General features: G+C 46.6%; 12 protein-coding genes and 1 long non-coding RNA gene across 20 annotated transcripts in view; 7 read left to right on the forward strand and 6 right to left on the reverse strand.

The window, feature by feature from the left end:
- c17h4orf54 (chromosome 17 C4orf54 homolog) overlaps nucleotides 1–3,977 on the forward strand; it is a 5,342-nt gene extending 1,365 nt beyond the window's left edge. Inside the window, exon 1 of the mRNA XM_060076702.1 lies at nucleotides 1–3,977. This exon is cut by the window's left edge and continues 1,365 nt beyond it. Coding sequence (XP_059932685.1) covers nucleotides 1–3,971 — 3,971 coding nt within the window. The 3' untranslated portion in view covers nucleotides 3,972–3,977.
- A 4,684-nt stretch (nucleotides 3,978–8,661) lies between these two features.
- trmt10a (tRNA methyltransferase 10A) lies at nucleotides 8,662–12,093 on the forward strand. Its single transcript, XM_060076814.1, has 7 exons — nucleotides 8,662–9,190; nucleotides 9,402–9,567; nucleotides 9,956–10,027; nucleotides 10,138–10,212; nucleotides 10,568–10,717; nucleotides 11,163–11,268; nucleotides 11,499–12,093. Exons 1-7 carry the CDS (start codon nucleotides 9,015–9,017, stop codon nucleotides 11,783–11,785), a joined length of 1,032 nt encoding a protein of 343 aa, XP_059932797.1. The 5' UTR covers nucleotides 8,662–9,014; the 3' UTR covers nucleotides 11,786–12,093.
- Nucleotides 12,094–12,340: 247 nt separating this feature from the next.
- On the forward strand, nucleotides 12,341–21,552 carry spata6l (spermatogenesis associated 6-like). The gene is made up of 12 exons (XM_060076790.1): nucleotides 12,341–12,453; nucleotides 12,716–12,853; nucleotides 13,055–13,103; nucleotides 13,380–13,421; nucleotides 13,506–13,630; nucleotides 13,910–14,002; nucleotides 14,567–14,791; nucleotides 16,202–16,325; nucleotides 18,093–18,124; nucleotides 18,332–18,432; nucleotides 19,119–19,263; nucleotides 21,259–21,552. Exons 1-12 carry the CDS (start codon nucleotides 12,406–12,408, stop codon nucleotides 21,322–21,324), a joined length of 1,188 nt encoding a protein of 395 aa, XP_059932773.1. The 5' UTR covers nucleotides 12,341–12,405; the 3' UTR covers nucleotides 21,325–21,552.
- LOC132475657 (uncharacterized) lies at nucleotides 17,607–18,065 on the forward strand. The gene is made up of 2 exons (XR_009529959.1): nucleotides 17,607–17,650; nucleotides 17,771–18,065. It is a non-coding gene; the product is annotated as an uncharacterized LOC132475657 (long non-coding RNA).
- A 1,690-nt stretch (nucleotides 21,553–23,242) lies between the features above and the next one.
- On the reverse strand, nucleotides 23,243–37,095 carry slc1a1 (solute carrier family 1 member 1). The gene is made up of 12 exons (XM_060076767.1): nucleotides 36,453–37,095; nucleotides 33,437–33,577; nucleotides 32,477–32,569; nucleotides 31,568–31,676; nucleotides 31,342–31,384; nucleotides 30,845–30,949; nucleotides 29,412–29,596; nucleotides 28,843–28,950; nucleotides 28,119–28,241; nucleotides 27,515–27,709; nucleotides 26,625–26,759; nucleotides 23,243–25,086 (listed from the first exon to the last, which is right to left on the reverse strand). Exons 1-12 carry the CDS (start codon nucleotides 36,550–36,552, stop codon nucleotides 24,846–24,848), a joined length of 1,578 nt encoding a protein of 525 aa, XP_059932750.1. The 5' UTR covers nucleotides 36,553–37,095; the 3' UTR covers nucleotides 23,243–24,845.
- A 1,885-nt stretch (nucleotides 37,096–38,980) lies between these two features.
- rap1gds1 (RAP1, GTP-GDP dissociation stimulator 1) lies at nucleotides 38,981–59,863 on the forward strand. Of its 2 annotated transcripts, XM_060076754.1 has the most exons (15): nucleotides 38,981–39,593; nucleotides 40,928–41,035; nucleotides 43,038–43,160; nucleotides 44,360–44,485; nucleotides 48,225–48,371; nucleotides 50,355–50,483; nucleotides 51,300–51,425; nucleotides 52,570–52,713; nucleotides 53,997–54,128; nucleotides 54,484–54,618; nucleotides 55,188–55,313; nucleotides 55,846–55,985; nucleotides 56,467–56,593; nucleotides 57,241–57,369; nucleotides 57,922–59,863. In XM_060076754.1, exons 1-15 carry the CDS (start codon nucleotides 39,590–39,592, stop codon nucleotides 58,047–58,049), a joined length of 1,824 nt encoding a protein of 607 aa, XP_059932737.1. In that variant the 5' UTR covers nucleotides 38,981–39,589; the 3' UTR covers nucleotides 58,050–59,863. The 2 variants fall into 2 exon arrangements, with proteins under 2 accessions (XP_059932737.1, XP_059932738.1); XM_060076755.1 differs by lacking the exon at nucleotides 48,225–48,371.
- Nucleotides 59,864–60,992: 1,129 nt separating this feature from the next.
- tspan5a (tetraspanin 5a) lies at nucleotides 60,993–71,155 on the reverse strand. 3 transcript variants are annotated; one of them, XM_060076821.1, is made up of 11 exons: nucleotides 70,735–71,155; nucleotides 70,011–70,061; nucleotides 69,697–69,843; nucleotides 68,891–69,061; nucleotides 67,790–67,915; nucleotides 66,488–66,535; nucleotides 65,333–65,449; nucleotides 64,848–64,909; nucleotides 63,705–63,830; nucleotides 62,224–62,264; nucleotides 61,512–61,612 (listed from the first exon to the last, which is right to left on the reverse strand). In XM_060076821.1, exons 1-9 carry the CDS (start codon nucleotides 70,813–70,815, stop codon nucleotides 63,752–63,754), a joined length of 882 nt encoding a protein of 293 aa, XP_059932804.1. In that variant the 5' UTR covers nucleotides 70,816–71,155; the 3' UTR covers nucleotides 61,512–61,612; nucleotides 62,224–62,264; nucleotides 63,705–63,751. The 3 variants fall into 3 exon arrangements, with proteins under 3 accessions (XP_059932805.1, XP_059932803.1, XP_059932804.1); XM_060076822.1 differs by lacking the exon at nucleotides 63,705–63,830 and having other exon boundaries at nucleotides 60,993–61,612; XM_060076820.1 differs by lacking the exons at nucleotides 62,224–62,264; nucleotides 63,705–63,830 and having other exon boundaries at nucleotides 60,993–61,612.
- A 275-nt stretch (nucleotides 71,156–71,430) lies between these two features.
- LOC132475658 (uncharacterized) lies at nucleotides 71,431–73,026 on the reverse strand. Its single transcript, XM_060076876.1, has 2 exons — nucleotides 72,466–73,026; nucleotides 71,431–72,184 (listed from the first exon to the last, which is right to left on the reverse strand). The coding sequence occupies exons 1-2, from the start codon at nucleotides 72,752–72,754 to the stop codon at nucleotides 71,649–71,651; spliced, it is 825 nt and encodes a 274-aa protein (XP_059932859.1). The 5' UTR covers nucleotides 72,755–73,026; the 3' UTR covers nucleotides 71,431–71,648.
- Nucleotides 73,027–74,750: 1,724 nt separating this feature from the next.
- On the forward strand, nucleotides 74,751–105,110 carry frem1a (Fras1 related extracellular matrix 1a). Of its 2 annotated transcripts, none has more exons than XM_060076962.1 (37): nucleotides 74,751–74,924; nucleotides 78,521–78,914; nucleotides 80,457–80,551; nucleotides 80,889–81,202; nucleotides 82,082–82,278; nucleotides 82,929–83,252; nucleotides 83,845–83,953; nucleotides 84,397–84,528; nucleotides 85,034–85,378; nucleotides 86,176–86,318; nucleotides 86,871–87,067; nucleotides 87,370–87,460; nucleotides 87,862–88,029; nucleotides 88,630–88,838; nucleotides 89,209–89,302; nucleotides 89,813–90,065; nucleotides 90,522–90,734; nucleotides 92,564–92,749; nucleotides 93,116–93,312; nucleotides 93,979–94,183; nucleotides 94,659–94,803; nucleotides 95,245–95,386; nucleotides 95,900–96,095; nucleotides 96,534–96,798; nucleotides 97,393–97,816; nucleotides 98,494–98,695; nucleotides 98,942–99,086; nucleotides 99,437–99,566; nucleotides 99,783–99,855; nucleotides 100,409–100,558; nucleotides 100,778–100,992; nucleotides 101,499–101,546; nucleotides 101,655–101,894; nucleotides 102,140–102,271; nucleotides 102,860–102,975; nucleotides 103,611–103,696; nucleotides 104,029–105,110. In XM_060076962.1, exons 2-37 carry the CDS (start codon nucleotides 78,669–78,671, stop codon nucleotides 104,229–104,231), a joined length of 6,630 nt encoding a protein of 2,209 aa, XP_059932945.1. In that variant the 5' UTR covers nucleotides 74,751–74,924; nucleotides 78,521–78,668; the 3' UTR covers nucleotides 104,232–105,110. The 2 variants fall into 2 exon arrangements, with proteins under 2 accessions (XP_059932945.1, XP_059932946.1); XM_060076963.1 differs by having other exon boundaries at nucleotides 74,752–74,911.
- Nucleotides 105,111–105,250: 140 nt separating this feature from the next.
- On the forward strand, nucleotides 105,251–108,401 carry LOC132475702 (leucine-rich melanocyte differentiation-associated protein). Of its 3 annotated transcripts, none has more exons than XM_060076964.1 (5): nucleotides 105,251–105,661; nucleotides 106,067–106,250; nucleotides 106,620–106,802; nucleotides 107,542–107,619; nucleotides 107,938–108,401. In XM_060076964.1, exons 2-5 carry the CDS (start codon nucleotides 106,105–106,107, stop codon nucleotides 108,080–108,082), a joined length of 552 nt encoding a protein of 183 aa, XP_059932947.1. In that variant the 5' UTR covers nucleotides 105,251–105,661; nucleotides 106,067–106,104; the 3' UTR covers nucleotides 108,083–108,401. The 3 variants fall into 3 exon arrangements, with proteins under 3 accessions (XP_059932947.1, XP_059932949.1, XP_059932948.1); XM_060076966.1 differs by having other exon boundaries at nucleotides 107,942–108,401; XM_060076965.1 differs by having other exon boundaries at nucleotides 106,070–106,250.
- Nucleotides 108,402–109,074: 673 nt separating this feature from the next.
- On the reverse strand, nucleotides 109,075–111,733 carry LOC132445467 (Fc receptor-like protein 5). The gene is made up of 6 exons (XM_060035462.1): nucleotides 111,571–111,733; nucleotides 111,290–111,334; nucleotides 110,797–111,036; nucleotides 110,392–110,661; nucleotides 110,011–110,148; nucleotides 109,075–109,754 (listed from the first exon to the last, which is right to left on the reverse strand). Exons 1-6 carry the CDS (start codon nucleotides 111,575–111,577, stop codon nucleotides 109,678–109,680), a joined length of 777 nt encoding a protein of 258 aa, XP_059891445.1. The 5' UTR covers nucleotides 111,578–111,733; the 3' UTR covers nucleotides 109,075–109,677.
- A 1,394-nt stretch (nucleotides 111,734–113,127) lies between these two features.
- LOC132445466 (Fc receptor-like protein 5) lies at nucleotides 113,128–116,292 on the reverse strand. 2 transcript variants are annotated; one of them, XM_060035460.1, is made up of 6 exons: nucleotides 116,158–116,290; nucleotides 115,869–115,913; nucleotides 115,409–115,648; nucleotides 114,914–115,183; nucleotides 113,738–113,869; nucleotides 113,128–113,405 (listed from the first exon to the last, which is right to left on the reverse strand). In XM_060035460.1, the coding sequence occupies exons 1-6, from the start codon at nucleotides 116,162–116,164 to the stop codon at nucleotides 113,299–113,301; spliced, it is 801 nt and encodes a 266-aa protein (XP_059891443.1). In that variant the 5' UTR covers nucleotides 116,165–116,290; the 3' UTR covers nucleotides 113,128–113,298. The 2 variants fall into 2 exon arrangements, with proteins under 2 accessions (XP_059891443.1, XP_059891444.1); XM_060035461.1 differs by lacking the exons at nucleotides 113,128–113,405; nucleotides 113,738–113,869 and adding exons at nucleotides 114,097–114,276; nucleotides 114,533–114,670 and having other exon boundaries at nucleotides 116,158–116,292.
- Nucleotides 116,293–130,019: 13,727 nt separating this feature from the next.
- Nucleotides 130,020–135,299, reverse strand: part of LOC132445737 (netrin-1-like) — a 17,991-nt gene continuing 12,711 nt past the window's right edge. Inside the window, 3 exon segments of the mRNA XM_060035853.1 lie at nucleotides 130,020–132,343; nucleotides 132,642–132,722; nucleotides 133,423–133,669. Of these exon segments, the coding sequence (XP_059891836.1) occupies nucleotides 131,607–132,343; nucleotides 132,642–132,722; nucleotides 133,423–133,669 (1,065 nt within the window). The 3' untranslated portion in view covers nucleotides 130,020–131,606.

Raw genomic sequence — 135,299 nt, forward strand, 5'->3', positions numbered from 1 at the left:
ATTACGCGTATTTTACGCACGATGTCGGCGGAGGGGTGAGGGCCCGGCCTGATAACGGGTCCCGCCACCTGGACAGTGACCTCCTCAGCTCAGACGGAAGTCTGTCAAAGACCCCGCCAAAGGGACCGTTCCAGCATCTGTCCATCAAAACGACCTCCCGCGCTATAAATGACCCCGGCAGCGGCCTCCAAGAAAAGCTGAACAAAACCCGTCATCAACACATCGACACATGCACGCGCCCTGGGGACCCGGGGGGCCACGGCCACGTGTTTCAGGGAAGCGACGGCGGGAAAACAGAGACGCTTCGCGGTGGCGCCAAATGTTTCATCGCCGCCCCTGGGCGGTTACACTTGGGTCGCGCGTTAAAAGGCAGAGACGCCAACTGCTTCTCCAGCAGCGGCGCGTCCAGCGGGCTGAGCGAACCCGACGACGCGGACCAGGAAGTGCGTCATCTGACGGGCCGCGCTTTCAAAAGCCTGGCGTACCCTTACCTCGGTGCCATTCATTTCAGCAGCTCCAGCGGCGCGACGTCTGCTGCGGCATCATCGGACCACGGGGGGCTTGGACTGAACCGGTGGTCCGCGTTCGTGGACCTCAAGTACGGCAAGCTCAACATGGATCACTTAGTCGCGCGAGGGCAGAACCCGACCTCGGCCTTCGGGGTCGCGCGCACTACAATGGATCACGTGAATAACAACAATACAGGATACAAGGGCGTCATCAAGATGCCCGCAAACAAACTGTTTACTTTGAACAACAACAACAACTCTGCCTCGCAGAAACATATTGAACTCGTGGGGAAATTTGGCCACGCGCACGGCGGCGTTTTTACGCTCACAACGGAAACGTTGAACTTCAGGTGCAACGTGGAATCTGGGGGTGGCGAGAGACGCGCGAAATTCACACAAAGCAAGCCGGGATCACGTTCCGCGGATGATGTTACCGACACCTCGCCCGGCAGGCGGAGGAGGAGCGCAGCGAGGAGCAGCGGGACTCCCTGCTGTAGCGCGGCGGGGGCGACCATGGACGACACGCAGAACGCCAAGAAAGCTATGTTCGCCTCGAGCATTCTCAAAAATGTCATCTCCAAGAAAATGCAATTCGAGGAAGAGCGCAAAATGGAGCGCGGGGAGATCCGCGAGGGCCCGCGCAGCGCGTCGTCGTCCGCTGCCGCGTTTGCGCCTTTGCCGCCGGAGAGCGGTGGCGCCGCGCGTAAAGGCGCGAGGGAGCTGCAGAGACCGAGCTCACGGTTCTCGGAGGCCAGCTCCGAAAGCACCATTGTGGGCTTGGATGAGTTGGGGGACATTGTGGACACGGATTCTTGCGACACCGTCACCGGTGAGCGCCCGAGAGCAGAAGACCCTATGAGTCCCGCACAAGGCCCGCTTTTAGAGTGGACGGATGAGGCTGGAATGGATCCTTCTAAACGAGGGGCATTCGAAGCAGCTAAAAGCACGCTGCTTCTGAGCCAAAATAGCGCATTCAGGTCGTGGAGGGACGGCGAGCTAGAGTTTCAAACGGAACATAAAAGCCATAAAACTCCAGAGGAGGCTTCGTTTAACGAGCGCCCGGACGGAAGTGGCCCGTGTTCGGATCCTGAGCATAAGCTAAGGAAAATGTCCCATTTGTTTTTGCCGACTATCCAGATAATGCCCGACGAGTGGGAAGTTGGAACGCAGCCGACCATGAATTATTCGATGTGCGCGACCGCGTTCGAAGGCGAGAGACGCAGCATGGACTTGCTCTCCGACAAGCGCTACGACGCAGACTCAAGACGTATCAAAACATCCAAATCACCGGAGATCAAAATCAACCTGAGGGCCAAAGACTATAAAAAAGAGCCGTTTGGAGCTGCCAACCTGCGGGCTCACCATGCAGGCAGCAGCGCGCCCGGTTTTACGCGAGCGGAGGACTCCCGGTGCCAAGCTCTCGCAGCCGTTTTGAAGGGTGAGTCCTCCGATAAGGTTCCTCATTTCACGGTCAGGGACATACGTGATAACAAAGGGAAGTTCCAGACGCCTATACACCAAGTGAGGGACGTGCGTAAACTGGTGAAAAGTTCCTATCACTTTGTGTCTTTGGATAATAACGACACGAAATCCAACCTGACGCCCGGCGGTGATTGGAACGCGGATCAAAAGCAGAAGCACGGGCTGTATCGTAACCAGGCCTCGGTATCCCCAATCGTGATAAAATGCCAGTCGGTGAATACAAATAGCAACGGAAAGCAATCTGGAAATCTAATCGACTCGTCGTTTAAAAGCGGAGCGAGCGAGGAGCCCCCGCAGTGTGAGACGGACAGGTTCGACCGTCTGTCCCCAGAGGGCGCCAAAGGGGGCTCTTCGTTAGACCCGCCAGAAGGGAGCCTGGGTTTGAATGTCGACGCCAACTCTGGCACCTCGTCTTGCCGACAGCCGGAGAAGGTGTCTGATGCCGCGGACAAGAAACCCGAATCCGGCCCGGAGAACCAGAGCGCCTTGGGGAAGCTCCAGGCGGCGGTGAAGACCATGGAGCAGCTGTATGTGTTTGACCACAACGAGTGGAAAAGGAAGAGCGAACCGAGGCCTCTGGCAGCCGCGCGCGAAGAATTGGAACGCAGCCGACCGGCAGGGAGCAAGGAGGAGCGGGCGGGCCGCGGCTTCCACCACGTGACCCCGTCAGCGTTCCGGGACTCCCCCCGGGCCCACGACTCCGGGTACCACAGAGGAGAGGAGAGGGACCTCCCCAAGCCCTTCCTGCATCAGCATCCTGGTAGCCACGACGACCGACTCGGGTTCAAACCCATCCAGGCGTCGCAGGGCAAGAGCGCGTACGACTTCGGCGGCGCCAAGAAAACCCCGGAAAACCCCGGGAGCGTCAGGGCGTTCCCGCAGCAGCACCCCCTCCCCAGGACCCCGGCGGGCCCCCCCGCCCAGGGCGCGGCCCCCAGGTCCCCCCCGCTGCCCGTCTCCGTGCGGATCAGCCAGGCGGAGAGGCAGCACGCCCGCTCCGAGCTCCAGAACTACCTCAGCGTCCCCCTGAAGGCCGGGAGCCAGGCGGGCAAGAGGGTCAACTCGGTCCCGCCCTGCAGCGCCTCCAGCGGGGACAAGACCCTCTACACCCTCAGCGGCGCTGGGGGCCCCGGGCCCCGGCCCCGCACCCCTCCCAAGCAGTTCGTCCCCCGGGCCGCCGACGCCGCCGCCACCCGTTCCCCGGAGCGGCCCGCGCCTCCCGCCCCGCCGCCGGCCCCCCTCTACAGCCCCTTCCCTCTGGGGATGGTCCCGGCCCAGCAGCAGGTGTTCTGCTTCTCCCCCGCCGCCATGAGCCCGGGGCCGATGGAGCCCTTCCAGCAGCAGGCCACCCAGAGGAAGATGCTCCTGGACCCCACCACGGGGAACTACTACCTGGTGGACACCCCGGTCCCGCCCGCCACCAAGAGGCTCTACGACCCCGAGACGGGCCAGTACGTGGACTTCCCCATGCCTCAGCCCCCCATGACCCCCATGACCCCCATGACCCCCATGACCCCTATGACCTCCATGACCCCCATGACCTCCATGAGTCCCATGTCCCCCATGACCTCCATGACCCCCGTGCCCATGGGGATGTCCCCGATGGCCCTCGGCCCCCCCGGGGCCTACGGCCACACCTACATGTTCTACCCGGGCTTCATGCCCGGCCTGGTCCCCGGCAGGGCGCTCTCCCAGCCGCCCCAGATGATGTGCGTGTCCCAGGCCGAGGGTCCGACGGCGGCGGGAGGCGGGGACCACCCCAACGCCGGGGCCTACGCCGAGAGCCCCTACTACCTGGCCACGGGCCCGTCGCCGCAGCAACGGCGCCGGGCCCCGGCCCTGCCGCCGCCGCAGGGGCCGATGGGCGGGAAGCCGCCGCCGGTGATCAGCATGTCGTCGTCCCAGCAGGGGGCGCCCCGCATCGTGGCCCCGCCCTCCTTCGACGGGACCACCATGAGCTTCGTGGTGGAGCACCGGTGAACAGGGGGGGGGGGTGAGTGCATCTCTCTCCGCCGCTGTCGTTTTCTTTCTGTTGTGTTTTCATGGGTTTAATCGTCGTCAAGGGAACAGGAACTAGATTAAAGGTGACATATCATGGCACCAGGTGGGAGTGTGATTAGCCGTAACAAGCTGAAAATCGGCCTCTTCTGACATCCCAAGGCCGTGTCCACCTAGATGTGTGCTGGATAGATCATCTAGGTGGACACGCCCATTGGTGATGTCAGAAGAGGCCGATTTTCAAATCAGCTTGTAACGGCTAATCACACTCACACCTGGTGGTATGATATGACACCGTGAATGTGTTTACAGGATGATAATGTGTTTGTTGTATAGAGCAAACTAGCACAAACTCCAAATGTACGATAAGGGAGCCATAACAGTTAATACACATGTTCCCTTGATATAGATAGTACCTTTGACCTCTCGCATTCACCAAGGCGTGTAAGAAACAACAAACTTCCCGCACCTTTTTATCATCAGACATCAATAACATAAATAACATATTTAAACTCTAGTCACTTCATAATTGAAATAATGATATTTGATCCTAGCTTCTCTGGAGCTCCACTAAGGCTGCTGGGATTGACTCAATGTCACGGAGCACGGAGCGTGATATCAGCCAGCATGAGGGGCTTTGGCCAGGGGGTCTGGCGTTAAGGGTGTGTGACCGAGGGGGCGAGCGAGAGCAGGACAGTCTCTTAGCGGGTTACTAGGACGGCGCGGTGCACCACATCAGCTGCCTGGAGACATCAGGGGCCTGAGAGGGAGGGCCGCCGGAGAGTGGTCACCTCGGGGTCACCTTTTTATAGAGGGAGGGAGGGAGGGAGGGAGGGAGGGAGGGAGAGAGAGAGAGAGAGAGAGAGAGAGAGAGAGAGAGAGAGAGAGAGAGAGAGAGAGAGAGAGAGAGAGAGAGAGAGAGAGAGAGAGAGAGAGAGAGAGAGAGAGAGAGAGAGAGAGAGAGAGAGAGAGAGAGAGAGAGAGAGAGAGACAGAGACAGAGACAGAGAGAGAGAGAGAGAGAGAGAGAGAGAGAGAGGGAGGGGGAGGGGGAGGGGGAGAGAGAGAGAGAGAGAGAGAGAGAGAGAGAGAGAGAGAAATGGAAGGAGAGGTTTTTAGGGAGATAGGGAAAGAGGGTGTTATGGGGGGAGAGAGAGAGATAGAAAGAGGAGAAAGGGGAGATAAGAGAGAGATAGAAAGGTGGAGAGGGTAAGAGTGATGTAGAGAGAGTGGCAGAGAGAGGCAGAGAAAGGGAGAGAGAGAGAGGGAGAGAGAGAGAGAGTGATGGAGAAATGTTGTGGGAGAGAGAGTAGTGAGAGAGCAACAGTGATTGTGGGGGAGAGAGGGAGTGTGAAGCCATCTCTCAGTGATTACATAAACAAACGGGGCAGACGTGGAGGCGGACAGCTGGGGCGGGCGTGGACACAGGCTCTGGACTTTCCCTCTGGCCCGTCCAGGCTGAAACCAGAACCTGTAATAAGTAGCGGTGGTATTCAAAACAGCGCCTCACACCGGGTTCGAGAGACATCCTAAACCTCGGGTGGCCCCGCTGTCCCTTCCCTTACCTCAGGTTGAAGTATTTTCAAACCAGAATCAAGGGCCGATTTCAGCCCTCCGTGTGTATCCATACAGTCTAATGTTTGTTTCTAGTATCTGTAACGAGTAGAGAGCATAGAGTCCCTTTTTTGAATGTGTGTCAAGTTTATAATAGCTCCTGGTGTTAGATTTTAGTATTGGGTACATTCTTCGACACGGTGCTATTTAAACCGCTCACCGAGAGCCTTACTGATGTCGCTGTCTCTGCGTGGCTATCGGAGACCTAACTTCGGAAAAATGTGTGTGTCGTGTTGCGGCGGTGTTTATAGTGGCAGGGCGCGGGTTACCAGGGCTTAGTATGTGTGTCTTTGTTTGGATCCCTGCAGACCTGACCTTTGAGGGGCTGAAGGCCTGCGCGTGGCAGCACGCAAAGCCGTGCCAATCGCTTGACCCCTACGGATTGTTCCCGTACGAGGAAGAGGAAGAGGAAGAGGAAGATGAGGATGCCTCAGCGGCCGCGTTGAGTTCTCCACGGCAACGCCTCCTCCGTCCCGTCGGAGGTCGTAGGTCGTAGGTCAAAGAAAGGTGGCAGAACGGTTGACGTTTGCGTTTGTTGGTCGATTCGCACGAGAAATGCTTTCTGGCTTTCTACCTTTGTTGCCACTTTGTTTCACAAATGGAAGTATATCCACTCTCCAAGGCACGTTTTGCAATATGTTTTGTACCCTTAAAGCTTCATCGCTTTACAGAATATATTTTCCGATAGCTAAACGGTGATCGGCACTCCTTGACAAAGAAGATCACAGGATTTGCATTACAAATAGATGTATTGAGGTTTTCAGTGGCATGCATTCATTTGTAACAAGTCAAATGTATTTTTCTATACTTTCATAGCATTAACAATACTTCAGATATATTCAAATGTTTCAGCTGTTGAGTGAATTGCCAAATAGGATGACTTTGAGATATTGCTGCCCGCTACACTGTTTGAACTCTTACACTTTACTTTTTCATTTGTTTGTGTTGTTTTGTATTCAGAGGCGTAGGGAACCGAATAGTGGAACTGCAGGCCAGTCCATGCCAACGCCATTCTGAAGCTTCTAAGGGGGGGGGGGGGGGGGGGGGGTTACCGATGCTAAGTCCACAGCCGTACACAGATCTTCCCTGCCCACTCCCTCATCCACTCTTAAGTCGTATTCTTAGAGGAAATCTATACTCAAATGGCTGCAATAGTTTTTAAAATAACAGTGTGTGCGTGTGTGTGTGTGTGTGTGTGTGTGTGTGTGTGTGTTTGTGTCGAAACCCCATTATTTTTAAAGACATGATTGCCTTTTGGCTAAAATGGCCGGCGTTGTATTAAAGAGAAAGCTGTGTTACTGAATGCTTGTGTGGATAGGAAGTTGTTTACAGGAGGGCTAACTGATACTGCGTCATCTCCTCAGCTGCCTCCCTATTGGGCTCTTTTGTTGATTCAAAGTCTAAACTGTTTACTGTGATGCGTGAATAGGCAAATGCTTAGTTTGAAATACTTATTTTTTTAAGGAAAATTCACATTTTGGAAGAGGTGCAACGTTTTGTAAAGTAGATCATATTTGTCTTAGATTAATTAAAGTAGATATGTTGTTTTTTTGTTTTATGTCTCTGTACATGCATGTGTTGCTAATCTGTAACCTTTTTTACTGCTTGATAATTGATCTGTCCGTCTGAAGAGAGTATCCACTGGAAATGATTGCTTAGATATACCGCATACAGCATGTGTTGTCAACGTGTATTGGAAATACAGAAAACATTTCAAACATTCAAGGGAAAATATAACCTGGTATGATAAGAAACGATAGATGCAATATAGATGATGAATGAAGGATGGATAAAGTGAAAATAAAGCTCACAAACACAATTGAAACAAATTGTCTGACATTCAAAACTATACGTTACAAACTGAGTACACCTGTGATGAATGTGAACAGATTCATGTGTTGACATCTACTGCTGCTGAACAATGCAAACATACTATTCAACTTCAGTTCAACCTGTATGAATACGTTGTAGAAATTAATCATAAAACCATAAAAACCTGTGATAGCATAGCAGATATCAACATAGCTATGTAGATATCACATTACCATCAGCCTACTCTTGTTCACTTCTTCATGGTTTGTCCCACAGTGTATGGGTACTTGTGCCAGTGCTTTGGAACTCATTCAAATCCAAAGGTCATCTAAATTAAATAAAATTAAACAATAAAAAAAGTTGGAATTAAAATGGGGGAGTAGGTTACAGTGGAATAGTTTGAATGATGATATTGCGGTCGTAGCGGTTACCGGTTCATAGAGTCGACCTGCTAATCTCAGCTGGCCTCGACCGATCTATGGAATGTTTGCATGACTAAATGTCAGCTTAGCGGTGTGCAAACTGGTATGTTCAGCTTAATGAACGGACATCATTCATGGCTGCATTTCTGGCCCGGGGCCCCATGTTGTCACTGGAGAGGGGGGCAACTGAGTTGTCCTAAAGGAGTAGCAAGTTCATGTTCCTGATGGCTCCTCCAGACGCATAAGGAGTACGGTGTGCATGCACAGAAGCGCTCTAATCGGTGTTTGTCTGTGGCGCATTCCTTCGCGGGGCTATACATAGACGAGCAGAGCTGTGCAGTAACACCGGGTCAAGCTCACACAGACGTGCACACTTTGCAAGGCCTGCCGTGTCTGCGCACGCCAGCGCAGACACGCGCGCACATGCGCGCGCACACACACACACACACACACACACACACACACACACACACACACACACACACACACACACACACACACACACACACACACACACACACACACACACACACACACACACACACAATCATCCGTACATTCAGCCATGCAAACATCCATCCATACAGCCAATACATACATGCATACATACATACATACATACATACATACATGCATACATACATACATACATACATACATACCAGTACATACATACGTATATTAACATTATATCATCTATAATTATAAATCATTAAATTACTTTTACCATTGACTATGCTACAACATACAATAATGACAATACTTACCTATTTTCTCGTCAGTCCTATTTCAGAAGAATGTCTTTAATATTATATCCAGTAGGTGTCACTAAAGGTCTTGGTTTTCAATCTCTCAACAAACCAATGGAAATCGCAGTAAGAAGGCGCAGATTGATGACGATATTTATGCGCCCCATTGAATCAGTACATGTGGGTTTGCAAAAGAGGAGTAAAGGCAGATTATAAACTTACCCATGTAAGGAGTACACCTATATACTAGCAGAATTAATTCAGTATTTCATGAATAGTATATTAGGTTAAAATTTGACTTAGAACTTGGTCTAAATCAGTGAAATCTCTGCCATCAGCATCGTTAACTCGCAAGTAAACAACGGCTGCCTCTTCTCGTACTTTTTGACACTATAAAAAGTAGAACATTTCAATTGATCCGAACCACAAATGTCCGATGAAACCTCAAAAGCCATGAGTTTGGAGGAGCGCACCGCTGAGAAGGGGGCTGATGTTTCAGCCAGTGGGGAGGCACCAGAGCCAGCCGGTAACCAAGTCCTGTCCAAGAGACAACGCAAGAAACTCCTGAAGCATCAGAAATGGGAAGAAGAGAGGGAACTCCGAAAGTGAGTTATTCCAACTCACGGAGACCGTGTACAGTACGATTGAGAGTTGTGCTCCGCAAATCTTTGGATAATATGTTCCATCCTTTTCCTACTTAAAACTACAGTACACAAACTACTTTTTAAAACACAAACCCATCGTCCTCCTCCCTATACACAAACGTCAGTCCACACTGCAGCTATGCTTCCTGACATTTAAAACTGTGTGTTGCAGGGAAAAACGAAAGGAGAGGAAACAGCAGCGCCGGCTGGACAGACCGTCGGATGAGACGGGAGAGGGGGGGGCGACCAACAGCAGAAAGCGCCTGCGCCGGGACGCCTCGACCAGCTCGCTGCGTCTGGTGGTGGACTGCAGCTTCGACGAGCTCATGATGCTGAAGGTAAAGAAGGAACCAGCTCATTTTCATCCGCCGTTTCCGATTCTGGACTCGTGCCTAAGTGAGGATGAAGTTCGTGAACGCGGTTGGTCTGAGTTTGATTACATAGCCATCATTTATTTGAATTTACGCAAGTCAGAGAAGTCCTTTAATTATCCCAGATGGGAATTTCGGGCGGTCCCATCCATAAGTACAACCGGACAGTGAAATGTACGCAAACAAAGACTAGTCAAACCTAAATAATTAATTTGAAAATATATTGCAATGTAAATGCAAAAAGTAAGTTTAACCATAAGACAATTGGGGTAAACATTATTGACTGTCTATCCTGTGTTATTCAACATATAAAGTGTAACTTATTGACCATTATATTATTATTTTGTCTTCTCAGGACATACGAAAGCTCCACAGGCAGATTCAGCGGTGCTACGCAGAGAACAGACGAGCCCCTCACCAAGTACAGGTGTGGGATTCGCCCCCGCTTGCTAACCAGCGGATCCACCGTGACATCCACAGAGTGTCCGTCCCTCGCAGCCTCCTCACGTGACATCCTTTCCATCCCTCCCCCCACAGTTCTATCTCACTAGCCTCGGTGGGCAGCTGCAGCAGAACATGGACGACCACGACCAAGGCTGGAGGAACTGGAAGGTAAGGCTGAGCTCTGGGTCTGACGGCGTTGGTATTCGAGATCTGTTTGGTTCGGTGTCTACTTTTCTACTTTCCTGTGTCTCTTTTACACTCTCCCGTGCATAAAGCTGTAGAGCCAAAAAAAAGGGATGTATCGGAAAAAAAAAATGAAAAGAAGAGGTGATTAGCTTTTTGCTTTTGGTTTGTCGTCTTCTGTTCGTTCATCTTCACAGTCAGGGATTGTCCCCTGATTGGACATTAAAGTGAACACACACACACACACACACACACACACACACACACACACACACACATCCCCGAACCAGAGTTCCATGTGCGTTTCTAAAGGGGGGGGGGGTCACCTTGCCTCGTACAGGACATCACCGTTAAGACGGAGCACTACATGGAGGTGGTGGGCAAAGAGGAGCTGGTCTACCTGACGTCGGACTCCCCCAACGTGCTGGAGAAACTGGACCCGGCCAAGGCCTACGTGATCGGAGGCCTGGTGGACCACAACCACCACAAGGTCCGGTTGGACTCTGGTTTGGCCACTGCTGGGGGGCGGAGCCATGCATATAGTTAGGATAGGGGATATTTTCTGTAATAGCACTGTCGTGGTTGACGGAATTATATTTAGGAATGATGGTAAAGATGGACGTTTGGGGATGGTTTTATCAGGCATAAGTGATAAGGATTTGGGATACATACAATTATTGGAATACTGACTGAGTCGTAAAACACACAAATTGTAATGGGGTAGAAAAGATGTCCGCTTTGTCTCTCAAACCTTTTAGCTCGAATCCTTTCAAACTACTAGTGACGCAACTTGTTATTACTGCTTGAAGAAAACCTCCAGCCTCAGAAAATCCTAGTTTATTTTTGTGAATCGTTTCATTTTTACAGCTTGAGACTGCTTCCAGGTTTCCAATCAGCAGTTTGTTCATCGCTTTAACGTGGATTTTTCTCTGTAGGGACTCTCGTTTGAGCGGGCCCAGGAGCTTGGCATCGAACACGCGCAGCTCCCGCTGAGCAGCTTCGTCAAGATGAACAGCCGTAAGGTCCTGGCGGTGAACCACGGTGAGAACCCGTTTAATACGAGTACCAACTGTATAAACGAAAACCGTAACAACAGCTCCCCCTCGGGTTAATCACTGGGAATTGCAACTGCCATTTTTTTATTTGGCGCAATAGCATTACTTTCGCTGCGTTTGGCTACTCTTCCACTTGTTTGAGAGTTTGGATATAATTTGAATGGAATTATAAATATATCTCAATATAGTTATGTTTTGGGGGGGTTTGTTTGATAGTTTTTGAGATCATCCTGAAGTATTTGGAGAAGGGCAGCTGGCGAGAAGCCTTCTTCAGCGTTCTGCCCCCGAGGAAAGGAGCGGTGGTCTTGGGGGAGGGAGGCCAGGCTGCCCAGGACAGCGACTCCGACGCGTCGGATAACCAAGCCCCGGACTCCACCACCGACACCACGGTTCCACCAGGGGTCAACCAAGTAGAGGCCTCCCACGCTTCCAAAGAAGAAGAAGAAACCCAGACATTAACTTATTCTACTGGGGCCTCAGAAAAACATGAAAAAAACATCTAGCATGGCAATATGGAACATCATTTTACATTTGAAGAGTCATCTCAATTGGACTTGTTTTATTTTGACTGTGACTTTGTTTTTTCTGATGACCAAAATTCTTTCTTTGAAATAATAATTTATTTATCAATCTTTATTGGTTTTGCATATTTTGAGTTTATTGTTGTGCGACCAGAAAACCATTCATATTTTCCCCTAACTTTTCAATTGTTAAATTTTTATTTCAACATGAGACCGGCCTTTCTGTCCATAGGTTGGTATACTTTTGTTGACGTTTGACATTGTAAATAAACTCTCATATGGAAGCACAATCTGAATGTGTTTTTTTTTTTCTCAGTGAAACAACCTAGAGTCCTATATCATTAAAAAAAAAAAAAATGAAGCCTAGATTATTTATATCAGTGATTGAAAATTTCATCATCAAAAATAAGGGAGCCAATTAAGAGATCAATCATATTAAATTAAAATGTATTTAAAAACATTGCTTTGAACTATACAAGCGTTTCACGCGTTGTATGCAAATCCCAGCCCGACAGGAAGTTTAAAGGGTCCCATGGCAACACGAAACAGGACGCTCTCCGGCCAGCTCGCAACTATCTTCGCTGGAAGGATATTTAGCAGAGATGCGGCGAAAAGCTTTGAAAGTCGTGACTGAGCTGCACATCCGAACGGTAGGACACCTGCGGTTGTTTTTTATGTTACCTTTATGTATTTTTCAATTCCATCATTTTATTTTACTCGTGCACAAATGTCCCCATAAAACGACAACATTTTAGTGTACTCCTCTCATATTCCGGTGAATAAGTCATTTAGAAATGTGAAATATGGTTGATCCTCACAATTATCTTATTTTCTTGTTTACAATTATTTCAAAGCTAAACCGAGTTTTCAGTTTAACGTTAGTAAGAGGCTTATGAATATGTCCGCCCCCAGGTGTCCTGTCCCGGGGTCCATCTGTGGGCCAAGGATGACGTCTACCTCAGTGTGTGCGTCATGGGGCAGTATCAAGAATCCCCGAGTGTCCCTGCCTTCTTCCCGCTGCTTCTTCAGCAGAAGATGACTTTTGAAAAGGTAAACAAAAAGTTCATTCACAGTCCAAATTCTCGGTTCCTAATTGGCATAACCTAATGAATATCGAAAGTCTCCTACACTCCCTCTCTATATGCCTCGATGAATCTTTACATTCAGAGTGTGAGGTGATTGATATTAGGGGCTTATGATGTCAATGTCTAACAACAACCCGTTCTCAGAAAGTATTTTTTCTTCTTCTAGATATTTCGGTTTGCGGTTGACCCCGGAGATATTGCTGTCATGATGGAGTGTATGTAGTGGTTGGTTATATTTATTTTTTGTAAAACATTGAACTGGTTTCCTGGTGTGGTAATATGAAATGTTATTGAATATATATAATTATTATTGATGGTGGATGGATGTCAAGAATGGGGTTACAATTCTTGCCCTATTGCGGGGCAAGAAGTAAGGGGTGTGTCTGTCTGTGTGTGTGTGTGTGTGTGTGTGTGTGTGCGTGTGTGAGAGAGAGACAAAGACAAACTAACCGAAATGTGAGCTGCATGAAAACGTGTGTTTTTATCTTCAGACGAGACTGTCACAATGGAATTGGTGCAGCTGACTCCTCCAGGTGATATCCACACACGCACGCGCACACACACGCACACGCACACACTTGTCATTCAGCCAGTAACCATGCTTCCTCTGCTGTCAGACGGGAACACCCTGGCCTCGTTCGAAGAAGACTCCCGCCATTTCCTCTTCCCTCAGCCCAAGCTGGTCCCGTCCTACTCTGGTGTTGGGAGAGAGGTTCTGATGACACGTGCACCCCACTTTCCGGTAAATTCAGACCCAATTTCACAAGCTATACGAGACTACGTTGAATGTTGGCTATACTGTGAAAAAACTAAGCTTGATCTGTCCCTGATATATACCTGGAAAAGTCCCCTTTTTGTGTCTTCTCTGAATCCTCCATTTTCTAGCTCACATTTTTTGGTGTAAACGACCAAATCATATCAAAGTATTACATTTTAAATTATCGACATGCTAGCAGACAACAGACAGCAACATTGAGTCGACCCTGTATTCTGTCCTTTAACTATTATCTGTCTTCCATAGGGTATTGCTCCTAGGCTGGAGTTCTGGACCAAGACCACCATCTGTGAATGTTCAGCCGTCGCAGACAGCACCGTTTACCCAAACGTATCCACGGTAGGCCTGGAGCTCAGGGAGCTGTTTATGTGTCTCAATGCAGGTCGCGGTGGTTCTGCAGGACAGGCCTTGTGACCAGATGATGTCATCCAAACTGACCTGCAGCAGGTTCAGATCCATGTCATTAAGGAGGTATTGGGTCAGTGGGGAACCTGCTCCATGATGCCTATGGTACAGTATGGACGCTGGGGATCGAACCCGGTAACCGAAACACCCGGCACCGTCCTGCGCATAGTTGCTAGGCCATGCTTATACCTTATTAATCTCAGATAAGATTTAAAGATTACATCATCGGTTAACCTGTGTTTAATCTGTTCTGCTGGGATTCCATTTTCTAGGGTATTAAAAAATAACAGTTGGACTGTCATTTACTGTCAACGTATCGAACAAATGCATATCTTAACCGATGTTTATGTCAGACAAATGTAGACTTTATGGCCCCCCTGGCCACACAACTAAACTAAGTATCTGCACCCAAAATGGGTGATGCATTGATGATGATGATGATGAAGATGATAATTATGCTGGTGATGATGATGATGGTGGCGGGTTGTTTGTATCCAGGGCCCGAAACCAAGAAGAAAGTCTGCACTGAGGGCCCGTAAGCAGAGGGCCTCGTCGCCACGGAGACGCCCGGGTACTGCAGGATGGGTGGGAGGAGGAGGAGGTGGAGGAGGAGGAGGAGGGGGGGCCACTAGGTCGGACGGGGGCCCGCATGTTTCGTTCCAGCAGGGCTCTGAGAAAACCCAACGGGGACCAGCGGATACGAGCAGCAGCTCGCCCCAGTGTGTGAGTAAAGACGTTTGGAGAAGCTGATGAGGCCTTCTGGTCTGACGTAATCCATGAACAAATCTACCTCCACCATCGACATGTACTTTTCTCTTTTCCCTTGTCATTTGTGCATAAAGATGCATTAGAAATGTTATTATATTTTTCTTATTACTGTCGTGTACTTTCTGCAAAAGTACACACAAGACAACCAGAGTCACCAGAGTTTTCAACAAACTCGGGTCACTGCTGCCTGGCCAAGGCAGGCAGCAGTAGTCAGCAACAGACAGTTTCAGACTTGAGTGACAAATTCCTTGTCACTCACACCATTTTCTGCAGCCACCTCTGCATAATGGGTTTAGTAAACGCTACCACCACCAGGGGGCGGCAAATTATCGAAGATTGAAGGAGGAAACGAAATCGCCCCTTTTCGATTTGACCTTGCACAGCATTGCCATGATGGTGTGATATCATGTGATTTCCTGATAGCCTGGGCATATATTTAAGTTGACATCATGTTACCCAACATAATGTTTAACTTTTTTAGTGTCCGGATAACATTCGATTTTGGATTCAAAACACCAATTTAAAGCTGTTGATGGCATCGTAAAGAAGGCGCAATGTCAACATTGTTTATTTAGTCCCTGCTCTTTAAAACTCAAGTAACTCATTTAATGAGGCTGAGAACGCAGAAAGAATGGTATTGTACTTTCTATATGAACAGTCTAGAGACACAGTCTAGGTTGAAGGAGAAAGGGAGTGTAGCATGGTCAGACTCAGACCAAAGGTGCTTGAACGTGACCTGTGCAAGTACAGGTCATGTACAAGTAGCCTATAGGTTGTTCTGTCCCGGTGGCTGGAACACCGGTGGAGCCTCCCCTTCTCTGTACTATTCAAACATTGGCAGAATTAAGAACTCCTTCCAGGTATCTCCTTCCGTTATGACGAATGGTAACCTAGCCTGAACATGAGCTCATACTGATGGACCCTTATTTTGCCGACTTTGTTGAAGAGGTGTCATGGAATGGACCAACACAGGTGTGGCTCATAAGACTGATTACAGGTCTGCTAGATTCATGTACCAGGCCCCGGTAGTAATAAACCAGTGAATCAAGGTCTGCTTCCAGTACCCTTGTGTATCGATGTATTAGTATATGCTACACGCAAACCTCCTAAGATGGCGCGATTTGATTGGTTCGCTATCTCGGGATATTGGGCGATATCCCATGTTTGAGTTCTCAAACTCGGGATATTGTTTTACCTAATAATAAAAAAAAATAAACCGCTGAAGAAAACAAATAAATCCCGGAAAAAAGTATTATCTTGTAAGTCAAGTTAGTGACCCTTGATAAGTTTAATGAGTGACACCTGTGTACTTCCTATACGAGGACTCCTCTGTGAAAAGGGTCTGTTGTGTCGTCCTATACATAGATGGCGAGCTCGTGGCCGGGGGCGGGCCTTAGGAGCTCCTCGCCCCTTCGTCGCTCGGCACTGGTGCACAGAAGCCCCGCCCCCAGCAAGCCCTCGCCCAACCCGCTCCGCTCCGTGTCCGCAGGTTCGATTCCTTAAGTGGAACAGATATTGTTATTCACTCTTATTTTTTTTATTTTTTTTTTAATTGTGTTAATATCATCTTTTTTATATTTACACAATTAGTTATGAAGAAGTATAATATTTTTAATGATGTAGGCTGTGAAAGGCTAAGAGAGGGCTAGAGGCTATTTAATCTGTATGAGATATAAAAAATATTTAGCTTCTTCTCCCATTGGTGATTAATGGGAGAAGTGTCTATTACCTCAGTGTCTATTACCTCAATCAAAGCCAGAAATCTAGGGGTTATCATGGATTCAGATTTACATTTAGACAGTCACATCAAATCAGTTACAAAATCTGCATATTATCACCTTAAAAATGTAGCAAGACTTAGAGGGCTCATGTCCACCGAAGACTTACAAAAACTTGTACATGCCTTTATCACTAGTAAGCTTGATTACTGCAATGGTCTCCTTACAGGTCTCCCAAAACAAACTCTGAGGAAGCTTCAGCTTGTTCAGAATGCTGCTGCTAGAGTTCTAACAAAGACCAAAAAATTTGATCATATTACACCAATTCTGAAATCGTTACATTGGCTTCCTGTAGGTCAGAGAATTGACTTTAAAATCATGTTGCTAACCTATAAATCCCTACATGGTTTAGGCCCAAAATATTTAACTGATATGCTTCCACTACATCAGCCTTCTAGACCACTAAGATCCTCTGAGACCAATCTGTTAATTATCCCCAGAGTAAACACAAAACATGGGAAAGCAGGATTTAGTTACTATGCAACAAATAGCTGGAATAAACTCCCAGAGGATTTAAGACTTGCCCCAACTCTGAGCACCTTTAAAACAAGACTGAAGACTTTTATGTTTGCTATAGCTTTCTGCTAAATCTTAAATACATTTAACTTTGCCTTTATTTTATATTTTAATACTAAAATGCCTTTTTCTATTTTATGTTTGCTTTAGCTTTCAGAAATACTTTACCTTTATTTTACTAAAATGCCTTTTTAACTTTCCCTTTATTTTCTATTTTTACCAGAAAAATACATGATCTGATACCAGAGAGAAAGGTTGTATAAGGGTTAGAGTCCTGAGTTTGTTTGTCCTTTTGGTCTGGGCTAGAGTCCTAGAAGCTGGGTTAGAGTCCTAGAATTTGTTGAATAAGGCCTTTGGTCTGGGCTAGAGTCCTAGAAGCTGGGTTAGAGTTTGTTTGTTGAATAAGGCCTTTGGTCTGGGCTAGAGTCCTAGAAGCTGGGCTAGAGTCCTAGAATATTGCTGTTGAAGGCCTTTGGTCTGGGCTAGAGTCCTAGAAGCTGGGTTAGAGTCCTAGAATATTGTTAAGGGTTAGAGTCCTGAGTTTGTATTTGTATAAGGGTTAGAGTCCTGAGTTTGTGTCCAAATTCTGTCTGGGTTAGAGTCCTAGAATCTGGATTGGAGTTCCAGAGAAAGGACCAAGTTCCTTTAGGTCGGTTTGTAGTCCCGACTTGGGTTCCAGAGAGACTGTTGATCTGATCTTAAATACATTGCACTTTCAATTTTACTTACTAAAAAGCCTTTTTAACTTTCAATTTAATTTTCTCTTAAATACTTTCTATTTTACTCATTTCTTGCATATGTTTTCTTTTACTTATCTATTATTTTATTTTATTTTATTGTATGACAATGTTTATATGTGAAGCACTTTGAGTCTGCCTTGTGTATGAAAAGTGCTATATAAATAAAGTTGCCTTGCCTTGCCTTGCCTTAATCATGTGTTATATTTTTATTTGAACTTTCAGATGGTAGGATGGCATCCAACGCTGACAGTTTGGTAAGAACACATACTTCCCAGTCTCTCACGCACACGCACAAACGCACACACACACACACACACACACACACACACACACACACACACACACACACACACACACACACACACACACACACTCGCGGAAGTGATATCATTTTGCTCAGTGAGCCATGTGTAAGTGTTAGAGCCTGACCCGCTCCGTCTCATGTTTTTTTAACGTCTCAGAGCTCTCCTGAATCGGATGCTCCCGTTGGTCGGCAGCGGTCGGCCTCTCCTTCTGCGTTGTGGCGTCGCTACCGGCAGCAACAGTCAGGCAACAGCAGCAGGTACTTCACTGCTCCTCCTTCCCCTTCTGAGCACCCCTGAGAGAGCAGCCCCCTTTCACAGAGCTGTCGTCTGAGGACCGTCACAGGTGTCCCTTGTAACACTAATTAATGGTCTGCTACTTCTATGACCCGAGGCTAAGGGCAGTCAAATGGGAAATGGACTGCATTTATATTGCGCCTTTTTGTAATCAGAGGCCACCCAAAGCCCTTTACAATATTGCCAAACATTCACCCATTCACACACACATTCACACATTCACACACCGACGGCGGCGTCAGCCATGATAGGCTACGGCCAGCTCGTCGGGAGCAGTGAGGGTCTGATGCCTTGCTCAGGGAGCTACTGCCGCCCCGAGGTAGGGTAAACGAGTTAAGATACGTCTACTTCCCTTGTTGTGGACTGTCTATTAGCCAGTGTCTATTAGCCAATCACATGGGCGGCACAGTTTATGAAAAAATGTCCTCAACTATGGGAAGTGACCCCATGACAGGAAGTAAGAAGAACCCTCTAAAACAACAGCAGGAAGTGCAATTACCCTTGCTATGTATATCATTGTTGGTCCATATGCTCGAGTGCATTATCAAAACGTCATTGCACCCGCTTTCTGAGGACAACTCGTGTTGTGCAGCTCGGCAGCTCATAACAAAACCACGACTCTCTAAGCATGACTCCTGTTGGGGCGTAGCCACGGCCACGACGTCATGCGCGGCTCTGTCGCCGTGGCGACGGCCCGGTCGCGCTGGAACGGCCCCGCCGACTCGTGGGAGGAGGTCCAGGAGCGCGTCCGCGGACTGCTGACCACCCCCAGGGCGATGCGCAGACTCCTCTCGGTGAGTCGTGTTCTCGCACACACGCGCACGCACACACGCACACACACACACACACACTCATGGTCTTTGTTACGCAGGATGTGCCCGCAGGTTTAAACTTTAGTTGGGTTTTATTATTCAATCTGGACTTTACCACGGTATGGGGGTCAGACCAGGAACACCCTGGCTAAAAACAAACTGCTTATAAAAGCCCTAAAGTCTCGTTAGCCCAATGTGGGTCACCTGGGTTGATGAGTAATTTGTTTCACCTCCTGTGCGCTATTAGTCATTTAAGTTCCCGAGTTCGGACGAAGCCTTTTCCTTCTGTTTCCTGCTTTTCCCTGCAGTTTTCTGTATTTCTGGTCGATTCCAGCTTCCTCTGCTTGAGTTTTCGCTCCGAGCCCGACAGTCTGTCAATCGGCAACTCATTCGAGGGTTAATGTTGTGTAAACATTATCTTATTTTTTATTCTCATTTCCACTTGTCAATCGCTGTCGGGGTTCCTTCAGATCAGTCCCAGTGTGTTCTCCTACATTACCCAGAATGACTTTCACCGGCCCCATTCTTGGTGTATGGGGGTGATGGCATGGCTAGAATGAGTGCGTCCTTTCTCTCTAAATGTCCTGATCTAACAATAGGTGGTTTAAGGTGATTCTCAACCATTCATTTAAACCAAAAGTACAAGTTGTGGGGAAAAAGGCTATCAATATAGTAGATCCTTTTTTTTTTTTGTTTAGTTAAATCATAATTACTCAGGTCTACAAGCAACTTCATCTTAAAACTATCTTGTACCGACACTAGTAGGTAGTAGGTATAGTGCTGTGTAGTTCAGACACGGCACTTTATATTTATAGCCCAGGGCAGGTAGTAGAGCAGAGAAGCCTAGCGACAGAATGGGTAGCGATGGGTTCGATTCCCCTTGCTTCTCCCGCCTGCTAAAGTATGCCGAGTGCCATTGAGCATGAGCTTCTGGTGCGTGCCCCCTGAATGGTGGACACCACTGCCTGTGTTTGGGTGTGTATGAGTGGATTCATGTGATACAACATGTGCATGTGTACAATTACAATGGCATTTATGCCCCATTTCCACTGCAGGGTGCGGAACGGATCGGATCGCAAAGGTGCGGGTCGGATCGCGTTTCCACCGCCAAAAGTGGGCGTGACCCGGACTTTGCCGTACCCGTTCCGACCCCATTCTAGGGACTCCTCCGTTGCGGTACCCAAAACGAGACCAGACGCCTGAAAGGGTACCCTGGAATTCTAGCTACACCCCCCCTCCGTTGATTGGTCGACAGAATCGTCACTTCCGGGTGACGCGGGGATAAAAACAAACAAACAGTAGCCTCAAGGTATTATTCTTTACAATTAACATGTCGCGTAAAAAGCTTGCTTGGGCGAACAAGGAGGTGGAGACGTTCGTCTGCATTCTTGCGGAGGAAGACGTTGTTTACGATGTTTACGTAGCTGCCGCGGCGATTGACATCCGGCCTACCACCAAGGGTACTGTCGGCAGTGGAAACGCGACCTCGGAACTGAGCTGGGCTATACTGCCCCCTCCACCGCACCTTTGCGATCCGATCCGTTCCGCACCCTGCAGTGGAAATGGGGCATTACAGACGCTTTTATCCAAAGCGACTTACATCGGCTAATACACACATTGACACACCGACGGCAGAGTCACCCATACAAGGCGACAGCCAGCTCGTCAGGAGCAATTAGGGTTAGGTGTCTTGCTCAGGGACGCGTCAACACTCAGCTAGGAGGAGCCGGGGTTCGAACTAGCAACCTTTCGGTTACAAGGCAACTGCTCTACCTCCTGAGGACAGGATAGGAGACAAAATAACAAAGCACATCAATTGCGGCGAGTTCCACCAGACTAACAAACAACCGTCAATCACGAGTGAAGGGGAAGGTCCAATAATCCTGGGAGGGTCCGTGGGGTTCGAGTAGAAGGGATAGGAGGACGTGGGGGGTAGCAGGGGCTGGCTGTGAGCTGCCTTGTTGTTTGTGTTGACAGGGCTCCACGGTCTCTGAGATGGAGGAGGTGTTAACACGCAGGTCCATCTCCCCGGGGCTGCCCTGACGGAGTTTGGACACCTGCACGGACACACACACACACACACACACACACACACACACACACACACACACACACACACACACACACACACACACACACACACACGTACACACACGTCACACACGCACACGCCTCCCTTCTCAAAATATACATTTTCAAGTGTGGCTCGGCACGGAAACAGAGAGATTGTATTAATTGAGTCTTATATTTGAATAAACCTTTTGGAATGAACCCTTTTATCATTTTTTCTTCGTCAGTCTGGAGGTAATTCGCACCTCTCCATGGGCCGGTGTTTTGCATTGATGGTTCTGCGTCAGTGACGACGTGGTACGGTCTACGGTGCAACGGCAGCGGCTACCTTTCGCTATAGGCACGTTAGTGCAGTGACGCCCGCGGCGGAGGCAGCGTGACAGTGCTTACTGCTCTCTGGGTCACCGCTCCTCACCTGACTTTGCAGAGTCCTCGAGACGTCTCCTCCCCTTCCGAGGCCCTTACAGTCAAATGATTGTGCCTGTGTGTGTGTGTGTGTGTGTGTGTGTGTGTGTGTGTGTGTGTGTGTGTGTGTGTGTGTGTGTGTGTGTGTGTGTGTGTGTGTGTGTGTGTGTGTGTGTGTGTGTGTGTGTGTGTGCGAGCTGCCTGAAGCGTTGCACATTAACCGAAGGCGGAGCGCAGGAACATTGTGATCTACGCTCAGGGTGTCGGACAGGGGCTATATCCGTTCTATATCCATCAAACTATAGCGTGTTTAAGTTGTCATCGCTAAGAATACACTCTATTTGCTGTCGCAGGTGATGTTTTGGCTCAATTGCAATACTTCTAACATGGTTTAACTTGGATCCAACCCATGGTGATTAAACAAGACTGGCCGTATTAATAATTAGTATCTCTTAAATGAGAAAGTCTTACTGGCTGAAAAACCTTAACTGTATTGTAAAATACATGACGTGACTTAGACCAATACGTAACCGCCCATTGGAACAACACTCAATATCAATTCCATAATGAACGATAGATAATATCTCGGGACACAATATCACAGAATGACAATGCACAATTGTTCTGATGTTAAAAGCTTGTGGTCATACATTAGCTAGTGTGAAAGAAGAAGTGTGTTGGTGTCCGACCAGTGAACTGTGTAATACATTATTGGAACGGCTGCTGATTTGCCAAATACTTGATTATGCTAATTAAAGGTTAACCAATCAAAAAAAAGTATCAATTAATGAACTGCATTGGCAGCAATTACTGCTCTGGTCGTAACTGATATGCTAATAGCATGGATCAGCAGGTGTGTGTGTTATGTAGCAGTGTGTTTGAGGACTTTATGGTAGTGGTGTTTTGTGAGGACTCTGAGCCTCCCGAGTTATATTGTACGCTAGCTCCTAGCAGCACATTCAGGATGCTACGCCTTAGCAACCTAATTCGGAGCGTTTTATGGCACACAGTACACACATTGTCGCAAAACACTCATATCTCTATAGAGTAAATGGACTTAAAAATGGCTTGGGTTGGAGATTTTTAACACGTCCCTCTTGGCCGTAAGCTTGAAGCGAGACCATTCGATGATTCTTCAGTCATTTCTGAAGAATAAACGAGTGGGAGAATGTTTCAAAATGGACCCTTGCGCAATAACGAACCTACATTAACAGCTGTTAATTTAATCATTAGTATGTAACCATTTTTGTATCTGCCCACTTTGTGTTGTGTATAGACCCCAACTGGTAATGTATATCTGTTCGGAAATTGTTTCTATACTAGTTTTTATTAAATCCATTGTTTATACATTCATGAGATATAGGCCTACTGGAATCTGCAGTTCAAGTAGGCCTACATCTTCATGTTGAACCACAGCGATTCTCTCTGATCACCTATACCGCGGATTGACTGGTAAAAAATACAGAGTAAATGCTTAGTATTGACCTAGTTTCACACAATTCGACCTTTATTCGTTTTTCCAAGAAATTACAAAATAAACAATGGCAGATAAAATAAAGTGCTTCCCATTGTCGGGCTACTACAAGTCATTTTGTTCCATAGTGGAGCCATTTCACGACAACCGGACAGTACTTTTTGATCAAACCTGCCCCCCGTTTGCCCCAACGTAACGGAAGTCGATTTCAACCCACCGCCATATATCCCGATCGCTTGTTTGCCTGGACTCAAAAGAAAAGCGGATCAACCACTGCTCCCCCCAGATGTTGATCAAGCGGGGACATTCTTTTTAAACTCACAAAGTGCAGCGGTCCTCTTTACAACCCTCTTCCTTTGAGGAAGCTTTTTGCTGTGAGACGGCTCTATTTTGGGCTGCAACGTGGAGTTTCTAGTGTGTTTTAATATAGAACAAAAACACCTGCAACGTCCTTCTTACTATGCACATTCACCCAGGACAGAGCGGTTGAATCGCAGGAGGGTAGTGTGTAAAATCGGTTCTGCCCCACAGCCCTATGGCATAAAAAATAACTTGACTATGCAGAATGTCGAAAAATGGTAGAAATAGGTCAAATCAGTTATAACAATCGTCCAACACAAGTGATCGAATGTTATGGACCTCCAATGAGAAATGCGTGGTGAAAAAGAACCTGATGAAGTATAGGCAATACGTTTATAGTTGGCAATAGGCCTACTTACAATGGGAAAATAAACCTAATTGGATTTCACAGTGTCTCATCAATTGTGAATGGGATCATTTCTCTTGGTGAACTTTTGGACTCAATACTATATCATGTCTGTAAACAGCCGTCACCATTTTTCATGTATTGCTTCATGCATCTAGATAATTAAAAAATCTATTATGTTTGGCACAGTTTGGCAATATAATAGCCTATAGGCTACAGACACAACACTGGGTTTGGGGAAATTGGTTATAAACTACAAGCACACGCAAGGATTGATCATTAAAAGCTTTGAAACAATACAAATAACAAACAAAGTAGTAGTATTTCACAGTAAAGTACATAATTATCATTTGAAGTGCGCGGCGATCTTGAGTTTCTTTTTATACTTTTTTCATCCTCATGCTTTTATTTTGAAAAGAAAAGTTCAGATGACTGCTCTGTGTGGATCTATTTTTTGATGCTAAAAAATTATCTCCAATCTTTCAATCTCACACACACGTACACATACACACACAGACACCCGCACACACACACACACACACACTTCCGGTCAGTGCACCTTTGTGAACCAAAAGTTGTAATAAAAAAACAAAAACACAGAAGAAAGGCTTTTACATTGATATCTTGGCACACGGTCTGCGTAGCAAGGAAGCACTTGAATCTAGTGACGCTGGAGCTTAGGAACGGCGCATGTCCGCCCCCCCCATTGGATAGAAGGTGGTGGGGGGGGGAGGGGGGGTTGATTAAACGCAGGATGGGACAAAAACAAGATGGCGCTGATATTAATGTTTGTGCTCGGGGGGTGAGGAATTAAGGGAGGCGGGATTAGGATTCGGCGGCGTCCCTCCATCACCTCGTCGCCATGGCGTCGGGGGGGGGGGGGGGGGGGGGGGGGAACTGAAGAGGCGACTAGAACTGTGAGGTCTCGGTGAAGGAGATGGCGTCCGACTTGTCGACGGTGAAGCCGCCGTTGACGTAGGACTTCTTCTCGCAGTCCTCGTCGTCCAGCGGCGAGTCCAGGGCGAAGGGGTTGGCCATGTCCACGTCGGACGCCACGTCCATCCGCTCCAGCTCACGCTTGGACAGCTTCTCCACCACCGCCGCTCCGTACGCGTCCCCCAGCACGTTGATCATGGTGCGGCAACGGTCGCTGGAGAAAAAGACCCCAAAAGGCCGTCGTTATCCGTTCATGTTCAGATTGAGCAGACGCTTTTAGATTTACATTTACATTTAGGGCATTTAGCAGACCCCTTTAATCCAGAGCCACTAACAATAAGTAAATTTGTCGTGAAAGTGAAACAACAAGATATTGCTGTCGGTACAGTAAGGATGTTCATAGAACCAAGTGCAAAGCTCCAACAATCGCTAGGTTAACCCATTCCCAGTATACAACAAATACAGCTAGGATAAGATGCTATAACTAAGTTCTATAACAAAATACGACATAGAATAAGTCTGTACGTTAAGTGCCAGGACGTACAACATACAAAAAGTAGGAGGGGAGGGACGTGGTGGCAATGCAGTCTCGGTGAATTCTGAACAGGTGGGTCTTGAGGGTGGGTCTCTTGTAGTCTTTTATACAAGACTTCCAAACCATTGACACACACGTTTACACACCGACGGCGGAGTCAACCATGCAAGGCGATAGCCAGCTCGTCTGAGGCGGTTAAGTGTCTCAGGTGTCTTGCTCAGGGACACCTCTACGGCTGGGAGGTGTAGAGGGATTGAAACCAGAAAACTTCTGGTTACAATTCAACCCGTTGGTCCTCCTGATCTAAGCCGAGCAGTGATGATATGATTGGCCGGCTGTTGCCATTCAGCCGGCCAGAGATATGAAAAAAGAAATGAAAGATATGAAAAAACACACGCTCAAACAAACCAAAACACACACACACTCACAGACATACACAAACAGGTGATCATCTGGTAAAGAGAAACCCAAAGGCACGAGTCTGTGGGTTGAGTTTGTCTCGTCGAGGGGTCATTGTGAATGCTGCACCTCCCTTGGCCCTTGCCAGTGCGTATTGCGATGCACTTGGATCGGTTCCCTTATCGTCTTTCAGTCATAGCCATTCATCAGAATTCCCATATCATCCGTCCCCAATACAGTAAATACCAGGTCTGTTACGATGCCAACAGGGCTCCGCAGCGACCGGCCTGAGCTGGTTGGGTTTGCCTGCAGTACAAACTGCCTCTGTGGTCCTTTGGCTGTGCTGCTGCTGCTCGCCCTAGTGTACACCCCCCCCCCCCATTTCGGCTGCCAAGTGCTTATTGAGTTTTGGGAGCGGTTCACCTCACCCCCTGCTCAGAGCACAGACAGGTTCTGGCCGGTGGACAAAGTTTAAGACCTAATATGTACAAACATATATTTGAAGCGATAGTATATTTATGTATGTATTTCTATAAGTATATTTGAAATGGCTTTCCAGGACTCTTGAGTGAATGTCCTCTTTTCTGCCTCCCTTGGAGAAGGGGCAGCAGGGTTGAGTTTAGTGTTGTGACTATACGGTGTTCCACTGCCAGGCAAAAGGTACTGGGTTCGATCCCCAAAGTCCCTATCCCTTATCAGGATCCCCAGGTAATCCCTCCCTGCCCCTTCCTGTCATGCGTTTGGTTTCACTGTTAACCGCTTAGTGATAAAGGGCAAAAAAAATACGCTTTAGTTTCTTTAGTCAGTAGCCTACTTACAGGAGCCAATCCACGGCAACAATCAGCGTGACATCGTTGGCCGGCAGCCCAACAGCTGTTAAGACCATCACCATGGTAACCAGGCCTGCGTTGGGGATCCCAGCTGCGCCGATGCTGGCCAGTGTGGCAGTGATGCTGAAACACACGCAGCATTGCACAGAAAACCATCAATCATACTTGTAGAAATAACCTTTAATTGAAAACCTTTTTTTAAAAGCTCTTTCAAATGAAACGCCGTTCCTGGTGGGCGACGGGTTCGTTTGAATGCATGAGCGGGATCGCTGTTTGAAACTGCTTGTTGCACTTCTTAAGGAAGTTATCACATGCCACTAAATATGCAATACAATCACAGTGTCGATCAGTTTGATTAGATAGTTCGGTAATTGTATTCTGATATTCTAAATTCTCTCAATAGACCAACTCGTGAAGATGAGTCCTGTCGAAAAAGTGGCAGACCCGTAATCAACATTATGAGGGACGCCTGTGTTTATCCCCCCTCTCTGTGTAAAGTCTAGTCCAAAGGTCTTGTTCATCGTGATGTCACATCGCCTCCATTTTGGAAGTATAGGGGGGCATTGTTCATGTCAATGGTGGTCGGGTCATTATTTAGTCATAAATCGTGGAAGGATTTGTGATTATCATTACCCCTCTCGCTCTCTCTCTCGCACTTCTCTCTTTCTTTCGCCTCTCTCTCTCTCTCTCTCTCTCTCTCTCTCTCTCTCTCTCTCTCTCTCTCTCCCCCTCCCTCTCTCTCTCTCTCTCTCTCTCTCTCTCTCTCTCTCTCTCTCTCTCTCTCTCTCTCTCTCTCTCTCTCTCTCTCCCGTCACAAAATGGCGGCATATCACCAACCATAACTCCCCCCCCCACCCCCCCAGAGGCCCCTCTCCCACCTGATGGTGAGGATGTGTCCCACGTCCAGGTTGTAGTCGTTGAGCTGGGCGATGAAGATGGTGGCCACGGCCTCGTACAGCGCCGTGCCGTCCATGTTGATGGTGGCGCCCACGGGCAGCACGAAGCGCGTGATGCGCTTGTCGATGCCGACGTTCTCCTCCGCGCAGCGGAAGGTCACCGGCAGCGTGGCGGAGCTGGGACACACACACAGAGACGCACACCGGCGTCACACAAACGCACACGTCACACACGTGTCACACACACACACACACACACACACACACACACACACACACGCGCGCGCGCGCCAAACAAAAGTCACACAAGCATCACACACAAGCGTCACACGAGCGTCACACACGCGCCACACACACACACACACACACACACACACACACACACACACACACACACACACACACACACACACAGATACACACACAAACGCGTCACACACACGTCTCACACGAGTACTTCTCGTTGAGTTTCGGACAGTTTTGTTCGTGGAACAACTCATGGACCATAGCCCCGGTCGATGGATGCATTCAAGAGGGTGTGACTCCGAATCCACAAAGCGGTCATGAGCGTCTGTGGGCTGCTGACCTGGAGGAGATCATCAGGGCGGTGACCAACGCCTGGGCCATCTGGAGCATCAGCGTGAAGGGGTTCTTCCTCACGAAGACGAAGTAGATGAGCGGCAGGATGAGGAGGCCGTGGACGGCCAGTCTGTGGGGGGCAGGGCGCAGCACAGAGCGTTGAAGACCCAACAGAGCGTGGGAGGAGGGACACCCGCGCCCCAAACAACGGAAGCCCCTTCCACATTAGTGTTAGTGTTGTGTGAGCGACGCCTGGTTGACTTCTCTTTGTTAATGACGGTTGCTTAGCAACGTCTTCCATTACTGTCTTGCATCGCCGCTGTTCACCGCTGTTTTTTAAAAAACGATTGACCTCTATGCCAGCGGCTTATCGCTCAAAGTGAAACTTTCCGACTGCAGAGTCATCACCACGGGTCTAACGACCTTTCGCTTTTGTTTCTGGGTTTAAGCTCTCCCTCGCAGTCAACGACATTATTAAGTCAGGGCTCACAGATACCCCCGTGGCATACCCTCATGCACACAATCAAATGAACCGGATCAGTCTATCATTTAAACGTGTCTATAATACAGACACATAAGCCCCCCACTCCAACCCCCCCCCCCACCCCCAAATTGGCTCCCTTATCAGCGCTCCGGCAGAGCTCTTGTTTTTCTTTTTACGGCGTCTTTCTTCGGAGGGGCGCCAGCATTGGCTTTCCAAAGGCCAGCTATAAATCTGTGCTCAGTCTTACCCAGTCAGCACGGTGGCCATATAAAGACCCATCTTCCCGAAGATCGCCCAGTCTTCCACTTCAATAATTTTGGCCGCAATTAGGAAGAGGATTCCGACGGGCATGTAGCTGAAATGAGACGGATCGTTTTATAGACAAGGTCAGACAGGGATTATTAGAAATGCTGGCTGTGTGTGTTTGTGGTTGGGTATCTGTGTGTGTGTGTGTGTGTGTGTGTGTGTGTGTGTGTGTGTGTGTGTGTGTGTGTGTGTGTGTGTGTGTGTGTGTGTGTGTCACTGGACCATTTTATGTCCAAATGATTAATTATTTGCAGAATAAATTCGGTACCATGTTCAATGGAATACATTTCTAAGGGAAAGAAGGAAACCCCCAAAGAGATGACCTCCACTACATCTCATCATTACAGGTTTCACGTTTAAAAATAAGCATCTACATTTGTCCAATGTTTATCTTTTGGGGCACTTTAAATAAAATGTATTCAATTTCAAATATTCTGAATCGTCCTGAAAAAAATTGCATTTGCATTCGTAAAAAACACTCCCAATGCATTCTGGGTAGAACCCGCGTACCACATGATGATCTGCACCAGCCGCATGGTGGCCTCGTTCAGCGCGTCGAAGAAGTCCAGCAGGATGCGGCCCCGGGCGCCCATCTTGCCGATGACCAGGCCGAACACGGCGCAGAACACGATGAGGCCCAGCACGTTCATCCCCTCCGAGTACGAGCCCGTGATCTTGTACTCCTTGGTGACGTTCTGCCAGGGGGGACACAAGACATCCATTCATGCCTGTTTGGCTAGAAGAGCGAAAATGAGAAGGGCAGGGAAACCGATACAGACCTCTCAGCGGAGATCTCTCACAACAACGTCTTCCATAACTGTCGGTTATCGTTGGTTAACGGAGAGGGCAGGGAACCCGATACGCACCGCTCAACAGAGGCTCCTCTCTCTGGTACGCAGCCGATAACCCGGTTTCCGGTCGTCGGTTATCGTATGTTATCTTACCGTGTTTTCAGATCATCTGTTATCGTATGTTAGCTTACCGTGTTTTCAGATCGTCTGTTATCCTATGTTATCTTACCGTGTTTTCAGATCGTCTGTTATCGTATGTTATCTTACCGTGTTTTCAGATCGTCTGTTATCGTATGTTGTCTTACCGTGTTTTCAGATCATCTGTTATTGTAATCTTACCGTGTTTTCAGATCATTTGGTATCGTATGTTATCCCATCGTGTCTTCCGATTGTCGTTATCGTATGTTATCTCTCAGTTTTCCGATCGTCGTTATCGTATGTTACCTTACCGTATCGTATGTGCGATGTGTGATCGACGTGTATAATTATTGTGAGAGATAATAATTCAATAAGGGAGAGAGTTCGAGGGTCAGTTGCACATGCAGACAGAGAGGGAAATTGAATGTAGGTCGCTGGTAGGATCATTAACAGTACTTTGCCTTAATGATTTCTTAGTGATGTCATTCCGATTCGTATTTTAATTTTTTTTGGAAATGATTGAGTTTCCATGCTGGACATTGGTCGCAAAAACATGGAGAATATTTATGAGACAAATATCCAATAAATATTGGATTTATTGGATTAATTTATTACATATTTTAAAAATTAAGGCTTGGGTAGGCTACACCAGCCAGAGTATGTTCAATTTTGAAAGCATCCAACTGAAACCAAATCCCACCCCTCCCAGCCTTGTGGCAGACTGCGGTCAATTAGCACACGAGGGAAGAGCAGCCAGTAGCCAGGTGGGTCGGTCGATAGACAGGTAGGTCCTCCAATCATTTAATTTAGGTGTTTATCAGAGCTTTTGATTTAGTGACTGCTGTCGGGATGTAAAGAGAATTTCAACAAATGGATCTAAAATAAATTGCCTTCCCTAGCCTTGAATACATTTGACATTATGGGTAATACTTACTTCATTTGTAAGAGATGAGCTGGGCTTTCCAATTGCCCGAATGACCCAGGTGACATGATTGCAGCGTTGCGTACACTTACCTCCATAACCGCCATCAGTGTAGTCACGAGAGGCGGGGTCAACGTAGCGTTCTCCGGCTGAACTTTTGGCGGTGGCGGTGGAAGCTCCACACGCTTTGTCTTGTACTGGGAAACACCGTGGGGGAGAAAAAGTCTTTAATATTGTTCCATCATATCCCAAATGAATAGGCTTTCGCACTTCAATAGGCCAAACCAGAGATCCAACACTGAATGCAGTTTATGCATGGCCCAACATTGCAGATTAACTACCCTCTCGACAAAATAGCGGGGCACACTCTGAACGTTGACACATAGAATTGGGTACTTTACAATCATGGCTGTTTTTCTACATGAATGCCCTGCAGAGCTGGACTGGAGGCCGTAAAAACCTATAAGCCGCATTTCATGGCATGCAGTATCTGTGTTATGAGATAAGGGTGTATAGCATGTTATAAATAAAGACTAGGGGCTTCCTTCCGAGGGGACTGTCTTCGTTCCTCAGGGCTCCCGGGACTAACCTGTGCGAAGCAAGCCTGCACCAGGTTCTCGGGGAACATGTTCCTGCGGAGGAAGTAAGATGAGGTTAGTTCATGTAGAACCATAAGCGATCATGGTCAGAATGATGGACGTGTGATTGATGTGTGGGAGCAGTTCTTTGAACCAAACTTTGAACCAAAAGGATGGCTGCGCACATTGCCGCATTCTAATTGGTGCATTCTTAGAGGGTCACGGCTGCCGTGGTACCTGACGAGGTCCAGGATGGTGTCGACGGTGGTCACGTTGGGCGTGGTCCCGGTGCTGCCGAAGTGCTTATGGGACACCCCAGGTTTGATGGAGACCACCAGGATGATGCCTGGATGAGATCGCCCGGCTGTTAGTCGTCTGCGATGATGTGGTTTACGTCGGCCGATAGAGCCGTAATATCAAAGGCATCACACCGTATTTCCCCTTCACCTCACACGACGGACACAAGCAATTGTTGTGTTTCTGCTAATATCCCATATCCCACACTCTTGAGTGTCTCTAAACTTAAAGGAGAACAAGACCGCATCAGCCTGCCTTTAAAAGATACTTTCAGGGATTTGTTATTCATTCTGTGGCTGCAGGGCTGCAGGCCCCCCTGTAAACACCCCTTCAATTAAGTGCCAACTAGCGGAGGACAGGTGTGTCCCATCAACGCCTAATCAGCAGGTGACCAGGTGATCCTATCAGCCAATCATAGGCGATGCATGCCGTAGCAGGTGTTTAACCTGCAGGGGAAGTCGTCTGATGCAAACCAATGTGGGAGTGGTGTTGGGGTTGGGTTCTCTTTAAAGCTTGAAGAGGACGAGGTACCAAACGACATACTACATCATGTTATACTGTTGTTTTCTTGGAGCGGTGATTTAAAGAATATGTAGATCTCCTGGAAACACTTTACAATAAGGGTACATTAATTAACATCACTCATTTACATGAGTTAATTAGTTAAGACTAAAAAGCATTATTATTATTATTATCATTTATTTAAGGGTTAGGGTTGGTATTAGGGTTAGTCAGGCTAAGCTAACCCTATTAATGCATAATGAACCAATAAATACCTTAGTTAACATGAACACTATGAGTCAATGCTTTCTACCGCAATAACTAATGTGAGTGGCCGGTCTCACTCACCCAGGATGACTGCGAAGATGGTGGTGGTGAAGTAATAGACCACAGCCCGAAGGCCTATCTTCCCAGACACCTCCGAGTCCAGCGCAGCGATTCCTGAAAGTCATAAAAACCATGACTCTGCAAGCACGAGGGGATGAACACATACCCTGTACCGGGAACCACATCCTTCATGTTTCTATATATAAAATACGTGGAACTTGTGGGAGTGGAGAACTGCTGTGTGGGGAAGCTGCCCCTTATCTTATGATTATTTGAGTATTTCTGTGATATCCTCTGTAAAGCGGATATTCTGAGTGGTTATTTTGTCCTTGGTTAAAGTTGCTGTTGCTAAGTGGTTGCTGGTGATGTAGTGGTATGTTTGTGTCTCTGACGATTGCTGAATGAAACTCAAATATATTTCTATCTATCCATCGATCTATCTTTGTCTGTATCTATCTGTCTGTCGTCTATCTATCTACCATCTCTGTCTGTCTGTCTGTCTGTCTGTCTGTCTGTCTGTCTGTCTGTCTGTCTGTCTGTCTGTCTGTCTGTCTGTCTGTCTGTCTTTATTCTAAAACTTCCAACCAACTGCTCTATCAACCCGGTTGATCGGTTTTATGCCTTAATTCCTACCTCTACTTTTGAGTAAAAGTGTGACAGAACACGTGTTTGTCAAATAACATGTGTTTGTCAACAAATGTGTTTGTCCTGAGGCGGCCGCCTCACTTCTGATGGATGTGTGCTATTGATGTGTATGAATTTCCAGTAATGTATTGTTTATATATACAGTATACACACACAAGCATGTACCCGCACCCCCCCCCCCCCCCCCCCCCCCCCCGACACACACACATATTCACACACACGCACACACACACACACACACACACACACACACACACACACACACACACTTTGAAGCACACACACACATAATAACACAGACTCAAGGCTCACCGCGGCAAGGCTAGGCTAGCTCACCTGTGATCATGCTGGACATGATGAGCGGCAGGATGATCATCTTGAGCATCCGCATCAGGATCTCCCCGGGGAACCCAAAGTACTGCCTCTCCAAGTGGGACAGAGACGTGTACTCTCTCACCAGCAGGCCCAACCCGATCCCTGGAGCACACACACACCCACACACACCCACACACACACACGCGCACACGCACACACAAACATCGTGGGGTCACAAAACTTGATGTTGTTGATGCTGGGTCGTAAGCTAACATCTTCAAGCTACGGTTATCATTAGATGATTATGGGATGAGGTAAGCAGTGCCGCTATCTTTATGCTACTTCCATCAAAAGTACAGTACTGTGATAGCAACAATATAGCTACACACGTAACATTGATGTGAATGGTTGAATGTAATGCACATTTCCCTTGGTCACAGTTCTAACAATTATATCTTTACATAGATGGAGAATAATGTGGAATAACCGTTGCCAATATATCAAAGTGGTACCCAATCACAACACACCCTGGTGTGTTGTGATTGGGTAGTCATTGTCGATTCACGCAGGTCGATTGAATCTCCACAATCTAAGACAAATGGAAAGACGCATTAAACAAACCGTGTACTGACTTTAAATTGGAAAGGGAGTCTCATCTGTTTATCATAACAAGTTTATGCTTTGCAATCTGAATTCAATTTGGACGAGTAGAAGCCAAACAGGGACATTTTAAGCACAATTTGTGTGCTTTTCCATTGGACGTATAATATCAAAACTTTTCTTCGATTTTGATCAGACATAACATCTCCTCTACCATATCTGTCTGTCTGTCTTTCTATATATTTATCTACAACTTATTTAAATACGTTGTGTAGCAACGCCATCATTTCTTTACACATGTCTATTATTTCACCACCAGCCAAAGGATTCATCGTGCTTCAATAAAAAGGAAGTGAACTGCGGTGTGTGGGGAAGCTGCGCCTTCCTTTGATTATTTTAGAATTTCTTTGATGATCTCTATAAAGCAGACATGCTGAGTTGTTCTTTTTCCCTTGGTTGAAGTTGCTGTTGCTAAGTGGTGGCTGGTAGTGGTATGTTTGTGTGTCTGACGATTGCTGAATGAAACTCAAATATATTTCTATCTATCCATCGATCTATCTTTGTCTGTATCTATCTGTCTGTCGTCTATCTATCTACCATCTCTGTCTGTCTGTCTGTCTGTCTGTCTGTCTGTCTGTCTGTCTGTCTGTCTGTCTGTCTGTCTGTCTGTCTGTCTGTCTGTCTGTCTGTCTGTCTGTCTGTCTGTCTGTCGTCTATCTATCTACCATCTCTGTCTGTCTGTCTGTCTGTCTGTCTGTCTGTCTGTCTGTCTGTCTGTCTGTCTGTCCATCTACCTCCTCTGTCTGTCTGTCTGTCTGTCTGTCTGTCTGTGTCTGTCTGTCTGTCTGTCTGTCTGTCTGTCTCTCTGTCTGTCTGTGTCTATCTATCAATCTATCTTTCTATTTGTCTGTCTATCAATCTTTGTCCGTCTATCTATCTCTGTCTGTGTCTGCCTGTCTGTCTGTCTGTCCGTCTTTCTATCTGTCTGTTTGTGTCCGTCTAAAGACAGAATGTAACAATGCCTTGATTCTTTCGCCCTCTTCCTGTTGCTGTCAATAAATGGGGAGGTCAACGTTCCTTTAACTCATGAGTTACATTTCCGCCTATGAGTCCAGTCCTGAAAGATGATCTCAGGTACACATCCAGGGGTCCACAAGACCCCCTTCTCTCTGTTTAACTGTATGCGGTTCGGCCCTTACTGGGTGATGAGCATTCTTTCACCCATAAAAGCCCCATTAATCCGGATTGGTTGGTTTTGCAGTTACACTCTGAATATCCACATGCCTTATATCAAGCGTTAATAGCGAGCTGGCATATTACACATTCTACGAACCCCTGAGTAAATATGGGCCCACCGCGACAGGGTGAAGGGGAGAAGGGTCTGTTTCTGGTGGTGAAATGGAAGATGGAGGACGAGAACGGTAAAACACGGACCACTCAACCCCTTCATCGTTCACCTCGTCTAGGCTCCCCTGTATGGGCTCCTCAAGGTACGGGGCCGGTGCCAAGTGAGACAGTGCACTAGATTACTGGGCACGTTGTTGAGTGTTTAATGGGCTATAATGATGGGCTATATGGCCATCGTAAACGTATATATTTGAGATATATGTTGTCTTGATCACCTTTGAATCATGTGAGGGCACGTGAAATAGGTGATAAAATGGCAAATTAAATTACTCCCTCCTCCCACCATATATTTCTTGTTGTGGAAGGTTTGAGGTTAACCTTAACATTGTAGACTACTGTATTTAATGTTTATTCTCCAGATGTCGTTGCATCATGTATATATTTAAACATAGTTCCATTGAATTGATGTAGGTGTCATGGAAATACATGCCAGCTTGCAATAACTATCAACAGATGAAACGCCAAGTAAGATCCATTCTTTCACACGCAGTCTCCATCCTGCGTGCGAAGGACAAGGCCCATATCTGGTCCTGAGTTTGTATATGATGATTTTATAGGATAGACCGTTTTTTTCTCCTGATCTGACCTCAAGAATGGTTCGTCATATCTGCGGTAAGATTGCAATGGTTGTGCGCTGTGCTGTGCTGCTACACAGGTCCCCATTCGTGGAATCCGCCGGTGCAGACGGATACTTAGGACGGACTTGAGTCTGGTCACGTTTGAATGATACAGGATGCGAGAGCACAGTGGACGCACACATCACCCACACCGCCTAACCCACATGCAGCGGCGATAAAACCCCGGGACTGCTTAATGATTCACCGGGCTTCTGCGGTAGACATTCCGATGAGAGGACAGCTTTTGCATGAATGAGTCTATTAAAATACTGCACCGATACCGCTGCAAACACTTGCATCATGAGACGGTAACACACCAGAAGGACGGGGTGCGTTGCACGTCCAGACATAGCAGGTTGAGGGCAAACCACGGTTCTCCACATGCACAGGGTCGTGTGTAGGTCTATACATACCCAGCACCACCGCTATCACCGTGGCGATGAGCAGCCAGTTCTTCTTCATGAAGCCTTTGATATTCATGCCCCGTCGCTCTTTCTGATCCATCAGTTCCATTTTGGTCCTCTTCTCCTCCGTCCGTCGCCCGTGGAGACAAGCTATGGGGGTCTCGCGTCAGACACAAAAGACTGTTGCAGTTGCAGCAACAGCCCAGCTGTCTGTGGCGGAGTGTAATTTGTGTGCTCCGCTCTGTATGTCGCTGCTTCGTTTTATACCGAATCAAGGATGCCGTCGGTTCGTATAGGCAATCGCGACTGTCTAAACGGATATCCGCGCGCGTGTGTGTGTGTAGGTGTGGGGGGGGTGCGTTTGTGTGTGACCGGGTCGGTGTGTGTGCGTGATGTGCGCCTCTGACAAGTGTGGCTGATCATTGGAGAAGGGAAGATGCAATCTTTAACTTGGGTCACCTCCTCCTCCTCTTCCCTCTAGCCCCCCGCCCCCCCTTCACCGCAACGCTACGCGGTGTGTCTGTGACATCTCAAGTGAGGTATCTTAGTGGATGCCAAATACAGACATATGTTAGGCAAGTATAAAGGCAACGTATAGCCTATAACTAGCGTTGAGGTGCCGTCCTTATTCTAATTCGCGTTGAGGCAGCTGCGTGTTTTAGTGCTGACTGTGCGACCTGCGTGGCGTTCACACCATTCACGTCCTGTCAAGTGCACGCGCACGCGCACGCACATGAACACACAGACACGCACGCGCACAAACAAACACGCACACACACACTTGTTTACACTGACACACACATACACACGCACAAACACGCGTACACACACACACACACACACACACACACACACACACACACACACACACACACACACACACACACACACACACACACACTTGGTTTTAGCATAAATGAAATGCTGCACTGTTGATTTAATGTTTGAAGCGTGGACACAATATTCTTTTATAAAAAATCCCATCGTGCCCTCGAGGGATCGTCTTCTTGTCTGGGCTTGTCGTAGTCAAGTCCAAATACAGGCTATTATGGAACAATTAAGTCACATATTACCCTGCACGTCGTTCAGGACGAAGCTGGATGGGACACCTCTTATTCCAGACGCCAACCAACTGAAAGGATAAGAATAACATCCAATTTAAACAATCGATCAAATCCATTAATCCTTGGAAGCAAAACGAAGCCTGCTATATTATCGACTGTTGGTGTTTTAGCAAGGTTAACAGGCAGATGTGTCAGTTATTGAGGCATATAGGCCTATCACCTATCCATTATTTCAGAAAGTAGACCATTAAGATTAACGAAGATTAACGTGGGCATATTAGTAGCCTATTTTAAGATAGTTTGCTATCATTTGTGTTTATTATAAAAGGGTGCTCAAATTCATGGGATGAATTCAGAAATACATCCAATTATGCAATGCCATTTTTAGAGGTTATACAAATGCCCTCAATTAACTTTAAATGTAATTCCGTGAGTAATAAGAAGAATGTCTAATTGGTAAAGGAACAATATTGTTTGTTAATATAAGTGATACTGAAGACAAATTGTTTATTTTAACATATTCCTTCTCTTTTTTATTATTATGTCTGAATTGATACATAAGTTATCATGTGCCAAGAGATGGGAGGGTGGGTTTAAAAACAATACATCTGAAAAAGAGAACGAGTTGACGCTCAACTGGTTGGATAAGCATTTATGGCGAACATGAAGTGAGGACATAAACTAATAAAGACCATTTGTAAGGCAACAGCGCCACTCACTGGCAGGCTAGATAAATCCAGCACTCGTCCAATACTAACCATCAGTCATCTGCCTGAATGTTCACTGGATTTTGCTACCTCCTTACCTACAGGAAATATTTTTATTCAACATTTCTTGAGGATTTTATTATTATTATTTGTCCGACTATCTTGCAGCTTGCTCTCTCTCCGATATGTATTGAGCCTATGATGGGTAAGGCGTTGCCTACTTATCTGGTTTCACTTCATGAGGGAAGTGGAATAAACGCGTATTCCGGCTTTGTGTGAAAGGCCTAGAGCTCCTCTCACTACTTACCCTCCTCGTTCTGCTTCCCAAGTTGGTCTTCATGCTTATTATGCAACTTGAAGACTTTACTATTCACTGATTATGTCAAGGCTGTAACACAGATATTATCATACCTTGATCTTTGCAGTGTATTGTTTTTTAGAAATGTATATACTTCAATGTAATAACAATAATAAACAATGCCAAACTATTGATGTAGCAATTTCAAAAGTAAACAACAAAGTATTAAACCAAGACATACAAACAAAATAATATAATGTAATATAATTAATAGTTGATTATACCCTTTATTATACATTATGACAATTCAATTGACAGTATAAGATGAGATAAGACAAGATATAGACTATTTTAAGGATCCCAGGTCCCAATGATGGTGTCACAGAAGGAATTCACAGAAACGTAGACAGCCCAAAACACCAGATCCCCACAGACACGTGATGTACATTACCAGTGTAGACATTTATAGGATCTATACACTTTCACAAGACCCTCTCACTCATCCCAGTCAACCACCCAACAGGCCAATCAACTCCAAGAACTCGAGGTCCTATCAAAATCACTCTCCTCCTCCTCCTCCTCCTCTCCTCCCTCGGCTCAAGCTGTGTTTGTGTGTGCTGCCGGGGACTCCTCCACTTCCTCGCGTCTGTTCCTGTCTAGGATCTGACGGTCCCGCTGACAGCAGCCGCGGCTTACAGCGCGTCCTCCGGCACCCAGGGCTGCAGCGGGTTGTGTGTGTATATGTGTGTGCGTGAGGGGAAAATGCCATCACGATAGCTCCAATCATTTCCACACACACTCACACTTTACAGGTCGCACAGCGGTGGTAAAAAAAAGAGCATCCTGGCCCCAGCAACCAGCAGATCTTAAAGCGGGACTGTCCGACGGGCTAGCTTCTAGGTGTCGCTGGTGCAGCTAGCTACAGAGCTAACTCCCTCTACGTACAACCGTTTACAAGAGGGGAACATCATTGAATAAAGTGGATTTCCGTGGAAGCCGCTGGAACTGCTTCTCCGTGGACCTTGCCCCGGACCCTATTCGCCGTTTCAATCACAGACGTCGGGATATAAAGCCGCGATGGGTAAGTGGAGAGTTAGCTCGGCGTGCTAACGGGCTAGTCATGACGGGAAACGCTAGCTGTGTCGCGAGTGTTTTAATATAACGTGACACGTGTGGGGACGGTGTCAGCGGCTTTTCACGGGTGGCCTGATGGCTTGGCTTGAGGATTTACTCGCAGCGGTGGATAAAAGACAGTGTTCGGCTTTTATTTAAAGGGAAACTTGATCTGAACGTTGAAGCCCTGTATGTGTGTTTGTATGTATGAGTGTGTGTGTGTAGCCTGATTCACACACATACACACACTCGGGTGGGGTAGCTAGACAAGACCCCGGCTACATCCCATTCATTCGACTCTAAATGGGATTTTCTTTTTTATACGACGCTGGCTTTCCAAACGTCCCCATCCCCGTGTTGAAATGGATATTTCCTTTCCCAATGCAACATTGCATTGCATAATATTGCATCCTGCTCGCATGTGTTAATTGCTCATGAAGAGCTGATGTGCGTTGGTGGAAATGGCAGTGTTGTTGATGGTTTAGGAGGTGGTAGACTTCCATCTCCTCAGCTGTTATGCAATCGCCTGCGAAACAGCAGTGCGCCCTGCACAGCTGCGCTGGGCTTGAAGAAATGGCTGTTTTACTACAATCGGCTTACATATCGGCCTTTAGCATATGTTTTATGCAAGATAAAAATATGCATTAATCATTTATCTAATGAGAACTGAATGTTGAAGGGGTTTGTGTCAAATAATGTAGCATTCATGGGCGTGTGTTGAGGTCATTTATTTACTCTAAAACGATCTTATAATCTTATGATGGCGATTTGACTGTAAACCTGCCAATATAAATGCATATGTTTTATAAGCATTTTAATCTGCCTCGTACACACTGATTTACATTTGAACTTAACCCAGTTCAGTAACATTGGGCTCACTAGCTTACATACATTTTTTTCTTACAGACATGATATTGTAATATCCTCATTGTTCCTATTGGTTCACTCTTTTGCCTGTAAAACATTCATGAAAACAGTAGTCCTTATTCTTTTTAATGCACAGACAGCCCACAAGGGAGTGTGGAATGAACGAATCCAACCCATAATTGTCTCTTCTGTTTATCTTTCTCGGCATTTCCTTACATTGTCGCAACAATTACGTTTCAACCAGTGTTCCCAAGCATTGAAACCATTTCAATGCACTCTGTTCTATCCGTCTTACACCGTCTGATTATCAGTACTGCGTTACCGGTCACACTCGGTCACGAGCGTTTAACCGGCTTTAATGCTTTATCGCCGGCTATTATCCCCATGTCATCTCCTTGTTTTGTGTTTGCTTACTCCCTCTCTCATTCCCTGTAGACAACCTCAGTGAAGCCCTGGAGAAGTTGAAGCTCGGCCCTGGCAGCCGAGCCCCAGACAGTGTGGAAGGCAGCCTCGACTGCCTGCTCAAAGCACTAGCACACAACAGTAAGTAGCGGAGCCTCGTGTGGAGCTTTTAATATCCACATGATGACGATGATAACGACGATGATGAACAACTGCCCAGAAAGAGAACGCCATGATGCACCTTGATGTGGGCCTTGATCCAATTGCCTGTCAGACCGTAGCCCGGCTAATGGATGGCACCGCTTCCCTGTTTGTTTGCGTGGCTCCCTGCCACGGGTACCTGAGATGTTTATATATCACGGTTAACGGATTGGGTCTCTAACGGAATCGTCTCCCCGATCCGAGTTTAGCTTCATCAACTGAAGACTGATGGTAGATCAGCTCAAATCCCGGTCAAGAGCTACGTTTTTTCATCGTAGCTCTGCTTTCTGCTTTGGTGAGGGAGCGTACCAGACCAGGGTGAAGTCACTAATGTAGTTCTGGCCGTGGGTATTGCTTTTGGTTTTTGTAATATGACACGACTGTAAAGAGCGACTGAATTGATGAAGACAACATTCAAAGCCTTCTTGTGAGTAATAAGTGCGGATTGAGAGAATTGCTCGTCAGTGTGGTCAGAAGGTCTCCACGTTGTTATGGGTATTGTGGGCTTTTGCATTATATTGCAAAGATATTTATGCAATGGGACCTTTTCAGAGTAAAGCCTATTTAACGATGAGGAATGTGAAAAAGTAGCGTTTCCCAAAATCGATGATTAATTATCCACTAACAAGCTTTATTGCACTTTGCTCCAAAGTCTTTGGCTCTTCCAATGGTACTTTATTTGATCAAGTTTACTTCTTTTTACTTTTTACTTAATTTCCTTTGGTTCTTTTGCTATGGATTTTGGGGAGATTCCAAAGGGGGGCAAATATCATGAATGCTTATTATTATAATGCTTTGCTGATGTTGCTTGCTTTGCTTTGCTCACGTCATTTTTACGGATGCATTCAACTCAACGGACTCCATGAAGAAGATCGTAGTCTGGAGTGGCTGAACGATCACTAAACGTGACGTCAACAAAAAAAGTAAAACGTTCACAGAAGCGTCTACATTCCGACGATTGCTTCCGACGTTGGCCGTACGATTTAAGGCGATATCCTCCACGCTGAGGTGCTGGGCCTCAACAGGATATGACAGGGGTGACTCGTGTCACACCGTGTGTGTGTGTGTGTGTGTGTGTGTGTGTGTGTGTGTGTGTGTGTGTGTGTGTGTGTGTGTGTGTGTGTGTGTGTGTGTGTGTGTGTGTGTGTGTGTGTGTGTGTGTGTGTGTGTGTCTGGCTCCTTGGACCCAGCTGGGGTGGCAGCCAGGACCCACGCCACGGCCCAGTTTGGGGTGAAGCTTGACAGCCTGGCCAGAACCCAGCTTGGTGGGTGGGGTGGGGGGTAATGCCTAGGTTTAAACCATCATGCTGCTATTCCCGTTGTTTGTCCCTTTTGTTTAATCGCACCGAGTCTCAAGGATGAAGTCTTGGTGGCGCTGGAAACATGTGATTATTGGAATTATTTTTAGAAAGGAGGCGAGGAGGCTTGTTTATCCGGTGTGTTCCTCGATCGCTGTGCAGCGCGGCTCCTCTGACCTACGATCCACCCTTTACAGTACAATGTATTTATCATATGATGAATGGTAAATGGACTGCATTTATATAGCGCTTTTATCCAAAGTGCTTTTGCACTCTTACCTGACATTCACCTATTCATGCACACATTTCACACACCGACCGGCGGAGTCAACCATGCAATGCGACAGCCAGCTCGTCAGAAGCAGTTAGGGGGGGGGGGGGGGGGGGACACCTCGACACTGGGGATCAAACTAGCCACCTTGCGGTGACCAGCCAACCCACTCTACCTCCTGTGCCACTGCCGCCTTTATTTGTTACAAAGGCTCACTCATTGATAAACGGATAGTCCTACTTTTAACCCCGCTGAGAACGGATTCACCTCGCCATAATCGTCGGGACGCACGCCGTCCCGAGCATGCATCCCAACGCGAGACTCTCTGTCCATGGCTAACCCGTCGCCCTCCACCCCACCACCCCCACTGCAGATACAGAGGCCAGCATGAAGATCCAGGAGATGGGCGTCCTTCCCAGCCTCCCAGCCCTGCTGTCCTCCGAGTCCACGTGCACGCCCAAGGTAGCCAACATCATCGCCGAGGTGGCCAAGAATGGTGAGGTTCCTTTTCTCTCCCTTCCTTTTTCTTTCTCGTACGTTGTGCCTGTTCTCCCTCTGTGTCGGCGTCGAACACGGCACCGTGTCACATCGTTAGCCCTCGACCCTTTTACCAGAGGCTTCGTATTAAGGTAGAGTTATGGTTGGACATCGACGCAACGCAAGGGGAGTTTACGGACCCATTACGTCCTTGCGGGACCCTCCTTGCGTCCCCCGCAAGGGCTTGAGGCACGCCTGCCAAATAACCGATCACAGCAGCAAGGGCTGTGATCGGGCCACTAACGTAGACCCGATGCATCACCGACGCAGGACCAAAACAGGTTCACGACCGCGTCGAAGCGACTGCGTGGTCTTTGCGTTTCGTCAACGTGGAACCATTACTAAGCTAAAACTAGTTGCCCCAGGCGGAAGCTGAAACTTCTCTTATTGTTTTCTTTCCTTTTTCATATCGCGCAATATTGAGCAAATTAGGTTAGGTCATGATGGAGCGGCTATTTTTTAAAACGTTTTTAATTCATCCGAGTATATGGAAATCTTCACTTCTCAGCACGACGCCGTCTACTCTCTTAAGCTTCTCCTCAAACACAGCCTATCTTTAGTTTTTAATCCATCTATAGTCTCTCGATTTATGCGGCGTAAGGCAGACTCCATTCTGCTCCCTTTTTGAATAAGCTCACCCGAAGCTTTTCTTTTTACTTGTTGAGAATACAATGGCGGTTTGATAAAAAGTTGGCGGGTCTGTGGGTGGGAGGGAGGGAGGGCGGCTTCGGGGCGGTGATGGAGGGCTAATGAATGGCTTTTTAGCATCTTGACACGATGGCAGCTAATGACGGGCCCGGTGGCGCCAGAGCTGGCACGGACCGGCTGGGATCTATCCGCCACAGCCTTCCGGAAACCTCCGTAACCAAGACGAGCAGAGTGTGGCGTTGTTTATTGCTGGTCCGCAAAATGTAATGTTCTCCTTTTTTTTAAATGCCGTTAATTATTTACAAAAGTGAAGGAAATAATATGGACGTTTACTAGTGTAATTAATGTTGATATCCCTTTCTTTCATTTAAAATGAATCGAGGTCAAGCTGTTGCGTAGGAGCTTCCTGTGTGGACTGCCTGCGTGTCCCGCCGAATGTACACCATGACCTCAATCGTGATCATGCTGACCCCTTGACCTCCAAAAACTCAAAACCCCCCCTCCCTTTAGAGTTCATGCGGGGCCCCTGTGTGGACGCGGGTCTCATCCCCCCCCTGGTGCAGCTGCTGACCTCCCCGGACCAGGAGCTGCTGCTTCAGACGGGCCGTGCCCTGGGCAACATCTGCTACGACAGCCGTGAGTACAGAGCGACCTGCGCCTCTCCCTTCTCCTCCCTCCCTCCCTCCCTCCCTCCCTCCCTCCCTCCCCTCCCAACAGCTGCCTCCTCCTCCTCCCCACCTGTGCCCCCTCACCCCTCCACCCCCTCCACCCCCCCACTCTGCCTCCCTCCCATAAGGAACACGTCTTTTTGATGTTTGATCCGTGGTGTTAGACTGGGAGGGGTTTGAGTGGGAATTGCGTATGGACCTCCGGTTGATGAAGTGGGGCTCGTGTTAGCGTGACACAAAACGCTCCTCACATCGGCCTCGTTGCAATGTGGTGAAGAGCTTAAGAGCGGTTGCAAAGTGCATCGATTTAGGGGCAGGACTGTGGCCACGTTTTGCTGTGTAATTCACACACTGAAGCCTGTCCATGCTTAGCTACAAAGTCAGTATGTATATCGTTTGCACCAGGAGTGTATGTATGGCGTGCCACCCGGGGTTACAGCGGCGTGGATGAATACGACACGACGCAGCAGCAATCCTCTGCTCCTTTAAGTGGCGCTCTGTGTGTCCTAGGTTCTCGTGGGCGTCTTTCGTCAGCATTTGGCATCGGTGGCCCTCACACCAGCAGGAAGGCTCAGACGATTGTATCACATTCACGAGACGAGACTCCGAGTCTGCAGTCAAACGGTCCGGGTCTATTCTGCCATCACTGCAGGAAAGGCAAAGCGCGAGAGAGCGCGAGAGAGAGAGAGCGATGGAAACCACGGATCGCATTCACTTGGATAACGATAGCCTTTTTAGCACCGGGAGAATTCAACTGTTGGCGTTGGTCGGTTCTCATATCCGGCCAACACTTTCTCATTAAAGTCGGAGTCTCTTTTGTCCCGAAATAGCCCCCTTGGGTGACATGACTTTCATGGGGACAGTGGCCCCATGAAAGACCCCCCCCCCCCCCCCCTTTATTGTTTTGTGATTATTAACCGAACGTTATCTAATACCGGGACGTATATCCCTTTAACACAGAACGGCAAAAGATAGCCGTCGGTCTGTGTCCGAGTCCTAACTACAACACAAAACGATCTAGCGTTAGAAACAAACAATTATCCTTTTTTTAAAGACCTATCCATAGAACATCCATCCCTCAGTGTGTGCCCGTCGGCGAGGGCGAGATCAAAGCAGGAAACGGCTAATTACGAAGGAGTGTCGGATTCGCAGCGCCGACATCGGAGGACGTTTGAGCCAAGCTACCCCCCCCCTTTTGACGCTCTTCCCCTCGCGGTGAAAGGGCCGGATCACTGTGGCGTCTGACATTTGTTGGGAGCAGCGGTGAGTCTCTTGGTGCTCCCTCGGTGCTCTGCTGCAGCAGTGGCTGCCTGCGTGCCCTCGAGCCCTTAAAGGCACACGCTGCCAAGAGTGAGTGATTCACTTCCTTAATTACCCCGGTAGATTGAAGACCTCTGCGCCGCATACCGTCGCCAAGAGAAGGGAAGGCCTTTTGAGACATGTCTGCAACCCGACGTTTTTTAGATGGAGTCTAATATGTACAGATGCTCACAGAGGCCGACTCCAATCCATTTCTTTCTCACACGACTCATTTGAGGAAGGATTGAGACAAAGATTGTTGATTTTATTAATTGTTATGGGTCTCATAGACAGTTTAGTCGATGGGGAAATGTCCCGGAACGTCAGGCATTTATAAACGGTGTTATCAAATGTGGGATCTCCTCTGAACTATCACGTTGCCTGGATGACATTCAACACTGACTGCTACTACTGGAATCAGGGCTGAATTAAAATCCCATCTGAGAACACCGCTGCTATTAACCTTAAACATGTAAGACATGAAAGAAGAGACGTTTTTTTGGAGGGGGGTTTACCACTACATGCAAGGATGAAAGTTGGGAAAGTGAATAGAGAAAGAATCGTTACGTAGAAAACCAAACGCATACAGTGATGTATGCGGTGTGGAAGAACACGGCGTTCAGCGAGCCCAGCCCGTCGGAGGCTAAACGTTTCCTCGGAGTACAGGTCTTGGCAGCGAGAGGCTCCCTCTGTGTCCTCAACACCAGCAGGCTTTTGTTGACTCCTTTTTAAATCACGAAGGGCCGACCGCGTGACCGCGATGCTTCTCTCCGAAACACCAAAGGGACGTCTCACCCCCGTCCCGTCCCGTCCCGTCCCATTCGTCCGCCAGTGCACCATCTACGGCTCTATCCCCCATGACCCTGTTTCACACATCATATGCACTCTCTGCAGCCTGCTCAGGAAACAAGCAGGTCTGCCAGAGCCACAGCACAGCGAGGCGGAATGGGGGGGAATGGGGGGAGGGGGGGTGTGGGAGCAGCACTTCCCTTGGCAGCAGCTGTAAGGTAGCGTCCATAGCGCCCTCCCTCCCTCCCTCCCTCCCCCCCCCCCCCCCCCCCCCTTCCCAAAGACACATTTCACGAAATGTAATGGACTTTAACGAAATAAAAAGAAGAGCTATCTGTGAGCGCTTTGCAAGGCCGTCAACGGTGTTGCAAATTTTCTGCAACTTATTTTTTTACGATGTTTATCCGTCTGCGCTTTTGTTTCTCCCACCGAGTTTAAGCTAGTGAGGTACACTGATGGCTCCCTTCTCAATTTGGGAAAATTGTTCCGCGTCCGGAACCACAGCGGAAGGACAGGGGAGCAGAAAACAACCCTGGAGCGGCTCGATTGAAAGCTCAAGCGAGCGTGGGGTCCTAAGCCATTCTCCAGTTTACCGACTTGACTAACAATCTACATGTGATCGGGTTTATCGGGTCATTGCGGTATCATATGTTGCAACATGTGTAACGGTAATATCTGGTCGTTCTCGAGTTACTAATTCAACCAATCCCATTGGCTGTGGCGGCTTGCGAACACATCCAGGTGAATGCGCCAAATACACACAAACGTGCACTGATTTTGTTTGCCGCCGTCTCATCTTAAACATATGCATACGAGTACAAATGGTAAATGGACTGCATTTATATAGCGCTATTCTAACCAGTGGCCACTCAAAGCACTTTACAATATGGCCCAACATCACACATTCATGCACACATTCACACACCGATGGCGGTGTCAGCCATGCAGGTCGACAACCAGCTTGCAAGGAGCAGCGAGGGACAGGTGCCTTGCTCAGGGACACCTCGACACGCGAACTAGCAACCTTCCGGTTACCATACAACCCACTCTATCTACATCCTTAGCCGCATGCCCCCCCCCCGACCCCGACCGAGTACTGCAGCTTGGGATGGGTCGTTATTGCATAACATGTGGGCCAACTAATGAGCAGTCATAGATTGGTGCAGCTGTTATTGTGAGTGTACCCGTCATCCTCCTCTTCAGACGAGGTGCACCCTGAACATGTGTGGCGGGGAGACTCTGCAAGGTTTCTGTAATCAAGCTTCAAAAAGAAAGTTATTCTAGGTCGATGTTCGCAAAGTTAAAACGGATACTTAGTTGAAACGAACCAACCCAGAGACGTCAACACGATCAAATCACCACAGACGACAAAACGACCATCAAAACACAACACTGTGCCGCTTTTCAAGTGATCATTTTTTCCCCCGTTTTAGATTGTTTCTTCCGTGTCGTATTACTGCCTTGCCCCGTCTGTTCACGTTGTTTCCCTATTTTTTTTTTTCAGGTTGTCCCGTTGTACCTGTGTACATTTATTCATTTTTGACATTATTTCCATTACTATCATTTGACCTTTTTAATTTGTGGTTTGATTGTATGTCCCGGCCTCTCTTGTGTTGCAGATGAGGGCAGGAGTGCAGTGCAGCAGGCGGGAGGGGCACAGCTAGTAGCAGAACACATTAAGTGCCTCTCCCTAAATACTGAGCCGGCCAATGAGAAGCTCTTGACTGTCTTTTGTGGCATGCTGATGAACTATAGCAATGATAATGGTAATGATCTCCTACCTGGCCCCGCCCCCAAAAGACAGCGCTTTGTTCTGCACCGCTCACCTGGGGCTCTTTTGTTTCTCTCGGGTTATAAGGGATGTTGGGCGACAGAACGGCGTCTGACTATTGGACAGATTGTTAAATTCTGCAACTGATTTCATTTATTTTGAATGCCAATATTAACATCAGGCTTTGCATTCACGATTAGCAAAACATTGTGCCCTTCTTGTGTCTAATTTGTCTAACGACACTACTTTACTTATCTTCTGTCGCTTTTCTCTCGATTGACCCCGGCCTGAGGTAATTGCTTTGATGTATATTGATATTGTGTCCCCTTCGACCCTTAGATTGTAGATTTAAATCATCTGATAGCATTTAGTCAGGTTACTTCCTTCTCCTTTAGAGTTTAGCCAAGTAGTCCTGCCAGTCGTGTGCTTTGGCTGTGAAGTAGGAGATGGCCGAACAAGACGTACCTTCTATCCACCCCTACCAATCCTTTTTACATTGTGACTTTGCTGCCCCCTAGAGGATAGAACGCTACACTGCTGCCTTGATATCTTGTTATGTAAACCCCTATAGATAAACCAAATGGGCTTACTACAGTGGCTCTCTACTGAATGAAAATAAGTTTTTCAACTCGCACTCAGTCTGATGTATACTAAGTCTTTATAGTTTAACAGAAAAGTTTGGCCATATTAATGCAAGGTATTTATTGTTCTATGAATTCCCCGACGAGAGAGAGAGAGAGAGAGAGAGAGAGAGAGAGAGAGAGAGATTCTATTGGCCAACAGGGCAATCAGATAGACTAGGGTATATTAATAGTATAGTAGTCCCAGCGTCATCTCCCCCTAAGCCCAAATCTCTGCTCTCTTCTTCTACCTCTTTTTCATCTCGGCGACTGTCATAATGATTTCTCTCCGCAACTGCTTTGTATTTATTCAAACTCGCTGACCGCAGAAAGGGTGTCTAAGTCCAATCTAAACGGCAGACGTTGATTTGTTGTCTCCCTCCCCTAATTGTCTTTGTATTCTTTGACGTCTTTTTATTTTCTGTCACGGGCTTCTCCTCTGCTTCCCTTTAAACGCCTGTTATCCGTATCACCACCATGCCTCATCGGCCAATAGAAACCTCATCTACATACTCTTTCTTTGGTTTGTTTCCCTTCTGCTCCAGGCCAGCCCTGTAGCCCTTCCAATACGTGTTGTGATCCCAAGGAATTCATTCATTCATTTCATACAGTTTTGCTGTCTCAGTGTTGTATAGTATCTATAGCAAGTGTTTCTGAAAGATTATGCTAAACAAAGAGAGAGGCCTTTTATTTTCTATTTGTAGAATGTATCAATCATAGGATGATATAGGCATTGACTACAGACATCTTATTAGATTATTTTAACCGCTGAGCTTGTTGAAATCGTACTCATTGTAACTTTAAAGGGCTATTTACAATTATTTGCGTTTTACTCAATGAACGAATTGAATTTAGCTCGCCATTTTACGTTTTTTTTTTTTTTTTAACTAATGTTTTTCGATGTATGACATGTCGAATAATTGTTTTTTTTATTTTATTTTATATTTATCCTAAAAGGTAAAGATCAATGCGTTGTCCACTGATTAACATGATTCAGTGAACTCCAGTGAATTCTAAACCAACGTAATTGTTTGAGTCAATGTTTTTTTTAAATACCAACAAAATCAACCGTGGGCTTGTTTTCTAAGTGGATTCGAAGATATCATTGTTGTGCTGGGGGTAAATTGATCTTTAACTCAAATCAGGCCTTTTATTAACTTCAATAAGAAGCAAAAACACAAAACTAAGGCGTATTTGTTCCAACACAAACCTGGCCTAAACCTCACACTCTGAAAGGCAGTTTTATTACATAGGGGTGGTTGAACTCTCCGTGTATCCAATAGTTTCTAGTGCCTTTTTTTTTATCTGATATCCTATGACCTAACCCTCTCTGTCTGTGTGTCTCTGATCCGGTGCAGACGCCCTGCAGGCCCAGCTGATCAACATGGGGGTTATCCCAACGCTGGTGAAGCTGTTGGGGGTCCACTCTCACAACACCGCCCTGACGGAGATGTGCCTTATAGCCTTTGGGAACCTCGCCGAGCTCGGTAAGAGTTACTAAATACTCGATTCAAACGACATGGGTCTGGCCATTTCTGATTAAACTGTTTTACAAAGACATGGATCACATTTACAAAGACATGGATCAGTGCTGCGACAGACAAAGATGCCAAAGATCCTAGAGTTGTTTGATGGTGTAGCACTAGTCTGACCAGAGGGGGGGCTGTCTCCTTTGGTTGATATTCTTATTTGATTAGTGTCTTTAAAACATTGCTTTAGAAAGTCAGTACATCAGGCCTTTTGTATGCATTGATCTACGACAACTTGCATAAAACACACATTTTTATAATTTAGTACTATTATCATGTGTCATGAAGGTTTGTGTTTGAAATCATAAATTTAAAATGCATTAAATCACAAATTCTTTATTTACTTAAACAGACCTCTCCACTGAGTTGAAGTTGTTGGATGAATTGAGTGTCAGAACCTGGGCAGCTCTCAGCTGCTCCGACAAACGCACAACCGTGTGTTTTAACGTCTTTTATAACGTTAACATCGACGTTCCATACGCGGCGCCTTCCAACGGGACTAAACCGTGCTGTCACAGACACTGAGTAACGACTACACAGAGTCACCACCTCATACTACACTTAGTCACTAATGCACCAAGCCACTACAACTTGTGATACGTAACGACTCTGGCCCCAAGATGGGGGACTGAAACTAAAGGGGTCGACCAGGGCTTTGCGTGTAGGACGGCTGGGGGTGTGTCTGCGTGGTTAACGACGGGAGAAACGACAAAAGACTGCAAGGATCCTGTCCCCCATTTTGACGCTGGCCCTCATTTCCGCCGCCGTCACCAGAGTCCAGCAAGGAGCAGTTTGCGTCGACCAACATCGCCGAGGAGCTGGTGAGGCTGTTCCAGAAGCAGACGGAGCACGAGAAGAGGGAGATGGTGTTCGAGGTGCTGGCGCCGCTGGCGGAGAACGGTAGGACCGTCCGGCCGTCTGTCTGTCTGTCTCCGTTTTCCCCCGACGTGTCTCGGCTGGGGCCGGCGTAGCGGGAGCTAATTGCACGCTGAGTCATCAGCCCATGAGTCATGACGAGAAGGATCCCAGCGGCCAATGAGAGCGGCTTGATGGGCGCAACAAAAGATGATCCCTCCCCCCGAGGGTGGGATCGTGTGTGTGTGTGTGTGTGTGTGTGTGTGTGTGTGTGTGTGTGTGTGTGTGTGTGTGTGTGTGTGTGTGTGTGTGTGTGTGTGTGTGTGAGTCATGCCCTCTCCCGAGTGCAGCTTTGTTCAGCTGGGATTTATGTGTGTTTGGAGAGGGGGGTGTGTGTGTATGTTGAGAAGGAAAGGGGGGGACTCACAATTCCAGGAACACTGAGTTCTCCCACTCTGACCGTCTCCAAGACAACGTCCTACTTAACTCTTCTCTCTCGCTCGCTCGCTCTCTCTCTCTCTCTCTTCCCAGCCGTCTTTATCTTTAAGTCCTTATGTTCCCATGACCGCTGACCTTGGTCCATTGACCGCCTGGAGAATTAGACGAAGGGCGATTCTCTATAGCTGCCGCCCTTTTTGTGGTTTTACACACTTTTTAATTAATCTTTCGGCAAAGTTTGTCGTGTCGAATGACTTATCAAGACCTTTGATTGTATGAATCTTAACCTCATTACAGTTCAAGGGAGAACATGCATGCATATATATTTATATATATTAGTCCTTTACATGTAGGGCATTAGCAGACGCTTTTGTCCAAAGCGACTTGCAACAGTTAATAAACACATTCAAACACAGACGGCGGAGTCAACCATTCAAGGCGACAGCCAGCTCGTCAGAAGCAGTCAGGGTGAGATGCCTTGCTCAGGGACACATCGACACTAGGCTAGGAGGAGCTGGGGTTCAAACCGGCAACCTTCCGGTCACAAGCCAACCTGCTCTACCTCCTGGGCGAAGCCGACCCCATAATCCAATTTATTATAATCCATTGAGGATGAACGATGGATATGCTTATATCTAACCCATTTGTTCCGTGTGCGTGACTCCCTCTCCTCCCTCCACCTCCCTCCACCTCCCTCCACCTCCCTCTCCTCCCCCTCCTCCTCCCTCCTCCCCCCCCCTCCTCCACCCAGATATGATCAAGCTGCAGCTGGTGGAGGCGGGCATGGTGGAGTGTCTGCTGGAGGTGGTGGGGCAGACGGTGGACGGGGACCGGGAGGAGGACGTGGCCCAGCTGAAGACGGCCTCCGACCTGATGGTGCTGCTGCTGCTGGGAGGTAACCGTGACGACCGCCAGCCCACGGAGGAGGACGGCTCTTATAAAACGTTTGAAGAACAGTTTCTTTTCTTTTTTTAAAGATGACATATGATAACACCAGGTGTGAGTGTGATTAGCCGTTAAACGCTGTTTTCTCTTCACAAGTGGGCACGTCCGCCTGATGGTATAATATGTCACCTTTAACATCACTGTTTCCTTTAACCGTCATTTGTACTTTGGAGTCACACTTCGACTTCTACTGATGCCTCATGACTTTATCCATAATTTGCACTAAGGAATAGTGCTAATGAGTCTAAAGCCATGCCATCAAGAGTAAGAAGGCCGTATGCCCCAAATATAAAGATTTAGTGCTTGGCTATTGACCACGAGTCACTTATTCACTATTATTAACACTAATCCTTAGAGTTAAACTCAGTACTCTATAGTGCAGCTTCCCTGTGGCTAGCACAACCACAGGTACTAATGGTGAATAATTCATCCTTCTTTTATGAATATTTCACAGCGAGAGAGACAAATGGGGCCTGAAAATGATGTTCTATATATACATACAGCGGCTCCAATCCAGACGACTCCATAAACCCTTGCACACAAAGAAAGATTACAGGAAATGATGATTAATGTTTCTTCAACATGATCTCATCGTAGTTTATTTCAGTCTGTACTGTGTGAACAACTCTGCTCGTGTAAACGGTTGCTGGCAAAAATACTCACGCCCCTATCGCTCTATATCAACCGCTGAATAACAATAAACTACAAACTGCCCTCAGAATAAACCAGTCTCACAGGAGGCACACGGGTGTGGCTCAAAACACTAATTATGGCTCTACTAGTTGAACGTACCAGGACACGTTTAGTGGACTAAACACCTCTGTGATTTTTATTTGTTTTATGTTCTTCTATTAAACCTTTGTTTAAACAGGTAAAACTGCAATTGAGATTTATAATCGCTTTTCTAAGAGAGACCTGGCCAAGAGGACCTTTATAAAACAAACACACACTTTTAGTTTCGTCTTTGTTTTTCACAGTGAATGAATTAGACACCGGAAGAATTTCCAAGGCCACCACATTCTAGGCCCTTTAGTAATTAGCCAAAGGCATCAAATCAAATAAACTAACCATTTTAAGTCTTCCTGGAGGGTGTCCCAAGCAGAGGGGGCAGCACATTTAAAACCTTTCCAACGTATATAATATAATGTATCACGTTTGAAACATAGCGGCGCTAGCGTTTGACAGCGTGATGTCGCGGTCGCCCCAGTGACTAACCTCCGCCCCTGGGTGCAGACGAGTCCATGCAGAAGCTGTTTGAGGGGGGCAAGGGCAGCGTGTTCCAGAGGGTCCTGTCCTGGATCCCGTCCAACAACCACCAGCTGCAGCTGGCCGGGGCCCTCGCCATCGCCAACTTTGCCCGCAACGGTACGGCGACGCTCTCCCCTTCCTGGAGAGTTGGAGGGTCAGAAGTCTGGATGGATGATTAGTTAGGGATGTGGTTGAATCGCCGGTTGCAAGCGACATTTGTATGAACACGTGTGTGTGTGTGTACTGTGTACATATTTGTATGAGCATGTGTGTGTGTGTGTGTGTACACATTTGTACGAGCGTGTGTGTGTTTGTGTGTACACATTTGTATGAGCAGGTGTGTGTTCGTATGTGTGTCCCTCCTTATTGGTGTTTATCTGCGTGTGTCCTTCCTTACCTGTGTGTGTGTGTGTGTGTGTGTGTCCTTCCTTACCTGTGTGTGTCCTCCCTTACCTGTGCCCCCCCCCCCCAGACGGTAACTGCATCCACATGGTGGACACGGGCATCGTGCAGCAGCTGCTGGAGCTGCTCCGGCGCCACGTGGACGAGGGCAACGTCACCGTGCAGCACGCCGCGCTCAGCGCCCTGCGCAACCTCGCCATCCCCGGTCAGTCCGCCCGCCGCCGCCGCCGCCGCCGCCGCCGGCCGGTCACCCAGTCAGCTGACCAGACCAGCCGCCATCGTGTTTAACCTTTATCGGACCAGGGGGATCTCGTGTTCAAGAGAGACCGAGCAAAGATCAACTTATTGAACTCGATCTTTGAACTTATTCTGAGCTGTCTTAGTTGGTTCTTCTGACCACAAACGAAGACGGCTCAGGTGAAGCTGAATAAGTTGAGTTAAGTGAGATGCAAAGGCTTTGACCCACTCTTTTGCGATTAGCTTGACCTTGCTGAGTTAAAATGAGAGGAACCTATCCTCAATCCTATACACCAGCCTCTTAACTACCCTACCACCATGTCGTTCTCGTTTCCATCGGCTTCGCTATAGCACGACTCTGGCAGAGGGACAAAACCGGAAAATAAACGTACAATCCTTTATCGATCCCAAGGGGGGGTATTCAAGTTCATGGTTTCCGTTTTTTTCAGTCCAGACTCCTCCTGTCGGTGAACAAAAGCCAGAGTTATCCTCCTTACAGTACAATGGCGAACCGCCTGCGTCTTCTCTCCCCTCCAGTGGTGAACAAGGCCAAGATGCTCTCGGCCGGCGTGGCGGACGTGGTCCTGAAGTTCCTGCAGTCGGAGATGCCCCCCGTGCAGTTCAAGCTGCTCGGGACGTTACGCATGCTCATCGACACGCAAGGTAGGACGGACGTATTTCATTTTGTGAAGCCGTAGCTCCAACACTGCCAGCCGGGGAAACAAGTAGACACACTGGGTTGATTGTGTTTTTATATTAAACCCAAAGTAAAGCTCTCAAGATGGTTTGATCACAGACTTCTGACAAACCACATGATGAGATTTAAACACGGCCTCAAATTGCACCTCCCATGAGGCAGTATTTACATCTTATTTAAGTCAAGTTTCGGACCAGGATCAATCCACAGCACTACTGCTAGACAATTGTCTGTCTTAAAGTCTTTTCTGTCATGTGTGGAGAAAGCCAGCTCACTTAACGGTACACCAAATCTACCTCCGGGTATAAATAAAGTAATCTAATCTAATCCAAATGTGTAACCCACGACGTAAACACAAAACCAGTTGTTTGAGGGTTGGTCTCACCCTTTAAAAGCGTCCAGATCAGCAGCAGAATCAAACGAGTGTGCTTTGAATCTGGGCTATTTGGGGACCAGGTGGGCCGACTGTTTTTCTCGTTTGTTTGTTGCCGCCTTCAGCCGAGGCCGCGGAGCAGCTGGGAACCAACGACAAGCTGCTGGAGCGCCTGGTGGAGTGGTGTGAGGCCAAGGACCACGCCGGGGTCATGGGCGAGTCCAACCGCCTGCTCTCCGCCCTCATCCGGCACAGCAAGTCCAAGGTAGGGTCTGGCCCGGCCTGGTCTGGTCTGGTCTGGTCTGGCCTGGCCTGGCCTGGTCTGGCCTGGCCTGGCCTGGCCTGGTCTGGTCTGGCCTGGTCTTATGGCCAAGGTCACACCAGCATTGATAAGCATTTAATGATATGGATTTTAGCTAAATAATTGTACACAAGGCGGATGAAATCGTCGTCATGTTGAGCAAATGTGCAATGGCAACGCGTTTGGCATCGTGCACTTTATCATTTGGGCGGTTTGGAGGGAGCCTACCCTTAATCTAAATTGGTACGCACGGCAGGAGTAGATGAGTCAAACTCGTGAGTCAGTAGATGTTTGCTTACCCACCAACTGTTACGAAGTCTGGGGGGAAAAAGGAACTGGGAACGGCTGGCATTCCCACGTCCCATTCTGCTCTGGGGGTTCCTCCCGGTCGCTCTCTCCCTCTGTCTGCCTCCGTGTCTCAGAGTCTTGCTCCGTTCCTTTTCAGGCCGTCGTCAAGGTGGTCATCGAAGGGGGAGGAGTCAAGCACTTGGTCACCATGGCGACCAGTGAGCACATGATCATGCAGAACGAGGCGCTGGTGGCCCTGGGTCTGATCGCGGCCCTGGATCTGGGTAGGAGGCGTGATGGTGCTTCATGACCGGTTTCTGTTTTGTTGGTGTTGTAGTTGCAGATGAAGAATACAGAGGTAGCAGTTCATAGTTCTCCCCTTTAAACCCCCCAACCCACACACATAATACAAAGGAGAAAGCTTGTACAATACCAACAATTTAATAAATAAATGCAATGAAAACAAAAGTGAAATGACAAAAATCTGGGTGATAATAAAACGTTAAGTCTTAATAGTTACACTATTTAGCAGAAGTCCAGTAAACAGTTTTGTTTGTATTGTAATTCCAACTCTTTGAATACCTTTTAAGCCCTGCAGTGCACACTCGTTTAGGGCGGTATGAAAGGTCTCTCATAGACAGTCAGAGCTTCTCAAAACCAGTAAAAGCAGCCAGCAGATTCTGTGAGAAGGGCCACTTTAGCGCAGTACTGAGCCAATTCTAATGAATGTGCTCCGTTCGATCCGTCTCTATGAATCAACACGATAACAAAACGACGAACTAGGTTAGAAAATCTCCGTCCAGAACCAATCGGACCCAGCCAAATCCCAGTGTGTCACCTGACTGACCTCTCAGCCTCGTGTGTACGGTACACCCCATACCGAGGCCCCCTGTGTGTACACTGACGGCGCTGTGGTCCCATGGGTCCCCAGTGGCGGCGGAGAAGGACTTCGAGGGCTCCGGCCTGGTGGCCATGCTCCACCGGCTGCTGGCGGACGAGCGGAGCGCCCCGGAGATCAAGTACAACTCCATGATCCTGGTCTGCTCCGTCATGGGCTCAGGTGAGTCCGCACACTCGCCCTAACCCACTGAGGGGCTGATTACGGCTCCACGCAGACGCACCGCGAGGAGCGCGCAGACACTTTTTTGCTCAATTTGATTATGATCTTATTTTGTTATAATTGTTGTTTCTTGGTTTGGTCCACAAGTAGTTGTGGTCATTTGAGCTGTACATTTAGGGTAACTGACCCACCACTACTAAGTTGGTTAAGCTACTTATAGACGTAATTTTGCTCTTGTGCGAACGACTAAGCTCCAAGCTGCATTTTATTCGCCTTATGCAACCCCCCAATTTTTTTTAAAATCATAGTTGTTTCCATATTTCATTATTCTGATCTTAATTGTCCTTTTGGAATGTTTTTAAAAAAACAACGTACGAGCTCTGAAATATTCAGTGACTCAATTTTACATTTAGGGCGTTTAGCAGACACCATTATCCGAGGCGACTTACAATAAGTCATAAGAAAGTGAACAATATCGCTGACTCCCAGGTCTGACCCGCCCCCTCTCCTCCTGCCCCTCCTTGTGTCCCCCCCCCCCCCCCCCCCCTCCAGAGCCTCTCCACAAGGAGGTGAGGGGCCTGGCCTTCATGGACGTGGTGGCCAAGCTGCGCACCCACGACAACAAGACGGTGTCCCACCAGGCCTCGCTCACCGAGCAGCGGCTCACCTCGCAGAGCTAACTCGCCCCCCCCCCCCCCCCCCCACCCTGAAGCCCCCCCTCCCCGCCCCCCTAGCCGTCCCATCCCATGATACCCCATAAACCACGTACCCCCCAAACACACCCACTCCCACCCTAAAAAAAGAAATACTATGACTCATCGTCATGTGCCAAGGTTATGTCCCCCCCCACCCCCCCTGAACTGCCAGCCCCCCTTCCCCAGCTGACCCCCCCCCCCCCCCCCAACGGTTGTTCTGCCCCTCCCCACTTCCATTCCTGAGCTGTAACCCCAGACAACGCCCGACACTCTGTCTCATCACGTCTCGCCCCCCATCCCACTCCATGCATGACCACCCCCAGCCTCCCACCGCACCATCATGGCGGTGTATAACCCCCCCCCCCCCCCCCCAACGCAATAGATTTACGAGAAAACGCCGACTCTTTTACGACCATAGCTGTGACGCCAGCGACCACTATAGCCGTGTTAGCCCGTTTAAGAAAGAAAAGTGACAAAAAAAAGAACAAAAACAAAAACAACCATGGCGTGCGAAAAAAATAACGATATTATATATATATATAAACAAATGTTATTTTTTGTTGTTGTTTTTTTTGTTCCTACGTAAAGCTAGCAGTTCACGATGTTTACCCGGTCATGTGTCCGTGTCGCTTTTAGCCATCCGCCGACGACTAGCGAAAGAAGAGCATGACATTAGTTCCGTTGGCCTCGTCTGATTGGTCCACAGTGGAGCCCAACCGCCCGCCACGCATACTTTTTCTAGTCTAGCGGTGAAAACCTCTTTTTAAATAATGTTAATTTATGATTTTTTTATCTTTTTTTTTAATATTTTTATTTTTTTGTTGCGATTCCCATTGGGCTGAAGAATTCTTCTTTTGAAACCCAGATCTTTGATTCCAATGTTGCTTAGGACAGTTCAAACCTTCGCCTCACCCACCACACACGCACACATACAAACACACACTCCCCCGTTTTTTGCTCATCTGTGGATGAGGACGGGTAGGCGGGCTCCGACGATTCTGGCCCTCTGGCTCAAAAAGCGAATCATGTAACGTTCGAAAGCGTTTCCGATAAACGCGTGCGGCCGCAGCAGCCACACTCCCAGTCCTCTGTGCGTGTGCATGGTTTGTGTGCATGTTGTTTACTACTCGGGGTGGCCGGTGAGGAGCCAGCGACGTCGGGGGAACCCGGGGTATCATGAAGAATAACCAAACACACGATAAACCAAACACAGGCTGAATCATAGGTCCTCGTCATTTTTTTTTCCACGTTACAGCGTGCGCCGCCTCTCATTGGTTCAAAAATGGGGGCGGCTGATTTCGGAAAAAACGATCGGAAACGGTTAACCCCTATACCGACGACTGCGACTGGACGTAGCTTCGCGGAGGGAACGAATTCGGTGTCCGGGTCCTCAGTTCTCAGCGGCCCCCACAGCACGTCGGTTTCTATCTTTCGTGCGCAACGAATGGTTCGTTCCATTGCGGGGAGCGGGGGGGGGACGTCTCTGGCGACGTTGGGATGTTTACAGCAGCGTGGGCCGGCCCTTACGGGGGACCCCTCTCGTGGGAGAGGCCCCCAAAGCACGCTCTACTGAACAGGCTGGGTGTCTTTTTGTTTTCTTGAAATTCTTCTTTTTGTCCGAACCAACGGTTAAACGATCCCATTTGTACCCTTCTGAATACACGTACCGACGAAGGAGGGGTCTCCACAGTAAAACGCGTTGAGTTGTGTAGACGTAAGTGTTTGTTGTAAATGTCACGAGATGTACATTTGGAGGATTGTAAACTAAGCATAGATAATTAAAAGATGATTGCTGGTGATCATGGTGTATTTGATTAGTGTCTTTGTTTGATTTAGATTATTATGACTTGGAACCTGCTATGTATTCATATCTATGTATCTATATAGATCGAGCTATATCTATATAGATATGTCATTCATTAAACATTTGAATCTTTTTGACATTTTACCGTTTCGTAAACTATATATTTGAGGCTCCACGTAAGAATAACTCAAGAAAGGGGGAAAAAGCAAACATTTTGTTGTCACCTTTATTAATGAATATTAACTATTCAAAGTTCATCCAGTTAACTTTTTTTATTTTTTTTACAAGAAATGATCATGTGATGGAGAGGAGGTAGTTGTATTAAAACGCTGTGTGTGTGTGTGTGTGTGTGTGTGTGTCTGTCTGTCTGTATTGTCTGTTGTGTGGGTCTCTGTGTGTGTTTGTGTGCATGGGTCCTTTAGTAATGTAAATTCAACGTGGTCAGTGGGGGGGGGGGGGGGGCCTACGAAACACAAGTGAGATCATTCAGAAGTATTCACGTGTTACCAAGACGACAATATAGGGGGTCTAAACGATCCGGAACTGCACTGGGGTCCATTAATAGACATCAATATACGTTCTGTAGCAGTCACCAACCCAACCAGCCATGACTTCACGGCTGGACACAATCTGGGCCGTTTTCTCTCTCCCTTTTCTCTCTCTCGCTCAATCTCTTTCTCTCTCATTGTGCACCACCACACAGTTATAAAACATCAAATTAAACTTTAAAATGTCAAATAAAATCTCACGCGGGCTATGCACCATCACATTGTATGTTCAAATATAAAGCGGGAACAATGAAAATGAACAAAAGAAACGGGCTGAAGAAAATCACTGACAAAAAAACGAAAAGTTTTCACCACAGTCAAGACCGAATCCCCCACGAAGAAAACAAAAAAATAAACATGCACAAACGCGTCACGCTTGTTCAAACCGATGCCCTCATCGGCTCTTCTTCCGTTTCTTAAAACGGTTTCGGAAATGTTCAAGTGTTCTAGGTGATGTGTGGGGCGACCGTCTTCTCTTTACAACACGGCATGTGAAATCACTGGCTCTTGACCTAAATATTACGTGTAGTGGTTGTTTGTTCTTTCACCCCCCGGATTTATACAAAACATGTTGACTGTTGAGGGTTTTTTTTTCGTCTTTTTTTTTTTACAGTGAAGAATAAATTAAAACCATAACTAAAAAATCTCCTCTTTTGAAATTGTTTTTTTTTTTTGCTAACAAAATGAAGCAAAGAAGGTCCCTCTTTTTTTCCGAACTCCGTCGGCTAGTGCAACAGTCAAAGACTAATAGTGGAATGGATGGTGAGGCAAGCACTGAATGTGGAGCAAAGCTACGTCCTTCGTCCGTTTGTTTTTTCTCGGCTAAGACAAAAAAAAGAAAAATATTCTACGTTTTTCGCTTGAGCGTCGGATCTAGACGGATGACGTTCACGACGTTCGTTAGTTTTCGTTACCACAGGTTTTTAAAAAATACAATGCTATTGTTTTTCAAAAATGTATCAAAACTTCAACACTGGTAATCGAGAATTGGAGCTAGGATGACATAATGAACGTTAAGTGCATCTAAAGCCATTCTCTTCAACTCCCAACACAACCTATTGTTCAGTATTTCGAATGCGTTACTAAAGGTGCTGGTTTCTTAGAGAACAAATGGTGAAGGTGATTGGTAAATACTCCTTTCCAAATAGTCAAGCCTTCGATTCCTCGCCATGTTCAGAGATGCAAGCTGCAACGTCCTAAAGATGGGGTGGGGAAAAAAGAAGACATAAGTGCATATCAAAGTACGGCCGGCTTTATTGACGCATGGCTTCCAATAAAGATATCGGAAATCAGATCGATCAATACCAGCTTGAATCATGTTATTGGTGATCATCCTCACAGTAGAGATCGAATACCAAATGTTGATATATAACTTTTTCCTCCGGTTTGGACATAAGTAGGCATAGTAGAAGTCTCTTCAACGAAGGGATCAATCAATCAATCAGACATCAATCGCCCAATTCAAATGACCCCCCAAGCTCAGAAGTCTGTTTAAAATGTTTAGTAAAAGCATACTATGTTAAGGTGAGATGTGTAACATTTTGTGGCATCCAGTAGAACGGACTCGGCTGAAGTGGGATATAATATTCACGAGTTTGTTTTGATTTGTAATTCCTTGAATCTTGCGTTCGTTACTTTAGAAGGATCCCTGTTATTTCTTACATAGGGATCGGGTCCTTTTCCACGGTGAGGCGGCAATCTGCAACCTCACCACTAGGTGCCACTAAATCGTACACACTGCCCCTTTAATACAATTTTTTAAATGCTATTTAAAAGGATAATTAAATGGATTAGATTTAGAAGGTACCTGTAGGACTGTAAGAACGGCGTCAATGTTAGGTAAAAAAGCTGCGGAGGAGAGAAAGAGGAGGAAACCACCGGGTTTATTGATGAAGAGAAAAGCAGTTAGCACTTATAGCTAACACTCTATAGAGCTAGAAGGAACTAACACCAGGGTAGGGTTAATTATTAGAACAAATTAAAACATGTATATTTACTACCACACCCAGAGAGTTGAAGAGAAAGTGAGAGAAATTGGGTAACGGTGAACCAGGAAACCACAGTTGACTAATTAAAAAGTATGAATGAGAAATGAAAGCGAGAATGGACATTCTCATGGTGGGAAAAACTGACCAAACTAGAAGCTGGAAGGGAAAGTATTGTAAAAGGTTCTCTGTCGGGTCAGATCAGGTATTTATGATCAGTTCATTGGTTGTTTTCTAATCGATTGGTTGTTTTCCAATCGTCATCCCCCTGATTGCTTATTTCTCTGTCTTTTCCCCACCCTACAATACAACAGCCAATCAGAACGATGGTTCATCAACATGGAAAAACAATTGCTCCAGAAAGCAGGCCATTGTTGCGGAAACCTGACATTGCCCGACCATTTTGAAAGTGCATGAAAAAAAAAGTGTGCGATGAGTGACGGTTGGCGAATTAAACTTTTGCCAAATCCTGTCGAAAGTACGGCAAACACATCTTTCTTTTTAACTTATGCTTCAGGCACAGTGCTTTGGCCTTCTTTAAAAATCAAAAATACCATCCAGCTCGTTTAATACTGTCGCGATAGCGGATTCAACAGACCGCACCACATCTGCGGCAGCCATCTTTGCTGTTTACAAAATTGCCTCAAGGGCACTCCTCCTATCAAACCCGGCCCATTTGAGATAAAGGGCTGTGATTGCAGGAAATCTGTCTGAACAGGACTCCGACATCAGATAAAAAACGAGTTGGCAGAAGTCTGGTTCCCAGGCTATAGGCACTACTACAAATATAAAATATTCAAGAAGAAACGTGACTGCTAAGTAGTAGTCCGAGAATGCACCCTTTAAAGGTGCAAGTTGTCTGAAGACATTACACATTACATCATAAACGTGGACCATCTTGAGACGGTAATCGTCTATGTGGTGCGCTGGGCACTTTCATGAAACACATTTCCCTGGCCGGGGATTATTCATTGGAGCCAAATCCAATACACAATTAAATGTAGTGCACTGCCCGGTGTGTGTGTATATATATATATATATATATGACAACGCTGACGAATATTGCTGTGTCCACGAGGAAGCCTCAGTGCCTGCAGATGACGTCTATAAGCCTTTTTTTCCTTCCTTCCTTTTCATATCTGAATGACCGTCGCTAACGCTACGGCTAGGTGCTGCCTACACACACCCGACGTCTAAACCACGGCACGACACACCGCTAGGTCACCACGACACAACACCAAACACACAAAGTAATCTACCAGGAAACGCATAATTCTGTTATTTTTTCCTTTTGGTCACCCACCGGCCACAAAACACACATGCCCGCGTGTGTGTGTGTGTCCCCCTCGCTCATGCGTGGTAGTAAGCCTTCGCGCTCTTGCCCGCATGGGGTGGGGGCCGGCATGTGATGATAGGGTGAGGGGGCACCCTGAGAGAGAGTGGGTGGAGGAGGATGAACATGAGGCACATTGAGGTGAAATTGACAATAGCGATGTTTTTATGGGGAGATATTGGCAGACGACTTGCTTTGACGCTTTTTTACGTGTTGCGTTTTTGCTGTGATACCGAGAAATGTTGTTGAATTTGAAATGCGACACACTCGAAGTAGAAACACAAGTATTTCTGCCTGTATCAAGTTTTTCTCCCTTTCTAACAATGAATAACTTATCAATGTCCTTGTTTCACTTATATTTACAGATTAACAATGTCTAATTACATCTTATAAAAAGGGGGAATAAAAGCTAGCTACGGCTAGCTAACTAGAGTGTGTTGTTGTTTAGCTCCGTGGTCGCTACTATAGAGGCTAAACTCCTAGCGTTTTTCCACAGCCCTCCTGCACCTTGATAGGGCTGTTAGACCCACACCGGTTTGGGATTCCTCTTTTATAGCGACACTCGAGCGAGGAGTTCCGCCTTGACCTCCGTTCTTTTTATTCCGCCATGAAACAACATAAAGTAATCCAAATGGCGTCGGAATCCCTGGTGAGGAATCCCGCAAACTACAACCTCAACTTGAAAATGGTAATTTTCTCCCCTAACACGCCCCTTCTTCTACTTGATTTCTTTATGCCGTTTGGCCAACAACGTATGTGCATAACCGCAACCAACTGCAATGGAGTTAGGATCGCCAAACACGCAATAAGGGGGGGGATGCCAGACTGTAGCAGAGCCTCAAGGGTAGTATGAACGGACCCGCGCGGCTTTGGCGCGATTAGTACACATCTGTGGCGTTCTGCGTACACTCACAGTATGGCCGAGCCTCAACTCAACTGCAGCCTCCACGATTCAATTGTGAAATGGACACTTAATGATACGGCGAACTTTACGTCGACAAACGATGGGTGCGTGAGCCCCCATGCTGGAGGGCTGTGAACGGGGTGTTGTGGGGGTAATGCACTGTACATAAAAACAATTATGATGACATATTTGTATTATTTTGTACTCACCAACTGGCCCGCACAGCTTCAATGTCACTCACTAGGTTCTGTGCCAAACAAATGCCAAAAATCTGTGGAACGGCGGAAGAAAAGAGGTGAGTTGGCCGCCCTCCACCATGTTTGCCTGTGCTGTTTATTCAAAATGGAGATTCATGCTTTTCACTCCGGTCCCTGGTCACTGAAAAATGAAACCAAAACCCCCCAAAAAAACTGCAGAGATAAGTAAAACATTTAGAAGAAAAAATAAACACAACAAAAATTAACCGTTAATCCGTCTCCTAAGTCATAAATATAAATAATACCACAGGCCGCGTTTCGCGTTAATTCCTCCTGAGCGATCGTCGACGGGTTAAAGTAACTCCGCCGTGAATTGCGTGTATTTTCCATTTCAGGCATTGTCGACAAACGCACAAACAACAAACGACAAACGACAGATCAACTCTAGGACCCAACCCAGGTGTCCTGACGACCGATCCCCCTGGGGGTGCACACACCTGTAGCAGGGCCACGCCGATGAAGATGCCCGCCACCAGCGTGAGGTTATCCTGCAGCCACTTCTCAAACTGCGGCACGCAGCCCTTCACGTTGATGTAGTCCTTCTGCTCGGCGTCCTGCAGGCAAAAAGAGGTTCTTCGTCATCATCCTCATCATCATCCGCCACTGCTCTCTCCCCCCCCCCCCCCCCCCATAGCGCCCCCACCTCGCAGTGACATAAGAGAAACGATGACACTTCAAATAGGATCAGCTGACGGGAAATCCCGGTGTCAGCCGCAGCAAAGGAAGGACTTTTCGAGAATACACGAATACAAATAGGAATACAAATGCAAAACTACTATTGAACGACTGATACTGTGTGTGTGTGTGTGTGTGTGTGTGTGTGTGTATCTATATACACACACACACACACACACACACACACACACACACACACACACACACACACACACACAAAGGTGCGATGCATAAACTAAGGCACAAACAATTTCAAAAATAGGCACACCTCTTAAAGTATTTACACGCACGGCATTGCCTAGTGTGCAGAGTGGCCGCGTAGGGGGACTCAGAGGGCTACGTGTGAAGCGTTCCTGTGCGAGGCGGCTGTTATGGTGAACCAGAGAAACATCTGGGAGGTGAGGAAGGGCCGGTGTTTACCCATGGCTGATTAATTTCCCCTTCCTCACGTGAAGAGACTCCCATGTCAAGGCAGTGGAATGCAAGGAAGCCAATGTCCTCCGCCTTAGCGATGTCAAGGCCACCGGACTGCTTATCTGTCTGTGTGGTCCCCGCCCGTGTTTTGATCTACAATGACCTGTTCTGTTTTCTGCACACAAGAGTATAGGACTCCCATTGTAACGCGTAACCAATGCCCTACTTTAAACGAGAGCCCTACTTTAAACCTAAGAGTTATGTGTCGGCTTTACAATATTGCTTGAACTCAATCCTTGCTTTTTGCAATATTTCTTCATATAAGAAGAAAGGGCCCGTGTGTGTGTGTGTGTGTGGGGGGGAAACGTTTCCTGGTCGAGTCTATCGTTTTCCACAACAGTGGGTACCAGATGTTTAAAATGTTGTGTGCGATCGTCTGTAAATGATGCATAACGACGCATGAGTCCATGAGAGAGAGAGAGAGAGAGAGAGATAACACTTACCGGTTTGGCTCGTATGTCATAACCACACTGTGTATTTATCACGTCCTCCTAGAGATGGGAAGAGGAAAAACAGCATTTACTCAACCAAGTGAGAGCGACGCGTCCATTTAGAATACATTACCATCACCACGACGTGTTAGTTCTCACATGCGTGCGTTTGTCCCAGTGGTATATCCTTAGCAATTACATTGTGTCAACCGCAGTGATGTTATGCAATGGTAAAATCAAAGTCAATTCATCGATTGTATAACAATAAATGGTGCCTGCCATGATAATTGCCAGATATTGCGTCGTGAGTTCAACTTGATGGATAGGATATTGCTGGCCAGGGAACCAGAGGAATCTGCGAGCTCATGATTAATTTGCCCCGGCATATGCCCCCCCCCCCCCCGGTTCAGAGCTGGCATTGGTCCGGCCAATCACCACGGTAACCTTTTCAAACAAGGTTCAGTCATAAGTCATTTATAAGCTCTGAGTTAATGATGACCCGATCATTAACAAAACATGGATATACATAAGTACCATGATGGATCAGCCTACCCGCTCCAGCGGACTGTACCAACTGGCAGGCGGACCTGTCCGTTATACATCTAGGTGGATTCTCCCCATGGTGATGACAACATAGGGTCGATTTGGACATGGCGTGTAATGGCTAATCTACATCATCCCACCTGGTCGTATAATAAGGGCCCTTTGACGTAGCACTTACAAATCATCTACAAATGAACGTTTTGTTATCGACGAGTTAATCCTTAACTAAAGGTTTATAAAGGACTTGACCGACTGAACGACATTATAAAGGGGTTACCATGACAACAGCTACAACGGAGCGCCGTATGGGAGGGCCGTTTAGGCATTTCTATACATGACCAAGATGGGCAAGCGTTTCCTTTTCTCGCTTGGTTCGAAGGTCTATCCGATTGTGTAATTTTTTGGTCGGTACCAATTATAGAGTCCCTTGAAAGAACGACAATTAACTGAGGGGTTTCAGACCGATGTGCATTTGCGCAGCGGTCTGGTGAGGTCAGGCAATGACATTGCACCAGCCCCGTACAAAAGAACCAATCAATGTCATAATTGCTGAGGTTCAAGATATTTATACTACCATCAAAGAATTCGGATTGTCCAGAACTCTTTCATTTGTTTAGGTCGGTGTTCGCAGACCTGTGTGTGTGTGTGTGTGTGTGTGTGTGTGTGTGTGTGTGTGTGTGTGTGTGTGTGTGTGTGTGTGTGTGTGTGTGTGTGTGTGTGTGTGTGTGTGTGTGTGTGTGTGTGTGTGTGTGTGTGCGTCTGTGTGCGTACCGCTGGGTCTTTAGTGCAGCAGGAGAAGGGAACGCCGCACTTCTCGCGGCTGGGGTTGGCGTCGGTGCAGTTGAAGTAGATGTTGAGGTTCCAGTCGTCCGGACCAAAGGCGCCGCAGCAATCCCACTGTAGAGGGGGGCCGGGGGGGGGATGGTTAGAGGACAGAACCACAAAACAACGGCTCCATCTCTAGAGATGCAGGATAAGATAAGAGATAGGAGTTCAAATTAAAGAGGACATGTTATACCACCGGGTGTGAGTGACATCTAGGTGGACACGCCCACTTGTGATCACACTCGCACCTGGTGGTGTAACATGTCACCTTTTGAAGTGAAGGGCGGGAGAAATCTGCAGTTTTCTTCTAATAATGTTAAGGGTTGTCAAGGTGATCTAATTACACTCTCAATTGATTCCCTTCCTTTCCTTCACCTTCATTTAGTGGGCGGAGTCTATTTTTCCTCCTGGCGACATGAACCAATGACCGTACACACATCGTTGCCATGGTAGGAACCAATCAGCGTACAGGAATACGGATCAAACGCATCAATCCCAGATGGGGAACATTTAGGAATTGGGTGTTGTTGACTCGCAACTTTGGTCCAGGAATTCTCTCGAATCTCTTCTTCACAATTCTGGATGCACGGCCCATTATGTATCCACCGCCATTATAGCATTCTGTATTTTGTACTTTTTTGCACATTTATACTTATTTTTATACTTGTTTTACTCTTATTCCATTTGCAACATGGTGTTTGCTGCTGCTGGAAGTGCAATTTCCTGAGGGAACCTTCCCGAGGGATTAATAAAGTTCCTATCTATCTACCCCTCTGCGCCTCGTCACTGTATGACCCCCACTCCGACTTACGTATTCCTGGGTGAGTCTACTCTAACGTATGTATTCCTGGGTGAGTCTACTCTAACATACGTATTCCTGGGTGAATCCACTCTAACGTACGTATTCCTGGGTGAGTCTACTCTAACGTATGTATTCCTGGGTGAGTCTACTCTAACGTACGTATTCCTGGGTGAGTCTACTCTAACATATTGCTGGGTGAGTCTACTCTAACATACATATTGCTGGGTGAGTCCACTCTGACGTACGTATTCCTGGGTGAAGTCGATGAGGTTCTGCAGGTCGATGTCGTCCCGATACGCCCGGATGTTGTTGTTGATGAACAGATTGAGCTGGTCCTTGATCCAGTCCTTGAACACGAAGGCCAGCACGCCCGTAGTCAGCTCCAGGAAGAAGATGATTCCCAGGAACACCGAGAACTACGGCGGGAGAGGTCAGTTCAGTTCAGTACGTCTTCGATTTAGGTTTTTTTAATTAATCGCCATTTTCAGAACAATTATAATTAGAATACACTAATACACTGACTTGTTTTTCCAGCTTTTTCGATACCACAACGTAAATGTTTTCCTTTTTACTAACCATTACCATTAAAATAATTTTGCATCATAATTTATTTTAGGCCTTTAGGCGTTTAAAGGGGCACACTTCTATTTTTGGTCATAACTGATCACTAAAAATCTGATGGTGACGGAATTCTACGAATATTCACATTTTACATAGTAGATTTTGTTTTGTCTGTACATATAATCAACCAAAACAGGCTCACATACCCCTAGTTGGAAACCACCGCACTATATCATGCAATTATTATTATTATTATTATTATTATTATTATATGAATTATAAAGTGAATCACGAAGATGGGTTCTTGAAACAATGCGTGCTGTATCTCAAATGATAAATTGTTTATATACACACAACTCTTGAGTGGGTGCGACGACCTTAGTCAGCCCTCAGAAAGCACCCATAGCACCCAAACAAGGTTTCACTTGGTTCACTTTCACTTCTCTCTCTCTCTCTCTCTCTCTCGCTCGCCCCTTTCTGAAGGACTCACAAACTTGAGCAGGAAGGTGTTTTCCCGCAGTGCTCCGATGCACCCAGCGAAACCCAGGATAAACATCACGCCCCCGACCACCATGAAGAGCCAGACCGGGTCGAGACCCCCCAGGTCCGTGATGGACGAGATGTTGGATAGCACCCCCTGGGTCGCAGGGTGGGTGAGGAGGCACAAAGAACACAAATCTATTAGGTGGTGGTGGACGTTTCACTGACATTCATTACTGAATGTGTTTCACAGCACAGAATGGTAGGCCTCTCTGTGAGCTTGTGTGTGATTGTGGTTCTGTAACGAAAGGTTAAAACACTCACCTTTTCACTCCATGCCCACAGTCCAATTGCAACCAAGGCCATCCCCAGTAGCTGTGGAAACAACCCGGGCATGTCGAATCAATTAGGAATAGGCTTGGATCATTGCCGTTATAAGCCGAGCTTATGTAATTGCCTATAAACGTGGGCTATTTGTGTACTTTATTCTATTCCAGCAGCGCTACTAGTATTCAGTGTTGGGTGTTTCAAACAATACATATGACTATATCTTCACCTGCATTGTCAAGATGACCAAGCGGGAGAACTTCTACAAAAACGACACGGAGGTCCTTCAATAGTCTGACATTGTATTTATCATAACAAAACCCCATGTCCTGTACCGAATTTGTATAATTTAGCACAACTAACTTTAATGGATATGTCAGGGGGAATTATAAGCGTGCAAAATCCTTTGGCTGCCTGTCAGCCTGCGACAAAAGCCGATTACATCCAACGGTGTCTATCTCTCAACCCGACCACTGTGCTGCCCCTATACATGGCGATCGAATACAATCGAAATACTAAAATCAATACACCAATCGTACACCAGTTGGAATGCACCGTTCGCCAATGACAAATAAAACATCGAAGAGTGGATTGTGTCATACGTGAAAGACTAAAACGGGCCTCACGACAGCCAGCCCATCGCCTTTGCCCATGTAATTGTGCCCATCCTGCAGGCCTGCAGAGGCGCGCACAGAAGCAGCTCCGCTAGAAATACACTTACCCAAAACAGGATGTTGAATCCAAAAATGAAATATTTGATGCAGCAGCTGACCTCGTGGCCCTTGTAGTGATTCCCCGTCATGTTTGAGCATCATTCGTGTACACGGTATGCTCGTAGAAATCCGGCCCGACTACAGGCTTTGTGCGCACCGAGGAACAGGTTCACCGCCTCGGAGACTCATCACCACCAGTGCAGGATTGCCCGGTTTTCTCCGGTGGAAATGAGCCGGACCACGCACGAAACGAAACTAATAATCCATCGATTATACTCCTATACTACCATCAATACCTGTGTAACAGCGACGACGACGGCGCGGTCCTAGAAAGGATCCATTATCTGGATTTTCCCTGGCAAGATGCAAATGCAATCGCACCCACATAGGTTTTAACGGGACCTTGTTTGTTGACCAGGATTGGTTTGAACGCACAATGAAAGACTCAGGCGCCGGCCAATCAGATTGCCGGGTTGGCAAGGGGCTTCCTGTTCCCAGGCGGCAGAGCGGCAGTCATAACAATAGGCAGATACAAATAATGATTATGACTATATAATAACTAAACACAGCAATAGCGATGTTAATCTCTTTCGGTGCTTTTTTTTTTATTAATAAGAAGTATGCTTATTAATAGAGAATTGTTGCATTGTTTTTTTTTATTGTCATATACTCTGTTCTAACAGACTGTTGATATTTGGTTTGTGTGCTGGCAGATCAAGGAAGTCAAGACAAGACACAAATACACATTGTACACATACACCCTTTGAATCCAATAGAAGTGATAATAGTAAAATATAAGTAAAAAATATGTCATTGTTTAGAGTAAGGGGTTTTATTATATGGGGGGAGGGGGGGGGGACACTGTCCTCTATGTAGCCCTGATTCTAGACCTGCTATACACTGATCAGACCCCAGAAAGGCCTCAGTCTGTGACCAGGGCTGCGGGTGCCAAGGTGGAGGAGGGCGGCGGTGGGGTCTGGGTGTCGGGGTGAATCTCCCTGGGGTGCACGCGGTAGAGCACCAGCAGGGGCTCCCTGGGGGACCCCCGGGGGCCCAGAGAGTACAGGCTCTGGGTGAGGGCCTCGTGAAGCACCAGGCTCCCCCCCTCGTCGGTGTAGCGGAGCTGGAAGCCCACCGACGCCGCCGGCCCCAGGCTGATGGACCCCGGGGCCAGCCGGCCCATGAGGGCGCCGGCGCGGAACACGTCGTAGCCCGTCGGCGGGCGGCGGTCCAGACGCAGCCGCCTCTCGTCCAACGCGACTCCCTCCCCCCCCCTGGTGGTGGTGGCCGGCGGGGGGGCGGCGGCGTGGGTGAGGCCGTGCAGGGCCACGCTCACACTCAAGGGGGAGGGGTGCAGGATTTTGCGGAACAGGACCAGTTCTGCCCCGCCAGGGAACGTGGACGGGTCGACGCCGGTGAGGTTGAACCAGATCCAGCCGGGAGGCGCGCCCACTCCACCTGAATGCGGGGCGTGGTTAAGAAAATCTATTTAAAGATTGTTTTCGAAATTTTACATTGGATAAACAGTCCCCGATTTAGGACAATAACATTTAGTAGCATTGGATAACACAATCATTTTACTGTTAGGATTTGAACTTTTTTATTCGGTTTTTCTTTTGGGGGGGAAGATACCTCTGCGTCCTGGCCAAACCCCTGGCTATACTTTTTTCCGCCTATGTTTTTTAGTTTGAAACATTCTGCCAATGACAATAAACGAAACCACAACTTGGATCGATTACCAGGGACGCTCCGAAAGCTCTGTACCAGCGTGCCGTCCTCATCCTTCCAGTCCTGTGCTTCCAGCGTCTCCAATAGTTCATAAATCCGCCTCATGTAGGGATGCGGCCTGGTCTGGTGATGGCTAGCGGACACTTTGTCGATGTGTAGCATCTCCAGAATGGCCTTGTTCCGCTGCGGGTCGCTCTGCCTGCTAACCTGACGCTCGACGAACAACAAAGCCGCGACCGATTCTATTAATAATGATAATAACATAGAGATCAGTGTTGCGTTGCAAAGTCCTCCTACCATTGTGTATTTGAAAGTGATCGTTCAACGCCTGCGACTGTTTCGGCCTGTGTTTTGTTTGATTTAAAAAAACGGTCAAGAGATATCCAGTTTGGGTAGAGGTAGAGGCTTGGTAGACTGGGAGGGAATCGAACCAGGTGTTAATTGGTGTAAACAGGGAACTCCATGAGCTGTCATATCTGGTGGACAACCACCACAGTGAACTCCTGGAATTTCACTCCAGCTGCACAGCAGAGTGTGTGACTTTCGCTCAAAGTACACATGTTCAAATGTTATGAGATTTGGCTCAACATAACATATTTTATTTTGCGTAATTGGGCAGATAATAGACTATAAATATAATTATTATTTAATTCAATCATATATGAAATAATTAAAAACTATAATTTTCTCAAGACCATGGTGCCATTTCCGACATTTGTTTTAGGATAAAAATGTAGCAATATAGAGCCACACAATCAGTGTGTTTGTCTTATTTTCTACAGTGAGACAGTTTGATATTATATGATACAACCTGGAGTTATGTTTTCATTCACAGTAAACTCGTAGTCGGCTGATTTAAGATGGATCTTAATAGAAATTAGAAATGTTACACATTGATAATATTGATTCGATAGGTGCCTCTATGTTTGCAGGGATTTACTGCCTTCTGGTGGCGTTATGGTGTAAACTGCATTGGCGGCAATTGTGTAGGTAGGCAATTTGTCAAGTAAGGAAATCTTGACGTTTATTTGTACACCTCCCGGTCACTGAGTTCACAGGGTGGGGTGCTTAACATTAATATAATAAAATACAATAAAACACAGTCCATAGTAAAACGCAAAAATAGAACAAGATGGTGTGGCCAAAAGCCTTTCTAAAAAATATTTTCAGGGCGGTAAAGAAATGCACTGCTCTCTTGCGGCCCATGGTGTTACAACTGCATTGGCGCCATCTGTGTAGTGTGACGTATTTTTTTATTTATCTAGGGGTGGTCTAAAGAAAGCAAATGTAGAGATAATTCAAAACGTCGCTTTCATTGGGAGATGAACAAAAGTCACAAAAAAGTATAATTTGAGAAACTGAAATTTGGTTTCCTCAATGTACCCCATTTAACAGCACAAAAATCCCAACAATTATGATTGGGAACTAGAAAATAATAAAACAGCTTTGTCTAATATCAGAATTTCTTCAAACTCAAATATAACATTTGCCTTAGGGCATAAAAATATCACATGATACACTGTTAACCAATGTCAAATTCCACAAGAAATATTTAAAATGATATTTTAGTTGATTAAATTGGCCAAACAAAGTTATGCACATTCAGGGACAATAGCAAACGTCTGTCTTTGTAAATATTATTTGACAGGGATATTGGAGGTGACTGTGCGGAGGTTTCCCTCTGTGAACTTGAAGGAGCTCAAGCTGTCAACTTCAAAAGCTCAGGAAGAAAAATATGATCAGAGAATTTTTTATTCTTCCAGCTGGTCCTTAAATATTTCGCAGCATGTGTGTCGGTAGGTAGACAAATAAGAGACTTATGGCTACAGAAATTGTCTGTGAATATAAGAAGAAGAGTGTTAGAAGAGAAGAAAATAAGTGTTGGTTTTTGAAGTGTTTACTCCCGAAGTTTATCTTTGCTGGCCGAGGGGACTCTTACTTTGAAGCCAAAGCACTTTGGTGTAATGACAAAGATGTTGGTAGAAAATCACTTAAGTGAACACATGAGAGGGGACTTTGATCTCAGACAACAGTGCTTGTCTTAGGGTGACCCCCCCCCCCCCCCCCCCAACACACACACACACACACACACACACACACACACACACACACACACACAGCCCCTCCGAGTGCTCTAAGCCAAAAGAAACAAGACAATGCCAAAAAAAAAAGACGGGCATCCCTCATTCCAACAAGTACACACTTCCTCCCTACTTCTCTCTCTCTCTCTCTCTCTCTCTCTCTCTCTCTCTCTCTCTCTCTCTCCCCCCCCCCCCCCCCCCCCCCCCTGTTCTTGTGGGTGGGGTTTTACCAGTGAGGAGTTACCAACAATTGTGTCAATGAGACAGTTGCCTGTCGGAAGGTTGCTGCAGACACACAGGCGTTGTTTGTTAAGTGTGTGTGGGAGAGAGAGAACGCCAGAGGGAGAGAGCGAGAAGGACTGGGACCCCCCAAAACGTGAGCGGATCAGGTAAGGACTTGTCCGCTGATGTAGGTCTAGATAAACCGGGTCGCAGGCTGAGCTCGGTCTGGAGTTGTCTTTGTTGCACGGATATGTGGAGGAGTTTGCATCTGTGTTTCTACCTTTATGGTCATCCTCTTTCTCTCTCTCTTTTATGTCACTCCCCTGTTGCCTCTCCTTTGCACCCTACTATCTCTCTCTCTCTCTCTCTCTCTCTCTCTCTCTCTCTCTCTCTCTCTCTCTCTCTCTCTCTCTCTCTCTCTCTCTCCTGTTTCTGTTGCTCTTTCTCTCTCTGTGTAATGATTCTCTCTCTGTATACTATTCTTTCTCATCTGTCTCTGTATTCTCTCTCTCTCTCTCTCTCTCTCTCTCTCTCTCTCTCTCTCTCTCTACATCTATCCATTCTCCCACTCAGTCCTCTCTGAAGAAACGCTGTTTTCTTCCGCACAAAGTATGCATTGTGGATCTATAAAACATGTATCCTCCTCTGCACAATACTGTTCTACGTCTTGGTCGTAAAAACTCTTTCCAACGGGTCTGGCTGACTGGATCTCGTGGCACATGAAGAGCAGAGGCCGTGCAAAGCTTGTGGGCTTTGAGAGTTTGTTAAGTTGTCGTTGTGTTGTCGATGTTGTGCACCGATCGTACACTGGGGACGTTTTAGTGGGCTGGTTTGAACAGCCTTTCCCGCCAGTCTGGGAGAGAACACCGCGGTCTCTCCTGGGATTATCTTGGCGTCCTTTTTGGAAGACTCTCTCAACGCGGAACATTCTTGGATCGCCTGGATCGCAGCCAAAACGTGGGTTACTCGTGTTGTTGAAGTGGGACCGCTTCCCAATGCCCCAACCCCTCCCCCGTACGCCCCCGCCCCCCCCACCCCACCAAAGCCCTCTCTTCCTCTGCCCCCCTTCGCCGGCTGCTACAGGACCCTGTCATTACTAGGGGGAGAGGAGACGTGTGTGTGTGTGTGTGTGTGTGTGTGTGTGTGTGTGTGTGTGTGTGTGTGTGTGTGTGTGTGTGTGTGTGTGTGTGTGTGTGTGTGTGTGTGTGTGTGTGTGTGTGTGTGTGTGTGTGTGGATACAAGAAGAAGCATTCATAACAGCTGTAGCGTTACATCAAGACACAAGAACCAAGATCTGCTCTTGGATGGACTAGGAAACCCTACCGACCCCCCCCCCCCCCCCCCTATACACAGACAGACAGACAGACACTTGGCGTCCGTGTTCGTTGACCGACCGCTCGTTGCCCTAAGATTCCCCCCTCCCCCTTATTGTTTCAAGCCCATGGGGGGGATTATGTTTGGATTATGGAAAGTGCATCGCGGTCTGACCACACCCCCTCTCCCTTACACACACTACCACCAACACTGAGCCCTTCGTCACATACACACACACTTCCTCAACCAAACTCACACACACGCACGCACACACACACACACTTCCACAACCGCTTACACCACAAACTACCACCAACACTAAGCCCGTCGTCACACACACACACACACACACACACACACACACACACACACACACACACACACACACACACACACACACACACACACACACACACACACACACACACACACACACACACACACACACACACACACTTCCACCCAACCACACTTCCACACCCATATCACACTCTTCCAAAACCCCTAACACCACATACACATACACATACTACCATCTCCTGGCCCCATCCGCCAAGCACTCCTAAGTGTTAGGTGTTTTCTTCCCTCCCTGCAGGAATGTGAACCCAGCCAGTCATTACTGAGTGAACATCAGTGTTCACCTTGAGACGGAGCAGATGGCAGAGAGCCATGTGAGAGTGGGGATGGGGAGGCCATGTTGTCCCCCCCCCCCCCCATGCATCCGCAAGAAGAAATAAACACAGAATATATCAATTTTATGTTGATTACAGTCAAGGCCGCTACATTTGTGTAGCCCTCCATTAGAGTAAAAGTCTCGGTTTTACAGGATTAATCTTTCGTATGGTAACACGGACATAATGTCAAAGGCTATTGGGATTATTGTGTTGGCCAGCCTTCATGGAGTGAAGTCGGAGCATTTGTCTTCTTTAGGCATTTAGAAAAACAATATGACCAACCCTGGTGCACATGGCTTTCTGATCACAAGCCAAAGGGCTCGGATCGTAAACATGGTCCGTTTGTGGGGGATCCAAGACAGGAAGTGGGACGCAGCTCTGCAGAGCGGCCTATTGTTGACATTGTTTGTTGCTGTTGCCCTCACTGTAAGGTGAACCCCTCGCCCCGTCTCGGGCCCCTCTCGGTGGAACAGGAAGTGGAATTAAAGGGACAACCTCCGTGTGTGTGTGTGTGTGTGTGTGTGTGTGTGTGTGTGTGTATGTGTGTGTGTGTGCATATGTAGTCCGTAAAGTAGATGATACAGTGAAACAGTTTAACATTATGATACATGATACTTTTTTTTTGTTTCTAAATCTTTAATTATCACAGCACTATAGCAATCATCTGGTCACACACAGTCCTGTTGGCCTCGTCTCCTGATACTTGACTTAACTGCCCCCCTTATCCCTCAGTCAACACACACATTGTCCATTGAGCCACTTGACTATCGAGGAATTTAGCAAACAAAGAGATAGGGAGAATCACTGGTGCTGCATCACTGAGGACTGTTCCTGAGTTCTGAGCCTCCACACAGGCACTATCTCTGGCTCCCTTGATTGACTCTGACCAACGGCCTAAAGGTGGACTTTGACTGTCTGTCCCTCTGTCGTGCACTGCTGTACTTTGGAGATAAATGGACCTGCTTTAGGAAATCTATAGTTCACCTCAGGGGGAATGATTTAGTTTTTAAACTTGATTTGATGTATTTGTAAAGTGTTTGAAGAAAATGAAGACTAGAATATGATGCCGATGATTATTTCCCACTGATGCAGATACAACACAAGATGATATACTACCAATGCACTATTGCACTGCTACAATCTCTTTGCTGCTACAACACAGCAAAGAGAAGTCAAAAGGACAAACTTTATCAATCCTATCTCTGGAGGACAATACGTGAAGCAGAGGTGGTTAATTTTTTTCTTCCACTGAGAGCCTTGAACGTGAGCGCAGCCGCTGCCTGCAGGAGGGTGGGCAGGTTGAGACAAGGTCCCCCCAGCCCAAGACCCTCATTACAAGCTGAGCCTGTGTCTCTCTGTCTCTGTCTCTGTCTCTCTCTCGAAAAGCCTTGCCATCTTTAGTGTAAAACTGGTCAATCTTATTGCTTTCTGATTGGCTAATGTGTTGCCAGGTAATGTCCCTCACTCCCCATACAAACGATGACAAAATGACCTCCCCTCACTAGCTTGTTAGATTATGGGCAGTAGGCCTAGTTGTCTCTGTCCACCAGCGTTAACCTTTGACCCATGCATGTATGGAATAAGAAGATGCCTCCATCCCCTTTCATGAACCATTTAAACATGTTAAATAACCTCACATATGGTGGTCTATCTGTTGTGCTGTTGCTGTCAGTGTTTTATTTTACATGCTTGGTTACTGTTTAATGCAAGTCCTGCATTCATCTCTTTCAACACGTTTTGCTTCTTGTTTGTAAATGTTGATTTTTTTGTCACAGGTCTTGTTCAATCATGTGACGGAAGAGGAGGACTCGCGAGGATTAACGGAACCAGCCATTGTCGTAACATCCCGAGGGAATAGGCCCCTTCGTTGTTTGCGTCGTCCAATAATAAAAACTTGACTGGACCCCAGAAACGGGGCAAACCATGGACTTCCGAATCCGGGGGAGGTTAGCATGGACGCTGATTCTAGCGCAGGTGCTCGGGCTGGCGGGCTCGTCGCACGGCTCCCTGGTGACGGTGAACCGGGGGCTGAGGGTGAAGAAGGGCCAGACGGCGTTTCTTCAGGAGGGGGACCTGCAGTTCGACATCCCCCGTCAGAGGGACGCGTGCAAGGTGGAGGTGGTCGCCAACGAACCCATCACGCAGCGCGTCGGGAAGCTCACACCGGAGGTATTTGACCATGAAAAAACGATGAAATGTATAAGTGAGATGTATGTCCCATTCCCGAAATAATTATTGGCAGTTTAGGTAGTTTTGAAAGCTGCAGTAGGCCCTATAAAATATTTGAGAGTTGTAAACAGAGAGGGCAGGTAAGAGCAAGATATTGACCAAAAAAAATAATTAATATATATATACACAAAAAGCCAACTCAAACTCCAACTCCATCCCTACGTTGTGGCTAATTAACGCACCTGTGGTGGCGCTATATATGATACCGCTGGGCGCACACACATGATTAGCAGGCAAGCTTGATTCCCTGAACTAATTAGGGGGAGGAGATGCCCTGATCAGAACTGAGCTGGAAGTGGTTTGAAATCTAAATTAGATCATGCAGGGGCAGACGCAGACAACCTTAAACAGATATTCTCACAGCGCGTGTCACCCCGCTAATAGCTTACTATTTCTACATAACACTCAAATTGTCGCTCCTAAATCTGCTGCAGTAATGCTGAACTCAAATATCAAAAGCATGGATGACCTGAAGGTTTACTATGTGTCAGATATGTCACACAAACAAAAAATAACTTTGCAAGTGGTGTGTGTGTGTGTGTGTGTGTGTGTGTGTGTGTGTGTGTGTGTGTGTGTGTGTGTGTGTGTGTGTGTGTGTGTGTGTGTGTGTGGTTAAGACAGAATGTAAAATGGGAGAAAACAATATAACTTCAAATACCTTCCCTCCAAAGACTTGGTCTGGGATACAGACCGTCTTCTAATCTAATGCCTTGGTGTTGACAGGCACACTGAACCACTAAGGTGCCGAAAGATGAGCTTGGGGAACATTTCAAGACATTGTAGCTATACTCAAGACCTTTTGTATTGAGTTGAAACAAGGCCGTACCATGGTATTTTACAAGAACCGACATTACCAGAAATGTTCTGTCTTTAAGAAAACCTCATGCGTTTCACTTGGAGAGAGTGAGCGATTTCAAACAAGCAGATTCCCAACTGTAGTTGACATATTACTCTTCTTCTTTTTTTTAAACTTATTTCCCCTCGACATGATGTCTCCGGCTCATCACAGAGCGGAGGTATTGTTTATCAGTAGGCAAGTTTGTACACGGTTCTTCCCACAGCAGAGCTGATTATAAGGTGATCTCTGTGTGGTTTTACACTGGGCCCACACATGAGGTGGAATTTGACTTGTTTATGCTGTAAGAGTCACCCGTGATAACCAACTCAAATGTTCTAGATATTTTTTTGATGAGTATAGAATGATAAGGAATTCCAGATACTTTGCAATACTAAATTAGCATTTTGCCATTCTGAATATATATAATATGTTATTGCATGATCAACATGACTTATAAACTGTAAAATATGCTGTTTCCTACAATCCACAGTTTGTGAGCTTTGAGTCAATTTAACCTCTACGTTTAAGTTATTCACAAACCATGAGAAAGGTTTGACAGAGCAGTATCGGTATTGTGGCTAATCCTAACCCTGATTTCGAAACGTTCAATTGAAAAAACTTGTCACTGTGTTTTTTTTCTTCAGGTATTTGATTGTCACTATCTGGCGGATGAGGTGAAGTACGTCCACAACGGATGTCCCATCTTAACGCAAGACACGGTCAAGCTTCGACTGTACAGGTGCGACCAGTGAAAAGAAGAGTACCATTTCAATCTTGCAAATTCAGGCAAAATCTCGCAAATTCAGTTTATTTGTTATTTTGGAAGTCTAAACCTTGACTACATAAGAGAATACACTATCCTCTGACAATTACATAAAAATTGCGGTCTACAATGTCACAGAGATTTCACATAATCACGGAAAAGTTGCACCATTGACATCATTGGTCCGGCACCAAACTTTTCCCGGCGATTTTTTTCAGCGGAAACAGAATCAACATTTTTGTTGTGTTTTTGTTCCCCCAACACGCGTACGAAGCGCTACACCCTCAACTGCCGCCCTCTTCTCCGTCCACAGGTTCACGGAGGCCCACACCTCCGTGGAGGTGTTCACCCTCCTGGTGGACATCGCCGACCCCGAGTGCAGCGTCATCAAGCTGGGGCCCAAGTCCCTGGAGGTGCCCGAGCTCTACGGGCTGTCGGGCGTGCTGGACGGCAACGTGGTGTCCTTCCGCTACGAGCGGCGCTCCACGCTGGAGTGCAGCGTCCTGCTGGGCGGGCCCGCGGACACGCCCCTCCCCGCCCACGGACAGCTGGTCGTCGGCGACCCGGACGAGCCCACCAAGCGCGGGGACGAGCCCGAGAGCTTCGTGCCCCTCCGGCGACAGCTGGGTGAGGACGTTTAGGAATGAGCCGGCTCAGAAAATAAATAAATGTGTGTGTGTATATATACCTATATATTTATATTTATACTGTTCTATTTTATTCTTTATTCTATTCGGTTTTTCTTTTCTTTTCAATTTGTTCATTTTCTATTTGTTCATTTTCTGCGACTATGTTTGATTATTATCGATTATTCTCCATTCTATTCTATTTGATTCCATTCCATTCATTCCAGACTCAGAGGTGGTCTAAAGTAGATAGTGACAGAAAAGAGAAACAACAAGTAAAAGTTTATCAGTGGACACGGTGGGCACCTATCTCTCGTTAAAAATGTACTTACCCGTCCATTCCGTTTCTATAAATCTGCTGATAGAAGTTGTAGGCTACAAACTCTAGAACTCTCTCTTTCTGATATGAGGAGGCAGATATCCTTTAACCTCCACGGGCCGTTCAATTGTATACGTTTCAAGTGCTAATATTCCTATGAACATAAACGTATTTTTCAATCTCAAAACAATCAAGGAGATCTGTATGCTGGAATCTGGGAAGGAACTTCGATATATTCCATGCAAACTAATGTCAAAGTAAAGTGCATTACTGTAGCTCGTTATCTAGTCCTCAAGCTAACTGGCCCACATTCAGATAAAATCCGATATGCCCTGGAACGCTTAAAAATTTAAACATCTGATTTAATCAGAACAAAGTAAACTGTCTTTTAACAATCTCCAACAATGTGGCTTTGCAGAAAAAGGGTATTTTTCTTGGAAGGTTTTAATTTGCATCGTTCCTCTATGCAGATGAGGTGCGGGTACAAACCCTGACGATATGGTTGACAACAGATGAGCAAAATAAGTTTTCTAAACCTGGATTGGCTGTGTTCTTCTCTAGAGAACAAAGAAAGGGCGATGTGTCGACGGGACGACTGCCTCAAGGGCCTGAGGCTGGTGAGGGTCACCCAGATGTCCTGCGATGACTTCCTGATGATGGGGGCGAGGTACCAGCACAGGGACCCCCCCTCCCCGGACATGGACTACATCGCCCTCAGGGTGGACCTCAGAGACACCCGCAGCGGGAGCATCTACCAGGTGAGCTCGTTGGGTTCCATGGTTTTCACATTCTTCATGTTGGTGATGTTAACGATATCTGTATTAACGGTACTCAGAATGATACACTGTTTGTTGTGGCTGTTATTTTTTTTTGTAACATGGCCCAACAACTGTAAAAACGAAAGTAGCGATTATTTCTTTTTCTTGGTTTGTACATTTTACAATAGTCTAAATAAAGGATGTATAAGCCCTACACTTGTTATATTATGAAGATGATGTACAATTGAAATGTGAAAAGCCTGATATGGTAAAGACAAAAACAAGTAGTGAATGCCATAAGGAATTGTCTTTTAAAGGTGACATATTATACCATTCTCACTTCTGACTATGATGTCAGAAGAGGCAGATTAAGGCCCAATCCCATTTCTACCCCATTTCCCCTTTCCCCCTTCCCCCTTCCCCCTTCACCCTTACCCCTTCAAAACAAGGGGGAGGGGTAAGGGGAAGGGATAGGAATGGGATTGGGCCTAAACAGCTTGTAATGGTTTATCACACTCACACCTGGTGGTATAATATTTCACCTTAAAAAAAAAAGGTGAAACTGTTGCTGGGGTCACTATCCATGTGCTCCTCCATTCCTCTCTGTCTCCTTCCTCACCGCGTTCCTCCGATGTCTCCGCCCCGGTCAGTCGGAGAGCGCCTGGCTGCCGGTGCGGATCGCGGGCGCCGTGCCCAACCAGCCCCCCCGGCCCGCCTTCATGTCCTCCTTCATCCTGGAGGCGGACCAGTTCATCCTCACGCCGCTGTCCACCGCCACGCTGGACGCCGAGGACGACGAGACGCCCGGGCAGCAGCTGGTGTTCAACGTGACGCGGCCCCCCGCCGAGGGCTTCCTCACCCACCTGGCGGACCACACCCGGCCCGTCTCCTCCTTCACCTGGCTGGACCTCAACGACATGCTGATCGCCTACCAGCCGCCCAACGCCTCGCACACCGCCCGCAGGAACTACCAGGTCAGAGGGTCCCACGAAACGGCGGGCTGCATCAGGGTACATCCGGACACATTCGGAGACGTGTCGCAGGCCTTTTCTCCGAAATGTCTCCGGGAATGTCTCCGGGAATGTCTCCGGAAGTTTCCGAATCGATCTCACTTTTAGTAAGACCCGAGGTCAGACCCACTTGACGCAACGCTTGAAGGACGCTTTTGGTTTCTAATTTTTGGAAAGCTATTTTGCTTTTCCCTTTAAAAGAAAGATTGACAATGTAACCACTTTGGGTGATACTTAACAATAAGGGTACATTAATGAAGCATTAATTGTCGTAAAATGTTTTAGTTAGAATCAATAACTTATGATAATGGTCTATTATGGTAAAGGTTTGGGTTTAATTTATACCCCTAAAACAATTCTACAAAGCAAACACTTTGAAATAATAAGTAAATAACAACACAGATTAAGATTATAAATAAAAGGGTTAGGGTCAACAAAAATTGTGGATTCCAGCTCTGCGTCAGCTATGTGTACATTTTCTACGTACTTTTATTTTCTATTCTTTTTGGTAAGAGTTGGCAGTTTCTGGACAATCTTCCCTTATTCCTCCCAACAGGTGGAATTCGAGGTCCACGATTTCTTCTTTGAGCGCAGCCCCCCGATAGTGGTCCACATGTCGGTGAGGAACGCAGAAACCAACGCCCCCCGAGTGTCCTGGAACATGGGTAGGAAACCCGGACCGGTCGCATATACTCTCACTAGAATAAACACGAAACATGGGAAAGCAGGATTTAGTTACTATGCAACAAATAGCAGGAATAAACTCCCTAACTATTTAAGACTTGCCCCAACTCGGACCGGTTTTAAAACAAGACCGAATACTTTTATGTTTTCTTTTGCTTTCTGCTAAATCTTAAATACATTGCACTTTAATTTTTTTACTTTGCATTTATTTTATTACTTAAATCTATCTTATTTTATTATTACATTTTATTGTATGACGTTGTTGCTATGTGAAACACTTTGAGTCTGTCTTGTGTATGAAAAGTGCTAGATAAATAAAGTAGCCTTTCCTTGCCTTACAATTAGCTCATGAATTTATAAACTTAGCATATGTATTCTCTTAATGCTGAATTCATGAAATAACTGATTGAATTGCACCTGACAGGCCTCAGCCTATTGGAGGGCCAGTCTCGACCAATCACGTGGGACCAGTTGCAGATCGTGGACAACGACAACCTGAACATGGTGCGCATCGTCACCGTGGACGGGCTGCAGCACGGGCGGCTCACTGTGAGAGGTACCGTAGTTCAGGATCTCCCTCCGATTTTTTCGAGGGTTAGTTGGATTAATAATCTGGTATCTTTCGGATTTTGTGTAGCAAAGTCTGCCGGAAAGCGTGTGTAAAGTATGTTTTAGATGTATTATTAGTACTTTCTTAGTGGAAACACAGGTTATTCACCTGTATTGATTTATGTTAAAAAAGGTGAATACTAAAACACAGTAATCTATGTACATTTAAAGTCTAAAATGTTTCTGGTAAACAAAGTGAATCAAAATAAATGAATCACCGGGCCTTTGAATAAGTCATTTAAATATCAACATCGATACGAGTGACCGGCTGACCAGCGCTGTCTCTCTCACACACGCACGCACACACACACACGCACGCACACACGCACACACACACACACACACACACACACACACACACACACACACACACACACACACACACACACACACACACACACACACACACACACACACACACACACACACACACACACGTAAACCCAAAACAGGCGGTAAGGGCTTCAGCTTCACGGTGGCCGACATCCGGGCGGGGGCGGTGCGCTATCACCACGACGACAGCGACAGCACGCGGGACCACGTGGTGTTCCGCGTGAGCGACGGGCGCCACCACGCCCGCCACAAGTTCCCGGTGAAGGTGCTGCCCAAGGACGACGGCGCGCCCTTCCTGGTGGTCAACACGCTGCTGGAGGTGCAGGAGGGGGGCACGGCGCTGCTGCGGGGGTCCGTGCTGCAGGCGGCCGACGCCGACTCCAGCGACGACTACGTCCTGTTCAACATCACCCGGCCCCCCCGCGCCGGGGAGCTGCTGAAGGTCCCGGGCCCGGGGCAAATGGGTGAGGGGGGGGGGCAACCGGTAGGGCTGCTGGATTATGGAAAGAAATGCTAATCTGGATTATTTTGGTCATTGTTGAAATCACGATCGTTCAAATTATTATTTTTGAGTTTGAAAACATGAGGTATTTATTCAGCATGTCTCTCCCAAAAACACACTTTGTAACTGAGAACTTTGAAATTTCGCCTTTAAAAAAAAATACACCAAATGGTCAAAAACAAAATGTTGAAATCTAAAATAATGTACAGATATGTATCCAGCTGTTCTGCACTTTATATAAAACATTTAGTAAAAATAAAAAAAGTATGTATATATATCGATAATTTGATTATATTAGTTTTGTGAATCGTTTGACGCTAAAATCGAAAATCGTGATCAAAATTTGATTAATTGCCCAGCCCTAGCAACCGGTGGGATGGTTGGTTTGGACTGATCTGTCTGTCTGTCTTACTATATGTTTGTTTATGTCCATCTTTCCAATCAAAGTGTCTTTCTCTCGTGCCCTTTACCTCACTCTTATTCTGTCAAGCTCCTATTCTCTTTTTGTTGTGATCTATCCATATCAAATAGTCTCTTTCTGTATTTATCTTTCGATCCAACCAACCATTTATCTTTTCATCATTCTGTTTCACAAATTGTCTGTCTGTCTGTCTGTCTGTCTGTCTGTCTGTCTGTCTGTCTGTCTGTCTGTCTGTCTGTCTGTCTGTCTGTCTGTCTGTCTGTCTGTCTGTCTGTCTGTCTGTCTGTCTGTCTGTCTGTCTCATCAGTTTCACCACAGCCTCCCTGTCTCTCTGCTAGGCTACCCGGTGAGCCGCTTCCTGCAGAAGGACCTGTCTCACTCCCTGGTGTACTACCGTCACCTGGGCAATGAGGTGTTCCACGACTCCTTCGAGGTGGTGCTGTCCGACTTCCACGACCCCCCCAACCTGTCCGAGCCCCAGGTGGGTCCCACATGCTAAACAAGCTAACCAAGCTAACCAGGCTAACCAGGCTAAACAAGCTCAGCTAGCGATAATGTGGGACGAAATGTATCAATGTTTCCTCGTTTTGTCCAAAAATCTTCCATGCTCTGGTGTATTGTAGGTTTTCCTTAAACTGATTTAATCAATTCTTTAGGGCAATATGTACAAAATACTTAGTATGTTACTGTTACAATAGCTGCATTAGTAGTGGATTTCTGTGCTCAGCTAGTTAAATATCACACATGTGCGATATTTAACTGTATGTGTTGTGTGTCAAATAATGTATCACAGAGTAACACACATTTAACAAATTGTTTTAATTAATTTAATAATAATTTATTAATAATTGTAATACATTTCCAGGACAGGTTCGAAACCACTGCACTGAGTATTTATAACGCGTCCAATTATCTAGTCAGTCTACTCTAAATCAATGAAACGTGACGCGTTTCATCACCGTGAACGAACATCAGCACCCGGACGTGTCCTGACCCACTGTGGGTGGGGGTGGTCCGGCTGTGTCTTCTTTAGGTGGTCCTGGTTCACATCGAACCCGTGCCGGACCAGCCGCCCAAAGAGGTGCCAGGCACCTCCCGGCGACTGGTCGTCAAGGAGACGGAGGTGGTGCACCTGACGCGCCGGCACCTGCGCTTCGTGGACCCCGAGTCCCCCGACAGTGGGCTGACCTACACGGTGACCACGCCCCCTTTCTATACCGGCCCCCACAGGTGAGAACGCCCCCCCCCCCCCCACAGTTTTCATTTTATAACTATTTATAATATCCTTCATTTATTATATATTTATATTTATTATATATATTTCTGTGAAAATATAGTATGTATTTTATTTTTATTTTAAGCACAGAAATACAGAGCATGTCCAACAAAAATGTCAGTGCACATCCTGTATGTGACAAATAAAAAAAAAAAAATATATACAAGATACAGATTCCATGTGCTCACGAAAAAAACAAAAAACGATGACGAGGAAACGGCCTCCTCTCGTCCCTCTGTGTTCCCATGACGCTCAGCCACTCTGACGCCGGCCGTCTGTTCCTGGTCGAGAGCGTTCCCAAGTTCACCAAAGACGCCAGCGCTCCCATGCTCCGGCTCTTCACCCAGGTGAGCGGGAGCGCCGAACGCCTGAGCCCTGAGGGATGCACGTGATGCACTGAGTGACATTCGCATGTACATGTTGTTTAACGAAGGCCATAAAACTACGCTTGAGGAGTAACAATGGATCAGTATAAATGCTAGAAATGTTTGATGGAAAAGCATTTAATTGAACTATAACCATTATTTGATTGCTTCTTCTTCTTCTTCTTCTTCTTCTTCTTCTTCTTCTTCTCTGTCTACTTCTTCTTCTTCTCTGTCTACTTCTTCTTCTTCTCTGTCTACTTCTTCTTCTTCTCTGTCTACTTCTTCTTCTTCTTCTCTGTCTACTTCTTCTTCTTCTGCTTCATATTATAAGATGTATCATCATGTTATATTTACCACTACATGTATCATTCCATTCTCTCCAGCATGCCGTGAACTTCATGAAGGTGGCCTACATGCCCCCGATGGAAGACGTCGGCCCCCGCCCCCAGCAGATCCAGTTTGTCCTGTCCATCACCAACCACCTGGGCATCACTCTCACCGGGATCTGCTTCAACATCACCGTGCTGCCCGTGGACAATCAGCCCCCACAGGTACACAGAACCAGGCCTCTCCCCACACGTTCAGGAACACATAGAACTCGTGTGCCTGTGGATTTCTGTGGAGCGGTTGTTGCTTTTTTGTTTTTGTCGTTCCACATACCGCAGACGAATAGACAGCGTGCACCATGTTCAACAATTCACCCCCAACTCGCATTCTAAAAGGAAAATACTCAATTCTTAACTCTGTATTAATGCGTCGGGGTCGGCTTAGCTCAGGAGGTAGAGCAGTATTCTTGCAACCGAAAGGTCGCTAGTTCGATCCCCAGCTCCCTCCTAGCTGAGTGTAGATGTGTCCCTGAGCGAGACACTTAATCCTAACTGCTCCTGACGAGCTGGCTGTCGCCTCGGTTGTCTCTGCCGTCGGTGTGTCAATGTGTTTATGAACCGATGTAAAAGCGTAAAAGTAAAAGCGTCCGATGGATAAAAGCGTCTGCTAAATGCCCTAAATGTGAATGTAATGTGAATACAGTGTTTGGGTTGACGGCTAATCGCATAAAGCATCAGTGACTGATGACGATGTGTTCAAGTATTCACCTCTCACATCCCATGCGTGCCCCCCCCCCCCCCCCCCCCCCCCCCCCCCCCCCTCAGGTGAAGACCAACCCCCTGATGGTGGACGAGGGAGGGGAGGGCGGGCTGGGGCTGCAGCACCTGCTGCTGCTGGACGTGGACTCCCGCCCGGAGGACCTCCGGGTGGTGGTGCGGCACGGCCCCCGCCACGGGACCCTGCGTCAGGGGGGGGTCCAGCTCGCCCCGGGGCACGCCCTCACCCTGCAGGACCTGCGGAGCCAGGAGGTCAGGTGAGGAGGAGAGACGACCTAACACACAATTAACATCTTTATGGTTTTAATTAATTGAATACAAATGAAGTTGGTTCGTTTGGCGTTCGGTGTTTCCTCAAAGTTGTTATTTTCTAATGTACTGCAGCTCCGTAAACGCATCAGTACCAAACCACGAACGGTATACTTATATCAGAACTGAACTCTATCATTTAGCATCATTATCGATATAGTAGTACCCTATCGCCGTCTGAAAAAGTGTGTTTCTGGTTCTGGTCTTGCGTGAATAAAAACGTATGAACATATGAATGAATATCAAGAACCCCCCCTTCCATCCCGCTCACCTCCACATGTTCATCCGTCGGTGGTCTGTGTGGGTCGTCCCGTGCAGGTACACCCACGACAGCTCTGAGACCCTGGAGGACCGGCTGGACCTCACCGCCACCGACGGCACCAACCCCGTGGACTTCACTCTTCAGGTTCAGGTAGGGAGGTCCTCACTGAGGTTCAAATCACGGAACCAAACCTCGACATCCATCCCCCCCCCCCCCCCCAATTGGTTTGCGTCCGAGGCCTCCCTCGACTGCTGAAACACGTGCTACTGCATGCACCGGCACCCCCTTCACCTCTGATTGGCTGATAGGGTCACCCAATGACCTGCTGATGAAGCGTTGATGCGACACACGTTCTCGTCGTCCGTTTATTAAATCTAGGTGGACACGCCCACTAGTGATGTCACAAGAGGCAGATTTCCTAAACGGCTTGTAACGGCTAACCACACTCACACCAGGTGGTATAATATGTCACCTTTAAAACTGAATCGAATGGGGTGTTGTTCAGGGGAAACCCAGAGTGAAAAAACCTGAAGGCAAAATAACTTCAATTTTTTTTTTTTGCATGGTTTCACCCATACATTTGGGGCGCCCCGGTGGCTCAGTCTCTACAGCGCGTACCTATAGGCTCAGCCCCCCCCCTCACGTGTCTCTCCGTCCCAGGTGCGGCCGGTCAACGACGAGGTGCCGGTGGTGGCGGCGGGCCTGAGGGCCGTGCTGGGCTGCGTGGAGGGGCGCGAGGCGGTGATCACGGCCGAGCACCTGCACGCCACCGACGGCGACAGCGAGGACGGCGGGCTGACCTGGCTGATCGCCCGGCAGCCGTACCACGGCGTGGTGCTGCGGGGCGGCGCCGTCGTGGACCGCTTCGTCCAGGCCGACCTGGCGGAGGGCGCCGTCTCGTACCGACACACCGGTAGGCGGACGTTCCTCGCTGAGGGGCAATTGTTATTTTTCGTTTTGTTTTCATGTTTTTTTATAAGCGTAGAGCTGCACGATATATCGTGCTTGTGTGGAATACAATGATCAATTATGTGATCTAAGATGTATTTTTTATAGATTGAGAAACGATTAAAAATTGCTATCGCGATTATTAGCATAGTATTGGTTAACTCACGATTAACAATTGTTTTAATTCTATTTTAAATCCACTCCAATTGAAGTTAAATGAGGTTATCAAATGGAATGACACATTAGATTGCGTTAAGGTTTTTTTGTCCGACATCGTGCAGCCCTAAATGGAGCCAAAATAGATGATCAAATATCCGATGTCCGTTCTAAATGGAACCCGTGGCAGTTCTACTGATGACCTCACGGCTGCGTCCATCATCCAGTCCCACGTCTTGTACCTGTCGTCGTTTTCCCCCCCCAGGCCTCGAGATCGGACTGACGGCGCTCCACGACACCATCACCTTCGTGGTCAGCGACGCAACGGGCTCGGAGCCGGCCCCGCCCTGCTGCGGCGGGGTGGGGCCCCCGGGGGGTGGCCGGGGGCCGGGGGGCCGTCTGGCCGACAGCCTGCCCGTGTACGACCTGCAGGTCACCGTGTTCCCCGTGGACAGCCAGGCGCCGACCCTCGCCGCAGGTACGCCATAGAGAGGCTCCTCCCCCTCCTCGCTGGGCTCAGTGTGTCTGAGTGAGAGGACGTGTGATGGGGGATGTGTGTGTGAGAGGACGTGTGATGGGGGATGTGTGTGTGAGAGGACGTGTGATGGGGGATGTGTGATGGGGATGTGTGTGTGAGAGGACGTGTGATGAGGGATGTGTGATGGGGGATGTGTGTGTGAGAGGACGTTTGATGGGGGATGTGTGTGTGAGAGGACATGCGATGGGGGGATGTGTGTGTGATAGGACGTGTGACGGGGATGTGTGTGAGGACGTGTGATGAGGGATGTGTGATGGGGATGTGTGTGAGAGGACGTGTGATGAGGGATGTGTGATGGGGACGTGTGTGCGAGAGGACGTGTGATGGGGGATGTGTGTGTGAGAGGACGTGTGATGGGGGATGTGTCGGTGAGAGGACGTGTGATGGGGGATGCGTGTGTGAGAGGACGTGTGATGTGTGTGTGAGAGGATGTGTGATGGGGGATGTGTGTGTGAGAGGATGTGTGATGTGTGTGTGAGAGGATGTGTGATGGGGGATGTGTGTGTGAGAGGATGTGTGATGTGTGTGTGAGAGGATGTGTGATGGGGGATGTGTGTGTGAGAGGATGTGTGATGGGGGTTGCGTGTGTGAGAGGAAGTGTGATGGGGGATGTGTCGGTGAGAGGATGGGGGATGTGTCGGTGAAAGGACGTGTGATGGGGGATGTGTCGGTGAGAGGATGTGTGATGGGGGATGTGTCGGTGAGAGGATGGGGGATGTGTCGGTGAGAGGACGTGTGATGGGGGATGTGTCGGTGAGAGGATGGGGGATGTGTCGGTGAAAGGACGTGTGATGGGGGATGTGTCGGTGAGAGGATGGGGGATGTGTCGGTGAGAGGACGTGTCGGTGAGAGGACGCGTGATGGGGGATGTGTCGGTGAGAGGATGGGGGATGTGTCGGTGAGAGGATGTGTCGGTGAGAGGACGTGTGATGGGGGATGTGTCGGTGAGAGGATGGGGGATGTGTCGGTGAGAGGACGTGTGATGGGGGATGTGTCGGTGAGAGGATGGGGGATGTGTCGGTGAAAGGACGTGTGATGGGGGATGTGTCGGTGAGAGGACGTGTCGGTGAGAGGACGCGTGATGGGGGATGTGTCGGTGAGAGGATGGGGGATGTGTCGGTGAGAGGATGTGTCGGTGAGAGGACGTGTGATGGGGGATGTGTCGGTGAGAGGATGGGGGATGTGTCGGTGAGAGGATGTGTCGGTGAGAGGACGTGTGATGGGGGATGTGTCGGTGAGAGGATGGGGGATGTGTCGGTGAGAGGATGGGGGATGTGTCGGTGAGAGGACGTGTGATGGGGGATGTGTCGGTGAGAGGATGTGTCGGTGAGAGGACGTGTGATGGGGGATGTGTCGGTGAGAGGATGTGTCGGTGAGAGGACGTGTGATGGGGGATTGGGATTGGGGTTCCTCCATAGTAGCAATGTCGGTCTGAAAGCTGCCCGCGTATACATGTCTGTTATTTTGAATATAATATGAAAGTTCAGAAAGAGACATCGTCATGATACAAATTTGGCCAATTTAATAATAAGAATTGATATGCATGTATTGTATATATGTGTGTATTATATAACATTATTATATGTAAGTGTGTTGTACACTTTATCCCGAAATGTATTGATTCAGTCGTTCCAAGGGTCAGTTAAGTTTAGATTATAATGATTAATTGTTGATTGATTGATGACATTGATTGATTGGTTGATTAATCGATTGATGAATTGATTGCTAATCTAATTGCTGGTATTTCTCCCTTCTTCTTTATTTTCCAGGAGATGTATTTGTGGTGGATGAAGGGGGGGCCGCCCCGCTGACGGCGTCCCACCTGAAGGCCTCTGACGTGGACACGGCGCTGGAGGAGCTGGTGGTGAGCCTGGTCTCGCCCCCCCAGTACGGCTACGTCGAGAACGTCCTGCCCAGTCCGGGCTTCGAGAAAAGCAACATGGGCATCAGCATAGGTAGGGGGACGAGCAACGCACAGACGGGATTCTGTTCACTCCTTATGGCCGTTGTTCCAGCCATTGGTGGTACATCTACCTTTATGTTGATTAATTAGAAAAAAAGGTTATCTTCCAAAAGCTATACAAGCAAAACGTGCACACACACACACGCGCGCACACGCGCGCACACACACACACACACACACACACACACACACACACACACACACACACACACACACACACACACACACACACACACACACACACACACACACACACACACACACACACACACACACACACACACACACACACTATAACCGATATCAATCCTAACATCAACATGAACCTTCATCAACACCACCCTCTCTGCTTCTCCAGCCTCCTTCTCCTACAAGGACGTCCTGGACGGGCACGTGAACTACGTCCAGTCCAGACACCAGCGCATGGAGCCCACGGCCGACCAGTTTGTCCTGAGCGTGTCTGACGGAGAACGCAGCTCCGCCCCCGTCTCCTTCTACGTCATCATCAGCCCCACCAACGACGAGGTCCCAGACCTGCTGGCCAGAAACATCACCGTGAGTGCGGAGAGAACCCACGGAAATAAACAGTATGGTAGTGGCCAGGGCGCCCCCTGGCGAGAAAGGTCCCGGGTTCGATCCCTGTGGTTCTGCGGTCCAACTCCCTGAGCGAGATGCCCTCAAGGCTTAGTTATGGTTCCATGTTGATGCAACGCAAGGGGGTTTATGGACCCTTTACGTCCTTGTGGACCCTCACAACGTCCACCGAAAGGGCGTCAACGTGGAACCATAACTAAGCCTTTACCCTGTACCTGCTTACTCATGACGTGTCTTGAGTTACTGTGAGTCACTTTGGATAAAAGCGTCTGCAAATGTTTTTCTGCACTGTGGCATCACTGGGAAAAGTTTTATATATATTCCATGAAAGCTTATATGGGCCACGTTGCAAGCTTGTCACTTCGGCATACAAGTCAATAGTTGATCACAGCTATGATTGAAAATAACAATGGAAAATCCCAATGTGATTAACCTAGTTAAATTAAAACAGTCATAAAAGGTTAAATTCAACCTTGTTTAATTAAATGTCAGTACCCGAGGAGTCTGGAGACCCATTATTCACTTAAAGGACAGGTCTTTTGTAACTCACTCCACACCAAAACTTTGTTTCTGGCGTTTCTTTGCCATATACCAACATGCTGTCGCCCTCTCACCCCCCACCTCCAGGTGAGGGAGGGAGACATGAAGGTGCTGGACTTCTCCGTCCTGGACGCGCAGGACTTGGACGTTCCCCAGAGCGAGCTGCGCTTCAGTGTGGCCACGCCCCCGCGCCACGGTAGCATCATGAGCGAGCACGTAGCGGCGGCGGCTAACAGGAAGACGGAGGCTAGCACGCTCATAGAGGACTTTACCATCACGCAACGCAAAGAGGGTAATTCAATTGTACTTTGTTTTTAATTCGTAGAGTAAAACTAAAACACGTACAATTATTTTATAATTTATTAATCATGAAAGGCTTTACAAAGATACGATATTGATATGAGGGTATTTCAGTTGTCTGTTAATTTGACCCTATATATTGAAAGAAAAAATATGTAAATGTATGTATGTTTAACATTTACACAAAAAGCACGTATTTAAGGTGTAGAATGAATTGAAACCTTTTGAAATGAACCTCAATCGCATTGGTCCCCTGCATCGATTTGTTAATAACTTTACGATTTTCTATCTTAACTTTGGGATTTCAGGGCTGTCAATCACCTTGACTCTGATTAAAAAAATATAGACCACGTGTAGAATGAAAGCATCCAACTCTTACCCATTACAATGTCCCAGGTGACCCCCCCCCCCCCCCCTTCCCTGAATGTGAGTAATAGCACCCATTGATTTGTTCTCCCATCGTCCAGGCATGACCCTGATGTACGTGCACGACGGCTCTGAGAACGTGGAGGACAGCTTCACGGTGCGGGTGACGGACGGCGTGCACACGCTCCAGAGACGGGTGGCGGTCAGGGTGACGGCGGTCAACGACGAGGAGCCCAGGGTCATCCGGTCAGCACCCCGCCTCCTTCCCCCTGAGACCTTTGAGGATGTTTTATCGTTGAGCTTTGAGTTATTTTGTTTTGTCTCGCATCTTATCGGAGTGCCCCTGATCCTGAGATCATGTACGTTAAATCAAACGGACCTCAATATTTATTGCTTTATCTTGTATGATTTTCATTTATTTATTTCAAAACAATATCTGAGCTAAAATGGGGAATAATAGCTCGGGGTTCTTTAAATATTTGAAGCTTTGGTTGCACATTTTAGTTTTTCTTGTTTCATTGTATTCTTGCATAAAGATATGATGCAACTTTATTATACGATCCCACAATAATTGTCATAAACACATGCACAGAAACACATAAAAAGACGTTGAGTGCAACTTTACTTTTGTACCACAAGTTGTGCGATCCATACTTTTAGGGGTCTAACCGTCGTTGTGACCCCCAGGAACAACGGCCTGGAGGTCACACCAGGGGAGGCCCACCTCATCTCCAGCATGACGCTCTTCTCCCAGGACATGGACACCCCGCCTGGGGAGGTCCTCTACGTGTTCCAGAGTGTCCCTGCTCAGGGGCAGCTCCAGCTCAAGGTTAGCATTAGCATTAGCATTAGCATTAGCATTAGCATTAGCATTAGCATTAGCATTAGCATTAGCATGAGCGTAGCCTGAGTCTAGTGGTTTCCCCGTGTAATTAGTTTACAACAATTTCACCCCTTCAATGCTGAGTTATTATAATTGAAATGAATATATATTATCAATAATACATGAAAACATTCTTATTAGCTTCAGTGATTATTCTATGATCATATTTTGAGTGTTAACCATCTTTTCATTCACATCCATAGAGCATTCAAAATACATAAATAGACCTTCTTCTCATAGGTTCTCTTTTAAAATGTGTCCTTAATGATTTTACAATTTGGTCCATTAATGGACGAACCCGAGTAACTAAGTCATAGAAACAACATTTATATAGATTACTTTTTTTGATCCGGGGGGAAATTGATGGTGGTGTAATATCGTCACCTTTAATGTGATTAACCAGATCATCTGAAGCCCAGTACTGTCCTCCTGATCCCCGGGGTCTGTTTGTCTGGGCAGGTGGGCGTGGCCTGGGTGACCCTCCGAGCCGGGCAGAACTGCAGCCAGGACGCGGTGGACATGAACCTGCTGCGCTACCTCCACACGGGCCCCCGCGGCGCCGCGGCGCAGGACTTCTTCGTGTTCAGCCTGACGGACGGAGAGAACCAGTCCCCCAGCCAGCACTACCACATCTCCATCAAGGAGATGGAGAAAGGTGAGGGAGCAGGACGCCTCTGTTCAGGTCCTCGGGACCAAAGGGTTTAAGGTAGACGGTTGAAATCCTTTCACGTGGCGCTTTTTACCAGACGAAATTCGCTACTTTTCACATAGTTAGTATCCGTTTTATGATTCTTATTTTAGTCAATATGCACAAATGGGACAAAGTGTTGGAAGATTATAAGGGATTTCCAATAATTATGAAAGCCGAATTTCTTCCAAACCGTAAGGTTTAGAACGAATTTCCAATCTTGTTGTTGATAATAATAATAATGTGTCACAGTGTGTCGTTGAACCAGCCCTTCCTGTGGTTTGATTCATATGGTGGTTATTCCGCCTTATTTGTCTCTAATATTCTTAGCTCATTTAATTTTCCCCAACAGTTAACTATCCAATCAGGCGTCCCCTTTAACCCGCTCCCTCCCTCTCCTCCCAGGGAACATCGTGGTGTCGGTGCGCCCGGCGACGGTGAGCCGTGGCGACCGTCTGGTCCTCAACACGGACGTCCTGCTGGCCACCGACGGTACTGACCGGCCCGAGGAGCTGCAGTACATCGTCACGGCCCCGCCGCTGCACGGCCACCTGGAGTACATCCGCCACGCCGGCGTCGCCATCGCCACCTTCAGCCAGATGGACGTGGTGGCCAACCTGGTGGCCTACGTGCACGACAACCGCGCCAGCGAGCCCACCGACGCCTTTCAGTAAGAGGACTGAGGCTGGAAGCAGTGATGTCGCCCCCCTGGTGACCGTCTGTGGTACTGCACGGAACGTGTGGAAATGTTTTCAAGCGCGTTCGATAGAGAAAGCCACGTCTAGCATCGTCTATAGCAGCTGTCGTGAATAACGTGCGTGGACTGCAGACATTTAAAGTGCTTATGTATTACTGCGTTACATTCAATAGTAACTACACTACACATCCCCTAGGTATCCATGTATATCACATCCCAAGTCTAAAATTGCATCGTTGCTGCCCTCAATATGTCAATTTAGTTACAACATTTGAGGGAGTGACCCCTCAAATCTGGCCTTAAAAGAATGAGTGATAATATTGTGTTTCGGGAAAAAAGTAATATTATACAGATAAAAACAACTAACTTTAATCCTGATTGACTAATCAGTATTCTGTTGGGATTAATGTAATAATCAAATTCATCAATCACAGAGAATCTTGTTGCACTGTGTTGCACTACAGCTACTTTAAGTACTTTAACATTATAACATTCTAACTATTAAAACATAGCTATGCCCAGTGACCACATCGCCCCCCCCTCCCTGTGTGTACGCCCCGCCCACAGATTCGTCATCAGCAACGGCAAAACGACCCGCAACGGCACCTTCTCCCTGGGGGTGGAGCTGACGGACCGCGTGCTGCCCTCGCTGCTCCGGAACGAGGGTCTCACCGTGCCCCAGGGGTCCTCCATCCTGCTGGGGCCCGGGGCCCTCGCCCTGTCCGACCCGGACACCCCCCCCGAGGGCCTGGTGTTCGTGGTCCACGAGGCGCCGCAGTACGGCCGGCTGACGCTGGCCACTGGCGCCGCCCCGCTGGGGCCCGGGGCCAACTTCACCCAGAGGCAGCTGGAGGAGCTGGGGCTGACGTACGGCCACGACGGGGGCCCGGCCCTGATCGACCGCTTCACCTTCACCGCCGCCGACACCTCGGGGCGGGGCTTCCTGGTGGAGGGGCGGCTGCAGACGGAGCCCGTGGCGTTCGTTGTTCAGGTGGGGTTCGTTGTTCAGGTAGGGTTCACCGTTCAGGTGGGGTTCACCGTTCAGGTGGGGTTCAGGCAGAAATTTGGGCACCCCGTCGTGGCTGATCAGCTGTGTGGTCAGGAGGTGGAGGGAGGAGGTGGAGGTGGAGGGAGGAGGTGGAGGGAGGAGGTGGAGGGAGGAGGTGGAGGGAGGAGGTGGTCATCGTTACGAGGTTGTCCTGACTCCTGATGTCGCTTCTCTTTTTGAGGTTTTTGAAGGTTTTGTTGGAGACCAGGGTCCTTTCTCAGAGGACTAGAGAATAGACACAGGTCCTTTCGTAGCTCTAGCAATGGATTTTTTATGTGAGAATGACGCAGCTTCAAATGTCCATGTCGGTCCCCTACACGTATAAAAAAACATATTTTTGAGCGAACAAAGTAGTTTTGTTGAGGCAGTGACGCGTTTTGCAAAGTTTAATAAAAAAAGATTATACATTCTTACCCCTTCTTCTGATGCCTATGGCCCATCAGCACTCTGTCCAGTTGTTGTACTTAAACCTGGTTGCACAACATTTGAACTTTGACTAAAGGCATTCTCAGACTCACTCGTCACGTTGGATAAAAGCGTCCCCCAAACACCTTAAAGGGGTGACATTACAAGCCGGTGGTCTACTGTCACCCCTTTGAGGTCCTGTTGGTTCCCCTCAGGTCCTGCCCCTGGACAGCACGGCCCCCGAGGTGGTGACGCTGCTGCCCCTGTGGAAGGCGGAGGCGCTGGCCGACGGCCGCTCCGGGATCTTCCTGTCGTCCAGGGAGCTGCGGGCGCAGGACGGCCAGTCCCGGGACGAGGAGATCCGCTTCTGCGTGGTCCGCCCGCTCTACTTTGGCTACCTGGAGAACGCCACCCGGGGTGAGGGGGGAGGCCGCTGCCTGGTGCAATATTCAACCTCAAGGTTGCTAGTTCGATTCCCCCAACGGCTCCCGACGAGCTGGCTGTCGCCCTGCGTGGCTGACCCCGCCGTCGTTGTGTCAACGGGTGAATGTCAGGCAATATTGTAAAGCGCTTTGGATAAAAGCGCTATACACATGCGGTCCATTTACTTGTATCCATGAATTCTAATTGATAATCGTAATTGATCTTGCGCCTCGCCTCCAGGTGATTTCGTGGAGCACTGCTTCTCCCAGACGGACCTGAACCGCAGGTCCGTCGTGTACGTGATCAACCCCGCCGTGGGGTCTCTGTCCGACAGCCTGGAGTTCAAGGTGTCCGACCCTCTGGGCAACGTCGGCGCCGCCCACACGTGAGTCGGCGTGCTGACGGGATTTTATGTTATTGTTTTTTTGGTCACTATGGTTTAACACAAGGGAGTTTGTGATGAAAGGCAAGTTAATTGATGTAACACTCTTAGAACAAAAGGGAAACTACAGTGTTTTACGTTGGCAAGAATCCCTAAATTGAAAACATTATGGACATTTTGGAACAAATATGTGGGAAAAATTCCCAAATAGTTTGACCAAAATCTGTCCGGGATACCAGTTCTCCAAATCAGACCAATGATATCAACGTTTCAACATTTCCAACAAAAAACAGCCGACTTTGTCAGGCCCCCCTTGGGACAAACCTGTGTGCCCCTTCCTGTGTGTTCCCCAGGCTGGAGCTGCAGTGGTCCAGCGTGGAGCTGTCCCGGTCCCAGTACTCGGTGTGTGAGGACCAAGGCACCGTCTCCCTGGAGGTCACGCGCAAGGGGAACCTCGCAGAGTCCTCGTACGTCACTGTCAAGGTCTGTGCTAACCAACAAATGAAGAAATGAATGCTTAAGGAAAAGTACATTTCCCATGCTTTTCTATTTTACACATATTTTAGTGTTGCAATTTGCTTGTTATATTTATAAAGCAGAGGATTTTCCATCCCACACCAACCACATCTGGCTTCTGGGGTTTTGAACGTAGACCTCAAATAACAATGTCCACCATCTTTGTCTTGTTTCTGACTCTAGGTGAAAGAGATCACTGCGAAAGCTGACAAAGACTTCCTCCCGAGTGCATCCTCCCTCATTCAGTTTGATCCAGGTACTTTTTTTTCTAATGCACCTTTAGGTTAACAAAAATAGGAATACTATTTGCTAATTCGGTCCTAAAAGACATCAATACATGAATATGATCCAAATCATAAAAATCCTTGTCAACTTTTGTTCAGTGTTCCGGTGGAGAGGCTATAAAAATCCTGAGGGAGGTTTGTGGGTATGGCAGTGTTGCACACACCCTCCTTAAACAAATTATTAAAAGACGAAAGAAGATACATAATTCTAACCATAAGATATAGAGTGACGATGGGGGTAGTAAGGAGCTCGAAAAGTGAAGACTCACAGTATGGCTGACGTGGTCCTCCATGGAAGACAAAACATTACGGACATTGAAAGACAAATCTGGGAAGAAATACGTGATAAATCCCCGATACGTTAGACCATTAACGCCTTTGGTCCGGGGTTTGAGTTCCCTAAATCAAACCAGTGACCGTTGAGGTCGTTGTTCCCGACCTCAACGGTCCAAGTCCGACCGTTGAGGTCGGGAACAACGACCTCAGCGGTATGAGGCTGTACTCTCTCATCCCCTCCGTCCCCAGGAGTGCAGAAGAGGAGCTGGACCGGTGTGCTGTTAGCAGACGACCTTGAGGAGGCCGAGGAGACCTTCAGGGTCACCCTGGAGACCCCCGAGGGAGCCGTGCTGGGGGGGCTCACCTCCGCCGTGGTGACCCTCAGAGACGCTGGCCGGGGTGAGGTGGGGGGGGGCCTGGGTGGGCGAGGGAGGTGTGTGTGTGTGTGTGTGTGTGTGTGTGTGTGTGTGTGTGTGTGTGTGTGTGTGTGTGTGTGTGTGTGTGTGTGTGTGTGTGTGTGTGTGTGTGTGTGTGTGTGTGTGTGTGTGTCTTTCAGTGAAACAAACAACTTGAACTCGAACTCTGTGTTGAATGACCCCCCCCCCCCCCCCCCCCCAGGAGGATGCAGGGGAGAGCAGGGCCCAGACGGGACCCCCCTCCTGGGGGGAGAGGAGGTGGAGACGGGGGGCTACCGGGAGCACGGCTCCATCCACGTGGAGCAGCTCCCGCTGGGCAGCGGCCCCCGGATCGTCCTGCCCCGCGGGGACGGCCTCCCCAGCTCTGAGCCCGAGCCCCCCAGGAAGACCCTCAGGGCCAGGGGCAACCCCAGGACGGTAGGGGGGCTTCAAACTGATGAAGGACGATGGTCCCGCTTCGGCCTCGGCTCACAAAGGGATTCGTATGATCAGGGTTTTCATGGAGAGAGGAGAAGGAATAGGTTTCGTGGAATTAGGGGCTTTTTGGGAGCTCATTCGGTTAAGGAAACGGTATCATTTATGGCAGTCGCTGCGGTTCAATGCAGTGTCGGGAAATACGAGTGTAAATTCCTAACCCTGTTTAGTTTGTTGAAAACACTACCAATGACATTTACTACTTTACTGTTACAGGATTCTATATATTACTGATGAACTGCCTATCTTGCACTTTTAATTATTTCATTTCATTTATTTATTTGAAGGACAGTGCACATTCATCTACATCTCTGGATATGTGCCAGCAGCCAGCAAGCAAATTGTCTACTGTAGTCCTTTGCCAAGATGTTCAGATAGGCACAGTTTAACAGATTACTTTAATCCTTTTTAAATTAAATTAGAATTTTAACCATGTTTTTCTTTTTCAGGTCAAACCGTCGTCTGTCTTCCACAACGGCACTGACGTGGTGTACACGGTGAGCTCTTTCCTTCTGGTGGCTAGCTGTTTGCGATCATGCTACGCTAACATTAGCTAGAGGTGTGAGCTCCCTAATGTGGTAATGTCCCGTCCCGTCTGTCTGCAGTACCACGGCGTCATGAGCGTCCAGGTGGAGGATGAGGCGTCCCCGTCCAGGAAGGGGAGGAAGGCTAGCGTCCGCGTGGTTAGCAGGCAGCAGCAACCGCAGCAGCAACCGCCGCCGCCACAGCAGCAGATGAAGCAGCGACAGCGCGAGGTAGCGTCCGCGGTGCTAAACACGGCTAAGCTATCGCCGCACAGGAAAGTCTCAAGCGCCAAAACAACGCCGGAATTGTTGGACGCTCAGGTGAGGAGTTTTATTTTCTGTTCTTTATGTACCGGTTCACACATACAATGACCGGGTGTTTCCAGGTGTTTTAAAAGCTGTCTTTCATCCTCCAAATTGTTTTTGAATTAGTAAAACAAAAATATTAAAACACTTTCACAGGTTTAAAATGTATTTATTTTCAACCCTAACCCAAATTACAATATGATCATTTTTCTAATTAAAATACGTTTGTCACAAACCAACTGCTCCATTCTTGTCCTCAGGTGCCCGGGGTCCGGCCGGTGGCCCGAGCGTGTGTCCCAGAGCTCAGGGGCGTGCTCCACTTCAACCACAGCACCAGTCAGCTGCTCAGCTGTGACGGGGTGGCGTGGAAACCCTGGGCCCCCACGGACAAGGCATGGGGACTCTCCACAGCCCTCACCTCCTTCTGCTCTCGTGAAACACTGTCGCTCATGTGAAACACTATGGTTCATGTGAAACACTGCAGCGCATGTTACATTGTTCGTAAAGGAAATATTAATTTAGTGAGATTATTTAAGATGCAGTCAGCTACTTAGACCCAGCCCCTTTTTTGTTTTGGCTGCATTGTGTTTTGATTGAGTCTGGTTGGTTCTCACGCGTTCAGATCTAGCAGTGAGACGAACACATGAGAACCATGAGACTCAATCAAAACACAACGCAGGGGAAACAGAGTGGGCCAAACAAACAGTGACCGAGTGGTTTAAAATGAACCCTCAGCGACCGTCTCTGATACAACATAAGGCTACCGCAACGACGCTAATTATAAGTGTATTCTAAATAGCCCTAATAAATAGCCCTAATACTTATAATAAATCATTTTGAAAACCTCAGCATTCCAGAACAAAACACAAGCTCCACAACGGCGACTCCCTGGCGAGTCTCAAGACTGTTGTGTTGAGTACTGCCAATCTCACAGGACACCGTGTCTGCCTGTTTCCCTTTCCTTCTTGGGCCGGACCCAGATGGTGGCCGGCCAGGCCTGCCCCCGCGGCTGGGCCTTCCAGACCGGGGCCTGCTACATCCTCGGCCGCGACCACAAGGCCACGTGGAGCGAGGCGAACAGAGCCTGCAAGGAGAGGTCAGGAGACTGTGTGTGTGTGTGTGTGTGTGTGTGTGTGTGTGTGTGTGTGTGTGTGTGTGTGTGTGTGTGTGTGTGTGTGTGTGTGTGTGTGTGTGTGTGTGTGTGTGTGTGTGTGTGTGTGTGTGTGTGTGTTTCAGCCTCAGGGGACCAATCAGACACGGGGTCACTTTTAAAGGGGACATATGGGCACACCACCAGGTGTGAGTGTGATTAGCCTTACAAGTCGTTTAGAAAATCTGCCACATATGACATCATTAGTGGGTGTGTCCATCTAGATCTGTGCTGGATAGATGAGCAACGTTTACTTCAGTCCACTTGGTTGGCTGGTAGACTGATCTATCCAGCACAGATCTAGGTGGACACGCCCACTAATGATGTCATATGGGGCAGATTTTCGAAACGGCTTGTAAGGACTAATCACACTCACACCTGGGGGTATAATATGTCCCCTTTAAAATGTTGAGTTGAATCTTTGGGTTTGGTGTTTTTAATGTTGAGGTTGTTAATTTACTCAAGAATGGTGAGGGTGATTAAATAAAGGGCGTGTAGGAACTAATTCATTTGATTAACATGAATGCTTTGCCTGTAAATTAATTTATAAAGTTTGCGTCTCCATTTCTGCGTGGTTCCAGATACCGAGGCGATCTGGCCAGCGTCCCGTCTAAGGCCCAGATGGACTGGCTGTGGGACTTCAGTGGGAGGAAGCCCTTCTGGATAGGTGACAATCATCGCTTTTGTTTGTTTATTGAGAAAAGATTGTAACATCTAATGTATCGGCTTGAGTTCAATGGGTCTGTGCAATAAGTGTTGTGCGAGTACTTTTTGCTTAAGTGATTTGAATTGTCTCTCCTCCATCTCCCTCCCCCTCCTCTCCCCCCCCCTCCTCTCTCTCTCCCTCCCCCTGCCTTCTCTCACCCCCTCCTCCCTCCCCCTCCCGTCTCCCTCCCTCCCCCTCCCTCTCCTCTCTCACACCTCCCCCCCCCCCTCCTCTCTCTCTCCCTCCCCCTCCCTCCTCTCTCACCCCCTCCCCCTCCCCCGTCTCCCCCCTAGGTCTGAACGACCGGGAGAGCCGCGGGCGCTGGGAGTGGACCACCGGAGAGCCCCTGAGCTACACCAACTGGAGGCGGACCCCCCCGCGCCCCAAGACCAAGACCAGCCGCCGGTGCGTGCTGGTCTGGCGTCGGGCCAAGTGGCAGATCAGGGACTGCCGCACGGGGCGGGGCCACCGCTACGTGTGCTCCGTCAAGGCCTAGCGGGGCGGGAACGAATACAGGGGGGGCCGCGGCGGCCATGTTGTTTAACGGCATCGAGCGGCAGTGACGCGCCGACGGAGGAACTATAAACAGACACACCTTTAAACAGCGGCGCTGATGCACAGAGGGTGAAGGCGACGGGCCTTGCTCGATACCCGACCCGTGCGGGTTCGAGTCCGACCCGGGGTCAATGTGGTACAGGCCATAGCGTCTCCTCTTCAGCTCACCACCCCGTCTCTCTTCACCCTCTCTCCTCTCCATAAAGGCGCAAAATAACTAAACACATATTTTTTTTTTAATCACGACAATCATGACAATGGAGAAATGAACGGGACTGGATTGAACGGTCTCTTGTGGACTCCAGAGGAACTGGGATGACTGTATCTGATTGGTTAAGATGAAGTGGCGAGGGATTTTGTATTGTGTAGGTCATACACAAACCTGTAATTTACCAGGGATAACTGTACCTCTGTTATTCCACTATTGTTTCGATGCTCGTTGATGCTATGATATTAATGAATGTTCCCAACCTCGGGCCATGTGACATGGTTTACATTATAAATATATGCCATTTCATCATGTTTCTTCTACTTCTAAGATTGTTTTATTTTTTACTAACTTTAATTGTCCTATCTGTTCCTTCTTGTATATAAATCTTTGTTTTGACGCTTATTTATCTGAATAATTATGGTACTCCCATTTCGTTGTACTTGCCAGCAGAAATTATGCTTTATTATCATGTGAGGTTTAGATGCGTTCCAATGTAACACACTATCGTATCCGGGCCTATCTTTTTAAGTGTTTATTGTAAACATATTGGTGCATATAAAGCGATTTGTAATAACATTAAAGCTGAAATTGACATGAGTACTTATATTATGTCATGTACCATGTATTTGCGTGGTTAACTGATTTGTTCAAATATGTAACCATGGCTGTACTGTAATCTCTATTGAACCTCCTCTGCATTCACGTTTGACATGCTCTACACACAGTTATGCAAACTTGTCCAACCTGGGGTTGTAAATATAAAAAAAAAACTTGTTGACTGTAAAAGTACGACATTCAGTTTACAGCAACAGATTTTGCACCCGAAGCATACAAACAGATATATGTATTAAAATAATTGCATCACATACATTAAATCCCTTTTGTATACCAAAAAAGTAAAGCTTTATTGAAACACTCAAGCTAAAGTGATCCCCCTGACCTTTTGGAGAATGCATGAGAAAAGGGAAGGAGTGCTCTCCGTGAGGGTCCATGAGGGTATGCTAGCCACCGGGTTAACTGAACAGGCGACCTCGTTATCCCTATCATGTGACCCAGCGCCAGCGCATGAAAGAGCCTGTTTCATTTGGTTTTGTGCCGGCTGCTCACAGAAGCTCTGGCGTTCCGGTCTGGCCGGCAGACAGACCAGGGTCTCCCACTGGGTGAGCTCTCGCTTTATTCATTTGCCTCTGTTTGTTGTCCGTTTTGTTGTTGTTTTGGTGTCGTCTCACAAAAAAATGATATTCTGTGTGCGTGTGTAGCTGTATCTGTCTGTCTGTCAGTTTTTGTCTATCTGCGTGTGCTGGTGTGTGTGCGTGCATGTGTTAGCAAGTATATGTGTGTGTGTGTCTGTCTGAAAAATTGGATCAAACTTTTAACGGTTATCAGAGTTTGAGTGGGCAATAAACAGGGTTTCAATTCATTTGTATCACTATTAAGACTATTATTGAGCTCTTCTGAGTCCCAACACACCACACTTACCTTCTGTTTGTCGGGGTTGGGACCATGGCTCGGAATAGAGGCTTTATCCCCTCTGTTGTTGTTGTTGTTGTTGTTGTTCTGCACAGCAGATGGACTGTGACCTCCGTCCAGCGCCAGGCCGCTCATGGATCAAGCGGTCCCCACGCAGGCCCCCTGCGTCACCTGGCTGTCCCTGGCCCACCAGGACCTCTCGGAGATCCCCTACGAGGTCATACTGGAGCACAGCTGTCGCCTGGAGGCTCTGGACCTGAGCTACAACCTGCTGGTGGAGTATCCTTTGTCTGTGCGGCGCGAGGGAGCTGTCCACTGTGGGTGTGCTTTTCAGAGTGCTTTTTGAAGAATGTTATAAACAACGTCACTCAATGGGTGTTCATCAATAGGGGTTGTTTGTGCTGCCATTCTTGATGTGTTCATTTAGTGTTGGGTGGGTCTCTTCCGCTCTACATTACGATTGCTATTTAATCACCATTTCACCCCCATCCAAGTCACTTACAGTAACAACGAATGAAACACGATCTGCAAGTCCACATTTTATTTATAAAATGGAAGGAAGGAACACTATAGCCTAAAAAAGAGTAGGCTGTACCGACCACCGTTGTGATGTGATATCACATGTCCTCCTTAACTGGTGTTGACTGGAAACCCGGTGCAACTTGGCCAGCTGGAACAACTCCACACCCTGATCCTGGACCGGAACCAGTACACGTCCCACGTCAAGTTCCCCTTCATGCCCAGCGTCACGGCCGTGTGCATCAACCAGAACAAGATCCACAACCTGCCCGTGTTCGTGGACGAGATCGGCCGCAAGTTCCCCAACATCAAGTCAGTGGGCTTATTTTCAGCTCTTCTTGTCCCTTTGACGATTTTTTATCAACCCTTGTATGCGCATTGGGCTGGATCACGCATCATGTTTTTGAAATGTTTCGTTTCGTTTCGTTTATCGGTTCATTCCACAGGGACAGTGTACATAAGAACAACTTTTCTGTAAATATGTCGCAGTAAGTTTGGAAGGCTAGTTCACAACTGCAGTACCGTGGCAGGTCATACATCAAACCCCTTATATTGAATAAACTGATGTCATAAATATAACACTTATGGACAGACAAGACCTTTGTTTGGTAGGAGGGGGCAGTAAGTACTGCCATTGATGAGTGAAAAGCGGGCTAGTGGACTTAAGTGGTTTTCTGCTTTCAGTTCTTGAAGGTCTTTTGTTTCATTCCCCATGTCAGCATCCTACCTGTAGGAGTTCTCAATGCAGGACCCATTACCCTATCTGCTCCCTAGGGGCCTGTATCTGCATTCACCCTCAAAATACTAAACAGTAGAAGTAAATAAGTTGTAATCTGCTATATAGAATAAAAAAAAGTAATAATACAAATTCAACAATAGATTTTATTTTGATGCGTATTTTTTCACAATAATTGCCACAATATGTCTTGGCTTTTGAAAATCCACTCAAAAACTGTTTGATTAAAAACAACTGTACTGTATCTCTTGTGTGGATGACATAGATGCATTTTTAGTATCGGCTGAACGTAGCGTATGTCTTGTCACACCTTAGGATTCTCTGCATGATGAATAACGAAGCCGCTTCGAGCTATTTCAACGGTGGAAGTTTGACCCAGTACCAAGACTATAGGTAAGCAAGAACCTACTCATTGTTATGTGTGCTGTGCTACCTCTTTTTACAAGCACGGATTAATCAAAAACGAATTTCTGTAGAAATATCTTATTCTGAATGTTGCACTGATGTCATGATGCCTTTAAAAGTTGATATCTCACAACGTTTATTATATTAAAAACATTTCCGACAGATGTTTAAATGTATAAAAAGATATTGCTTGACATGGAGCAAACATTGATGTTTTGGTTTATCTTGCTAACTGACAAAATGATGACCAGAGTTAACCAATTAGCTTTTGTAATGCGATTTGAAATCCTTCCGTCTCGTTGCAAGACAGTACGTCATCAGTCAGCTGCCAGCGCTGGAGCTCCTAGACGACACGGTGGTCCTGGAGAAGGAGAGAGCCCAGGCCCGCAAGACCTACCGCATCCAGCAGAGCAGCCAACATGGCCGAAAAAGGCGGGAAGTGCATCGATGACAGTAGTCTCGATCGGCCCGGACAAGGACTTGTTGTGATTGGGTTAGCACACACACTGCAATATGTTACACTTGGCTAGATAGACTAGACATGGCTGTACTTTGAAGTTACCAAATCATGTAATATAATTATAATAGATTGAATGTCAAGCCAATTTTATTTCTGTAGCTCTTAATCACAGTTACAGTCTCAAAGGGCTTGTATGTCGTTATGTGTATCGTCAGTGAGCTGTTTGGTTTATTTTTGTTTATTTGTATGACTATATAATGAATATTCTGCCGTTGTCTGTATTGAATAAAGCAGTCGGGAGAGCAATGAACAGCGTCATGTCTGTGTGTTTGACGGCACAGAGAGCCACCGGTATGCTAGCATAGTATAGTCAGTATTGTTGAGGTATTGGGTTCCCTTTCGAACACACCGAAATATTAAAGCCCGTGAATTGCATTTACGGATAAGGAAGACATAATAATAATAATAATAATACATTTTATTTAGAGGCGCCTTTCAAGACACCCAAGGTCACAGGACATACATGCATGCATACATACATACATGCAGACTGAGTAGAGAGATGGTTGTGTCATAAAGACATTTTATCGGCTATTGGTTGTTCTGCTTTCAGTGACACTAACATGGATGGTAGACAATGTAGCGTCTATGTTGTAGAACTACAGACAACAGTGCAGACAGCGGTTGGTGTGTGTGGGTGATGACTGCGTGTATAGGGTGCTTGTGGTGAGAGGTCTGTGTATGTGGGGCTGAATGGTACGAAACTTGACATGGTTAGCTGCTGGAGCACACTCTGATGCACCCTGATTCAGACACTCTTTTAAACAATCAGACTATAATCAAATATTTATGCATGTATATATTTATATGTGTATATAACTATATATACATATGTGTGTGTGTGTATATATATATATATATATATATATATATATATATACATATATTAAATGCATATGGTGGAATTGGTGATAGTAAGCAACCGGCATCTGACAAAATGTCTTCTTCATTTCGCAGTTCCAGAAGAATAGCTAAGACACACTAAATTAGATACATCTCTTATCTCTATTTCTTATGACAGCATTATATGTTCATCTCATGCCTCCAGCAGTGGTAACCACAGGCAAATAGCAAACAGCAACATAATCACACACAAGGCATGTGTAATGTAGAATTTTTTAAGCTACAAATAAACAAACCATTAATAGACAGATTTTAGAACATTCCCCTCCTTTTTGAATAGATATATATTGCCTCGCTTTAGACTTAATTTGACCGTTTTTTATGTAACCTCAGAAAACTGCAGAGATGGAAGTGGTGTTCTGATGGGCTGAGGTCACAGACTTTGTCCTGACATGCAGGTAGTCTCGCGGTCTGACTTATCTAGCGCTGTTTAAAAATAAATTGATCCTCCTTACATGACAATTGATGATCACAATGTGTAAAAATGATAGGACAAAAGGGGAAGATTGAGCACAGACCACTGTGGCCTGCTAGTTTTGAAAATGTTAAGCACTGCAGAATCACCTACATTAACATTTCATACCCTGATTACATTGTGCTGTAAACAGTGATGAAAACATGCTCTAAACTTTGTGTGTATCTGTTCTGTTTAACATTACCTCCCCATCAGTCACATCCTCTGAGGCAGCTGCTTCAGGTTCTGAAACACAAACATTTCAATCTGTCAATAATTCCATTAGAAAAAAGGAGAAGGAAGAGAAGGTATTTAAATTGAGAGCATTTAGCCGAAGTTTTTAACAAAAGTGACTTACAGTAAGGAGATTTTTCAAAAGAAAGAGAAACAATTTATCGCTGTCGGAATGGTAAGTACCAAGTGCCAAGCACTAACAATTGTTAGGTTATTGTAAGGGAGGAGGAAAAGTTATTGTAAGGGAGGAGAAGGAGTTATTCTGTACCTTTGTGTGTCCTCCAGCAGCATCCGCCAAATACCCCTAGAAGAACCAATAAGAGGAGGGTCCGAACAGCATAGAGGAGACGATGGTGATGGGAGGGGGGGAGGGATGTGGGAGGGAGGGATTCGGGAGAGGAGGTTGCTGAGGAAAGAGACCACATAATAAGAAAGACAAGCAAGCCTGCTGTGCTATTTAATCCTCAGATGAATCAACAGAACGCCCATTGAAAGAAGTTCAGGGCTGATATCACGCTACATATGACAGATTGTTTTATGGTCATTTCAGAACCATTGTTTTAATTAATTAACGATAAAGAAGTTCTACCATAGTCCTCCTTTAATGTGACTGTAGAACTTCACCATGTGGAGACCAAACAGAGCTCACCTCTGACAGCCAGCCAGCTCCCTGGAGACTCAACACCAGAGAAGGTACACGTGTAGAGGCCTTCATGAGATCTGTTGACAGCAGCAAAACTCATCTCTCCCGTCAAACCGACCCCAATGAGCCGCCCATCTCTGGAGAAGTTACAGGACTGGTTTATCCGGGTCACAACAACCAGCTTTTTACTGGACTTGTGGGACGTCAGGCAGTGAAGTGTAACAGAAGTTCCTTCTGGTACAGGGTGCACAGGACTCTCTAGGATCACAGACCCTTCTGTAGAAACACAGCATACTGTAAACCCATCTACCAAGCTCTATACTAGACACTAGACACATGCCAGATAAATGTCCTTATAATTTGTGAATAATGTACTGAGAAATCCAACTGGTGATAAAGAGACACACATACCAGTCACTGTGATGTTGACCGCTTCCCCTCGTTCTCCAGAGTTAGAGTCACACCAGTAAGAACCGCTGTGATGTACTCCTGCCAGTGTTATATTACATTCATGCCTCTTCTGAGAGCAAGTAACTGATTTAGAGTTAGTCATTATACGCTCATCAGCTCCGCAGTATAACCTCAAACTCTCCCGCTTGAAGAACTGAGTCCTGCATGGGCTGATCCCCAGAGAACGGCCCAAACATGGACCTGTAGTACATTAGAATTCAGTCAATATATTTAGAAATCAGTCAATGAAAACCTTAGAAATCAGTCAATTAATTTAGAAAGCAGTCAATCAAAACATTATCGATTAATCAATGCATTTATAAAACAAAATGAACATTAGGAATCAATAAATAAACCTCAATCAATGAATCCGAATAAATCAATACATTAGAAATCTGTCAATCAATACATTTAGAAATCAGTCAGTCAATACATTTAAGACGGTTTAACTCACTGTTTCCCCGGGTGAGGTGCAGCAGGACCGGGATTAAAGTCAGCCCTGAAAAGCACCGTGGACATTAATTCATGATCACATCATCCAGACCTGCTTGATGATTAGTAGGAATGTGAAAAGATAGTTCATAAATATATCAAAAATATAAATATCTAAAACATACATGACTGACCCCAATGCAGATGTATTATTTTATGCCTATACATATTCAGTATAGACATTTTGAGATAATGCAGATTAAATGAACTATTGCACGGATAGATGAATAACATCCTACTTACAGAACATTGGACTTCATAACACGCTACTGAGCGCTAGATTCATAACACTGACTGATTCTCAGACAGACTGATTCTTGCTGTGATGTCTTGTGAGCTCTCACACATGGGAGTGACAGAAGGATGTGCGTGGCCTGGGGTGTTCAGTTCCTCCTGCCTGTGCGCCCACAAGTATTTCGGACTGTGTGTTGTTAATCAAATGTTTGGTCACATGTTATCAATCCAACTTTGTGCACTATTTATCATCAATATTTATCTATATCTATATCAATTTCTATATATATCTTTTTGTTTTATTGATTTCTAAATGTATTGATTGGTTTCTAAATGAATGTTATGTTATCTGATGTATTGATTGACTTCAGAGAGTTGGACTTCATACTGTGGAGCTGATAAGAGAGGTAAGACTCACGCTTCATCATTGTTTGTTCTCATGTCATGGAATGAATGGAATAACTCCTCTGTCTCTTTACCTCTTCGTCACTCTTTACCACATCGCCTTCTACCTAAAATCATTAATGACATTGTATCCCTTGCCCCTCCCCAACATGATGTTACTATTGCTGGAGACATGGGATAAACCGAATCAGGGGCGGTTCTAGACCAATTTTCATGGGGGGGCCAGACTGGGGCCAGTTGTTGGGTTGGAGGGGCACTTTGGGGGAGCGCAAAATATTTAGTTTAGTACTGAGTAACGGCATTCAAAAACACAATAGACAATAATTGGCTTTTTCCCATTACTGCATTTATTTCAGTAGGATAGTATTAAGTGTTTCCTTCAGTTACAGCAATTGTCAGTATTATACATTTGAAATGTTTCATTTGTCAAAGCAATTGTCAATATTCCAAAATTTTTGGGTTTCCTTCACTGACGTCAAACCACTCAGTATCATACATCACCAACAGCAATAAAGTCAGGTTGGATGTGTTTTAAGTAATTCTGTATCAGGTGAATGAGTAGAGAGATTGTTGTGCGATTAAGACGTTTTCTCGGCAATTGGTGGTTCTGCTTTCAGTGACACTAACATGGACGGTGGACAATATAGCGTCTATTTTGTGGAACTACAGACAACAGTGCAGACAGCGGTTGGTGTGTGTGGGCGTGCGACTGCGTGTATGGCTCTGGCTGGCCATATCATCATCTTTTGAAATCATTATCAGGTAGCCACATTTGTTTACATTATGCGTCTGCAACAGACTCTAACGATCTGCCAGAACTAGCAAGATATGTGGTTAAGCTACAAACAAACAAACAAACAAACCATTAATAGCCAGATTTTAGAACATGCAGAACATTTTTTCTCAATAAACAAACACAAAAAACATTATTTGCGATAAAAATAATATTACGAAGAACATAGCATTCCCTCCTTTTGAATATATATTTAGCCTCGCTTTAGACTTCATTTGACTGTTTTTTATATAACCTCAGGCGACTGCAGAGAGATGGAAGTGGTGTTCTGATGAGCTGAGGTTACAGACTCTGTCCTGAACTGCATGTAGTCTCACAGTCTAGCGCTGTGTAAAAATAAATTGACTGCCCTGACACGAGAGCGCTCGACAGTTGATGACCACAATGTGTCAAATTGATAGATAGGACAATAGGGGAAGTTTGAGCACAGACCACTGCGGCCTGCTAGTTTCGAAAATGTCAAGCACTCCGCAGAATCACCTACATTAACATTTCATACCCTGATTACATTGTGCTGTAAACAGTGATGAAAACATGTTCTAAAGTATGGCTTTGTGTGTATTTGTTTCCTGAACTTTCTTCTGCTCTCTTCTGTTTAACATTACCTCCTCATCAGTCACATCCTCTGAGGCAGCTTCTTCAGGTTCTGAAACACAAACATTTCAATCTGTGTATCATTCTATCAGAAAGAAGGATAAGGAAGAGAAGTTATTTACTTTCAAATTTAGGGCATCTAGCAGAAGCTTTTATCCAAAGCGACTTACAATAAGGAGATTTGTCAAAAGAAAGAGAAACAATTTATCGCTGTCGGAATGGTACGTACCAAGTGCCAAGTGCCAAGCACTAACAATTGTTAGGTTATTTGTAAGGGAGGAGGAAGAGTTATTGTAAGGGAGGAGAAGGAGTTATTCATGTAGGGACCATTGGGTGGAGTTGGAGGAAGAATTATGTTGGGGAGAAGGAAGAGTTATTCTGTACCTTTGTGTATCCTCCAGCAGCATCCGCCAAATACCCCTAGAAGAACCAATAAGAGGAGGGTCCGTCCAGCATAGACCAATGGGAGGAGACGGTGGGGATGGGAGGGGTGGAGGGATTCGGGGGAGGAGGTTGCTGGGGAAAGGAGACCACATAATAAGAAAGACAAGCAAGCCTGCTGTGCTATTTAATCCTCAGATGAATCAACATAATGCCAACTAAAAGAAGTTCATCGCTGATATCACAACATTGTTTTAATTAATCAATGATAAAGAAGTTCTACAATAGTCCTCCTTTAATGTGACTGTAGAACTTCACCATGTGGAGACCAAACAGAGCTCACCTCTGACTCTTGAAAATGTTAAGCACTCTGCAGAATCACCTACATTAGGATTTCATACCCTGATTACATTGTGCTGTGAACACTGATGAAAACATGCTCTAAACTTTGTGTGTATTTGTTTCCTGAACTTTCTTCTGTTCTGTTCTGTTTAACATTACCTCCCCATCAGTCACATCCTCTGAGGCAGCTGCTTCAGGTTCTGAAACACAAACATTTCAATCTGTCAATAATTCCATTAGAAAAAAGGAGAAGGAAGAGAAGGTATTTAAATTGAGAGCATTTAGCCGAAGTTTTTAACAAAAGTGACTTACAGTAAGGAGATTTTTCAAAAGAAAGAGAAACAATTTATCGCTGTCGGAATGGTAAGTACCAAGTGCCAAGCACTAACAATTGTTAGGTTATTGTAAGGGAGGAGGAAAAGTTATTGTAAGGGAGGAGAAGGAGTTATTCTGTACCTTTGTGTGTCCTCCAGCAGCATCCGCCAAATACCCCGAGAAGAACCAATAAGAGGAGGGTCCGAACAGCATAGAGGAGACGATGGTGATGGGAGGGGGGGAGGGATGTGGGAGGGAGGGATTCGGGAGAGGAGGTTGCTGAGGAAAGAGACCACGTAATAAGAAAGACAAGCAAGCCTGCTGTGCTATTTAATCCTCAGATGAATCAACAGAACGCCCATTGAAAGAAGTTCAGGGCTGATATCACGCTACATATGACAGATTGTTTTATGGTCATTTCAGAACCATTGTTTTAATTAATTAACGATAAAGAAGTTCTACCATAGTCCTCCTTTAATGTGACTGTAGAACTTCACCATGTGGAGACCAAACAGAGCTCACCTCTGACAGCCAGCCAGCTCCCTGGAGACTCAACACCAGAGAAGGTACACGTGTAGAGGCCTTCATGAGATCTGTTGACAGCAGCAAAACTCATCTCTCCCGTCAAACAGACCCCAATGAGCCGCCCATCTCTGGAGAAGGTGCAGGACTGGTTTATCCGGGTCACAACACCCAGCTGGTTACTGGACTTGTGGGACATCAGGCAGCGAAGTGTAACAGGACTTCCTTCTGGTACAGGGTGGACAGGACTCTCTAGGATCACAGACCCTGCTATAGAAACACAGCAAACCGTCAACCCAGGTCTCAGGGCATTAAACTATTGAACCACAACGCAGGTTGATGAACGACGTTATGGCCAGGTGTAAAACTGGGTCACATTGTCCATGGGGATCATTGATCCATAGTGCAGTGCTTCCTGATGGCATTATTCATCAGGAAGCAGTATGATGAATATTGTAGTGAGAGAACTAACTGGATACAAAGAGACAAACATACCAGTCACTGTTATGTTGACCGCTTCCCCTCGTTCTCCAGAGTTAGACTGACACCAGTAAGTGCCGCTTTGATATTCTCGAACCAGTTGAAGAACACATTCATGGCTCTTCTGAGAGCAAGTATCTGAATTAGAGTTAGTCATTATACGCTCATCAGCTCCGCAGTATAACGTGAAACTCTCCTCTTTGAAGAACTGAGTCCTGCATGGGCTGATCCCCAGAGACCGGCCGAAACATGGACCTGTAGTCAGCCGATCAATACATCAGAAATACAAACAATTAATTCAGAAACCAATCATCAAAACATGATAGATGAATCAATACATTTATAAAACAAAATATACATTAGGAATCAATAAATAAATCAAAATCAATAAATTCGAATCAATCAATACATCAGAAATCAATCAATCAAATTTAGAAATCAGTCAGTCAATACATTTAAGACGGTATAAACTCACTGTTTCCCCGGGTGAGGTGCAGCAGGACCGGGATTAAAGTCAGCCCTGAAAAGCACCGTGGACATTAATTCATGATCACATCATCCAGCCCTGCTTGATGATTAGTAGGAATGTGAAAAGATAGTTCATAAATATATCAAAAATAAAATTATCTAAAACATACATTACTGACCCCAATGCAGATGTATTATTTGATACCTATACATATTCAGTATAGACATTTTGAGATAATGCAGATTAAATAGAAATATAAAATATAGCACAGAGAGATGAATAACCTCCTACTTACAGAACATTGGACTTCATAACACGCTACTGAGCGTTAGATTCATAACACTGACTGATTCTCAGACAGACTGATTCTTGCTGTGATGTCTTGTGAGCGCTCACACATGGGAGTGACAGACGATGTGCGTGGCCTGGGGTTGTTCGATTCCTCCTTCCTGTGCGCCCACAAGTACTTCTTTAGGTGTGATGTTAAACAAATGTTTGGTAACATGTTATCAACCCAACTTTGTGCAACATTTATCAGTAAATAAACATATATTTCAATATAAATGTGCAACACGTCAATTTTCAATGTTGATTATTTCATGTGAAATACATACCCTGGATCAACTTGTGCATTTATAGTGTGCATTGTCCTATACATGTATTGCCTTTCTGTATTCAAGTATTTTATATATATTTTTTATATTTGTATTGATTTATTTCTAAATGTATTGAGTGATTTCTAAATGTATTGATTTATAATGTATTTATTGAATTCTAAATGTATTGAATGAGTTCTAATGTATTCATTGGTTTCTAAATTAATGTTACGATATCTAATGTAATGATTGATTGACTTCAATAGACTAAAGGAAACAATACTGAATAAACGCTCTTTTTAAATCTTTGAATGGCAATGCATTCAATGTGGGGTTTAAAAACATGATATTTGTTATTTAAATAAATATGATGTAACTCTACTATTACAGACACAAGTAACGTTTTCAGTAAGCATATTCAGTAAGCATTGACTTGATTTCGACAGTAGGTGTCGCTATATCCCCAATAGAGAAACGTACGCCTCTTTAGAGCCACTAATTAACCAGTATTGCTCGAGCCGTGACAAGCAACAGTCGGTGCTCGTTGTTACCGCAGGTATGAGTACAAAACAAGATGTTTCTGTTATATTTAGTAACCCTGTTCTGTAACTTGTTGGTACAATGCATTAAATACATATTTGTTAGTTTTTTTTCCACTGTTAAACAACATTTTACATCTTAATTGACTTAATCGTTTACGGCCTATAACTTAAGCCACCTGGGTTTAATAGGCCTACAGCCATGATTGTAGTTGTCTGCGTGTCTGCACTGCCGACAACAGTGGGTGCCATTGCAATACTCTGTGTTGTTTCGCCGGCTGTCTAAACGCACGTGGAGAAGCGAATGACTTCATTGCTATAACTATAAAAGCCCTCTTAGCACACAGGTGAGCCAGATCTACCTGCCTGTTCACACAACATCATTCCGCAGATTAATTGCAAATTTCAACCTGTCAAATTTAGATAATTTATTCGATATGCACCTCCCTGGAGGATAGGAAGTGCACGGTTTATGGGGCAAATGGATATCAAACAAAATACTTCGCAGTTGAAGTAATTTATGTGCTTGAGTAATACATAGAATAAATATCTTTAGCAATTCAGACATGTTGAAAATCGTAAGGAGTTTCTACCCCCCGTATTATTCAGTTTTCAGTGGGAGATACTGTACAACCATCAGACAGAATTAGGCCACAGAACAGCACCATACAATCATTCGATTATACACGTTGCTCTAAAGGGGCGGTCCTAAGATTTAGCCTTTAGGAGGTAACGCTTAAGTTTATTACATCTGTGTGTTTTACTGTAATGGGTTCATCCATCCAGGACATTGATTATTTAATAGGGTTATAGCTTCTACAACCATGGATCTATATGTTATAGGAGGGTTTGATAGGGTTGTATCTTCTACATCCATGGGTCTATATGTTACAGGAGGATTTGTTAATGTTTTTATCTTCTACATCCAGGTATATATGTTACAGGAGGATTTGATACGCTTATCTTCTACAAACATAGGTCTATAAGTTACAGGAGGATTTGATGTGGTTATGTCTTCTACAAACATTGGTCTATATGTTATAGGAGGATTTAATAGGCTTACTGTATATCTTCTACATCCATAGGTCTATATGTTACCGGATGATTTGATGTGGTTATATCTTCTACATCCATAGGTCTATATGTTACAGGAGGATTTGATACGCTTACATCTTCTACATCCATGGGTCTATATGTTATAGGAGGATTTGAGTGGGTTATATCTTCTACTTCCATGGGTCTATATGAGGATTTGATAGGGTTATACCTTCTACATCCATAGGTCTATTAGATACAGTAGGATTTGATAGGGTTATATCTTCTACTTTATAGGTCTATAAGTTACAGGAGGATTTGATGTGGTTATATCTTCTACATCCATAGGTCTATATGTCACAGTAGGATTTGATGTGGTTATATCTTCTACATCTATAGGTCTATATGTCACAGTAGGATTTGATGTGGTTATGTCTTCTACATCCATAGGTCTATATGTTACAGTAGGATTTGATGTGGTTATGTCTTCTACATCCATAGGTCTATATGTTACAGTAGGATTTGATGTGTTTATATCTTCTACATCCATAGGTCTATGTGTCACCGGAGGATTCTCCGATTGGTCCTCCTACTCTCCCCAGACCCGGCCTTCCCCCCAGCCCTCAGCCGCCCTGACGGTTTGGACGGAGGCCCGGTGGGAGCGCTCCTCTCGGGCGCGGAGCAGAGGCGCGGTGCGGCCGCCGTGGGTCGGAGGTCGCCCTCGGGTTGGAGGGTAAGGTGAGGTGAGGGTGAACTGTCGAGCAGCCATCAGGAAGCACACATGTTGTTGTGGTGGTGCAGAGGTCAGAGGTCGGTCTGGGGGGGTCTGGGGGGGGGGGGGGGGGGGGGGGGCGTGACCGCGGCCTGCCCTGGAATCCAATCGGTTACGGTTCAAATGCAACTAGACGGAGTTCACCACGAAGCATGGGCGCCTCGTAAAGAAAAGGAGCCCTGGCACATACACGCGTGAGAGCCCACGCACACACACGTGCAAGCACACACACACATGCACGCACGCAGGCACACACACACACACACACACACACTCAGGCACGCATGAACACACAGGCACGCACGCACGCTTGCAGTCACACACACGCACGCATACACACACACCCAGTACGCACATGCAGAAGTACACATACACACACACACACACGTAGGAGTTTAGGAATCGATACGTGTCATGTGCACACACATACACACACTTGACCCATCCTGGACCCTGGTGGTGTGTGTGTGTGAGAGAGTGTGTGTGTGTGGTGGAGGGCTTCAGCACCTGGGAAGCGGTGGCTTGTATTACACCGCTCTGACCGCCAGCCCAAATATCTAAGCTCCACCCCCTCACCCTCTTTCAACCAATCAGTGGGATTGGGGTGAGTCTTTGATCGCAGACCCCAACTCGACCCATTGGCCCCCGTAACTTTTTCCAACATTTAAATGTGCACATACTGTGTGTGTGTGTGTGTGTGTGTGTGTGTGTGTGTGTGCGTGTGCGTTAAAACATCCTCCAGGCCTTGCCATTGCCAGCCCTTTAAAAAAAAAAGAAGAAAAGTAGAAAATAAAAACTAATCCTCTAGTCGGTGTCACCGTAAATCACCGGGCGGCCCTAATAACGCGCTGGCTGTCAGACCCGGGCGCCGCCCGGCGACTACAAAGACCCAGCGCCGTTCCATGGCAGACTACAAAGGGTTCTGGGGAGAGGGGTCCAGGGAGAAGCAGTTCTGGTGCTGTGTGTGTGTGTGTGTGCGTGTGCGTGTGTTTGTCTGTGTGTGTGTTTGTGTATGTGTTTTTCTGTTTGTGTGTATGTGTGTGTGTTTGTCTGTGTGTGTGTGTGTGTGCGTGTGTATGTGCTGGTCTATGTGTGTTTGTGTGTGTGCGTGTGTGTTTGTCTTTGTGTGTGTGCGTGCGTGCGTGTGTATGTGCTTGTCTATGTGTGTGTGTGTGTGTGTGTGTGTGTGTGTCGGTGGTGCGTTGGTGACCAGAGACTTGGAACAGACGACTGGCAGCCATCTGGATCTATCTGAGGGGTGATGGGGGGGGAGGACCTGTATGGGCAGCCATACTGTAGCGTTGTTGTTATTATGAGTTATTATGTTTATACAATGGTGTGTGTGTGTGTGTGTGTGTGTGTGTGTGTGTGTGTGTGTGTGTGTGTGTGTGCGTGTGCGTGCGATAGAGTCATACACGTGTCTTTGTGTGTGTCTTGCCATCCATGGAGGTCAGGTTGCCATGTTGGCAGCATGTCTGCATGGAAGGCATGCAGATCTGTATTATATAGGGATTAGCCCCCACCACCACCACCACCCTTCTTTGGTTAATAGAAACCCCCCCTTGTGTGTGTGTGTGTGTGTGTGTGTGTGTGTGTGTGTGTGTGTGTGTGTGTGTGTGTGTGTGTGTGTGTGTGTGTGTGTGTGTGTGTGTGTGTGTGTGTGTGTGTGTGTGTGTGTGTGCTCGAACCTTTCTTAAATCTAGCACATTTCGAACACAAACTATTGAAGTTTAAATAAATACTTAGAATAGAACATCGATTTGTTTGTTAGTGAACCCCTGTACTGAATATTGTGTATCACATGACTTCGGTTCTTTGGCTAATCTTCATTTTGAAATGTATCCTTATGAGAGAATCTCCACCTGATTGCAACACGCCACTGTATTCACACTCTAAACCTGTGACACCGCATCCAGATATGCTAATAAGTCCACACAATCCTACCGATGTTTACGCATCTCCATACAACCTGAGAGAGGAAGTAGCAGTCGGAGTGGGTAGAGAGAGACAGTCACCTGAGGGAGAGAACGTGTGTTACCTGAGAGAGAGAGACAGGGTTTTACCTGAGAGAGATACAGTCGGCTGCTTGAGAGAGAGACAGTGTGTTACCAGAGAGAGAGAGAGAGAGAGAGAGAGAGAGAGAGAGAGAGAGAGAGACAGAATGTGTGTTACCTGAGAGAGACAGTGTGTTACCTGAGGGAGAGACAGTCACAGAGCAGTCTGAGTGGGTAGTGATAGAGTGGGCAGCGTATTGAAGGAGAGAAAGCCACAGATATTCCTGCTGGCAGCAGGGTTCGCCCGGGCTTAAGTTGTCTGTTAGTGTGTGTGTAAGTTTGTGTAAGTGTGTGTATGTATGTAAGTGTGTGTTTGGCAGGCTTAGGTTGCCTGTTACTGTGTGTAAGTGTGTGTGTGTGTATGTATGTAAGTGTGGGTTTGGTGGGCTTAAGTTGCCTGTGTGTGTGTGTGTGTGTGTGTGTGTGTGTGTGTGTGTGTGTGTGTGTGTGTGTGTGTGTGTGTGTGTGTGTGTGTGTGTGTGTGTGTGTGTGTGTGTGTGTGTGTGTGTGTGTGTGTGCGTAAGGGAAGACAGCTGGCAACAGGTGCATGCTGGAGCTCTGCAGCAGGTGCCTTGTTTTCACACGCACACGCACACACGTACACTATACGTGCGCACACAAATGCACACACTCACTCACACAACCACATGGCTCCCTGCCCCACACACACACACACACACACACACCCTTGTATACACACACAGGGGTGGCTATCTCATCCCAATGACATGCTCTTGCACATGTATAAAAACACACACACACGCACACGCACAGCACATGGTAGAGTGTGTAACTGTGTGTGTGTGTGTGTGTGTGTGTGTGTGAGCGGGGTCCCCCCCCCCCCCGAGGCTCCAGTATTCAGCGGGTCTATTTTTCTTCCTTTATTTTCATTCGAGAGCCAACAGCACCCCCCCCTCTCACCCCCCCCCCCCCCCCTCTCACCCCCCCCCCCCCCCTCTCACCCCCCCCCCCCCCTCACCCCCACCCACCCCCCCCCCCCCCCCTCTCACCCCCCCCCCCCCTCTCACCCCCCACCCCCCTCCACCACACCCTCCCCTGTCGGCAGCCTTGAACACACACACGATCAGCCCTGGACAAGTAGAAGCTGTCTTCCATCTGGTTTAACCCCCCCCCCCATCCACATCCAGCACCACCCGCTAGCCCCCCCAAACTGACACACACACACACACACACACACACACACACACACACACACACAGGCAAACACCCCCCATGGTCCAGACGGGGGGACCTTCTTGTCACCTCGTGCCAGCAGCAGATCCTGGCCCTGGTGTTTATCCTTCAGATCTATATCTCCTCTATGAAGCGCAAGGCCCCGTGGGGGCGTCCTGAAGAGCCAGGAGTTAGTTTAGTCTATCGCCCCCTCAGCTGCTCTGAGCAGGGCGGGAGGCACGCTAGATCATGGCTAGATAGGGTTTTTTTTCCACAAATATATGTGTGTGTGTGTGTGTGTGTGTGTGTGTGTGTGTGTGTGTGTGTGTGTGTGTGTGTGTGTGTGTGTGTGTGTGTGTGTGTGTGTGTGTGTGTGTGTGTGTGTGTGTGTGTGTGTGTGTGTGTGTGTGTGTGTGTTGTGTGTGTGTGTGTGTGTTTGCGCGCGCGTGAGAGTGTACATACCCTACTCCTACTGTAATGGATGACCTGTAGAATATTAGCAGCTGTTATGGAAGCAGCAGATGCCTATACACACACACACACACACATTTTTCAAAATAAATTCATGGATGTGATTTTACATTTTTGTAGGATGTGTATGTGGTAAGCTTCACTCGGGTTTAGTTTTAAATCGTCAATGTATGGGAAAGACTTTCTAGGTGTCGTCGTTCTCTCTGACGTATTCAAAAACAAAAGAGTTGACGTCACAGAGCGATAACGAGGTCCCGTTAATTGTGATGTCGAGTGTAACCTCGTACCAAATCAAGACCCACCTGCAGGGAGGCACCGGCAACACTGTTGAATCTGTGGTCACCACGGAAACCTCTTTTTCATGTGACATGTATGTTGGAACGTCGAGTATAACTTCGGACCAGTTCGTATCCGCTGTCTCTGTAGCACATATGTCTCTGAGATATTGCCTAATTTGCATATTTTATTTTATTTTATAGACAAAGTGTAATACAAAAAGTATTTCTCTTAATATGAAGATTCATCTGGTAAAATTGCATGAGAATATCTATAAAGGAAAAATGTCCCATTCACCACGTAGTGTGATACTAGTTTCACCTGTTGTGGTCATTTTCAGGACTTTCGTCCCGGATAGAGATTTTGTCACACGTCCCATGTTGTTCACTTGGGTCATATTAGTCTATAACAGTTGAGATATTCTCCGCTAAATGAAGCGCACACAAAACTTTCTCAGCACCTAGACTATGAAGGGAAATTCAGATTTAGTCAAAGTATTTTGGCAGGCGGGGAGGCTAGGAGATCTGGGGAGTGTGTAAAAAAACAAACCACAGATCTTTCTAGAACGAAGCACAGAGAACCAGCCTGGCGTGGATTCTACTGTGTGACGAAATGGTGGGGAAGATAGTGTTTCCCAATCTGGCAACACTGGTCTCCACCACCCCCTCTAGGTGAACAACAACCTCCGCTTCCACATCCAGCAGTCACAACAGGCGGAACCGCCTGTCTGCTTGTGTGTGCTGACTCAATCCCCTGAAGAACGGTATGAATAGAGAATCAGGAGGGGGGGGTATTTGAGTTTGCATGGTTGTATGATAATTGCTTTCTTTTATTTATCCCATATTGTATTCACCGGAGGAAGAAACAAAGTGGAAGTGGTAGTCCACAAGCCGGTGTTCACGAGAGTTTCAACTGCTACTTTGCAAAGAAAATGTTGCAGAAAAATCTGCAGCCTCATCACAGGGGGATGATGTCAAAACTGGTTTCATGGATTCGTTTGAAGAAAACGCTACATGGCAGCATTGATTGCTTAATGCCCAACAGGTGCGCAACCCCGCCCATAGCCCCAGCGAGGCTGCTCGGTTGCGCACGGCACGCATCAGTAGATGGGTCACACGGCGGACTCAATGTAACGAGCCCTCATTGAATTAAGCTGAAGTTATAATTATTTAGCTTTTTAAAATCAAAAATTTGCTTTATGTTTTCACCTGTTTGCGACAAAGGACTGAATCTGTGATTTAATGTGATATAGTTAAATTGAAGAAGATTGTCATGTAAGTTGTTGTGTACCTAATGAGGTAACACAATGGTGATTTAGCCAATGGCCCACTGATGAAAGCCCTTCCATTTGAAGTTTGAAGACCTGCTGAATAACGTGCTTGGGACCCAGCTTCAAGTCCTGCTTATGACTGTTATTTTTCAACCACATAGTCATGTGGAATATAATGTCAAATATTCTTCTGGCAATCTCCAGCTCTGTGGCGAGCTCCCGGTCATCAGCCTGAGGTCCTGGGTTCGAGTCACTTAAAAATGCCTCAATGCCTTGATGGTCGATTGCTCTTGGTTGTGGTCACCAGAGTTCCCGTTTTTTTTTTTGGGGGGGGGCTCTTAAATAATTTATTAGGAGGTTTTTTCAGAGCATCCTCCAGTTTATCAAAAACATCTGGAGATAAGTCCGTTTATGAACGTTAATCTATTGAATCGTGTCCCAGAGCAAGCATTAGTACAGTGCACCCTCTAGTTATGTATGCGTCAAAACAACTGCATCCAAGGGTAAATGTAGTGTATTAGGGATATTTCCCAGTGACACTAATATGAAATGGCTGGAGATAAAATATAGGCCTTCCTAGACCTTCAAAGGAATTTAAAGGGATACGCAGAGGTATATGAAAATTTGCCTGTTTTACCCAGATTGAGACGATTTGTTTAATCCCAAATTCATCATTGTGCGTCAAGAAGGGGAATTCCCCGGGTTAGCATTTGCTTTCGACAGCCGCATCTATTGATTTGCAGAGTTATAGTATCCTTGCTCTATCTTACTTGAAACAAACATCAGCAGGATTTGAACAGTGGTGCAGTGGAGAGCACTGTTGGAAAGCACTCTGGAGACCAGGGTTCAATTCCTGTTCAATTCCTGTTTAATGTATGTTAATTAACTAAAGGGTAAGTCTAGTAAGTCTAATAAGTCTGTAATGATATTTCTATTGAACTGATTGATATAGCCTTCGACCACAATATGTTCATAACCTCCATGGGGTAGTGGAGAGTGCAGTTGGCTGACACTTCTGAGACCGGGGTTAATGTCCAACTATTAAGTACCTTAATGGACACCTCTTATTTCTAGACTGTGTGAATTGTAAAGTCAAGTATAACCTCTAAAACATCCTGATCTGTGTCTTGGTGGTGTGGCTGTCGGTTAACGCTCTGTAGACTCTGGTTCGAGTCCCCGCTCGCACGGCTAATAAGAATGACAAGCTTTCAGACACGATGTAGGTTCATGTGCCCTGCTCAGAACCAGGGTTCAAGAGGTCCCGTAATGGATACATCTTATTTCTCTATCATGTGAATGGTAAAGTCAAGTATAACCTCCAAGCACGCTCTGGTAAGCGTCTTGGTGGTGAAGCGGTCAGGGCTGGTGGTTAACGGTTGGTTAACGCTCTGTAGACTCAGGTTCGACTCCCTGCACGCACGGCTAATAAGAATGACGAGCTTTCAGACACTATGTAGGTTCAGGTGACCTGCTCAGAACCAGGGTTTAAGAGGTACCGTAATGGATTCATCTTATTTCTCTATCATGTGAATGGTAAAGTCAAGTATAACCTCCAAGCACGCTCTGGTTAGCGTCTTGGTGGTGAAGTGGTCCGAGCTGTCGGTTAACGCTCTGTAGACTCAGGTTCGAGTCCCCGCTCAAACAGCCACCAGAGGTACCTTAATGGATACATCTTATTTCTCAATCATGTGAATGGTAAAGTCAAGTATAACCTCCAAACACGTTCTTGCAAGTGTCTTGGTGGTAAAGCGGTCAGGGCTGGTGGTTAATGATTGGTTAACTCTCTGTAGACTAAGGTTCGAGTCCCCGCTCACACAGCCACCAGAGGTAACCTAATGGATATATCTTATTTCTCTGTCATGTGAATGGTAAAGTCAAGTACAACCTCCAAACATGTTCTGGTAAGAGTCTTGGTGGTGCAGCGGTCAGGGCTGTTGGTTAACGCTCTGTAGACTCGGGTTTGAGTCCCCGTATGCACGCACGGATTATAAGAATGATGAGCATTACGATACTATGGTTCCCTGCTCCTAACCGGGGTTCAAGAGGTACCGTAATGGTTACATCTTATTTCTCTATCATGTGAATGGTAAAGTCAAGTATAACCTCCAAGCATTCTCTGGGAAGCGTCTGGGTGGTGCAGTGGTCAGGGCTGATGGTTAATGCTCTGTAGACTAAGGTTCGAGTCCCAGCTAACCCGGCAACCATGAATGGAGTACCCCCAAACGTAATGGATACATCTTATTTCTCTATCATGTGAATGGTAAAGTCAAGTATAACCTCCAAAAATGTTCAGGTAAGAGTCTGGGTGGTGTAGCGGTCAGGGCTGGTGGTTAACGCTCTGTGGACTCACGTTTGAGTCCCCGCATGCACGCACGGCTAATAAGAATGACGAGCTTTCAGACACTATGTAGGTTCAGGTTCCCTGCTCTGAACCGGGGTTCAAGAGGTACCGTAATGGATGTATCTTATTTCTCTATCATGTGAATGGTAAAGTCAAGTATAACCTCCAAGCATTCTCTGGGAAGCGTCTGGGTGGTGCAGTGGTCAGGGCTGATGGTTAATGCTCTGTAGACTAAGGTTCGAGTCCCAGCTAACCCGGCAACCATGAATGGAGTACCCCCAAACGTAATGGATACATCTTATTTCTCAATCATGTGAATGGTAAAGTCAAGTATAACCTCCAAACACGTTCTGGTAAGCGTCTTGGTGGTGCAGCGGTCAGGGCTGGTGGTTAACGGTTAGTTAACGCTCTGTAGACTCAGGTTCGAGTCACTGCGCGCACGGCCAAGAACGGGTACAAGAGGTACATTAGTGGGGGGGGTTCTGCCCATCCCCCCCCCCCCACCCCCCCCTTCAGAGGGGGTGGGGGGGGGGGGTAAGGACTCAAGGGGTCTTGCTACTGGGGGGTAAGGACTAATGGGGTCTTGATACATTTTTGAATGCCCCTAACCCTAACCCCCCCCCCCCTCCTCAATTATAACCCCACCTCCTCCCCCTTTATAGCCCCTCCCATATTTAAAAAGTTTCATCAAAAAGGGAAACATTTTAAAAAAAAGATAAAAAAAAAGAAAGATCTATAGATCTTTCAAGAAAGATAAAAAATAAAGATAAAAAAAGATAAAAAATAAGAGATAAAACAAAAAGATAAAAAATAAGAAAGTTAACAAAAAAAAGATAAAATATAAGAAAGTTAAAAAAAAGATAGAATATAAGAAAGATAAAAAAATATATAAAATATAAGAAAGATAAAAAATATAGAAAAACATAAAAAATAAGAAAGATAAAAAAAAATATATAAAATATAAGAAAGATAAAAAAAATAGAAAAACATAAAAAATAAGAAAAATAAAAAAAAATATATAAAATATAAGAAAGATAATTAAAAAGATAAAATATAAGAAAGATAAAAAAAAAAGATAAAATATAAGAAAGATAAAAAAAAATAGAAAAAAATATAAGAAAGATAAAAAAAAAAAGATAAAAAATAAAGAAAGATTAAAAAAATATATATAATTTTTTTTAAATGTTTCCCTTTTTGATGAAACTTTTTACCGCAAGTAGCAAGACCCCTTTAGTCCTTACCACAAGTAGCAAGACCCCTTTAGTCCTTTCCCCCCCCCCACCCCCCCCAGAGAGGGGGGGGTGGGGTTCTGCCGTACGCGCCAACGTGGTGGTGTTCCGACCTTGGTGTACTCACGTCTTGGTGGCCGTGTGAGCGGTGACTCGAACCTTAGCCTACAGGGCGTTAACCATCAGCCCTGACCGCTGCACCACCAAGACTCAATCTAGTGCGTGTTTGGAGGATATACTTGACTTTGCCATTCACATGATAGAGAAATAAGATGAATCCATCAAGGTACCTCAGGTGGCTGTGTGAGCTGGGACTCGAACCTGAGTCTATAGGGTGTTAACTAACCGTTAACCATCAGCCCTGACCACTGCACCACCAAGACACTTATCAGAGCATGTTTGGAGGATATACTTGACTTTACCATTCACATGATAGAGAAATAAGATAAATCCATCAAGGTACCTCGGGTGGCTGTATGAGCTGGGACTAGAACCTGAGTCTACAGAGCGTTAACCAACAGCCCAGACCGCTGCACCACCCAGACGCTTACCAGTACATGTTTGGAGGTTATACTTGACTTTACCATTCACATGATTGAGAAATAAGATGTATCCATTAACGTACCTCTGGTGGACGTGTGTGTGTCTCATAGTGTCTGAATGCTCAACATTCTTTTTAGCCATGCGTACGTGCGTGGACTCGAACCTGGGTCTACAGAGCGTTAACCACCAGCCCTGACCGCTTCACCACCAAGACGCTTACCAGAGAGTGCTTGGAGGTTATACTTGACTTTACCATTCACATGATAGAGAAATAAGATGTATCCAATACAGTCCCTCTTGAACCCTGGTTCTGAGCAGGGCACCTGAACCTACATAGTGTCTGAAAGCTCGTCATTCTTATTAGCCTTGCGTGCGGGGGCTCGAACCAGAATCTACAGAGCATTAACCGACAGCGCTTACCGCCACACCACCAAGACGCAGATCAGGATGTTATGGAGGTTATACTTGACTTTACAATTCACACAGTCTAGAAATAAGAAGTGTCCATTAAGGTACTTACTCCATCAGGGCACTTAAACCCTGGGTCTAAGCGGTGAACAGAATCTAGGCTCAGCAAGAAAGGATGACCAAATTCTTAATCCCTGTGAGCTGGGACTCGAACCTGCGTCTGAGTTTTGATGATTTGACGATTTTGTTGATGGCGGTTCGACTTGTCTTTACAACTCACATGACATAGAAATAAACATTAGAGATCATTAGTTGGACTTGAACCCCGGTCTCAGGAGTGTCAGCCAACTGCTCTCTCCACATCCCCATGGAGGTTGGGATCATATTGAGGTCGGAGGCTATATCAATCAGTTCAATAGAAATATCATTACAGACTTTATAGACTTATTAGATTTATAGACTTACCCTTTAATTAATTAACATACATTAAACAGGAATTGAACCCTGGTCTCCAGAGTGCTATCCAACAGTGCTCTCCACTGCACCACTGTTCAAATCCTGCTGATGTTTGTTTCAAGTAAGATAGAGCAAGGATACTATAACTCTGCAAATCAATAGATGCGGCTGTCGAAAGCAAATGCTAACCCGGGGAATTCCCCTTCCTGACGCACAATGATGAATTTGGGATTAAACAAATCGTCTCATTCTGGGTAAAACAGGCAAATTTACATATACCTCTGCGTAATCTCAAAAATTCCTTTGAAGGAAGGCCAATATTCTATCTCCAGCCATTTCATATCAAGTGTGTAGCGCCGTGAATGAAATACCGCAGACAATCTAGACATCATATATATAAAACAATGACACAAATCCTATTTGAACTGGTCTTTCATTATAAACATCACATCGCCCAGAAACTGTAGCAAAATCAAAGTGGAAAAACATCTTTGATATCAAAGGGAAATAGATGTTTCTACTTCAATGCATATCTTGTTCATAGATTTGTGGTTTGAGGGATTATCCTAGGTGTCATCCAACTCATTGGCTTCCATCCAACTTTATCGGATTCGCAATTGACTCCGACTGATCTCTTCTGTTTTTACAGTAGGCAACAGAAATCTAAAATAAGATTGATCTCATTCGTAACAAATGTACTGCTTCATGTCCTGTTTCATCCGCTGTTGAAGACTTTCATCATTGGTTCGACCCGCGGTTAAATTCATCAGATTTAAATTAATCGGAGGTAACTTCCGTCCAGCCACAGTACATCCGTCCCGCCTGGATGTTCTGTCACGCCAGGGTGTTGTTCTCCGGGGCTGCAGCTGGATACTATTGCAAACTGTTGGTTGTAAGTTATGTTTTATGGTCAAAACCGAACTTGCAATAAGACAAAGAAAAAACATTTTAGAAGTCATAGTTATGTGAACATAATGAAACAATGCACTAAACATGTGATAAAAGCGGACATTTATTGTTTTTGCCAAAGTACGCTTCCAGATCTCGAATCCCATCTGGTTTATTTTCCACTGTCATTTTAATTCCCTTTGCTAGACTTGTTTTGTACTAAAATAAAAATAAAAAGTTGTGAAAATGATAAAAAACATAAGGGGTAACACTGTCGTCATGAAAAAAAACATAAGGGGTAACACTGTTGATTTGTCAAATGAAACATAAGGGGTAAAACTATCGTTTTTTGTCAGGCTTGTTTTGTACTAAAATAAAAATAAAAAGTTGTGAAAATGACCCCAAACTTTGCAACTCTATATACACACATAATGGGCAAAATAATATAGGTGACACAAGGTGGCAGGAAAAAAGTGGCTTCTTTGTAAGTCAATGCTTTTTTCGATTTTATTCACGTGAACTTTACAGTGCACAAGGTGTTGGACATTCCTGGCCATATCTCTTTGCTGTGAAACGCGTTTCGCCAAACACCCGTGAATACACTGCAGCTGTTGGAGGCTTGACGGGCCTGGGGTACAGCAGAGTGACACAAATCACTCATGTGTTCCACTTTAACCTTCTATTAATCTATTAGTCTGTGACATTCTTACTAGATGTGAACCCTCTAATACTTGCTTGCTTGAAAGAAAGAAAGAAAATTCAAAATTATTTTCCTCTACATGTCCAAGACACCCAAGATTTAGTAAGAACGTGGATTTAATGAAATTAAAATAATTAAATAATTTATATTTTGTTATAATATAATATATTTTTATATTTTTATAATAATAAGAATAAGAAGAAGAAGAAGAAGAAGAAGAAGAAGAAGAAGAAGAAGAAGAAGAAAAGATCAGTGTATAGATTTTGTTTGTAGCATTATATTAAAAAACATAATTTTGAACTATTAGAATTTTACCTTGAAAGTTATTTGGATCAATAATCTGCGTCAGCTCATCTTTAGTCAAACACCATTGCAAATGTGAGGTAGAAAAGTCGGTTCTATTTCTGGCTTTCTTTGGCTAAACTGTTAGGTGTTTGATTATATATTAAATGTATTTGAAAGTTCTATTGATACATTTATTGACGCTCTATTTCCAAAACTTAATCATCAATAAATCAGTGTTAAATATAATACATGTCAATAAGACATACTCTTTGGCACTTTTGTCTTGACCTGAATTCAACTAATTGGCATTTTAATTTTAATTTCCTGTCAACTGTCAAATATAGTACTTATGAAATGACCAACTCTAAAAAGAGCCCTTGACATTACCGAAGAGAAACTTTTTCACATTCTGAGTTCCCTGCCAAGGCTTGTAAGTGTGTGGTGTGCGTGTGCATGTGCGTGTGCGTGTGTGCGTGGCTCTATGTGTGTGTGGATACATCACAATACATTCGGCTATAGTCCCCCCAAAAATAATAAACAGCCACTCAAAATAAATGCTGTGATTCATCGTCCTTTCTTGCGGACGAACACCAAACAAACAAATAACTTACTATCCTCTATTAATGTCTTTCACCGTGTGTCTTTACGTGATTCTCACATCTGATATCCACATGGTACCTGTGTGGGGGACTGTGTGTGTGTCTCCTGTCACACAGCGGGAGGTCGGCTGGAACACAGCAAAGTGGGTACCCAACTTGTGGGGACCCCAGTTGTGGGGACCGGATTTGTGAGGAGGACGGGATTCGTGGGGACCAAATCAGCGGGGGACGGATTAGCGGGGGCCGAAACAGCGAACGTCCACAGCTCAGGGCTCTCGGGTGTCGGCGAGGTCGGCGTGTCGTCGCGGACGTTAGCGCTCGCGCCCGTCCCCCCCACGTTCTCCACGCTCTCCACGCTCTCGGGGGCCGGTTCCTCCGAGCGCGCGTGTGGTCCGTGTGTTCCGCCGCCGTCGCCCCCCGTCACTAGATGCGGCGGGATGTAGCCCCTCTGCGGCTCAACGGGGCGGCGGTGTGGCCGTTGGTGGTGGCGGTGGTGGGGGGGGGCTTTCGGGGGGCAACGGCCCCTCTTGTCCTGCCCCCGGAAGCCCCTGAGCTTGGGGCTCCAGTGGTCCCGCCACTGGAGGGCGGTGGTGGAGCGGTCGGCCACTAGGCGGCTCTCCCCGGGGGCCCAGTCGCGGCCCCCCTCCTCGGAGCCGATGAGCAGGAAGGTGCGGCCCACGTGGAGGGCGGGGCAGCCGCAGCCCAGGTCGCGGTCGGGGACCCACAGCGCCCGGGGGCCCCTGCGGACGCGGGGCGTGGACCCCGTGCGGAACACGGTCTGCACGGCGATGGAGAACTGCCACCAGGGGCCCGAGCGCTCCATGGCCTTCACCTGGATCTTCAACACTGGGGGAGACAGAGGGCCACGCCCACACGGGTGGTTGGCGTGATGTACAAACAACAACAACAACAACAACAACAACAACAACAACAACAAGACACGGGTGACATTTTGGCAGATGGCTAATAAAACATAACTCCTGGGAGGAAACGTTGATATTTATTTCTTGTATGTTATTTAAATAATACATATTTCTGAGCATCACTTCAAACCATTTGAACTGCATGCACAGCCTTAGAGGAAAGTTGTCGGAGAACGTGAGAGTGATCTTCGACAGGGACTGTGTTAGGAGACGGGACTGACCGTAATCCTTGAGACAGTAGGTGTCCAAGTTCATCCTCACTTCAAGCTGAGCCGGTTGGCAGTAAGAAACACACTCCTCCGCTGAGAGAGAGAGAGAGAGAGAGAGAGAGAGAGAGAGAGAGAGAGAGAGAGGGGGGGGGGGGGAGTGGGAGAGAGCCAGGGGAGACACACAGCGAGGGGATCAAATTAGAAGTAGGTATCATAGTCCGACACATCGGCACATGTCCCCTTGCCTAATTACAATATGGCAGCTTCTATTTGTCATCACTGTATCACATAACTAACAGATGAGCCTGACCACAACAGGTGGAACATTCCGTGGGTGTCCACTAGAGGGAGCTAAGGGGCCAGCGCGTCTACAGCGCAACAGAAAACATGACGGCAGCTGGAAGAATAAAGGGGCTTTTCCAATTTAAGGTGCAACCCCATACCATATTTCCACTGTACATGTTTACTTAGGCCAAGAGACACACCGAGTATGTTTGCATGAGGGAACTCATGCTATCATTTACAATGCAATTGGCATGGGGTCGCATCCAATTATGCCAATTACGATCAAGGAAAACGACAAGATCTTGTAATGTAATGTAAGCACAATTAGAATAATTTATAGGCCATCACTAACCAAAAATGAAGTTAAGAATCTCAGAAACTCCCGTAGTGCTGTCTATTTTGTATACAAAGTGAACTCGCGCTATTTATACGATAGCGTTAATATAAATTAATGATCTCCCGCACCCACAGGCAGCGGAGTCTGTTGGTGTTCTCTGGAGCGCCTTACCTATGCTGTACTGCGGCTGGAACACCGGGGTAGGGGCGACCTCTTGAATTCCTGTAAACGTAAACACAGACAGGCAGAGGCCAGACAGACCGTCAGACAGAGACCAGGCCGACAGACAGACAGACAGGTGAGGGGTGTATAAACAATATCTTTGGGGCTCGTCCTTGCAAACAGATTGTCTTTGTCTCCTACGGTGATGGCAGGTTCTTGCACACTGTGTGTGTGTGTGTGTGTGTGTGCGTGCGTGCGTGCGTGCGTGCGTGCGTGCGTGTGTGTGTGTGTGTTAGAGGGATAGAGGCCAAGAATGGGAACATGTAAGGTATGCATGAATGCCTCAGAGGGTCGGGAATGCCCTTGCAGAAGATAAGCATATGTCAAAAATGTCAGTGTGCGTGTATGTGTGTTTGTTTGAGAGTGTGTGGTCTTTTTTTTATGGCATTAGATGTATATGCCTTGACAAGGTTCCGCGCAAATGCAGGGTATGCACACACACACACACACACACACACACACACACACACACACACACACACACACACACACACACACACACACACACACACACACACACACACACACACACACACACACACACACACACACACAGACAAACCCACCTACACACACACACAGAGTTCCCATTCAATCTCAGCAGCACATGTTAGAGTGATTTGGCCAATAACGTACGCCCCGGGCAAACATCTGCCATGTGTCTGTGCTGCTGCTGCAAAGACTTGTTCACCAACCACTGGTCTCTCTGTGCTACCAATTGTTCACATATGTGTGTGTGTGTGTGAGTAAGTGAGTGAGTGTGCGCGCGTGTGTCTCTGTGTGCCAACATGTGCACGGGGACAGTGAAGTTGTCTCTGCATGACCATTATGTGTTTAAAATAAATTATTTAATGAGTTTATAATACAACGTTTTTATAAATTACACTAATAATACTAATAATTTATTATTGCAGACATTGAGGTTGTAAACATGATTATAACGCAGTTAATTAATTGAATTGCTGAATTGAAAACTATGACAATTAAATACGTATCCTTTATAAATTACAGTAAGTGTAATGTCTTTAGGCTAAATGTAAATTTATAGCAATTTACTGAGTCCTGTGCATGTATGTGTGTGTGTGTGTAAGTGTGTCTGTGTGTCTGTCTAACTGTTCCGATAAACCGTATAGAATCAACTGTCCCGTTCCTTTCCTGTTCTCTGTGACAAAACTGGGACAGTGACACCCTACACCCCCCCAACAAACACACACAAACACACACACACACACACACACACCTAACTAGACCACATTTATATGACATCAAAGAGGTGTGCAAACGTGTGTGGGAGTGTGTGTCCATGCGGCATCTGTGCACAGCTATCAATAGGCCAACGTGAAGCTTCCCTTTAAGCCCACTGTGTGTGTGTGTGTGTGTGTGTGTGTGTGTGTGTGTGTGTGTGTGTGTGTGTGTGTGTGTGTGTGTGTGTGTGTGTGTGTGAAGGAACAGATTCTTCGAGGGCATTCGCAAGGCAACAAATTATATTTACTAAACCTTTTGGTTATATGAAGTCATATCCCCCCCCTCACACCCTCACACAAACAACACACACACACACAAACTACTGTCAATATTTGGATGAGCCTTGTTCACCTTTCAATCCCTATAAGAAGTAGCAGTGTGTGTGTGTGTGTGTGTCTGTGCAGGAGTGTGTGTGTGTGTGTGTGTGTGTTGTGTGTGTGTGTGTGTGTGTGTGTGTGCGCGGGCGGACGTGCTGAAGGTGGAAGACCGCTATACATAGCCTGGGAGATGGCCTGGCAGTAAAAACAAACAAGGTTATCTTTCAGTCGCTGCTTTCACCGCGAGAGTTATGGGTCTGGGCC

Source organism: Gadus macrocephalus, chromosome 17 (genome assembly GCF_031168955.1).
Source record: "Gadus macrocephalus chromosome 17, ASM3116895v1".
In the NCBI taxonomy this organism is placed as follows: Eukaryota; Metazoa; Chordata; class Actinopteri; order Gadiformes; family Gadidae; genus Gadus; species Gadus macrocephalus.

What these genes read in the sequence shown, in the direction of transcription:
- slc1a1 (XM_060076767.1), bottom strand. Translation starts at nt 36,552, where the DNA reads ATGGAACTGATGGATCAGAAAGAGCGACGGGGCATGAATATCAAAGGC. An exon ending in ACCATCCTGGACCTCGTCAG is followed by an intron (nt 31,385 to 31,567) that starts GTACCACGGCAG and finishes CTTCCTCCGCAG; the next exon opens with GAACATGTTCCCCGAGAACC. An exon ending in ATGGCCACCGTGCTGACTGG is followed by an intron (nt 28,242 to 28,842) that starts GTAAGACTGAGC and finishes TGCCCCCCACAG; the next exon opens with ACTGGCCGTCCACGGCCTCC.
- spata6l (XM_060076790.1), top strand. Translation starts at nt 12,406, where the DNA reads ATGCGGCGAAAAGCTTTGAAAGTCGTGACTGAGCTGCACATCCGAACG. An exon ending in GCAGCAGCTCGCCCCAGTGT is followed by an intron (nt 14,792 to 16,201) that starts GTGAGTAAAGAC and finishes TCCTATACATAG; the next exon opens with ATGGCGAGCTCGTGGCCGGG. An exon ending in CAGTCAGGCAACAGCAGCAG is followed by an intron (nt 18,433 to 19,118) that starts GTACTTCACTGC and finishes GTTGGGGCGTAG; the next exon opens with CCACGGCCACGACGTCATGC.
- LOC132445467 (XM_060035462.1), bottom strand. An exon ending in GGTCAACATCACAGTGACTG is followed by an intron (nt 110,662 to 110,796) that starts GTATGTGTGTCT and finishes GTGTTTCTACAG; the next exon opens with AAGGGTCTGTGATCCTAGAG. An exon ending in CTGCTGGAGGACACACAAAG is followed by an intron (nt 109,755 to 110,010) that starts GTACAGAATAAC and finishes TTTGTGTTTCAG; the next exon opens with AACCTGAAGCAGCTGCCTCA.
- tspan5a (XM_060076820.1), bottom strand. Translation starts at nt 70,815, where the DNA reads ATGACGGGGAATCACTACAAGGGCCACGAGGTCAGCTGCTGCATCAAA. An exon ending in ACACCTTCCTGCTCAAGTTT is followed by an intron (nt 69,062 to 69,696) that starts GTGAGTCCTTCA and finishes CTCCCGCCGTAG; the next exon opens with TTCTCGGTGTTCCTGGGAAT. An exon ending in GAAGCTGTGCGGGCCAGTTG is followed by an intron (nt 61,613 to 64,847) that starts GTGAGTACAAAA and finishes CCCCATCTTTAG; the next exon opens with GACGTTGCAGCTTGCATCTC.
- frem1a (XM_060076962.1), top strand. Translation starts at nt 78,669, where the DNA reads ATGGACTTCCGAATCCGGGGGAGGTTAGCATGGACGCTGATTCTAGCG. An exon ending in AGGGGCAGCTCCAGCTCAAG is followed by an intron (nt 95,387 to 95,899) that starts GTTAGCATTAGC and finishes TTGTCTGGGCAG; the next exon opens with GTGGGCGTGGCCTGGGTGAC. An exon ending in CATCAAGGAGATGGAGAAAG is followed by an intron (nt 96,096 to 96,533) that starts GTGAGGGAGCAG and finishes CTCTCCTCCCAG; the next exon opens with GGAACATCGTGGTGTCGGTG.
- LOC132445466 (XM_060035460.1), bottom strand. An exon ending in GCACCTCACCCGGGGAAACA is followed by an intron (nt 115,649 to 115,868) that starts GTGAGTTTATAC and finishes GGCTGACTACAG; the next exon opens with GTCCATGTTTCGGCCGGTCT. An exon ending in GGTCAACATAACAGTGACTG is followed by an intron (nt 115,184 to 115,408) that starts GTATGTTTGTCT and finishes GTGTTTCTATAG; the next exon opens with CAGGGTCTGTGATCCTAGAG.
- rap1gds1 (XM_060076754.1), top strand. An exon ending in CAACATCTGCTACGACAGCC is followed by an intron (nt 44,486 to 48,224) that starts GTGAGTACAGAG and finishes CTTGTGTTGCAG; the next exon opens with ATGAGGGCAGGAGTGCAGTG. An exon ending in GAACTATAGCAATGATAATG is followed by an intron (nt 48,372 to 50,354) that starts GTAATGATCTCC and finishes GATCCGGTGCAG; the next exon opens with ACGCCCTGCAGGCCCAGCTG.
- LOC132475658 (XM_060076876.1), bottom strand. Translation starts at nt 72,754, where the DNA reads ATGGTAGGAGGACTTTGCAACGCAACACTGATCTCTATGTTATTATCA. An exon ending in GAGCTTTCGGAGCGTCCCTG is followed by an intron (nt 72,185 to 72,465) that starts GTAATCGATCCA and finishes CCCCGCATTCAG; the next exon opens with GTGGAGTGGGCGCGCCTCCC.
- LOC132475702 (XM_060076964.1), top strand. Translation starts at nt 106,105, where the DNA reads ATGGATCAAGCGGTCCCCACGCAGGCCCCCTGCGTCACCTGGCTGTCC. An exon ending in CGCAAGTTCCCCAACATCAA is followed by an intron (nt 106,803 to 107,541) that starts GTCAGTGGGCTT and finishes GTCACACCTTAG; the next exon opens with GATTCTCTGCATGATGAATA. An exon ending in ACCCAGTACCAAGACTATAG is followed by an intron (nt 107,620 to 107,937) that starts GTAAGCAAGAAC and finishes TCTCGTTGCAAG; the next exon opens with ACAGTACGTCATCAGTCAGC.
- trmt10a (XM_060076814.1), top strand. Translation starts at nt 9,015, where the DNA reads ATGTCCGATGAAACCTCAAAAGCCATGAGTTTGGAGGAGCGCACCGCT. An exon ending in AAGGCTGGAGGAACTGGAAG is followed by an intron (nt 10,213 to 10,567) that starts GTAAGGCTGAGC and finishes TGCCTCGTACAG; the next exon opens with GACATCACCGTTAAGACGGA. An exon ending in GGTCCTGGCGGTGAACCACG is followed by an intron (nt 11,269 to 11,498) that starts GTGAGAACCCGT and finishes TTTGTTTGATAG; the next exon opens with TTTTTGAGATCATCCTGAAG.